This window comes from Macaca fascicularis, chromosome 7 (assembly GCF_037993035.2).
Source record: "Macaca fascicularis isolate 582-1 chromosome 7, T2T-MFA8v1.1".
NCBI classification, from domain to species: domain Eukaryota; kingdom Metazoa; phylum Chordata; class Mammalia; order Primates; family Cercopithecidae; genus Macaca; species Macaca fascicularis.
The window spans coordinates 301,438-445,616 of NC_088381.1; the positions used below are offsets into that span (position 1 = coordinate 301,438).

Below are 144,179 nucleotides of genomic sequence, written 5' to 3' on the forward strand. Positions count from 1 at the left end.
AAGACCACACCACACTTTCCTCAATCACATCTTCATTCCACCTTTCCTTCTATTTCTCACGACTTCACTGGGAGAAATTGTGCTGAAAGAAAATGGAAACACACACATACATAGGAGGCCCTACAGAGGCTGAGAATGGGTGCAGCCATCACAGTCCAAATGTCCTTTCAGGGCCATCTGACCTGGCTGGGGTCCAAGTATCCAAGGGCAGGATTGTATGTCAGACCCGTGAAGCCAGGATTACAGCCACTGAACGGCAGTTTTCCATCCCACGGAAACCGGCCTTGCTAGGGGCTTCCTCAGGGACCACCGATCTCAAGCCACCACCCGTCAACTACTTCAACTAACCTACATCATGGCAGAGGCCTCCCTAGGCAGACCAGCCCTGCCCAAGTCCTGCTTCATGGCAAACCCTCCAGACAAACGTCCTTAGCCTCCTCCGGGAGGCTGTGCTCGGAAGGTACCCTCATTTACTTCTGCGGCTCTGAGACATTTAACTAGAGCCCAACACATTTCTTCCTGTTCACATAGTATTGAGTTAAAAGACTTTTATGAGTAAACTTTCACTGGGAAAAATACCATTTCAGGAACCCCAGTGACCACAATGAAAATGTTTTTACCTTCCCTTACGTGACATCGGCAACGCCAGGTCCAGGAAACGTTCTGGATCTCAGATAATGGCATATCCACTCATAGTAAGTCTTGGTCTTGTTTCACAAGCTATCAAATGCTGCCCAGAAGCAGGAAAAACCCCACAACGTGGCAGGGAGGGGCGACCAGCATGAGTTCTAAGGCCAGACCACCCGGGTCTGCTGACAGCGTGGTGAGGGGCAAACAGTGCAGGGTCTAAGGCCAGACCGCCCGGGTGCCGCTGACAGTGTGGCTTCAGGAGTTTCCTAAACCCTCTGCTCTCCAAGTTTCATGTCAGAAAAATGCAGTGATAACCGTGTCTACCTCGTTTAAATATATATACACACACACACACATATATATATACACATACACACACACGCACATATATATACTCCAAAACTACAGCCCTATAAAGGTCATTAATCCTAGTTATCCTCAAGGCATCAAGCGATCAATAATGAGCCATCCCCCTGCTGCTGACCTGCCTCAGCCCCACCCTCTGGAAACCCCGGATCCACACCAGCCACACAGGATGAGGCCGAGGAAGGAGCAGGACTGTGTCTTGGGAACGTAAACTCTGGAAGCTGATTTAAATCAGTGCTGCTCAAATCTTGTCACCAACTATCTTGTTAAATTGGGAGATTCCATCTCTGGGGATCTTGAAGGAACCGGAGGTTCTACATTGAGTGAGATGAGCACTCGTGCTGGAATGAGACGGCAGGGAAAGCAACCGAATCTGGGGTCGCAGCTGCCTGAGGCTTGGGTCCCACCGGGAAAGTGGCACCAGGGCCCTCAGGACAGTGGCGGAGGTCCCAGGAGGCAAGTCCCGGTGCAGAGACTCATGGACCCAAAGATTGCTCCAGGGCCAGGAGGGGCTGCTGCGCTGACAGCCACGAGGCAGGCAGCCTTCGAGCTCCTCCAGCTGCCATCCTGCAGGCAGGGAGGACAGTGCCCAGACCACCCTGGTGCTCCCCCCCAGCCTGCCAGGCTGGTACTCTTACTCCAGCCACTGACAAGAGTCCCCATGTTGCAAGCTAGGTTGAAACAGTGCCTCAGGCCTCGGGGCACATGCACCCCCCTGCAGGGCCGGGATGGCTATTCCCACACATCCCCAACTCACAGCAAAACTTAAAAATGAAAGTCGGAAGATACAGCCAGGAAACCAATGCTCAAGAAGCAACTCCAGGGTGACTCTTCCTAGAGCTATTGCTATTGAACATCTTTAAAAACATTTCCAGGGTGACTTCCTAGAGCAATTGCTGTTGAAAATCTTTAAAATTCTTCATTTCAAAATTAGCTTTTATTACACTGTCTTCCCTATTCTATACCAAGACTGTAGAAAACAAAACCATTACAATTTCCAATTCTATCTTATAGCAAGTTAGAAATACACGTTTCCTCAAAGGATTCTACATGTTTCCTTGGCAATATCCTTTCCATGCCCCGTACTACTGCCCACAACAGAGAAGGCTTTTCCAACCCAACCCAACCCAACCCAACCCAAGGGCCCTGAGACAGGCCCCTAAAGAATCGTCTACAAACTCTTGAGACAGGCTTGCCCTGACAAATCATCTGCAAACTCCATCTTCCATTAAAAACAGTACCGAAAATGAGCATATTACCACTTTTTAAAAATTACTGTAAAGTGGACAGTGTTCAGTTCTGTGAATTTCGGCACAAATATTCCCATAATCGTCATCACATAAGCAGAACAGTCCAACAGCCCCAAACCCACTCACGGGGCTTCATAAGCATACCCTCCCATTCTCAGCAACCACCCTCTCCGTGTCCTCCCTTCCCCCGGGTCTGTCTTTTGCGAGTGTTGTCGCAAAACACTCGCAAAATCACGATTTCCTGGGCATCGTGCTTGGAGGTGCACCCGGGGTGTCCTGTGATCATCAGCCAGGCCTCGGGGCTGCTGGGTATTTATTATTCCACGTATGGCTGTGGCACATTGTAACCTGTTTTGGACAACTATAGACAGCGCTATTAACATCAGGGCACAGTTTTTCTTAAACATCAGATGCTGTTTCTCTAGGGTAAATACCCAGGATTGGGGTCACTGGGACCCATGTTTGTGTGAGTTCAGTTTTGTAAGAAACCGCCAAGCTGTCTGCACCATGCTGAACCCCAGCATCGCACAGGAGTCCCGACTGCCTGTCCTCACCAGCACCTGGGGCTGTCGGAAGACCTTAGTCAGGCGCTCCAGCAGGGGTGTGAACAAATTCACTGCGGCTTCGGTGCACATCTCGGTGCAACCAGTCATGCTGAAGGTCATTTCAGATGCTTTCGGGCCATCCTCCCGTCCTTCTCAGTGAAGCATCTGTTCAGGTCTCTTCCGCTTTTAAGTCAGGTGGTTTGTTCTCTGTCATGAGCCGTGGGAGTCCTGTGCATTCTGGATACGAGTCCTTTGCCGGCTGCATGGTTCATAGACATCTTCTCCCCATCTATCGAAAATGTGTCTCTTCAATTCCCTAGGGGTGTCTTTTATATTAGAAGTTTAATTTTGATGAGTCTTACCTACTTGTTTTCTTCCTTGATTATGGATCATGGTATGGCTAAGAGCTCTCACCCTAGGTCTCCACAATTTCCCTTTGTTCTGCAGGTTTTGTAGTTTGGTATTTTACATTCAGGGCTATGGTCCACCTTAATTTTCATACAGGAATTTCTCCCTGTTTTCACTCTTTTGCATACGGCTGTCCCATAATTCCAGCACCATTTGTTGAAAAGACTCAAATTCCACTGAACTGCTTTTGCGTCTTTGGATCTGTTCTGGATTCCACTCTGTCAGCTGACCCTTGTGTGCATCCTGAGCATAATTTATGACTTTAGTGGCTGTCTCTGTGAAAAAAGTAATTCTGTCTGGAAGCAAAAACCACATTAGAAATGCTCTAAATAAGATTCTTCCTGTTGTCAGGAGAGCAAAGCCACTGCCCTAAAGCAGAGGTGAGGCCTCAACAGCTCCCAGGCACAACCTTAACACACAATGGGGAAGGCAATTCATTTCAAGGGCCACAACGTGAGACCAGCATAGCCATGAAAACTGCAATTTCACAACAGAATGAAATTCATAAAGAACTGCTGATAAGTGTGTGATAAGTTACATAAATCACTGTTCCTTAAATTCTGACGGTTGACTAGAACAGAAATAGCTTCATGGTACAGTTCAAACAGGAATAAGGTAGGTAGGGGTGGTTTCCACACCACACAGGGCCTGCAGGAAAGGGACACTCTTCCTCTAAACGGGAGATCCCGGGAGTGATGTGATAAGCCATGGTGAGAGGCACGGAACTGTGCAAGCCAGAGTCGCGGCCTTTGCCCCACCACGGAGCCTGTGTCCATGAACGACGAGGCTCAAATGTCAGGCCGAGGCAGTTATCAGGGGACAAGAAAACGAGCGCACGGTGGAGGCAAAGGTCTGAAATTGCGCGGCAACTTCGAGTCAAGTGGGACAAACTGGCTCAAAATACAGGTTCCAAAAACCATCACAGAGAGCTGTTCCTCGGCTCTGGAAAGGCTAAGTGACTAATGCCCACACTGAGCATCTGCTCCCGGAGACGACCCTGGTGACCTAAGGCCCAGCTCCTCCGAACCCGCGCCAAACCTCAGTGAGGAACTTTGTTGGTATCTTACAGCACATTGACATATTCCCTTAAAATCTGGTATTTCATCAACAATGCAGGCGCCAGCTTTGACTCATACACATTTCGATTAAACAAGATAATTTACACCCTGACCATGCCAGGTAAGAGGTTTACTACAATCTTTAAACAGAGCCAGAGGCTACAGTCTGCTCCTCCACAACACCATGTCTCTACAAGTTCGATGGGTTTTTACTTTCCATGTCTTCACTTGCCTAGTGCTAGAAAGCAGATAAAAACAGAAGGAACCCAGAAACACTATTGAATGAGACTCAAATATCTTGCAGTCATCATCGAGATGAGATGTTTATTAAACAGAAATGTTCTCCCCTGTAGAAAGCAGCACACACCAACACACACCGATAACTGTCGCCAGCATTCCAGATCATCTTCCCTTCCATGGCCACAGTGCAGGGCAATGGACCACGCACACCTGCAGACCCACGGAAAGCGGGGTGACACGGCCGATTCTTGTAGCGAGCAGACCAGGGTGCACTCAAAGTGCATCTCTTTCCAGAAGGCCACCACGCAAAGTTACACATTTATTCCACGAGTTAATGGCACTGCACCAAACATTTCTGTAAGATTATCATAGCAAGCTTTTCCTTCTGCCTAAAATGTCCTGACACAAACTGAAAAAGCTCTTGGAGCTGCCAAAGACTTCAGTATCCCCTTAACTATTGTCATGCATGCACGTGTGAAGAGACCACCAAACAGGCTTTGTGAGCGCAACATGGCTGTTTATTTCACCTGGGTGCAGGCGGGCTGAGTCTGAAAAGAGTCAGCGAAGGGAGGTAAGTGTGGGGCCGTTTTATAGCATTTGGATAGGTAAAGGAAAATTACAGTCAAAGAGGGCTTGTTCTCTGGCGGACAGGAGTGGGGGTCACAAGGTGCTCAGTGGGGGAGCTTTTTGAGCCAGGATGAGCCTGGAAAAGGAATTTCAAAAAAATAATAATAATAATAATCGCTTAAAGCAAGGACCGGCCATTTTCACTTATTTCTGGTAGAATGTTATCAGTTAAGTCCAGGCAGGGCATTTGCACTTTTGTGATTCTTCAGTTACTTCAGGCCATCTGGGTGTATATACGTGCAAGTCACAGGCGACGCAATGGCTTGGCTTGGGCTCAGACGCCTGACAACTACAGTCTTTACCTTTAAGGTGTGGGGTAAGATCATATAATCCCCAACTACGCTCCTGATGCTGTGTGTAGCATCTAGCAACAGCACGTTCCATTCCTGGATTACATTTGACTCAAGAGTCCACAGTGAGAACGATTTCTGGTGAATGAAACAGCAGGCAGGAGGGTGATTCCGCTGGGCAGCTCTTCACACACAGCCCAGGAGCTGAGGGGAGAGGAAGAGGCCCACGCGCGTCCACCGTGCTCACGCCCCCTTGGAATGTCCCCCACACCTAGAGACCCGGACCCAAGGGAAATCTGACCTGAAAATGGGCAAATCCTCACTTTGGCAGAGGGACAGGGACTCGGGGCCACAGCTTGACCTCAGAGCAACACAAGTGCAGACACAGCACCCCAGGACACCCTCCCCACCCAAATTCAAGGAGGAAAACCAACCCCCCGCCCCCTTGCGGAAACCCCCGGCTGCTGGAGCAGACGCCTGCCGGCGTGTGCAACCTCTCCCGTCCCACATTCTGGGCTCAGCACCTGTGCCTCAGCCCTGGCACTGCTCGCCACACCCACAGGTGTGCCAGGAGGGGCAGGTCCTAAGGTCTCCACTGCACCAAAGCCTGCAAGGCAAAGGGGCAGCTCCCTCCAGCAGGAGTGCAGAAGCACACACTGCACCAGCGTCACAGCGTGAGAATTCTCCCCTCGGTCTCCGAGTCTCCAGTCTGTTGCCCGCCACGGTCTTCTGCCAACGGCGAGGCCCAAGCTGGGCGGCACATTTGGTTCTCACCATTTCCCTTGTCAAATCAATACTGCAAACATATCCAATTCATCCTGTCACTAAAAATGAAATAATCCGCCATCTCCATCACAGATGATGCAATCAGGTTTTCATTACCGGGTTTTTGTTTTGTTTAGTTTTTTGGTTTTTTTCTATTTTGAGATGGAGTTTCTGCTCTGTCGCCCAGGGTGGAGTGCAGTGGTGCGATCTTGGCTCACTGCAACCTCTGCCTCCCGGGTACAAGTGATTCTCCTGCCTCAGCCTCCCAAGTAGCTGGGATTACAGGTGCCTGCCACCATACCCGGCAAATTTTCATATTTTCAGTACAGACGGGGTTTCACCATGTTGACCAGGCTGGTCTGGAACTCCTACCCTCAGGGGATCCACCTGCCTCCTCCTCTCAAAGTGCTGGAATTACAGGCTTAAGCCACCACGCCCAACCATTACTGGTGTAATTTCTAAGCCACTCTCTCACACCCACTCCCATTTTTTTTTTTTTTTAAAGAACCAGCTTTATGGCTATATTTTTTCCCAGAGAACCAGTTACCCATTTCAAGTACAAATAAGACACGGTGTTTAAAAACCAAAAATGCCAATTTGCACAGAAGTCTCCAAATACCCAGTCGATTTGAGCCTTGAGAATAACATCAAGCTGTTGGCTGAATACAACTTCCCTTTCCATCTGTCTGCCTGTGAGTTAGACACAAGGACGAAGCCACGAGCTAGGGACATAAAGGCAGGAACCACCAAGGCAGCCGAGACTCCAAATAAAAGCTCGAAGGACCAACACAAATGCACCACACCCTGCACACCCTCCTCTCCTTCCTTTTCAGAATTTCCAGAGGATGAAACAGGGACCTCCTCAGACGTCCCACGGTGCAGGCAGCCAGAGGGGAAGGTGGCAGCAGCCTGAATGAGGTGAACAGGAAATCACATTCCACAGACACAAATTCTCCGTGTGCTTTACATCCTCTGTCTCTGAAGAACTATGCCATTCTAACAGTCGCTAGAAAACCGCCTTCAAGTATCATTTCCCATTTCAAGCAAAGAAAACAGTGGTGGGGCATGAGGGAAAAACATAGCCATGTGTTCTGGGGTATTAAATAAGGTTTTTTTCTGTTATAAACATATAATTTTACGTTCTCAGTTTTCTGTATAACTGATAGGCTTCCTAATTAGCAGACATAGTAATAAAAAGTGAATTCCAAGTGTAAGATCGGAGGACCCGTTCACATGACTTCAGGTTCTGCTACTGTGTTTCAACTTAAGTAAATGGTTCTGTGCGTTGGCAACAAGGCCTGAGAGTCTGTGTGTGAGTCTGTGTGGCTGTCATCAGGGTTCGTGTTGGCTCCGTACCAGAGGATGTTACACTGTTACATTATCTTCTACAAAAAATCCTGAAAAAAATGAAGGCTGAATAGACATACACACCCTCCCAAAATAATCCAAATGTCCACCGATATGAAAAACAGATGAATTACACTTTCCATCATGGAATATTCCTCAGCAGTGAAAACAAACTATAGCCACAGGTGCCAACTAGGATAAAGAAAACCTTTTAAACACGTTTAAAGTGAACTGACTAGGCGGAATTCCTCGATTACAGGCATCTGCTCCAAAAGGGTATTGTTCTGAATCCTGTGATGTAGAATGATAGTTAGCAACCCTGTTTCAGGGCACATCTAGAAAAAAACACAATAATGACTACACAATTTGAAATTCTTTGTAAATTATAACTATTACTATGAAAATTCTAAAAATGTGAAAATCTTCCCAACTGTTGTTGGACAAGCTTCAAAATAAATACCCTGGCATTGCTTGCCACATCCACAGGTGTGCCAAAATAAATGAAAATATAGCCCAAGTTAGTAGAATCGAAACCTGAAGATGTACGAGCCGTCCCTGCCTCACTATCTATACATCGTGTAGAAATTTAAGAGCAGGTAGTGACACTGCAATGCAAGGCTCAAACCAACTGGGCATTTGGAAACTTCTATGTAAATTGGCATTTTTGATTTTTAAACATGGTGTTATTTGTACTTCAAACAGGTAACTTTTTGATTCCCTTGGAAAAAAATATACCCATAAACCTGGTCTAAAAAAAAAAAAAATACGGGAGTGGGTATGAGAGAGAGTAGCTTAGAAATTTTAAAAGTATCAGCAGGGAGCAGTGGCTCATGCCTGTAATCCCAGCACTTTGAGAGGCAGGCCCAAGGGGCCTTTGAGGACACCGGTCTCCTCTGCTGCCTGCCTGCTGGACTGACCCCAGGACATTCACTGGGTTTCCACCCCTGTCTCATTTAACATCCCAAGGGTGGTCTTCATCCTCGTCTGGGGCTCAGCTCTGCCCCAATTTCCTAAATCTCTGCCTTCAGAGTCTGAAAACACCCACGCCCAGGGTCACCTTAAGTCCACGTTTACCCCAGAGAGTCCCCATTTTATGTTTTCCAGGCATCGCCTTAGTGATAATTTATCCTGTAAATTCCAACTGCCTTCACACCTCACCCCTGCTGTCTCCCAGCAGAACCCACTCAGATGCACATGCCCCAGACCCACACCCAGGTCTGTACATGCTGCCCTGCTCTGCCCATGTGGAGACCACCTCCCTTTCCTGAGGAATCAGCTGGCGATCAACTCCTTGTGGAGGGCTGCCCTGACTTCCAACTCTCCAGCAAAGGCAGAAGCCATCCTCGGTACTTCCCCAAAACTCAGGCCAAGTATGAAGATGGCGCAGATGCTAGCTGTGCCTGGGATGCCATGGGCAGGGTCCCCAGATGCTCTGCACATGGCCCGGGGCACCGCCTGAACATAGCAAGTGCTGAAGAAACAAAACTGACGTGCGCTGACCTCTGATAGGGCCTCCTTCACCATCCACATCTGTCTCCCCTCTGGACAGTAAAATCCACAAGACACGGAGGGCTTGTGTCACTCATCTTCAAACTCCCAGGGTCACCCTGGTAGGTAAAGGGGACTCAAATGTCTTCTGAAGGAAGCGACTGGTTAGCTGCCAAGTTAAAGGGCCTCTGAAATTCAGAGCTCTGCATAGCAGTCCAGCACACTTTATTATGAATGACTCCAACCACGGCAGAAGTGGGCGTGGAACCAGTGCTAACCAATTCAGGGTTTGTTCACTGTTTCTCAGTTCATTATCACAACGCATTCTCACAGAGCAGCCGCGCACAGATCCTCAGACATCTACACAGAGTGGGACGATGACGCCAAGTCACGTGAACGTCCTGTTGCAGACTGGGAGACACCGGTCAGACACGGACCCAGGCAGAGCACAGACCTCGCCTTAAATCGGCTCCGTGTAAACAGCACTACCTGCCAGGCCCTTTCCTATCTGCACAGCTTCTACAAATTCAACTCTCGCACCTGACACCTAAGAATACTGCACACCCCCATGTGAATCCCCTGCTCACCTCCCAAAATGACCCGGCATGGCCGAGTACAAAAAATTTCAACATACGGGAACTGGAGGGCATGTGGGACTTTCTCGAGTCCCTGCTGCCTCCTGATGGGAGGGCCCAATGCTTCACACCCCTAGTGAAGGGCGGGTCTCTTCGGCCCCCCGGCTTTGACTTGGAGCTTAAATCAGCATTAACTAATTTCACTTTCCAGGACCAACTTCAAAGGCCTGCAAAGCCAGAGAAGGGAGAGGAGATGGAACACGCCCTCACCTCAGACCTGCCGCAAGCACACACTTCTCAGATGCGTCCCAAGGTGCACAGCGTGTCCGATGCCTGTTTCACATCCACTGACCTGCAGGTCTTCTATGTGGCATCAGCCTCCTGGGCACTGGAAACAAGAGGTATAATGGCAAGTCCCCTATGCAGCAAAGGTGAGGCAAAGGGACCCAACGCAATGGAACTGACCTTTTTCTGACAGTCTCAAAACAGAAGGAAAATACTGTACAGCCAACTTCCCCTCACGCAGGTTTATTTACCTGTGACTCAGAGGCCATGACAGAGAACTTCAGGTTCTCACCGATTCCTATTTTCCCCATCCAGGAAGCCTTTGTTTTTAATATCGTACGAACTTGCCATTTTGTAGGCCAAAAACAGCAAATATTGGCAGTTTCCTACAGTTCAACTGAATAAAATATGATCATGGCCTTTTGTGAAACCATGAAGAAAAGGTGGATATCTCAATATGTGTTTCCAGACTGGCTTTGTTCCTGAAGCAGTAACTCTGTTCACACAGGATTTTAGACACTGAAGAATAAACATCAATATCCCACCAAGAAAACCAAAAACATGAAATAATTTTGCATCCACCTTGGAGCCTTTTTAGGACAAGGCAGGACACAAACTTTTAAAAAGCTGCAGTTGTCCCTCTGTATACACAGGGACATGGATTCCAGAACACCCCCCGAGTTTACCCAAATCTACGTATCCACAGGACTCCGCGGCCACCCTATGGAACCGCATGTAGGAAACGTCGGCCCTCCACAAAGCCAGGATTTTTCAGTAAGGGTTTGGTTGGAAAATAATTAACACAAGTGATCCTTCGAAGCTCAAAACCTATGTTGTTCAGGGTCAGCTGCATTTATTACTTGTGTCATATCTGAGGCCTGAAAGCCATCATTCTCGGTACCTTAACGTGACGGTTAACAAACTAACTGTTCTGATTAGAAAGAGGAAAAAACTTATTTTTAAGCTGACAATGAGAGTGGATGCGGCTACGGTGAACGGAGAACAGACCTAAGCAAGCACCAAGGTTAGGGTGACTGCCTGTGCTCAGACCCATCAGGGCCTGTTCCTCCATCTCCCTCTGCTGAAAGGGATAACCGCTTCTCCCCCACGACTAAAGGGCCTTTTTAAAATACTCACACGAGAAGTGCTATGAAAAGCTGAAAGGTCACAGATAACATTTTTTAAAATAAACATTAACATAAGCATTTAACAAGCCCATTATGATTTTTTTTAAAAAATGGTATTAAGTTCTTGGGTGTGGTGGCTCATGGCCGTAATCCCAGCACTTTGGGTGGCCGAGGTGGGTGCATCACCTGAGGTCAAGAGTTTAAGACCAGCCTGGCCAACATGGTGAAACCCCTTCTCTAACGAAAATACGAAAATTAGCTAGGCATGGTGGCAGACGCCTGTAGCCCCAGTTACTTGGGAGGCTGAGGGAGGAGAATCACTTGAACCATGAGTTTGCAATGAGCCAAGATCGTGCCATTGCACTTCAGCCTGGGCGTTGAGTGTGAAACTCCATCCGAAAAAGAAAAACTAAGTATAAAATTTTCCTTCCAATGAACCTATAATTCAGCCACCGAGGTATCCTATAGCTACTTATTCAGCCATGAGATACACCACAAGAGATATAGGCGAACAGGACACAGTTCTTCCCTTCAAGAAGGCTGCACCCTCAACAAAAGGGAGGCACATACTCCGAATGGAATCGGCATAGGAAACAGATGCTGCTGCAGGTTGAACTGGCTGCACAGAGCACCCACTCAGGTGTCTGAGAAACAAGGAGCCGCTGGTGCCATCACCTTCCATACCTGAGCTGGGACAGTGGGGAGCCTCTCATCACCAGGGACAAAGAGCCCCAGAACCACACAACGAGCTTACAAACTCACCGAGGCGATGACTGAGCAATGTGTGTGGAGTGATGCGAACACACAGATGTCAGGGCCACGCGCGGCATTGGTTTTGTGCATCAACCTGAGCATGCCCGGGGTGCCCAGATGGCTGGTTCTGCATTATTTCTGTGTGAGATGCATGTTTGTCTCTGGACTGAGTGGAGACCCATCCTCGCCGGTGTGGGGGGCACCACCCTATCCCCCCAGGGCCCGAGTAAAACAGCAAGGTGGGGAAAACTGGGTTCACTCCACCTGTCTGGCTGATGGAACAGTGACATCTGTCTTCTGCAGCCCGTGCTCCTGGGTCTCAGCTCCTCAGACCCTGGTGGGATCTGCAACTTCCGCTTCTCAAGTCTTCAAGCCATACCCTCTCAGGACTATAGCTTGCAGGCTGTGGGTCCTGGGGCTTCTTGGACTCTGTAGCCCCTGCAGCAGGCCTCGCCCTGGAGACACACGCACACCCGGCTGGCTCTCTGGAAGCCCTGACTAAAAGTCGCCCCTAAAAGTGGTCTTCAGGGTTTCTTTCTAGCCCTAAGATCCCAGCGCCCCTCCTACAATTCTAGGCGGAAAGGTGAACGGAGACCAATGGACAGAGGTGTGTGCGAGGACACGCCAGGCAGCAGCACTGGGCAGGAGGGCACTAACGCTCACTAAGCAAAGAATCAATGCTGCTTGCCACAAAAATGAGAGCAGTAAAGATTTCTTCAAACAGAAATGAGTTTGTTTCATGATTTGCTCTTAATACATAAGAAAGCATAAAAGTAGGCCTATTAACAATTATGTAAGTCTTTACAGGCCCTTGAACTACTTCTGTCCCTTTGTGTTTTTATAGAAAATAAGCCTGAGGTTAAAGAGAATAACGTCACTGGCCACAGCTGGGGCCACGCGAGGACACAGCTTATACCCCTGAGGTCCCTGGGTGCCCCATATCCTTCCCTTGCTATTTATGGAAATATGGGAGAAACCAGGAGGTCTGAGCGTGGACATGGCCGTGCTCCCAGGGGCCGAGGAAAGCACCCATCTGTCCAGTCTTCCCTCCACCCCGCGGTTTCCTCTTACTCAGACTCTTGGGCTGACGTGGCTCATGCACTCAGCAGCGCCATCATTAAACGTTTAGCTTCGCATCACGAGGGCCTCCTCTGGCCTCCTCTGACCACTCCTCAACCTGCAGTCAGCACTAGTCTGCAGGACACGCGTGGAAAAAGTTGATGGATCACGGCCTCCAACGAGGAAGGTGCCAGGCAAGGAGTCGGAGAGCCGGGGATGGAGCAGCACTCACCCAGGGAGGCGAAGGCCAACAGCGGCCACCACCGAGGGCCTCCCTTCCCACCCTGAGGGCAGCTCACCCAGGGAAGCGAAGGCCGACACCGGCCACCACTGATGGCCTCGAGGGCTCTCCCCACCCAGAAGGCAGCTGCGATCACATTTCCCATAGCACCAAGAGACCCCTGTATTGAGCACAAACCTTTCCAACCTTCGAATCAATAAGGAATCACAACACAGACATTCCCTCAATCCAAATGGCCAGCCCACAAAACAGACACGCAATTATACACATTTCTTGTGGGAAAATCAGTCAGTCCCTGGGGCCTCGCGCCAGGGGTGGGGGAGCATCATGGGGAGACACCCCAGCCCCAGCCTGGTTCCTCCCTCTACAGCTCCTTTTCCCTCCTCTTCCCCCCGCCCCTTCCCACCCCCTCCTAGCCTCAGAGGCTCCTTCCTCAAATTCTTTCCCCTTGATGAAGTCATTCATGCCCAAAATACAAGGCAAAGTCATGGGGGCTCAAGAGAAAATCCATACCGTGGCTCGCGTTTTAGATTCTCATAAGTTTGAGAATAACCAAGCAAGAATCTTTGGCATGTGAATGTGGTCTGAAGGCATCTGAGCACAATGCCCGGCACTGGCCCGGAGTGGATCATGGGTGTCTCGGACATCTTCGCAACTCTACACCAATTATTTTGAAACACACCAGCAGAATAGAACCATGTGAATAGCTGCTTCTGTTAAAAGTAGGAAAAGACTCCAAAAGCTGCCCTCAAGGAACATCCTTCCCACCAGGAGTTTTCTGCATCGGGCCCTTCAGGCACAGGCAAGGCCCCCGGGCCCAACTCCCTCATCCCTGCGTCACAAAGCAGCAAAGATGGTGGGGAATAAAGCAAATGAAGGAGTCAGTCCCGCCCAAAACGGGCTCCAGAAGCCACAGCCACTCTCCCAGTGTGGGAGCCAAGTTCAGAGACCTGGAAACACCAGCATTCCCAGGGAGGAGGGCAGAACAATGCCATTTCCCTCTAGTTTAGGGAGACACCACCCCACGTCCTCTGGCCTTAATAGAAGAGAGACTTCACAGAAATGATTTCAATGACTCCACCACACACAGAAAGTGGGCTAAGGGCTAACACACCCATATAAATGCCGGGCAAAAACACATTAAATGAACACACAGATAAGCAAGGTTCTCCTGTTATCCACCAAATATTCAGAAACAAATCCAGTAAGCACTCTCTTTGCAATCAAAAGACCAATTCAGAGGTGCAGATTAAAAATAAACATACAACTGAACCCTTAATACACCAAGAACCAATTTCCACGGAAGTGTTATCACATCACCACCTCCCAGCTGAAGGAAGCAGCACTGGCCACTGACCAGCTGTTCACTCATGGGTCAGTGAACGAAAGGCAGTGCTGTCCAGGACAACGATGAGATGTTAACCTGAAAAGGGCAAAATTGCAGGCTGGAGGGACCTTCCAGGTAACCTGGCCCCCTCAGTGGACAGAGGACCCCCGTGGGGCCACGGAGCCCAGAGCTCCAGTGTGTTCGGGGAAAGCACTCAACTGCAAACCTGATAATGTCCGAATGCCTTCTGCCCTTCTGCGTCTCTGCCCCACTAACAGGGAATCCGTGAATGCTAAGGAAATGTAACGCATTTTACAATACATGTAGATTTTTACCAAATTAAAGATAAACAGTGACAAACTTTGAGAATTAACCAAAATATAGTTCAGTGAATGCCCAAACTCATAGCTAGTCTCCAAGAGGTGATAAGCTGTGTGTGGTGGTTAACGCCTGTAAATCCCAGCAGTTAGGGAGGCTGAGGCAGGAGAATCACTTGAGCCTAGAAGGTTGGGGTTGCAGTGAGCTGTCATTGTACTACTGCACCCAGCCTGAGAAACAGAGTGAGACTGTCAAAAACAAACAAACAAAAACAAATTAAAGGAGTTCAAATGAACTCGCCCATACCCTTTAAATTTTCATTTGGGTACATGGGGTGATCTAGTTCCTTTTTCCCTTGCAATACATGAATAATCTAATAATTAAATATAATCTAACAATTATATGGGAAAATTTAATTATTTTCCCATTTCATTATTCCCTATCTCAGGGAAAAAGTTAAAAGTATTCCCTATTTCAGGGAAAAAGCTAAAAATCATTTTAAACCTTCCTTCCACAAAACAGTATACTCAGTCATCTCTATCTGCTTGATCATGTGGAATTCAGCTTCACATGTTTACAATGCAGTTTTTGTTAAACAGCGTTTCTGTAGACAGGCAAGAGAAAGAAACACTTGGTCTATGTAGAAGCAGCAGAAGACACGTTTTAACAGAAAAGGGAGAAGATACCACCGTGTGAATCTGGAAATTCTGTCCTCATCTTGTCCACACACACAGAAAACACCCAAGCACGTGCCTAGTCTCCAACAGGAGCACAGAAAGGACAGGGATCCCTCCAGTTGTTTAATGACCAGCCCCACTTGTCACCGCCACATAACAAAATCCGCACGGCAACTTCAGCACGTTTCATTCACGATTCCACGGAAATCAGGCTGAAGAACATACAGATGTTTTGCCCACATTTAAAAATCCAAGTGTGGGACTCAGAAATAAAACAAATTATGGGTTCACTTAACTTTTCCAAATTTTTACTTGGAGAAATCTATAAAGTTCTTGTCAGTTACATCCTTAAGGTTTTCAATAATTTTTCAATGCAAAGATCGGGCAAGACTTGTAAAGAGGTACACACATACGGCCCAGCGCGGTGGCTCACACCTATGATCCCAGCACTTTGGGAGGCCGAAGTGGACAGATCACGAGGTCAGAAAACCGAGACCATCCTGGCTAACACGGTGAAACCCCGTCTCTACTAAAAATACAAACAATTAGCCAGGTGTGGTGGTGGGTACCTGTAGTCCCAGCTACTTGGGAGGCTGAGGCTGGAGAATTGCATGAACCCGGGAGGCAGAGCTTGCAGTGAGCTGAGATCTCACCACCGCACTCCAGCCTGGGTGACAGAGGGAAACTGTCTCAAAAAAAAAAAAAAAAAAAAAAAGGAGGTACACACATACATGCCATGTTCTTCTCTCAAAGAGACGGGCCCTTTTTTAAGATTTCAGAAGTAAATGTGGTTGTCACCCTGCTTTTGAGAGGATGGGCTGTGTTTTTTTTTTTCTTTTTTTTTTCTTGAGACAGAGTCTCACTCTGTCGCCCAGGCTGGAGTGCAGTGGCAGGATCTCAGGTCACTGCAAGCTCCGCCTCCCGGGCTTACGCCATTCTCCTGCCTCAGCCTCCCGAGTAGCTGGGACTACAGGCGCCCGCCACCTCGCCCGGCTAAACAGACTTTCCTCCATGCACCAAGGATGCACCACGGGGGCAGTGCTGCCGCCGCCTCCCCAGTCTCTGCTCAGGGTGGGGCAAGGGGAGCTCCGTTGTCTCCCGTATACACCGTCAACAGGCCAGGTGCTCAGAAGGAGGCTTCCAGGACTCGCTGTAGGCATTCGTCAGCAGGGCAGGCAGTGCCTCGTGCTGGTGGGCATCCAGCAGTAAGGGAGTCTTGCACTTCACTCCCTGGGCCCAGCCGCAGACAGAGGGGAAAGAGACACCTGTATCGTAACTCATGTGTATTTATAGATACACAGAGACTCTGCAGTGCAAGGTGCAGAACTAGAAGGAATCATGGAAATAAGAGGGAAGACATTTGGTTACGACTGGCAGAGCCACCTCAAGCCTCAGCACTTCCTGCCGGAGCCCTCACTGACCAGACTCCTCCAGGGTCACTGCCACTGCCTTGCCCAGCTCATGACAGGGCAGACAGTGACAGAGCCTCAGAACAACCTCCCACTCTTTCCTCACCAGCCCAGGATACGAGCTGTTCATGAGTGTCCCAAAGCCTGAATGCGGGAACACAGAGGTGACTGAGCAGAAAGGGGGACAGCCACAATGGCCGCGGGTGTGCAGATATTGCGGGGCACCCCAGCAGCCCTTTCCATCTTAAAAAGGACGGCCACTGGTGTGCGGATGCTCCCGCGTGACCCAGCCGTCCTTTCCATCTTATAGGGGAATGGCCACGGGTGTGCGGATATTCCCGGGTGCCCCAGAGCCCTTTTCACCTTAAGGAGATTTTCAGTGTCTCATATCAGTCTCCAAACTATTCAGTGACGTTGGAGGAGTATCACTGTGGACCAACACTGATTGGCACCAAGGGCAATTTTATAACCATGTCTCAACCATGAAACAATCAGGTCTTTGGCCATCTGGTCTAAGCTTTTTCTGTAACAAAGTTGGATAATTTAGTTGAACTTTGGTTTTCCAAAGCTTGTTACAGAAACCACATCTTCCTAGGTGTGGCTCTGTGGTGTCACGTGCACACATCAGTAGCCAGGCTTGCCAAGACTCACGGCACGTTACACGTTCACCTGAGAAGGCTGCTGAATCATTGAGGGCTCTGGCGTGCTCTGAAATGAATTTGCCACTTCAGCCTACACTCTACTCCCTTGTTTGGTTAAAGAAACCCAAAAAGCAAAATTTGTTTTGGCCAATCGCGTGCTGACCCAACTGCAGAGGTTTTAATTAGAGTACTTTCATTGCATCATAGAAAGCAAAGTCATATAGATCAACTCATTATTACCACTCCAAAGGTTTAGTAAATCTCCAGATAATCAGGCAAACATTTTAAGAAGCTACATTAAGGTTTACAATACTCAAAATTTAAAACTACATCCATGCTTCGAAAAACCACCATTCCCATTTTAGATGGCCAAATGCATATGAGAAAGAAAGAAACGTGCTGAGCGCATTTTTTGGGTAATCTTATGGAGAAACTGCCACTTTAAAAATGGCTCTAGTTCCTGGCTCCAGATGGGTGTGGTGGGTTGCCTCACTCAATTTCAACTCCACCTGAAGCTGGGACACTAGAAATCCATTCCCACACTCCAGGGCACCAGAATTCCCACTTCTGGAAACAGCCTGGAACGCAGACCTGTAGCAGAGAATTCTTTCCTGCCCACCCTAACTGTCCTCTGTGGAAGGCGACAGTCAAAGACAAGTCCATCCCCCTAGGCGCAACTGCACCACGAAGACCCATTTCAAGGTGGGAAGTGATTGATCAGTGGGAACAGGCAGTTTAGCTAATCACTCATAAGGCAGAGAAGGGGGGTTTGAAGGCCTGTATCTGGTCTTGTCCTCGGTAAATGGTCATCCCGCCAGTCAGCCTAAGCCACATGGGAAGGGGCTTCTTGCAGTAAAAGTGGGGGCGCAGTTGTGGGGAAGGGGAATGTCTTAACCATCACTGTTTTGCAGGATCACAGGGCTCAGCCAATGTTCAGTATTGTCACACACCAAGGTTTTTACAGTCTGAAGAAAACTACAGTCCTAAGGTGTCAGTTCTCAAAGTCCTTAAGTTCCTCCTGCTAAGATTCCCAGAGGGTCTCCACTTCTTGCACCGAACCCCAACTTGCACAGGCACCTGCGTCTTTCTCCTGCAGCAAATGCAGATAAGAAGCTGTGGCTCTGCTGCAGTAATGACGCCATGCAGCCCTAACACCACAGCAGAGCAATGGCTCTGGCCTGAATGTCCCCAAAACCTCATGCTGAAACCATCTCCGACGGGATACATTAAGAGGTGGGGCCTTTGGGAGGTCCTGCTCTCAGGACTAGGGTTGGTGTCCTTGTTGGGAGGCCTGGAGGAGCCCTCCTGCTCCTCCACCACGTGAGTTCTGACGAGATGACCGCTGCCACGCAAGACCCGGCGAGATGCTGCCGTCTGTGAGCCACAGGCCCTGGGACACCAGATGTGCAGGTGCCTTGACCTTGGACTGCCTTGACCTTGGACTTTCCAGCTTCCAGAGCTGTGAGCAATAAATGTCTCTTTACAAATCACCCAATCGACAGCAGCCGGACAGAGAGACAGTAATGTTACAACTTGAGTCACTTTCTCAGTGGGCCAGAGGCCTCCCCACATGAGCCACCACTGTAAAGCAAGAACTCCCTGGAGGATGGAAAGGGTTTCACAAGGAATTCTACCCAGCACCAGGGTGTCTCTCCTTTCTTGCAGGAAGATAGCTGAGCCATGGCAGGAAACTACAGGGTGGGTGGAGCTGGACAGTAATGTGTCACCTGCTCATCTAAGCCTCAGTCTCCTGCCTGTCATCACGACAGTGGGAGTAACACCCCCCTCACCTGAGCTGTTGGGGGAGGTAAGAGTGCTGGGTGATTAACAATTGTTAGCTCCACAGAAATTAGGCAAAGAATCCATCCCATGTCTTATAAAACCAAACCAGCCCAGGAATTCCACATCACTACTAATTTGCATGGGAAAATACCAGATTCTCCTAAGTTCTGGCATGTCATTTGTATTAATAAAGTTTGCAGAGTTTTCACATACTAAGTATATAAAACAGGAAAATAAATCATGCAATTTGGAGGCTGAAGCAGGAGAATCACTTGAGCACAGGCAGTGGAGGTTGTAGTGAGCCGAGGCCACGCGACTGTACTCCAGTCTGGGAGACAGAACGAGACTCCATCTCAAAAAAAAAAAAAAAAAAAAAAAAAAGACTTTGCTGCTTCATACTAGTAAAGTGGGCAGATTCTACATGCCAACTCTTATTCAAAGGTCGCCTAACACTGACTCAGGAACTCTGTCCCTGATGTACTTGGAGTTTTAATCCTAACAGTGTTAAAGACCACTCCCCCAGGAGCTCTGAACAAGTACTCCAGGTATACACTGAACAAGACCACACACTCTGACCGAAATCTAACTTCCCAGACCCAAACTACAGAACCACAGAAGACACTGCTTCTGTCCAACTTTTTGGTCTGTCATCGTTTGTGTCCATTATTTCCTACAAACCATCTCATTAGAATTTAGGGCACACAAAAGGCCAATACAACAGGGTTACTTTTCAAAGGTTTGGAGGTGAAGAACAGATACAATGCATTAACTTCTATTGCTGCTGCAACAAATTACCACAAATGCAAACCTTCTCTCAGCCCTGGAAGTCAGGAGTCCCAGGGCTGAAGTCAAGGGGTCAGTAGCTTGTATTCCTGCCTGGAGTCTCCCAATTCATAGAGGCCACCATGGAGCTTGGCTCACAGCCCCACACCCCTCCTACCACTGCCCCTGCCCCACCCTTGGCCCCATGCCCCTCCGGGCCCATGCCCCACCCTCGCCCTCAGCCCCACAGCCCTCTGGCCTCTATCTCATCCTCAGGTCTCCTCCTCTGAGATGAACGACTGGACTCTAGATGGAGGGATGAACATTCTGAACAGAATCAACGTAACTCAACATTTGAGTCAGAGAGGCCAAGCAATAAGACTTTCAAAAAAGCAACCAGAAAGTATGTACTGTGCCGGTAGTTCACAGCTGAGCGTGGCGTCATGAGTACGAGCGTGCGGCCACGCACACCAGGCCCAAGTTTAAGATCAAATATAAGGAGCTTTCCACTGTAGTATTTAACTAGATCTTCTTACAAAATAGCCTCCTGGTTGCAGTTTTTATTCAAAAAGTTCTCTGTAATTAAAGAAATTAATTTTCCCCTAAAAGACATTTCTCTATCTATCATCCCATATAAACTAAATGGGCTATTAAAGAAAAAAGACAAATGGTTGATTTAGGGGGTTTGCCTACGACTTGGATAAGCATGATTTTCTTCTGGCCAAGCAGAGAGCAGCTGGACCAGACTGGAGGGAAGGAAGAACAAATTTCCACTCTGACCTCAGTTGGTCACCAGAGTCTTCCCTGTCAGAATGTGGCTGTGGTGCTTCCCACACACCAGCCTCTGACGAAACCCAGCCCAAGGGTATGGGAAAAGGCCGTCTACTTCTGAAAAATCTATAAAGTGCAGACACGTCAAAAGCTTCAGAAGACTATAAAGCACCAAGGAGACCACTACACCCTTGGAGTTTACAGAAAATTGTCAGCATCACACGTGCCTGAGGTCCAGGGTCAGCTCCCAGCTGCCGCAACACCGTGAACACAGCCCTGGCTTCCCCTCTGATGCAGAGAGCTGGTCACTCTGCCGGCAGCACTCAGAGCTCAGAACATTCTAGATGAAAGCAACGTGTTCCTTTTAAAATGTGGAACTGGGGCAGCACAACTGAAGCTCTACGACTATGTCACCTGCTGGGTTTCAGGGTAGCATTAGGAAATTGTGAGAATCCAAATCTCAATTTCATACAGATTCCAGATTCACTGCAGGTTCCAGAATTTCCTGAAACATTCTTCCAATTTATCACTCAGGATTCCCTTGCCAAAGCTAATAAAGTCTACATTCCTTAGGGAAAAGCCACCGTAAGCACCACCACAAATAAGATCAACTGACGCCTGCCCTTTGCACCAAACCTATAAACTGTTACTCACACAAGACTGTACTGGAGACAGCTCTCAGCTGAAGCCGAATCCGTGAGACTTCATTATCCCCATTTTGGATCAAGTGTGAAGACTGTCAGCAAACCAGGGCCCCAGTGTGAAGCAGAGAACAGATCCTCTGACGCCTGCCTGAACATTTCATTCCCATCTCTGTCTTGCATATTGGATACCCTCAGAGCTACTGAGTCACCCACATTTGCAGGTCATTTATCCAGCCACCAGGATAACACAATTATGCGATAAAAATGCCTTCTCAGGGCTTTGTCATACTCAACAAGGAAGCTCAGAAGGCTAGGTAAGCCCAAGAAAGGGGGAAGCGTCCTCCAAACAGACAAAAACCAAGGAAAACCACGCAGAGACTCTTTCAAGAGAGAGCAGAAACAGAGCCCGCTGTAGCCTTTCAGGCCCTGCTGGCCGAAGCCCTGCATTAGGTGGCACCATTTCAACGGATGCATCCTGCTGGGCCCATTTGAAAGGTCCCGCTTGTGAGACACTCACCCCCACTTCCAGCTCCTGCAAGACCCGCTGCAGCCCCACTCCACCCTGGGGGCCGACTGTGCAAGTCTTCCTGGCGAGACCCCTCAGAGCCTGCTCAGTGTCTGAGACTGGGAAGCACCAAGGATCCAGAAACGCACAAACCCGTTCTCCTCGTGCTGCTTTCTGGGTTCCAAGTTGTCTTAAGATCCAGTCCTGCATAAACCCCAGGCTGGGGAGCCAGCCACAGCCCAGCAGCACCCAGCTCATGCGCTCCACTCACCCCACAGAGGACCACGGAGGCCCCAGCACGCTCTGTCCGGGGCAAAACACCAGAAACAGCCACAGTTCAGGGTTCTGCCACCCGCCCGGCTTCCCTAATTACCTACTGTGATCTGAATTCTCATTGGTTGGAAAGGTGAGCCCACAGCTCCGCTGCCCTAATTACCTGCTGTAATCTGAAATTGCATTGGTTGGGAAGGGGATCTCACTGCTCAAGCACTCCCTGCTGCCTCCTTGCAAACAACACAAAATATCCAAAACCCCTCTTCAAGAACGTTTACTATAACCTCAAAACAAGACCCATCCCGAGACCAGGGAAGATACACACACACATCTGACAGCTGGTGGGCGTCAGTGACCGATGCCACGGCTTCCGTGTGGCGTGTGAAGCGGGAGGCCTGTCACAGTGACTCAGGCTGGGGTCTGAATAGGGGTCTTCCAAGCAACTAGGCAACCAGGACGCACACCCCAAAACCCAAGTCCCTGCACTCATGTACCTGGCAGAAATGCTGCGTGGCCATCGACACCAGTTGTGAACCAAGACCGATCTGTGTCCTGTGGCCCTCACAACGCCCGTACATGCCTGGGCCCAGCACAGGCACGCAGGGCACCCTGCTCTCCTCCAGTGGGGCTCTCTCCTGTCAAGGGGGATGGCCCTGAAGTCCGTTGAGATTTCCAAAGCTCTACAAAGTCGCCCTTCCTCTTGCTTGTTCAGAAGACCTAAAGCCCTGAAGACACCAGTGAGAATTGACCTAGCCTCTTAAGGCAGCTCAAACACCTAAACACAGGAACACTGGACCTCTCTGCCCTCAGGAGCAGCCAATAACCCACTGGGCTAAGCAGAAGGCACTGATGTCACATCCAGAAGCCAGTGGCGCTCACGTTTGCATTCCAGGAGCCGCCCATGTGAGTCCCTCCAAGGCTTCCAAGTCCCACTTGATTGTTTTCATCGTATCTCTACAACATCAGAGACATTATATCTCATGGTATCTATGAGATCCTCTTTACTTTTATGAGCATATATGCTCCCTGACTTACCATGGGATGAAACTGTTCCAATAAACCCAGCGTAAGCTGAAAATATCCTAAATAGAAAGTGCATTTGACATCATAGTTTCAACTTACAATGGGTTCATCCAGAGGCAGCCCATCTCGGGCCGAACAATGCACTGAGTGTGACTAGTTCACACCTTTACAAGGTTGGAAAAAAAATCACAAATGTAACCATTGGGAGCCAGGGACCATCTGTATTGCAGCTCTTGTCTTCAGAGACAACAGAAACCTCTTCTTAGACAAGAATCACAATTTATAATCCTCAAAATGTTAAACTTAGTTTAACAATCTACAGGTTCAAACAAAGCCAAAGTAGGCCCACAAGACCGCTTGTGTCATTCGCTAAGACACACAACTCTGTAATAACCCTCACCACAGCCCCTCAGGGTGGGTCCCAGAGGCGGCTGAGGCTTGTGGCTATGGACACTAACGAAACCAAAATCAGAGTACGCAGGTGCAGTCAAGTCATATGACCTCTCCACTAGCATATGCACAAATGTTCATCAGCAAATCTCATCTTTGCTTTACCTCCCTCCCATGACCTAAAAAGAAGTCCACCACACACACACCTCACTTCAAAAACATAAGTAGTACTTGCATTCAATTCTGGGCATTCGGAATAGACCTAATGGGTGATTAAATCTCTCCTCCAACCCATTGCTTAGTCTTCTTACAGGATGAAGGATTTTGCATAACACAAGTCAACATATAAAAGATCTGCTATAGAAACAGACTTTCAAGTGGTCCTCATTATAGTGATTCAACTAATATACAAAGGACCCAATACACAGCACAGTGTATATTAGAAGAATGATTAATTTGTTTCCCTAAAAATCCTAATATCTACACAGAAAAAATACCCTATACACATTTTATCATTCTTTACCAGTATAGTCATACAACGGAGTATCACAAAAGCAAAAGAACACATTTGGTTTGACTCACAGTTCTAAATTTAATATAAAATTGCTAAAACCACCAAGACAAACACGACTATGAAATATTTAACGATCTTCACCTAAATTCAAGTCACCATTCAACCACCAATACCTCTGCTCTCCTTACGGGAACTTTCCAAAAGTAAATTCTAGAATTAACAGGACAAAATTTTCTGGTGATAGAAATTAGGAAGAAATTTGTTGAAGGCCGTTCCTTGGCTGTCAAACTTTTTCTCAATAATATTTTGTAAAAAAAAAAAAGCATCAAACAGATCTTTACATTAACTTACAATCTATCAAGCAATACTGGAGCAAGCTTTAAATATTAGCCACATTCTGTCAGGGCTGACTAACATTAAATCAGTATCAGTCTCATGTCTTGCAGCATCCACAGCTCATCTTCTTAAAACCACTTAAGATTTCATAATTAACTCAATTAAACAATGTAAGTCATCTCCTTGATCTTTTACATGAAGGGGTAATTTTCCCCCAAAATAGTACCTCTTTCCTTGACATGATTTAATCTGTGGTTAGAGTATTTAACAGGATTTCTTTCCTTCTTAGAAAATAAAATATACACATTTCCAATATAGAAAAACTCTAACTGATAATGCTATGGCTTAACCAGGTCAAAAACATTTTTTTTAAGTTAAAAAAAGAACCTAACTGCATCTTTGGACCTTATGTGAGGTAGTGTCCAGGGTCACTGGGACCCCTGCTTGGCCAGTGTAGCTGGGTACCAATTAAAGACAGAAACCCAAGCATTCACTCAAAGCCCCTTCCCAGCTGTTCGTCCTAGTGGAAGAAGCCTTGGGTACAAACGAATGCGGCATTCTACGGAGGGCTTTGGGGATAGGCTGCTTGAGAACATCAAAGTGGCTCACGTCCCCTGAGTATAAAGACAGTGACTGCTCTCAGCTTCAGTGCAGCACCATCCACAGCAGCCAACGTCCGGGATCACCTGAGTGCCCGTCAATAGGGGATGAAGGGAACGTGGCCTGAACATACATAGGAGCAATACTCCACCACACAGCGGAGAGCCCTGTCATCCGAGACAGTATGGATGGAGCTGGAGGACATTACGTCAAACAAACCAGCCAAGCAAAGAAACGGAGCATGTTCTCACTCTTAAGCAGGAGCTGAGAGCAGATCTCATGGAGGCCAAGAGTAGGTGGCCAACAGGGCCCAGCAGAGCCCACTCATAAGCAGGATGGGCAGAGGCTAGTAACAGGCACAAATACACAGCCTAATGGGAGCACAAGACCTACTATTGATATATCAGCAGGGGGATGGCAGTGGGTCATCTACTGTGTATTTCAAAACAGCTAGGAGAGAATAACTTGAACATTACCAGCATAAGGAAAAGAAAATATTTAAAGTGAAAGACATCCCAAGTACACAGATTTCATCAATATAGGGATGAATCAAGCTATCACATGCACTCTGAAAATATGTACATATATTATGTATCAACAAAAACAAAAACCAATGACAGAACCATTTGCAAAGCATGTGCAGAAGAATGGGAAGCACGACATCGTGTGGATCTGTGTCCCCACCCAAATTTCATGCTGAACTCTAACCCTGTGTTGGAGGTGAGCCCTGGTGGGAGGTGATTGACTCATGGGGAATGGTTTAGCACAATCCCCCAAGTGCTGTCCTCATGATAGTTCTCCTGAGATCTGGTTGTTTGGAGGTACATGGCACCTTCCCCTTCACTCTCTCTCCCCTTCCAGCCATATGAAGCCTCCCCTTCACCTTCCACCCTGATTGTAAGTTTTCCCAGATGTAGAAGCCTGTACAACCCACAGAACTGTATGCCGATGAAATCTTTTTTTCCTTATTACCCAGCCTCAGGTAGTTCTTTATAGCAGTGGAAGAACAGTATAGTCCTCAGGACCAACAATGTTTTCCTTCTACCCAGTGGCCAACAAGGTCCCACACCGTAGCTGGTTTTCCAAAGCCTTTGCCAGAATGCTGAGGCTGTTTTGGGGATACTAACTTTCCCCATCTCTGGCAAACCAGATGGGGCATCCTATTTGCCTCTTACCACCTTTCTCAGAGAAACTCCACCTCTCATTCTCGGCCAGGGGCCTCCTTCAGCAGCAGCAAAGCTGAGTATTCCTTGCACTTCCCTTCTTCTGAACAAGTAAACATCTTAAGCTTGTTTTTCCATCTCCCCAGCTCATTGAAAAAAATATCTTATGCTTCCTATTTTCCTAACACACACACACACGGAAGAGAAGTGCCGTGAGGGCAGGGGCTCCTGTTTTCCCGGATCTGAGCCTGGCCCTCAAACACTAGCTGAATTCATACTAACACAATATCCAGAGGCAGAAATGCAAATATCCCCACGATTTCAAGTACCCTAAGGATCTAACAGGCCAAGTGGCCCATGTAACTATGGTTTGTGCTGGGCCATTCAACTGGTGTCCAAATCCCTGTCCAAGTGAGCTCTTTAATTTCGGGACTTTTCAGTTTTTCATTGTTGTTGTTGTTCTATATCTTTTTTATTAAAGCAATCTATTACAGTTACAATCAAGAAAATCCCAGGCCGAGTGTGGTGGCTCATGCCTGTAATCCCAGCACTTTGAGAGACCAAGGGGAGCGAATCACCTGAGGTCAGGAGTTCTGGCCAACATGTTGAAACCCCGTCTCTACCAATACAAAAATGAACCAGCCATGGTGGCAGGCACTTATAATCCCAGCTACTCAGGAGGCTGAGGCAAGAGAATGGCGTGAACCAAGAGGTGAGGCTGCAGTGAGCCAAGATCACACCACTGCATTCAAGCCTGGGCAACACAGTAAGACTGTCTCAAAAAATTAAAAATAAACCAATACTCCCAGTTCTTCACCAATGTCAGATATCAGTTTAAAGAAAAATATGAAAGCATGTTTTTAAATTTCAGTGTTGAATTTAACCATATCTTTTAAGAAGATATGAAGATAGAAGTTCTCCAAGGATCGGGGGAGAAAAAAGCAGTTAAGAAAATCTTAAAACCTCTGGAGAAAAACAAGTATGGGTTAAGACCTTAAGGCAAAACTTTTTCTTTGCATTTTGATTTCAAAAGAACAGAGATGCCCAAAATACGAACCCTCCCATCTGCATTTTATATTCCTCTGTGTCCTTTGAAAGGCTGGAGATGGGATCCCAGGTTCCAAAGTGCCTGGCCATGGCTCACATCAGGCGGCATCTTTCACAGCCGTTTACTCCTCTGACTGTGCCTAGAGAGCTCTGTGGCCCAATTTACAAAAAAAGGTCCTAATTTACTCACGTTCATCACTTCGAGCAGAGTCTCAAGCAATGAGACAAATATTGACACTCCACAGAAGCAAGGACTCTCTTCCGAAAAGTCAAGTGCCAGGTTCCCATGAGCCAGGCAGCTTGCTTACAGAAAGCACTGGCTGACTTGCTGGTTTAATGTTAAATGCATTTAAAATGTTAAGTGATCAAACCCCCCTCCCAGTGGGTGTGCGCGTTGAGCTGGCTGCAGTAGTGAGGCAGACGACGTTCTTTCCTTTGGTTTTGCTTCAAGCAGAGCACCCCACACCCAGGAAGAGGCCAAAGGATGGCATCGAGGTCTAGGACAGATCTAAGGAGAGCTGCAGGCTGACTGCCTCATCTGCAAATAGTCTCTCATTTCAGAGAAAATCACTGAACAGAGTTCATAACACGTGAATTTTTAAAATTCGTATTTCTAATTTCATCCCATTAGAACTTTTGAACCTCCACCTCCCACCTAGAGAACGTCAGCTCAAGCCGATCACAGCGCAGTGCGATTTTCTATATATAATGTGCACGCCTGCATCTGAGCTGATCTATGAATGTCTGGAATGTGCCTGCCAGGCCCAGGAGGAACTGCAGCAAGTGTGGGGACACAAGCCGCTAAGGAATCTCATTTGGAGGGAACTGGAGGCAACTAAAACTAGTTCCACTGATTTTTCTTGGTAAGGTTTGACCAGGCAAACTGTTATCACTGTTGTTAATTCATGGTAAATGGGATGAGGACTTAAAAGTAATTAGAGTAATTACGGAATTTGCTACTCAATTACATGGCACAGATTCCTGAGAATGGAAGAACTGTTGCCCAGGAATAGAGTTCAAGAGGTCCTCCACTTGCTCCAGGAAACATGGCATTTCCACGCACCCCTGCTTTGGTCCCTGGCCACCACCATCCTGATCTCGGCCATCTGATGGCATCACTTCCCACAGCTGGAAACACCTGACACCTCTTGTCACCCTCCCATCTGCCCTGCCTTCCTCCAGTCCGGGATATTCAGGGATGCCCACATACAGGACCAGGAAACCAGGGTTATCCCAAACCAGTGCGTGCATTCAAAGTCCTCCACGGCAGCACAATCACCAATGGCCAATACTCCCAGAACCTTCCACCTCAAAACGGGAGCACATCTGGATTCAAGCTGACAATGCTGCATTCTCTTTGCCATGTACACATGGAGGCATGTCAGGTTCCACCTAAAGGTATCAGGTTCCATGCTGGCCAGGAGCCCAAACCTAGTCACTCTGCATGATCTCAATTCACCATCCACAGAGAAGCCTGCAGTTTCCTCTGGTGCACGGTGTGGATGGTGGATGCATTTCCCCTGACGACTCGGAGACAGGAGCCTGGCCAAGGAGGCCAGTCACCCCAGCCCCTGCAAGGCCCGGACGTGCCCCTCTGCTGTCTGCACACAGTACCCAAGTCTAGCAGTGCTGGCTCTGTGGTGGGATCCATCTGGGCCTGCAGAGGACCCGGGGCACAGGAACCGTGCAGCCTGGCTGCAGCCGGAGGCCTAAGGGATCCCCACGAGGCTCTCCAGCCTAGGTGCCCTCACCGCAGGCAGAGCCATGCAAGAGAGTTGCCTGCTGAACTGGAAACGCCCCAATCTGCTCAGCCAACACAGAAAGACAACAGCCACCTACAGCTGCTGAGCCCTGAAACGTGGCCACTGGGCCTGAAGGGTGGAATCTGGAATTGTGAAGTTCTTTTCAAATGTGTTTAGCTATGTAATCAAATCTTTATTCTAATTAAATTTAAAGGAGCCTCTGGCTATGGGCTCCCTTGTTGGGCATCACAGCTCCAGGGAGTAAGAATGGGAGAGAGAGGCCCAGAGCCTCTCTGCATTCTCCACGCTAAATCAACAAGTCATCATAAGGAAAGGCACTCCAGCAGGAGAGGTGTACACGAGAAGAACTAGGTTGGCCCTGACAAGCATGACCCCCATGGCATCACAGCTGCCTCAGGCAACAGGCAAAAGACAATGATGCCCACCTGGACAGGCCACCGGATGTGATGATGCACCCCCAAGCCCTAGTCCCACAGTAGCCAGAGACCACCTGCTGCTCATCCCGGGTGAAACAGGCAGAGCTACCGGAGCCCTCAAAAGCAGGAAGAATTAAGGAGGCAATTCCCACGACACACGTGACACTCCTTGGAGACAGACACAGGCTTCGCTGTGAAAGTGCAGAGGACGGTGGAGTCCCTAGGCGGGCTGCTTCTTCCAATGATCGGGAAGAAACCAGATCCATTTCCTTGTAGGAGAATCATTTGTACAGTGATTAGAAGACAGAAGGTGGCTGATGTTATCAAATCATCAAGCACCTCACAGCTGCTTCTCCAAGGAAGGCCTGGAAACTTGCAGCCACCCGCGTAGGGGCCGCAGTGTTAATGGAGACACGGGTGACTGAGCTCTGGCTTCCTCAGGGAAGCTACATTTGAACTTTCACCACTGAGGAATCGGTCATTTACAGTCACTCACCCTCAATGCAGAAGAGGGCTCAAGACACTGCACCAGACTTCAACACTCAGGGTTGGGGTCAGGGTCAAATTCACAAGTTTTACAAAATGTATTTACTTGGGATGCCAGAAGAGATGCAGCTTCACACCCCCCACCTCCATGGTTTGCTTAGCCCCTTCACCAGTGGATCTCACCAACAGATGACACATCCACGCCTCATCTATGGCAGCACAGAAAACCACTTGGAAGACAGCCACTCCCACCAAGCTTCCTGACTTTGGTGTTTAAAATCTCCATCTCATACGTGAGATTACACTCCTCCGAACAACGACATTGCGATTGTCATTTCACTCAAAAGGGCTTTAGGAAATGACACGCGGTCCAGACGCCAGAGGTCGCCGGCCGCCTTACTCCAGCCTAATTCCTTTGTGCCTGTATGGAGGCTTCACAGATACAGCCCATTAATGACCGTATGAGCAGCTCAGGGCATAGACGAACTCAGTGCTGAATTTTTCCATTTATCACCCTTTTGTTTTGTCCAGAAGACAGCTGAGAAAGGCGGGGGCAGATCATCTCCTCAAGTGTAATGACTCCAGCCACTTCTCTTCACCCCAGGTCACCCCTCAGTCACACACTTTTGAGAAGCCAAAGCAGTTCTGTTCCCTTCACTCTGGGTTCCAAGCAGTAAATTCCTCCGTTTTATCAATTAGATTACCAAGCAGCCGTTTGTAATCTGGACTGCAATCTGATACAAAATTTAAAGCTAATTTAGGTTGCAGTAATAGTTCCTATTTACATTATAGATAAGGCATGAATGAAAACTTTAATCTGTTCATAGGACCAACTTTGTAAACAAACCAATTATTCAAGAGCAATGATTGTCTACAGTTAGATGCAAATTACTTTGCTCATAGAAGATTTTCCAGTAGGAATTTTTAAATCCATGGTCTGTCTTTCCTGAGCCTGTCTCTGCACCTTCCCCTGAGTGCACAGCAGGACTTCTCAGGGCATCCCATCAGCAGGCCCACTGAAGAGAATAAGCCCGCAGCCCCCAGCCCAGGAATCAAGTCCGAGCCCCAGCAGCCCCTCGTCCAGCCGGGGCTTCCTCACCAGCACAGCACCCAGGGGTCTTCCAGGTTTAATGCCACGTGTGCGTGGAAAGTAGAGTGCTGGAAGGAACACAATAGACATTCAACAATGCAAATTCCCCCCGGAACAGCCCAGCAACCCTTTGTACCTTCCCCAAAGTACCCATGCCAGGCAGGCGTAGAGTCTAATGGGGTGCCTAGGAATCAGCATTTAACACTATTCTGATGAATAAGAGAGTTTGAGAGGTCGGTCAGCAAGAGGCTGCCGTGGCCTCCACTCATTTGCAGGCTCTGAAGAGACACAGATTCAGGTAACAGGCCAGACAGGACAGGACAAGGATGGGGAGGTGGAGGGCAAATTCCATGGACCACCAACCACCCCGCCATCCCCACTGAGACTCCGTGACTTACGGAATGACAAAGCCAGGGAGAAACGATGCCCGCACCACACGAGGGACTGAGATTTCACCTAAAGCACGCAGCATGTGGCTGATGGCCAAGGTTGGGCAAGCCAGGAGCACAGAACGGGGTTCACAGGCCCAGAGGTGCCCCCCACACCCAGACCCCGTGCAGAGCTCCTAAGCACTGCCTGTGTCTCCTGCCTGGTTTATTTCCTCCCCTCCTTCTACTGTGTTGGTTTCTCAGCCGCCACCCACCACCACACACCCCGTCTACAAGCTTGGTGGACTGAAAAGAGCAGGGGCGGGTAAGATCTGGGCTCTGGGGCCAACGTCCTGCCTGAGACATTAGTTCCAACCCACCTAGCTGTGATGTGAGCCCCCGAGATTTCTCAAATGTGAGATGGGAAGGTAACTGAACCCACTCACCAGGACGGCTGTGCAGACAGATTACATATAGCCACACCTCGGCGTCCACCACACGTGGGACCCCAGTCGTGTTGCCCCTGATGGGAATCCCTCTATGCCCCCTTGGCTACCAGAGCCAATTCCCAGCAGCAGCTGTGGAGGATGCATCCTCTATTCCCACTCCACTCACCTCCCATCGCTCCACTCAGTCACCTGCCACGCAGCGGCCACCAGCAAATCCGGCCCCACTGGATAATGGACCACCACCACCCCTCACTTTGGGGTGTCTTCCACTTGCAGTTCCGAAGCAGGCCGAGAAACCGCCCTCAAGGGCAGTCACCTGTTCCTTATTGCATGTAATGACCTGCCACGCAGGACCACCAGCAAACCCAGCTCCACCATCCAGGCTCCTGTGGATAACCGAACCCCCACCCCCCACCTTGGAGCGTCTTCCACTTGCGGTTCTGAAGGGGGCCGAGAAACCGCTCTCAAGGGCACTCACCTGTTTCTTATTGCACGTAATGACCTGCCAAGCAGGGCCACCAGCAAACACGGTCCACCGTCCAGGTTCTGGTGGGTAACTGCCTCCCACCCCGCTTCCTCCTGGGGTGTCTAGGAGGCTCAGAAACTGCCCTCCAAGGGCACTCATCTGTTCCTTATTGCACTAATACCTCATTTACAGAAATCCACTTTGACTTCCAGCACTGCAGGTGTGACAATTTAGGAATCCTGCTTGCAAGCTACAAGAGCTTGAGGTCACGTCCACCTCACCAGCATCCCAGAGACCCAGCACTGTCCCACTGTTTAAAATTCCAAAATACTCCTTCAAAATGCTACTGGCGTTTGGTTTGCGCATAAAATGTTAAAAACCTTCAAGTGAAACAAATATCTTCAACAGTTTGATATGACATGTGAGTTACACATCTGCCAAATTGTAAAGCCTCATGCATTTATAACATTTTATTTATGGTCAAATGGTTCATTAATATAAATTACGAGAATCTCCAAGAAACAGGTTTTTTTCTGGCATTAGATGACCAAAGGAAAACTGGGTTCTGGCTAGCTTTCAGGCCTGTAGAGGCAGACATATCTGCTGACACAATCAAGCTCCTTCCCACTGATGTGGCCTCATCCCAGGCCACTCATCCGGATGCCCGCAGGCCCCTGGAGGAGGAAGCTGACCTGTCCACATTTCTCAAATGCACAGCTGTTGCTCACACTGCAGATGGAGCTCAAGGCACGAGCAGGCCACCACGCTAAAAATACCACGCAGCGTCCACGCCAGGTGACGGTGGTTTTCACTCCATCCCAAAGCCCCAGGTATGAGTTTACAGCCATGATTACCACATGGATTTTTAGACCCTCAAGACATACTTTGTTTCCTTTTATGCAACAAAGTTAAAAGACTATCACTCAGATATAGGCTCTGAAACTGTGGAATAATTATTTGGGAACAGAGCCTCTGCTAGATCAGGATAAGCACTTGGGACAACACCCCGTGACCTCGGTCCACACAAACCCATCCAGACCAGAAGCCTCCCGCACTGTAATTTCTGTGGATTTCTGTAAACGAGGTATTACTGCAATAAGGAATAGATGAGTGCCCTTGGAGGGCAGTTTCTGAGCCTCCCAACCACACGGCCACATTAAGGCTGAAGCCGCACCACCTCCAGAAACACTGTCCCTCGCTGAGGTGTGCCTGGCTTCTCCCTTTTTCCAGAACTTAACAAAACCTGAAAGGACAGGTCTGTGTAGAAAAAAACAAGCTACTTGTGATTCCTCTTCCCAGTTCAGGCAGTAGGAAGCTCATTTCAGCCCTCACTGTGTTCTGACTGTGGCTTGGTTCCCATAAGAAATAAAGTCAGAATTCCAGTCCCTGTCTCCTGGGCGGTGTGGCAGGCACACATACCTTCAGTTACATGAGGAAAGGCGTGGCGAGCCCCCTTCCTTCAGTAAAACTGCACAGTTCCCAGAACCCTGATGCCATCTCCCTCACACCACTGTGAACACCTGGACAGAGCACATTTTAATGCGTGCACCTTTGTGGGCTAGTTTTCTATTTCTCCACTAAATCACCCCAAATTTAGCACCCTAAACACTGACTTATTTTCTCACATTTCTGGAAGCTGGAGTCCAAAACAGGTCCCACCAGCTAACGTCGAAGTGGCGGCAGGGCTGGCTCTGGGGAAGCGACCGTCTCCTTGCCTCCCGCAGCCTCTAGAGGCTTCTGCATCCCCTGGTCCATATGGCACCCACTGTCTTCAGGACCCACAGCGGCCCTGACGGCCCCCCCAACAGGAAGACGCAGAACGTCAGGAGCCCGGGCTCCAGTGCTAGGGCCAAACCTCCCCACCCTGCCGGTTCCTCACACACTCCCGTGCGAGTTAATATAGATTCCACTTTAACTAGTGTCACCTGTGTAAGGGGTAAGTGCCCAGCTGTGAACTGGTTAATCTCACCCACACAGACCCGGGGAATAAACTCACAGGCCATGGACCACTCCACAAGCAATGAGTGACCACCTGCTCAGGGACCTCCATAGCCCAGCAGAGCCCTCCTTTGCCTCCCTGTGGACTCAGGGTCTGCAGCGCCAGAGGGCCCTGGATAAAAAAGACAGCTCTCATGTCGGGAGGCACCCACCCATGGTTGGGTTCCCGGTACTTTAAGTAGCCCAGGTGGACAAGCTGCGCCCCATGCAACTCCATCACAAGAATAACGGCTGCACGTGGTGAGTGCACGGGTGGCCACCCCTCAGTTCAGCTGGCCGTGTTAAGCACATCACCACCGTGACGTCAAATCAGACTCATCTGCTGGCACAGTCTAGGCATCGACCCCCAGGAACATTCTGGATCACAATTCACAGTAGTGATTGCGATCAGGGCCACACGTGGCTAAATGTATTTACAGGAGGACGCCACAGCCCATCTGGCTGGACTGAGAGCATTTCTCACTGTACATTCTTACAACACCATTTTATTTGCGCTTCATTAAACTTTTATGGCTTTCTTCTGCCTATCTACTTGATGGGAGTGTTTCTTGTTCTTATGACTGCAGTGATACTTCAGGCTACAACTATCAATGTGTAAAATTAGTTTGGAAGGCACCTTATCATTAAACATTTCACAAGCAAGCAGTCAGAGGCACCTAACCCGGAGGACTGTTTTCTTCTCTGAGCCAAACCTACCTTGGACTCAAAGAAAACGGCACATGGAGAGGGGCTGGATCTCCAGCGCCCATTCCTAGGGGGCCTCCTGGGGAGCAGATATGGAAGGAGAAGCCCTGAGCTATGGCACTGTCGTACTAAAGAAAAATCTATTTGGGTAAATGTAAGCGCCAGACATAAGAGATTAAGCAAACCATGAAAAGAAACCACTAACCACAGCTTCTCCAAAACAGAACTAAACTCCCTTTAGTTTGAATTGGAAAAGCAGAAGTGATGATCAGGATACAAAAAAAAAAAAAAAATGACACAGTATCTGAACACAGGAGAATAATCAAGGACCACTGTCTCTTCCTGTGTCAGTGGGAGCCTCGCATCTAAGCTGGATTTACAAGGTTGCTACTTTGGACTGAAAGTTATCCCCAACCCTAGTTTGTAAGCAAGTGGAGCAGAACGCTTCAATTATTTCAAGATTTAGTGGTAAAGCTCTGTAACTCTCACAACCTTTTTTTTTTTTTTTTTTTTTTTTTTTTTTTTTTTTTTTGAGACGGAGTCTTGCCCTGTTGCCCAGGCTGGAGTGCAGTGGCCGGATCTCAGCTCACTGCAAGCTCCGCCTCCCGGGTTTACGCCATTCTCCTGCCTCAGCCTCCCGAGCAGCTGGGACTACAGGCGCCCTCCACCTCGCCCGGCTAGATTTTTGTATTTTTTAGTAGAGACGGGGTTTCACCGGGTTAGCCAGGATGGTCTCGATCTCCTGACCTCGTGATCCGCCCGTCTCGGCCTCCCAAAGTGCTGGGATTACAGGCTTGAGCCACGGCGCCCAGCCCTCTCACAACCATTTTAATTGGTGTGAATTTTAAAGTGACTCAATCTGTTGGCTGGAGTATCTAACGGCTTAATCACGGGGTCATGTTGGAAAATTATTCCAATTGCTTTTGTTTTCTCTACTGAAGATGCATTTGAATGTTCTTGTAGTTTGCAGTTGGGGCTGGTTCTGATGTTTGGTCCTGAGGAGGCCCAAGTACCCGTAGAGGAAGAATCTGAAACCTCAAGACACTCGAGTGCTGTCTGGGGAGATGGAGACCCCAACCCGAGGGCCACTGACGGACTCAGCACCAGCGCAGGGCCGCCCAATGCAACAGGCCACGTATTTGCCGCTTACAAAACAACATAAGCACACCCTCCCAGGTGTGCACACACGCTCTGTACACATCTGTCCCTGCCAATGCCAGCACACATTCTGTACGCACTCACATCTGTCCCTGCCAATGCCAGCACATATATCCAAGGTGTGCACACACGCTCTGTACATGCGCACATCCCTCCCTGCCAATATGAGCACACACCCCCAGGGGTGCACACAGGCTCCGCACATACTCACGTCTGTCCCTGCAGCCTGAGTCAAACAGTCACAGGGAGGCAGAGGAGGAGGAGGAAGGACGTGATGGGCACTGAGGTCCTGGGAAGGTTCCCCTCCCTACTTCGGGAGAGACCCCTCATGTGATCCTGCCGTCACTCACCCTTCCACCTCCATCCTCCATCCTCCCACAGGGATCAGGAGGATGCCCACTGCACAGAGCTGTGATGAGCATGAACAGAAGATGGCAGGAGCTCATGCCAAGGTGCTGAGCACGGGGCCTACGGAGTGCTTCTTTCTGCTGTGGCTGACATCATCAAACAAGAGGCTCACATGGCTTCCGCAGAGAATGTCACTCGCTGAGAAACTGAAACGTGTGACCTAGGAGCCTGTGAAGGTCTAAGAACAAACCAACAAACCAAACGGTTTTGTTTGTTTTTCAAACACCATAGCCTGTTTTTACTTTTTTTTTCATGCTCTACCTTGGGTATCATTCAGTTTAATTTCAAAGTAAGTCCAATAAATACACAAAATCACAGGACTGAGCATGGAGCATTGTTTCACTTCATGTCCTCCAGCCTTTAGGACACATTAAGGAGAGACATGATTCCAGGATTCCCATTAGAAAGGCTGCCCTGAGGCTCCTGCTGGGGCAGCCAAATTGCAGCAGTTGATGCTGCCCCCAAGCTGCTTGGATGAAGCAGAAGATTCCGGAGGTCTCGTCTCTTCTGCCCCTTGTCCAGGAGAGAAGGTGGGGGGAGAAAGGTGAGAGAAGACAGGAAGAAGGAGGGGGGAGGGGGTAGAGAGGAGGGGAGAGGGAGGGAGAGAGGAGGGGGGAGAGAGGGAGAGAGGAGGGGGGAGAGAGGGAGAGAGAAGAGGGGAGGGAAGGAGAGGGGACGGGGAGGGAGGGAGAGGGGAGGGGTGAGGGAGGGGGGAGGGGCATGTTCCATCCACCAAGGTAGCTGCACTGCAGAGAGAATGGAGGGTGTGTTGTCTCTCAGGACAGCAAGTTCAAGCTGTTTATAATTGTTAGCATAAGCAGTGACCAGCTGAGGACAGGGCTGCAATTGGAGATGACAACATTTTATTTTCATAGTTGATATTGGGGACCTGCACCTAAAGCATCGTGCCTTGCCCTTTCCCCAGATGGGCCAATGCCTCTCTATACTTGACTCTATTTGACTAAATAGCTGATATTGACTAGGAATTATGACGCGTAGGATACCCCTTACCATAGTAACGTCAAACTCACGTTCTAAATGCAATTTGCTCAGGGACCGGCTTCTAACTCTGGGTGGGAATGTTAAGCTCAGTACAGTTCAATTCAGTAAGCATTTATCAAGAAACTCCTAGACCAAGAGCTGTGTTAGACACTGGGTATGGGGTGATGGGGATACGAAGATGTGGAATTAGAACTCGAGAAGCTCAAATGCTCTCATTTAATTCCCTAATGCAATTACCTAGCTTCAACCTGATGGCTGTAATGTCTAAATTCGCTTTCTCTTTATTCCAGTTCTACATAACAAAGCATAAATAATCACAGAGCAATAATTCTGTGTTGGACTATTCAGTGGACAGAGAAGAGCATTCTGACCGGCGTGAGACACTGTCTCCTTTCCCAGGGAGCCCGTGAGGTGGCTGCACGGAGCACACGCGTGAAGATTCAGGAGCACGAGCGTCAGGTGATGGGAGGGGCACGGAGGCAGCACCAGAAAGATGCCGAGGGGCCGCTGCAGCCGGGCTGGCCGGGAAGGTCACGGGAGCGGGCACAGGCGTGTCCCTCCAGCCGCACTTGGTTTTCAAGAGGACACATGCAGGGAAGGGGATGACACCGAAATGCTGTGGCGCTGAGGGGAGGAAGGGAGGGACACAGGGCCGACGGCTGGCCCCCACCCCTTCCGTCCCTGCCCCTATGAACGCTGCCAAAATCAGCCCCAACGGGGAGAAATGAGGTGGGTGAAAGAGGTGGACAGACTTGGCTTCCATGGAATTCACAGATTCCAGTCATTAAAAATCCCTTCTGAGTTTTCATCTGGAAAACTTTACAAATGTATTTAGGGACAAGAAGCAGAAGATGAAGCCAACACAGTTGGGCTCAAACCGCCGCCCTTCTCCTTCTGTCTGCATCCAGGATCCACCCTGAGCCCGTGAGTGCGAGGACCCGGAGCTGCGCAGCCCAAGGGAGCGGCCCCTGACCAGAGGAGGGAGCCGCACAGCGGGGCCCCCAGCACGTGGATGGCAGGATCTGTGCTATCTCAGTCCCAGGGCCCCAAGCAGAGAAGGCCTGGGGCTCCCAGCTGAAGTTTTGCTGTCTCCTCTGTCACCAAAGTCGAGAAGGACTGAGTGAGACCAACGTCTGCTGGCTCCTCGGTGGCTGCCAATGTGGCCCTCAGGCTGCGGGTGAAACCGTCTAGGGAAGCCGAGACAGTGGCTAGAATCACAGCCACGAGTGTTCCAGGGGCCCTAAAACACAAGCGCAGCCCGAGGAAGGCAGCGCCGGCTCAGATCCCTGTCCAGGCTTGTGTGCCACACTCGAGAGGCACACGGCACCAGAACATGGCGCTTTAAGTGACTTTGTGGGGTGTAGGAACACAAAGTGGGGCCTCGAGTGGCTCAGAAGTCACTCCCACCAGCCCACGGGGACCTGGGCGGCCCCTCTGGATGTGGCTGGCGTCTCTCCAGGGCGGGCTCCAAAGTCCTATGGAGGAGGTGAGCGTCGGTCTTGCTCTGAGGAAGGACCCTGACAAGTATCCTGAACATGCAGGCACACAGCTGGCTGACTCATCTGAAGGGACCTGTTGAGCCACTAGCCAGGGAAGGCTGGAGAGAACTCGACTAACACACGATCCCTGCCCAGGGGCCCACCTGGGCCGCCCACGAGAAAACTATGGAAGCTGTGAAGACGGAGGTGTGCACAGGGCTGGGAGAATCCTGGGAGGAGCCGCACTGGGGACCAGGAGGGACGGAGGGCTGGGCCCCACAAGCAAACGAGAGAGGCGCTCAGTGCCACGAACACCCCGCTGCACCCACAGCTGCAGGCCTGGCTGGCAGCACGACCGTGGCTTCCGTCATTTTAGAGGCAGGTACCTGATATCAAGGATGACAATCAACCATGCCACCCTGAATTACAGCCATGTCCTCAGCGGGTCACTATTTACGCTGACAATTACAAAGAGTTTGAACTCGCTGTCCCATGAGGCAACAAGCCCTTCATTATCACAGCCGCAAGCCTCTGGGCGGCCCTCCTCCCCCTCTGCTTCCCATCAGGGCAACCTGAAGTCCCATGACAGTGACTCAGAGCCAGCCCAGTAGCTTCAGTGCAGGAAAAATCACAAAAACTCAAACACATCCTAAACATGGGCAGTTGGTAGGAGCTGATTCCTAAATTAAACCTGTTCGGAGGCTTTCTGGGTTAGCACAGCTCTGATAACAGGCTTGCGCTTTTTGCTCCCCCTGAAGGGCGGCGAGGAGGCCAGGCTCTGCCATTCTGCAGGCTCTGATACCTGGAGTCTGCCCTGTGGCATCGGTGGCCTGTGCCAGACAGTGTGACCGTCACCCGCAGTGAACACTCGGCACAGCAGAGCAGGCTTGGGGAAGAACAGAAAGTGACCTCTAAGCCTGCAGAAGACGCTAAGCCATGCACGGCCTCACGCGCACTGCGTGTCAATCACGGCCGAAGCAGGAACGAGCTCTTAATAGTTCCAGTAAATGCAAAGGCCGCCCTGGAAAACAGTGTGAACCTTTCTGACAACTCACAGGTAGGTAGCCACTGCCTGAGACACGAAGGTAAAGAATTCACCTGAAACTGCATATTATAAAACTTATTTTTAAATGATGGCGCTTATTTTGAAAGACTCCCAAAGAATACTGCATTAGAAAGTGACAGAGTGAAACCGTGAAGCTGACCACAGGAGTCCCTGGAAATTTCACCAAATGTTGCGTCAAAACTGGGAAACAGAAGAACTGCACCTGATGAAATATTCGATTAATCACTCGAGTCCTCCCCACATGCGAAGCTATGTTAAAAAGTGTTCCAAAGGTGGAGAGGATATTTCTTCCGATTTCGCAGGGGATGTACACCACCCCTGGTTCATAACATCCAGGGGGCGAGACGATGATATTAGTCTCAATATTGCAGGAGGTGTACACTCCCTAGTGACATTGTTCCTAATATCCAGGGAAGTAGAGGAAGATATCACTCCCAATAGAGCAGGGAGTGTACACCCTTTCTGTGACATTGCTCCTAATAGCCAGCAAGGGAGAGGAAGATATTACTCCCAGTATTGCAGGGGATGTACACCCCCTTGTGATATTGTTCCCTATATCCTGGGAGGGAGACGATGATACTCGTGGCAATATCGCAGGGGGTGTACATATCCACTGTGATATTGTTCCGAATATCCAGAGGGAGAGAAAATGATGTGACTCCCAATATCACAGGGTGTGTACATCCTCCTGTGATATTGTTTCTTATATTCAGGGAGAGAGGATGATATTACTCCCAATATCGCAGTGGTTATACACACCTCCTGCGGTATTGTTCCTAATATCCTGAAAGGGAGAGCAACATATTTCTCTCAATATGGCAGGGGGTGTACACCTCCTTTGTAATATTGTTCTTAATATCCATGATGGGAGAGGATGATATGACTCCCAATATCGCAAGAAGTGTACAGTAGCCTGTGATACAGTTCCTAACATCTAGGTGGGGAGAGGATATTACTGCTCATATCGCATGTGTTGTAAAACTCCTTTGATATTTTGCCTACAATCCTGAGGGGAGAGGGTGATATTGCTCCCAATATCGAAGAAGGCGTACACCCCCCGTGACACTACACCCAATATCCACGTTGGAAGATGAAGACATTATGCCCAATATCGCAGGGGATGTACACCCACCCTGGGATATTGTTCCTTATATTGAGAGGGGGAGAAGATGCTATTGCTCCCAATAACGCAGGGGCTGTGGCGGTACACCCCTCCTGTGATATTGTTCTTAATATCCTAGGGAAGAGAGGAGGATACTACACCCAATATCGCAGGGGGTGTACACCCACCCAGTGATATTGTTCTTAATGTACTCCACCTCCCACCACCAGGGATATCGGTCCTAATATCCAGGGGAAGAGAGGATAACATTATGCCCTATATCACAGGGGAGTGTACACACCCTCTGTGATGTTGTTCCTAGTATCCAAAGGTAGAGATGATGATATTACTGGCCATATCGCAGGAGGTGCACACCCTTCTATGATATTGTTTTTGACATTCAGTAGAGGAGAGGACAACATTAATCCTAATATCACAGAAGGTGTACAGACCCCTGTGATGTAGACCCTAATGTACAGGGGAAGGAGAAGACTATTGCTCTCAATATCACAGGGGCTATAACCACCCTGCCCCCTGTATATTGTTCCTAATATGCAGAGGGGTGGAGGCTCATAGTACTCCCAATATACGAGAAGGTGCACACACACCTGTGATAGAGTTCCTAATATCCAGCAGGAAAGAGGCTGATTTTACTTTCGATATCGCAGTGGGTGTACACAGCCCCCAACCCTAGGATATCGTTCCTAATATCCAGGCGGGAAGAAGATGACATGGCTGACAATATCGAAGTGGGTGGACACTTCTTCAGTGATATGGTTCCTCTTATTCAGGGGGTGAGTGGATGATAATACTCCCAATAAAATAGGAACCATACAGCCACCTTGGGATTTTGTCCTTAATAACCACAAGGGAGAGGTGATATTACTACCAATATTGCAAGGGGTGTACACCCCTCCTGTGATACTGTTTCTTATATCCAGGAAAGGAGAAGATGGTGTTAGTACCAATATTGAAGGGATGGACAGCTGCCACGGGATATTGTTCTAAAGATACAGGTTGAAAGAAAATGAGATTCCATCCAATATAAAAAGGGTTGTATACCCCGCCTGTGACATGAATCCTAAAACCTAAAAGAAGAGAGAATGACATTGCTTCCAAAAACACACAGGGTGTACACCCACCCTGCGATATTTTTCCTGTCATCTAAAGGAAGAGATGATGATACTACTCCCACTACCGCCAACCAACTACCACTTCTTTAAGCATCTTGACAACTTTTTGCAGGGAAAACAAGTACACAACCAGCAGGATGCAGAAAATGCTTTTCAAGAGTTCATCCAACCCTGAAAGCACAGAATAAACAAGTTTATTTCTCATTGGCAAAAATGTATTCATTGTAATGGTTTCTTTTCTTTTTTTTTTTTTTTTTTTTTTGACAGAGTCTCACTCTGTCACCCAGGCCAGAGTGCAAAGGTGCAATCTCGGCTCACCGCAACCTCTGTCTCCTGGGTTCAAGAGATTCTCCTGCCTCAGCCTCTTGAGTAGCTGGGATTACAGACACATGCCACCACTCCCGGCTACTTTTTTTCTTTTTAGTAGAGACGGGATTTCACCATGTTGGTCAGGCTGGTCTCAAACTCCTGACCTCCTGATCCGCCTGCCTCAGCCTCCCAAAGTGCTGGGATTACAGGCGTGAGCCACTGTGCCCAGCCCATTGTAATGGGTTCTATTTTGATTAATAAAGATGTGTTGCAGCCTAGTTATACAAATTTAAAATTCATGGTCCAAAACCATAATTACTTTTGCACCAACCTAATACTTTAAGAATTAAAAGAAGCCTTTATATTAGAGAGCCCATGGATGATAAAATCATAAAGAATATTACAATCTCCATAACCCACAAACTTGGTAACTTAGACCAACTGGATGAATTAAAAGACACAATCTATTAATACTAAAACACAGGAGAAATAGGTAATCTATATATATTGATATCTATTAATAAAATGGAATCAATACCTAATAACCTTGCAGAAAACTTATATATTCCATAAATCTGACATTCTGTCATGTTATTCTAACTGGTGGGATTCAGGGATTTCCATTTTGATAAGAACATAGGTGAGTCTCACACACTTAATTTTAGTGCTCATTGGTCAGAAAAGCCATGTCCACTATAGGATACTGCGGAGCAATGCGTTATGGAGAATTTAGGCAAGATAATATGATTTTCAGAGTTAAAGGAAGACAACCTGATTTATGTACAGTAATTCCTCATAATATCATAGGGGATACCATATTTAAACTTTGGGGTATCCCCAGGTATAATTCTTATTTGAGCCACCTGTGAATTTCAGACACGGAGGCTTCCCAACTTTGGTGGCTTTCAATAAATGTGGAAGTTAACTCTCAACCTATTTTGTGGAGGCATAAAATTCAATGAGCACTCATTTAACCTTTTATTTTAAATCTTATTTTTGTAAACTTGCATTTCCAATTAGTTGAAATTTTAAACCTGTTTCAGTTCTTATCCACTTTTTTTTTCCCCCTGAGACGGAGTCTTGCCCTGTCACCTAGGCTGGAGTGCAGTGGCATTGTCTCGACTCACTGTAACCTCCACCTCCCAGGTTCAAGTGATTCTCCTGCCTCAGCCTCCCGAGTAGCTGGGATTACAGGTGCCTGCCACCACGCCCAGCTAATTTTTATATTTTTAGTAGAGATGGGGCTTCCCCATGTTAGTCAGGCTGGTCTTGAACCCCTGACCTTGTGATCTGCCCACCTCGGCCTCCCAAAGTGCTCGGATTACAGGCCTGAGCCACCGCACCCGGCCTCTCCACTCTTTTTAGGTGGAGGGGAGTAAGGGTTTCTTGGAATTAGGAGGAACTCCCATGTACCCAACCCATTTGGGTAAATTTCTTCCTTCAGAGTTTTTCAAATCAGCATCACCATTGTTAAAGGCCTCCCACATGGTAATAATTGTGCTACAGGGTTTTATAAACATGAAGTCTATGTTTGGCTGAATGAACCTCCTTGCTGTGGCACAAGGGGGCCATAGGTGTTTTCACCAATTATGAAGCGGGTTCACTGTGCAATGGCTACCAACTTTTCTGAGTACAATGAGGCCAAATACATTCATAGATAAATTCCCTGAAGTGAATTTATTACTTACAAATAGCAAACAAAAGACAACAGAAGTCTAGGATTCAATATGAACCGCTACCACAAGATCAGGAAGGCTACCTAGAGCAGATAGATGGAGTTTTGACTGTAAATGCTTCCCTTGCACTACAACTGAGGGACCCCAGAAAGAAGCCCACATTGAGTTTTCTCCCAGGATGTGGTTTGCTGGACACAAGCGTTAAAGGCCATTCTGTTTCGAGCAGGGCCTATAACAGAGCCTGGGCTGTTCTGACCAATGTCACTTGATTATCAGGCTATTGCCTTCCCAGTATATCATACAGTAATCTTGAGAACTACCAGTAAGAAAGGGAGGAAAATGGCCCTGCACCCTTAAAACTGAAGGATCAGGATATTTGCTGTGACAGAGGCACAGACAGTAGCGACAGAGTGTTCTTGTGAGCCATCTACTAGTTCTCTTAACCGGAGCGTGGCACCAGACCGCTTTTCTATTTCCTTTCAATGGAAACTATTTCAGAATATTTTGAATTTCTACATCTATAGAGTTGTGGCACATGATCACTGGCAGTGTAGACTCTCTGCATGGTTAAAGGAAAGAGTTCAGAAGCCCATCAACCCACATTGGAGGAGACCACCTAATGCTCCAGAGAGTGTCACTCCATCTTCCTGGGGTTAGCTCCACATGCAGCAAGGCCACTATAACTAAGGCCGTCAAGACTTGCAGTCTGAAGATGAGACTTTTGACATGCTGATAAGCAGCAGTTATAAGAAAAGCCCACACACTGGTCAGGAATTTTTCAATGAAAGCAGCTGAGACTCTTCTTCATATGCTTCGGTAGGGGCTAATATCAAACTATTTCTTCCCATTTTCTTTACTCAGCAGTGCCTCAACCATGAGGCACCATAGATGTACACCTCATCAGGAGGGTGTATGGTACAGCAGCAAGGGGAGCAGCAGCACAAGAAACAAACAAGGCCACTACTTCTGCTTACATAATAACTATTGTCTTGGAGTGTAAAATAATTAATAATGTTCACATGGCTGCCCTAAGCACACAGAGATGGTGACCAGAGCAGATGCAGGGACTACAGACATACAGCCTGATTCTTGCTAATTAGGACTTAAGTGTTGGCTTATGTGCTGTGCTTTTGTGCATTCATAAGCCAGGGCCTCAAAACTGCCTGCTGAGCACAGGCCAAAGGTCATGCTGGGGTACAGTTAAACATTGATGTCTAGGAGATGAGAGCATTTTAGTGTGGAAGAAGATGACAACACCTGAAGACCACAAAACACTGTGCAGACCAAAGGGAACGCCCATCGTCAGCTCACGGTTCTGACCCAGGTGACAGCTGATGTGTTACGGAACAGTCAGCCCACAGCAGGTAGGTCAAGTTGAGCTGGTGTCCTGCATGAGGGCTGATCCATTCCATTCGTGTTGCCAATTGTTTCAATAGTGTCTCATGCACCCCACTGGTGAGGAAGGAATTAGCACCCTACGTTTACTGGCACCGTTAAACACATAACATCTATTACTAAACAGATAAGCCAGATATCAGTTATTAATTACATACAGGAGGATGGTGTAAGCTCCCACAGGCCCAAACAGGGATTAACTTGAGCGTAGAGAGTGCTATAGCATTTAAAAAGTGAGGGTATTCCTTTTGTTGTTGTTGTTGTTGTTGTTGTTGTTGTTGTTGACACAGAATCTCGCTCTGTCACCCTTGCTGGAGTGCAGTGGTGTGATCTCGGTGCACTGCAAGCTCCGTCTCCTGGGTAAACTGTATGTACTTAGGAATTAATACCAACTCATTATTAGCAAAAAATAAATATCTTTACATCAAGAGTAGTTTTTCATTTAATAAAAATAGGTGGGATGTGTATAATGGACAAGGGATAATCAAAATTTGCCAAATGAGGCTAGTAAGACAATCCCAAGAATTCACAATCATTATTCACTGGTCCATTAATCACAGGACAATACATACAAATGAAACTTACCTGACCGGGCGCAGTGGCTCATGCCTGTAATCCCAGCACTTTGGGAGGCCGAGGCGGGCAAATCATGAGGTCAGGAGTTCAAGACCAGCCTAGCCAACATGGTGAAACCCTGTCTCTACTAAAAATACAAAGAATTAGCTGGATGTAGTGGCGTTCACCTGTAGTCCCAGCTACTCGGAAGGCTGAGGCAGGAGAATCGCTTAAACCCAGGGGGCGGAGGTTGCAGTGAGCCGAGATCGAACCACTGCACTCTAGCCTGGGCAACAGAGTGAGACTCCATCTCAAAAAGAAATAATAATGAAATAAAAAAATTAAACTTACCTACATATTAGAAAAACATCCAAATTCAACCATGAATCCAGCACACTGTCAAATGAATAGACAAAAATTCTACCAACAGACTTAAGAAAATATCATTATCTATGAAATTCAAGTACTACTGCTTAAAGAACATTTACAGAACTCTCACTTCAAGGTTTCCCTGCAAAATAAGGTGAAATGCATACTCAAGACTCTTTAAGAATGGGTCACTGATAAAAACAATATACTTGTAACTTGTGTAACATTTCATAGATTTTTTTCAAGCACTGCACGATAATTAATTTGCATCAGGCTTTCCAATTAGAAAAGCTTCACTTATAGAACTTCTTTCCCGTGGGAGTTTTCACATGGCTTTTCAAGTAAATTTTAAAACTGAAAATATTCTTGCAGTTTCTAAACTATTAGAGTTTTAATCCTGTGTACGTTCTTGTATTTACAAGGTCCAGCCAGCTACAGAGTGCATTTTCATATGTCCTTGAGTGGGTATGAGAAAAATGAAACACTCAAACATTCTGAACATTCATAGGGTTTTTCTCAGGAATGAGCTGATATCTTCAAATGGAACTAATACAACCGAAGGCCTTACCATAAATTTAAATTCAAAACCTTTTCTCCACTCTGAGCCCTCCCAAATCTTCAGGAAAATCTGAAGGCTTGACCACATTTCCTACATTCTTAAGGTTTCTCTGCAGTGTGAGCTCTTTCATGTTTATGAGGGAATGGGAAACAGTAAATGTTTTACCACATTTCTTACATTCAAGGGGCTTTATTTATTTATTTATTTTTGAGATGGAGTCTCACTCTGTCGCCAGGCTGGAGTGCAGTGGCACAATCTCAGCTCCCTGCAACCTCCGCCTCCTGGATTCAAGTGATTCTCCTGCCTCAGCCTCCTGAGTAGCTGGGATTACAAGCATATGCTACCACACCCAGCTATTTTTGCATTTTTAGTAGAGACGAGGTTTCACCATGTTGGCCAGGATGGTCTCGATCTCCTGACCTCGTGATCCGCATGCACAGGGCTTCCCCCCAAGCCCCTGTGGCCTTTTATGTCCTTGAAAAAGAACTAAGACAACTGAAATGTGCCACCATGTCCAGCTAATTATTTTCTTTGTTTTTGTTTTGAGACGGAGTCTGCTTCTGTCGCCCAAGCTGGAGCGCAGTGGTGCGATCTCGGCTCACTGCAAGCTCTGCCTCCCAGGTTCACGCCATTCTCCTGCCTCAGCCTCCCGAGTAGCTGGCGTGAGCCACCGGGCCCGGCTTTATTTTATTTTTTGTAGAGACAGGGTTTCACCACGATGCCCAGGTTGTTTCACATTGTTTTAATCCAGGCTGGTTATGAACTTCTGGGCTCAAGCAATACACACACCTTGGCCTCCCAAAGTGCTAGGATTATAGGCTGAGTCACTACACCCAACCTCTATATCATGACTTCTTTAATGGCGCATAAGGTAACTGGAACGAGTGTAGGCTTTACCGCATCTCTTACATTCATAGGGTTTTTCTCCAGTATGAATTCTTTCATGGAGGTGAAGGGAACTGAGGCAACTGAAGGCTTGGTCACATTGTTTACATTCATAGGGTTTCTCTCCAGTATGAGTACTTCTATGGTTACAAAGGGAACTCAAATGACTAAAGGCTTTGCCACATTGTTTACATTTATAGGGTCTCTCTCCAGTATGAATGCTTCCATGGTCATGAAGGGAAGTGGAACAGCTGAAGGCTTTATCACATTTGGTACATCTCTCTCTAGTGTGAGTCCTTTCATGCATCTTAAAACAAGAAAATCTGAGTGTTTTCCCACATTCCTTACATTCGTAGGGTTTCTCTCCAGTGTGAGTTCATCCATGTATTAGAAAAGAACCGGAAACAGTGAACGCTTTACCACATTGTTTACATTTATAGAGTTTTTCTCCTGTGTGAGTTCTCTGATGTCTTTCAACTGAATTGAGAAAATGAAAAGCTTTCCCACATATCGTACATTTATAAGCTGGATTTCCACTGTGCATTATCATGTGTCTTCTAACACCTGGAACAGAAACGAAAAGTTTCCCACACTGTTCACATTTATATTGCTTCTCTCCATATGGTTTGTATCCTGAGTGAGCTAGGATGTGCCTATTAAGGAGGGAATGACGTACAAAGACTTTTCCACAAATACTGCATTCACATTGTTTTAATCCAGTAGAAATGTTCTCATTCAGATCAAGATTTGGAATGTGGCTGACAACTTGTCCATACTGACTACCTTCTTTGCTTTCGTACCATAAGATTTCTGTAAAAAAAAATGACAAGCACATTATTATTGGTTGGTTTAATAACTTTCTACTCATTCATAGGTCTTCGACTTACACTGCTACCAATACTAGGGAAAATACATTTTTGTTTTGTTTTGTTTTTGTTTTTATGCCATGACTGAATTATTTGAAAGTAAATGGGCTACTACTGAAAACACAGCTACCACCTGCATGGCTATGACCAAAATAGTAACATTCATATACACAATTTTGTAGTACTATTTTCAAGTAAATTGTTTTCCAAACACTGACTGCTACACTGATGTACGTTACATTTTGGGCAAAATTTTTCTAAAAGGAAATGAATTTCAAGTGACTCTTATTTGCTTTGACTGCTTGTTTTTAAATTCATGACATGCTAAGATTCCTTCAGAGGACTTTATTTCCTCTTCTCGGTGCAAATTATCTTGTATCTTTCCCAAGTTTTTTGAAGTGATCTTCAATATTCTGGTCTTTCCGTTTTTTCCTAAAATGCAGATGCATAAAATTATCATGAATTATTTCAAACTATAGAAACATTACTAGATTTCATGTTCATTGTACACAGTGCCCATGCCTGATTTATTCACCAAATCATTCCCTTGCCCCATTCCAAATCACAAATAGCACTGATGATAGGGAAATACTTCCGTAATTAAGTGAAATGTATTGTCATTCTTACCTACAGAAGCCAGGTTCCTGTAGGTTTCCTGCATCACTTCTCTGTAGAGATTCTTCTGAGAAGAATCTAGCAAAGCCCATTCCTGCTGGCTAAAGTTCACAGCCACATCCTCAAAAGCCACGGAGTCCTAGAATATTCCACACATGTGGATAGAAGGATGAGTGAGACTGAGAGAACTGGGAATGTATACTCAATTCATAAGCTGTTTACATGATTCTAAAATTTCCAAGCATTTATTCTATGACTTGATTGTCACAACTCTTACTCTGTTCACACATACTCCCTCCCACACAGCAGTACTAATGCTAGAATTGAACTATTCAAAAAGGCAACAGCAAACTAGAAACACCCATCTCATTAGAGAATCCAGGGAGTAAGATTACAAAACACCCATCTCATTAGAGAATCCAGGGAGTAAGATTACGATATGCTGCTAGGAGTCACCTTTTAACTTCACTTCGTACATTTCTAGTATCTGTCATACTAAAGTCCTACCTGATGTGCATAAGTGAGTTAATATTATCAGTCCTGAGACTACTTATTCTTAAAAATACCTGCTTGCAAAGTTCAATCTTTGTTTGTATTAGGAACTTACATTTTGAAAGGGATTCCACAAACCCAAGTAATAAGAATGACTCACTGCATCTAAATGGCTTATGCAGTATATTTTCCAAAACTTATTCTGCTGAAAGTCTATTATTTTGTGTCACTGCAGTGGTGCTTAGGGAACCAGACACAAAAACACAGTCTGAACACTAAGTGTTCAATGAATTTCCCTGGTAGACAATATTTTACATGTGCTGTCACTTGTTAACTGTGGAAGTGAACCCATTCCACGTGATTACACCAAGAAAGAATAGGCTTATTAAATTTAATTGAGTAGTAAATAAAACCAATAATTGATATTTAACAATACTAATACAACAATTTTTCAAATTTCTATTGCACAATATCAAGACAGAAAGGAATAAGAGGAAATAGGACACATGCTTTTTAAAATGACATTAATGTCACCACTTCCAGATGCTATTCCTATGAAACCACATAAATTCCCAAATCAGGTGGTTTTAGGCAAGAAAAGCTACTCTTTCATATGCAGTAAAAATGACCAATGTCTAATCATTTTTAGTCATCTAAAAAAAGAGTGATGGCTTGTCTAACATACTTCTAAGATTTTCAAACAAAAATATTCAGGACAGCACAGTGTTAGCAGAGAGATGAGCAAGCAGACCAAAGGAAAAAAAAGTCTTAATGACCCAGCATCTATATGGAAAGTTGAGGAATGATAGAGTAGGCACTATAGAATAGAAAAAGAAATTACATGCACTTTAAAATATGAGGCAAACCAGGCTGGCATCTACTTGGGAAAATGCATTGCATTCTTCTCTATTCCATGAACAATAATCATCTTATTATATATTCAAATACAAAAGATAAAACCAGAATACTTTCAGAAGTCACAGGAAGATTTTTTTTTAACAAAGGATTAGGCAGAATTTTTTTTATGTAAGAAAAAAGTGATAACGGAACAGACAAACTCAAACATATTAAAATTTAGGGAATAAAAAGAAAATAGAGTGGGCCAGGCGTCGTGGCTCACGCCTGTAATCCCAGCACCTTGGGAGGCTGAGGCAGGGGATCACCTGAGGTCAGGAGGTTGAGACCAGCCTGGCCAACATGGCAAAAATCCCGTCTTTTTGTTGTTTGTTTGTTTGTTTATTTGTTTTTGAGACGGAGTCTCGCCTTGTCCCTTGGGCTGGGGTGCAGTGGCAAGATCTTGGCTCACTGCAACCTCCACCTCCCGGGTTCAAGCAATTCTCTTGCCTCAGCCTCCCGAGTAGCTGGGATTACAGGTGCCTGCCACCACGCTCAGCTAATTTTTTCGTATTTTTAGTAGAGACAGGGTTTCACCATGTTGCCCAGGCTGCTCTGGAACTCCTGACCTCGTGATCCGACCACCTTGGCCTCCCAAAGGGCTGGGATTAGAGGCATAAGCCACCGTGCCAGGCCTAAAACCTTGTGTTTACTAAAAATATGAAAATTAGCTGGGTGTGGTGGTGGGTGCCTATAATCCCAGTTCCTCGGGAGGCTGACACAGGAGAATCACTTGAACTCGGGAGGCGGAGGTTGCAGTAAGCAGAGATGGCGCCACTGCACTCTAGCCGGGCTACAGAGCAAGGCAGCATCTCCAAAAAACAAAAAACAACACTCAGACACCCAGATAAGAGGATACACATGTGTCCACTGTCATAAATTCTTCACCAAGCTACAAGACGGGAACTGACATTTTGGTGAATCTTTATAAATCATCAATTTATCTATTACACTTTTATTTCACCAGTAGCATTTACAAAGCTAAGTCCTACAATTCCATTTGAAATTACCCTTAAAAAGAACAGACCTTTAAAACTTACTACACTCACTCTGGGGAAGAAATAAATACGAATTTTTAGCAAATGAAATACATCATATTAACTTACCTCTTTGGAAATAGTATTTTTATCTTTCAAGCTGTACTGACAAAATGTATCTTACAGTCAGTGAAAACCTGAAACTCAAATAAGCGGACAAGCCTTTTCAAGGTAACAAACTCAGGGAGAGGCAGTGCAGACTCCAACGCAGACCTTTCTAAGTGTCACGGCAGGCCATTCCATCCCTCAGGACACCCATCCTGTTCAGTAAAGTACTCAGTGACCACCTAGGAGGCACTGGCACTGCTCTTTGTCCTCCTGTGCACCTTAAGTGCATTTTATAATTCAGGTTCTTGCACATCCTCTCTGGGGTGGGTTTTGCTTGTCCTTTGGGACGGTTTTTCTCTCTTCACAAGTCTGAGACAAGCTAAAGAGCAGAAATCATTTCTGCCTTTTCCTCTCAATATCAGCATCCAATTGGCAAACCATCAATGTGTCTTCGAGGAATAAAAACTCGGGCCGGAGGAATAATTTTAATGACCTAACTTTCATGACATTACATTGTATTGTCCATTAATTTTAATGTCCTAAAATTTTAATGACCCTAAGGGGTCACCATTTTACATGAAGCTATACCAGGAGATTCCTCTAAGGCCAAGAGCATCCAGCTGCTCCCCTGAGAGACTCTACCCCCTACCTCAGGCTGTCCTTGGGGATGAGGTGACCCCGGGACTGATACTCACTAGACCCTCCAATAGACATGGCCACTGTGGGTATCCTGGGTCATCCCCAGACAGTTCTAAAATGCCAGGACTAGGAAAAGACAGGAGAGTGGGTGAGGACACAACACCCTGTCAAGTTTTCACGGGGGGACCTCAACCTAAAGACATTTTGGTAATATGTACACTTAGGAAAGATGAAAAGAAGAGAGGCACAAAGATTTTTTTTACAGTACAGTGTCAGATGATTTATTCTCCGCTTTTCTCTCATGTAAAATGTTTGGAAACAGAAAAATATTTTGGCCAAGGTGCCTCACGCCTGTAATCCCGGCGCTTTAGGAGGCCGAGGAGGGTGATCAATTAAGGTCAGGAGTTCGAAACCAACCTAGCCAACATGGCGAAACCCTGTCTCTACTAAACATACAAAAATTAGCTGGACCTGGTGATGGCGCCTATAAGCCCAGCTACTTGGGAGGCTGAGGCAGGAGAATCGCTTGAACCCGGGAGTCAGAGGTTGCAGTGAGCTGAGACTGCACCATTGCACTCCAGCCTGGCGACAGGGTGAGACTCCGTCTCAAAAAAAAAGAAAAAAAATATATATATATGTGGATATATGTGTATATATATGTGTGTGTGTATATATATGAATGGTTTGCTTCCTCATTCACCTTATCAAAGCCTCTCATTTACGCCCCTCCCTTGGACCACAAACCACAAACCATGACTGCGGTACCCGTTTATGAATCGTGTTTGCTCAAACGCCCCGTTTAACGTTTTAACAAAGCCTCGGGTTAATTTTAGGGGGAGAAAGGTGGGACTGGAAGCTCCATGAACCACAGCTTCTCCCACGCTGGAACCCCGCTCACCGAGTCGGGGCTCTCCCGGATCACCCTCCCGTGGTCACCGCACTACCTGGGTGGGGGACGCGCGGGCTTCCGGAGAGGGCTCCCGCCGGCGGAAGTGGCGCCCGCAGGTACAGACAGGACGCAGGGGTCCCGCTGCCCGCGCCGCCCGGCCCTGCGCAGAAGGTGACTGAGGCCCGGCTGCGCCCGGCGACTCGGTCCGCAGGTTCCGCAGCCCATGGCTGGTTCCAGCAGGTTTCACCCAGCCCTTTTACCCACTTCGGGAAGCCAGGCGCAGTCCACTCACCGTTCCTCGGCTTCCCGGGTGTCCCGGCGTCAGCTAGGGATGTCCCAACACCTGCAGGTCACAGGGTGGCCGAGGCTGCTGCTGAGCCACCTGGGCCTCCCAGAGCCAGGAAGTAGCAGCGGAGACTCACAGGAAGAGCCTACGGTGAGGAAGGCCAGACAAAGCGCCCGCCAGCCAGACCCCGGAAGCCGCCCTCTCCTTTCTGGCGGTGCGCCTGATTGACTGGCCCCCACTCCAGCGTCCCTGATTGTCTGGGGCTTCAGGCCCCGCCCCCTCAGGCCCTGAGTGACAGGAGATTGCGATCTCACGTGAGGCTGGATGTGGCCAGAATGACCGTTTTGGCCTAGCGGTTTATAGGGGGTGCGTCCTTCTTGCGCTGGGATCTGACCAGGCAAGGAGCACATTCGCATTTAACCTTGTATACAAGGTTATAGCTATTTTGCGTAATAAGATATAAAATTGCAAGCAATATAATGGCAATTCTGTAACTGCCCAGTGGGTTCACCTTGCCCGCTGCCTAGACAGAGCCGATTTCTCAAGACGGGGGGAATAGCAATAGAGAAGGAGTAATTCACGCAGAGTCAGCTGTGCAGGAGACCGGAGATTTGATTTTTATTTTATTTTATTTTATTATTTCTGAAACAGAGTCTTGCTCTGTCGCCCAGGCTGGAGTGCAGCCTCTTAGTTTTATAATTATTCAAATCAGTCTCCCTGAGCATTTGGGAAAAAGAGTATTTAGAAAGTTTATTTTGCCAAGGTTGGGGATGCTTGTGCATGACACAGCCTCAGGATGTCCTGATGACAGTTGCCCAAGGTGGTCAGAGCACAGCTTGGTTTTGTTGGAGGTAAATGCTCGGTGACGCAAAGTGAAACCAGCACTTAAGCAAAAGTTTTCTCAGCAACGCAATTTACCTCTGCGGAAGCGTGCTGCTCGCATCAATCACAATCGCAAGAGCACACGGAACAAAGGAAAGCAGGGGTTTTTATTCCTAATGCAATCCCTACCTCTGGCATGGGCTGGGGCCAGACCTCAAGATCTAAACTGACCCCGTTGGCTATTTGTGAATACTTTCCCAAATAAGGAAGGGGGAAGGGAGTCGTGAGTTACAATGGTGGGACGTGTGGTTTGGAAGGGAGAAATGGGTGCAGAGCAGGTAACCAAGGGAACAGATGTGAGTGATTGATTAGAACTGACAGGGGGAAGGTTTTTTACAGTAACTAAGGGCAAGGAGGCATGGAGAACAAGAAAGTTGAGTTCGAGAACAAAACACAAGAACGTTAACATGCCAAACCTTGGAAGAGAAACTGACTGTATCTGACAGTTTTACATATTTTAGGGAGACAGGAGACATCAATCAACATATGTAAGATGAACACTGGTTTGATCCGGTACAACCTGAAGCAAAAGTGGGTCAACTCGAAGCCAGGAGGGGGCTTCCAGGTCACAGGTAGGTGAGAGAGGAACGGTTGCATTCTTCTGAGTTTCTGACGAGCCTTTCCACAGGAGGCAATAAGATATGCATTCTTCTCAGCGAGCAGCGGATGACTTTGAATAGAATGGGAGGCAGGTTTGCCCTAAGCAGTTCCCAGATTGATTTTTCCCTTTATCTTAGTGATTTGGGGGACCCAAAATATTTTCCTTTCCAATTTCCCCTTTTTCTTTTAAAAATATTTTGGAGAAAGCATTTTAGAAGAAAATCAGTCTCTGGAGGCAGGTTTTGTCTGATTTCTCAAGGAGTAGCTGGGATTACAGGCGTGCAAAACCCCGCCTGGCTTTTTTTTTTTTTTTTTTTTTTTTTTTTTTGGTAGAAACCGGGGTCTCCCTCGGTTGTCCAGGCTGTCTCTGGTGCCCAACGCAGGGCTCCCCGTAATCTCTACAAATAATCCAGTGAAGGAACACCAGAGCATGGAAAGCTGAGGACGACTGACAAAGGACTCCCGAGTAGGTTTTCGCTTTAAGCTCTAGGGTAAGGAGGGCACTCAGGGAATTCCAGGGAAACCTCAGGAAAATGTGGGTCCAGCTGAGAGTAAGTTCGCTAATTACTTAAGCCTTGTGAAGTTACTGCGCCGCGGAGGGGTAATTGTCAGTACCCAAAATCTCACATCTTTGTTCCGCCTGGAAGACAAGTATTCGCATTGGTTCCCAGAATATGGAACCATGATGTAGAAGATTGGGACAAGGTCGGATCAGACTTAAAACGAGCACAACAAGAGGGCCGCGATATTCCCGTCTCTGCTTGGTCTGTGTGGTCTGCAATTAAAACAGCCCTGGAGCCCTTCCACACTGAGGAGGAGAAGGAGGATTTTCAGGATGACATAGGAAAGTTGAATAATCAGGAGTCTAATTATCAGCTAAGTGAACCATGACAGTCTCGTTTAAAAAAGGGCGAGAAACGGGAAGGTATGTATGTTCATCTCCAAAGACTTATAAAAGAAACTGTGCCACCTACTGCGCCTTTAGGGGAAGGTCTGGAATGGCCACCCCCAGGCCAGCCTCGTGAATATTTGGAAGGGGAGCCTGAGACCCGCGCCTTGCCGCTCCCATTGTTGCAGGCCCTGCCAGTAACTAGGCGAAGGGAAGCTTCAGGCTTATCCAACAGCCAATTAGTATGAGGGAATGATCTAGGCTTGCCCACCTGTTAATTATGGTAGAGGAGTGCTGTGAGCGGGTCCAAATACAAATTATGGCACAGGGACAATCCAGGCATCCATTCGCCAGGCACAAGAAATGGGGGATTTGAATGCTTGGCAGTTTCTTGTAATTATTTCACCAGCTGAGGAGGCTAGAGAACTTGTTCAAGCATGCTGGGATCCATTTCCTTTTAAAATATTAAAAGACTTAAAGCAAGCAATTGGACAATATGGGCCAAATTCCCCTTATGTTCATTCCTTGTTACAATGTGTGGCTTATAACAGACGTTGAATAAGTATGGATTGGGAGACATTAGCCCGATCCACCCTGTCCCCCTCTGAATTTCTCCAATTGAAAACCTGGTGGACGGATGAAGCAACAAATCAGGCAGAAATGCTCAAGCCCAACGTCCTGTTAATATCACACCTGATCAATTGCTTGGAATCGGACAGGCATGGGGTACTCTAAATCAACAGATGGTAATGGGTGATGAGGCTGTTGATCAGCTCAGAACTACATGCCTAAGAGCCTGGGAAAAAATCCATGACCCTGCTACTGCTTATCCTTCTTTTCACACATTTCAACAGGGTCCAAGGGAGCCTTATCCTGATTCTATCACCCGTTTGCAGGATGTGGCTCAAAAGGCTATTTCCAATTCTCATGCCAAGAAAGTGATCATTCAGCTGCTTGTTCATGAAAATACTAATACAGAATGTCAGGCAGCAATTAGAACTATTAAGAGAATGGCAGATCTAAATGAGGAAAAAACTTTAAGTGAATACATTAAAGCCTGCGATGGCATTGGGGGGCACTTATATAAGGCCAGCCTCCTTATATAAGGCCAGGGGGAGAGGGGGATGCTATTACTCCCCAAATCGTGGGGGGTTTCTCACCCCCTGCGATGTGGATTGTAACAGTGAGGGGGAGAGAGAGGATCGCTATTACTCCCCTTTATGATGTGGATCTTAATAATTATTCCCCCCTGAAATGTGTGTTCATTATTAGCAGTGTCTTTTGTTCACGATATTAGGAACAATTTCACAGGTTATGTGTACACAGCCTGTGATGGGAGAAAGATTACCATCCTCTGCACCTCCCGATATTAGGAACCATATCACACAATGGGTGTACACTTTTTCGGAGATTTGGAGTAATGTCTTCCTATTTTTCCCTGAATATTCGGAGACATATCACAGGGTGGCTGTACGCCCACTACTCTCTTGGCAGGAACATCATACTTTACCTACTGGAAATTAGGAGCAATATCACAGACTGGGTGTGAAGCCACTGTCATACTGGAAGTAATATCATGCTCTTCCCCCAAGTTATGAGGAACAATATCACAGGGGGGTGTGTACCTTCTCCGGTAGGGGTAGCAGTATCATCATCTCTTCCTTTAGATGACAGGAACAATATCACAGGGTGGGTGTACACCTCGTGTGTTTTTGGAAGCAATGTCATTCTCTCTTCTTCTAGGTTTTCGGATTCATATCACAGGCAGGGTGTACACCCCTTGTTGTATTGGAGGGTGTCTCATCCTCTTTCAACCTGCATCTTTAGAACAATATCCCATGGGGGCCGTCCATCCCTTCAATATTGGTACTAATACCATCTTCTCCTTTCCTGGATATAAGAAACAATATCACAGGAGGGGTGTACACCCCTTGCAATATTGGTAGTAATATCACCTCTCCCTTGTGGTTATTAAGGACAAAATCCCAGGGTGACTGAACGGTTCCTGCTTTATTGGGAATAATATCCACTCACCTTCTGGATATCAGGAACCATATCACTGAAGAAGTGTCCACCCACTTCGATATTGTCAGCCATGTCATCTTCTTCCTGCCTGGATATCAGGAACGATACCCCGGGTTTGGGGGCGCTGTACACCCACTGTGATATCAAAAGTAAAATCAGCCTCTTTCCCGCTGGATATTAGGAACTTTATCACAGGTGTGTGTGCACCTTCTGGGATATTGGGAGTACTATGAGCCTCCACCTCGCTGCATATTAGGAACAATATACGGGGGGCAGGGTGCTTACAGCCCCTGCAATATTGAGAACAATATTCTTCTCTTTCCCCTGTACATTAGGGTCTACATCACAGGGGTCTGTACACCTTCTGCGATATTGGGATTAATGTTGTCCTCTCCCCTACTGAATGTCAAAAACAGTATCATAGAAGGGTGTACACCCCCTGCAATATGGCCAGTAATATCATCGTCTGCACCTTTGGATACTAGGAACAACATCACAGAGGGTGTGTACACTCCCCTGCGATATTGGGCATAATGTTATCCTCTCTTCCCCTGGATATTAGGACTGATATCCCTGGTGGTGGGAGGTGGAGTACCTTAAGAACATTATCGGCCGGGCGCGGTGGCTCACGCCTGTAATCCCAGCACTTTGGGAGGCCGAGGCGGGCGGATCACAAGGTCAGGAGATCGAGACCACAGTGAAACCTCGTCTCTACTAAAAATACAAAAAATTAGCCGGGCGCGGTTGTGGGCGCCTGTAGTCCCAGCTACTCGGGAGGCTGAGGCAGGAGAATGGCGGGAACCCGGGAGGCGGAGCTTGCAGTGAGCCGAGATCGTGCCACTGCACTCCAGCCTGGGCTGGGCGACAGAGCGAGACTCCATCTCAAAAAAAAAAAAAAAAAAAAAAAAAAAAAAAAAAAGAACATTATCACTGGATGGGTGTACACCCTGCGATATTGGGTGTAGTATCCTCCTCTCTTCCCTAGGATATTAAGAACAATATCACAGGAGGGGTGTACCTCCACAGCCCCTGTGTTATTGGGAGCAATAGCATCTTCTCCCCCTCTCGATATAAGGAACAATATCCCAGGGTGGGTGTACATCCCCTGCAATATTGGGTGTAATGTCTTCGTCTTCCAACGTGGATATTGGGCATAGTGTCACAGGGGGGTGTAAGCTTTCTTCGATATTGGGAGTAATATCATCCTCTCCCCTCAGGATTGTAGGCAAAATATTGAAGTGGTTTTACAACTCGTGTGATATGGGCAGTAATATCATCCTCTCCCCACCTAGATGTTAGGAACTATATCACAGGCAGCTGTACACTTCTTTTTTTTTTTTTTTTTTTTTTTTTGAGACGGAGTCTAGCTCTGTCGCCCAGGCTGGAGTGCAGTGGCCAGATCTCAGCTCACTGCAAGCTCCGCCTCCCGGGTTCACACCATTCTCCTGCCTCAGCCTCCCGAGTAGCTGGGACTACAGGCGCCCACCACCTCGCCCAGCTAGTTTTTTGTATTTTTTAATAGAGACGCGGTTTCACCGTGTTAGCCAGGATAGTCTCGAGCTCCTGACCTCGTGATCCGCCCATCTCAGCCTCCCAAAGTGCTGGGATTACAGGCTTGAGCCACCGCGCCCAGCCTCAGCTGTACACTTCTTGTGATATTGGGAGTCCTATCCTCTCCCATCATGGATATTCAGAACAATATTACAAAGGAGGTGTACACTCCCTGCCATATTGAGAGTAATATTATGCTCTCCCCTTCAGGATACTAAGAACAATACCGCAGGAGGTGTGTACAACCCCTGTGATATTGAGAGTAATATCGTCCTCTCCCCCTGAATATAAGAAACAATATCACAGGAGGATGTATGTCTCCTGTGATATTGGGAGTCATATCATTTTCTCTTTCTCTGGATATTCAGAACAATATCACAGTGGGTGTGTACACCCCCTGCAATATTGCCACTAGTATCATCGTCTCCCTTTCAGGATATAAGGTATACACCCCCTTGTGATATTGGGGGTAATATCTTCCTCTCCCCCGCTGGCTATTAGGAACAATGTCACAGAAGGGGTGTACACCCCCTGCTCTACTGGGAGTGATATAGTCCTCTCCGTCCCTGGATATTAAGAACAATATCACTAGGGAGTGTACACCTCCTGCAATATTGAAACTAATATCATCCTCTTGCCTCCTGGATATTAGGAGCCATATCACAGGGGTGGTGTACATCCCCTGCGAAATCGGAAGAAATGTCATCCTTTCCACCTTTGGATGTTAGGGACAATATCACGGGGGAGGTCTATGCCCCCTGTGATATTTGGAGTCCTATCATCCTCTCCCACCCAGGATATAAGGAACGAGATGACCGAAGGGTTGTACACCCACTGCAATAGTTTCAATAATGTCACCCTCTACCCCCGGCTATTAGAAATAACATCATAGAGGGGTGTACACTTTCTTCGATATTAGGAGTAATATCCTCTCCCCGCCGGATATCAGGAACAAGTCTATTAATTATTAATATTAATAAATATAAGAAAAATTAAGAGTAATCATCGATGTTGATAATCACAATAAAGATAGTAAAAATTAATACTGGTTAAAAATGTTAATGATTAGTATTAATAATTAATAGTAATATCACTGTTAATAATAAAATAATGATATCAGCAATAATGTTACTTAAATCAATACTAAGTGATGCTGGTAATAAAATAATAATTAATATTAAGAACTAATAATATTGTTAAACGTGATTAATGTTAATAATTAATTTTAAGTATGCATAATCATATATTTAAAATAATTATCCACAATTAATAAATGGATTCCTATTAATTAATAGTATCATTGATAATTATTAAAATCAATCATTGATGTTTAATAATTAATTATATTATTACTCCTAATACCACAGGGGGTGTACACCTACCTGTAATGCTGTTCCTAATATCCAGGGACGGAGAGCATGATTTTAGTTTTAATATCACAGTAGGTGTACACTCACCGCGTGACACTGATCCTAATATAAACGGGGAAGAGTATGACATGACTCCAAACACAGCAATGAATGGACAGCCACCCGGTGATACTGCTCCTAATATTCATGGAAAGTGTGTATTATATTACTCCCAATATCACAGGGAGGGTACAGCTCTTCTGCGATATTGTTCCTAGTATCCGGAGGGGAAGAGGATGATAATAATTTGCAGGCTGTATTCACCCACCCAGTGATATTGTAATTAATATCCTGGGAGGGAGAGGATGATATTACTCCCCGTCGAGCAGGAGGCGTACACCCAGCCTGGTATATTGTTCCGAATATCCATGGAGGGGAGCGGTTGATATTACTCCAAATATGGCAGGGAATGTACATCCACCCTGTGACATCCTTCTCAATATCTCAAGGCTGAGAGGCTGATATTACTCCCAGTATCGCAGACACTGTACACCCCTATGTCTTCCTGATATCCCGAAGGGGAGAAGACGGTATTAATCCCCATATTGCAGGAGGTGAACACCCACTCTGTGATATCTTTCCAAATTTGCGCGGGTAGAGAGTATAATATTCCCAATATTGCAGAAGATGTGCACACCCCCTCCCCCTGTGATATTATCCTGAATATTCCAAGGCACAGAAGATGATGTTACTCCCAATATCACAGAAAGTGTACACCCCCCAGGGATGTTGTTCCCATGATCCAAGAGGGGAGAGGATGATATGACTTTCAATATCGCAGGGGTGTACATGCCCCCAGTGATGCTGTTCCTAATTTCCACCTGGGAGAGGATGATATTACTCCCAATATCGCAGGGGTCATAAACACTCCTTTGATATTGTTCCTAATATTCAGGCGGGGAGAGGATGATATTCCTCCCTATATTGCAGAGGGTGTACACCCGTCTTTGATACTGTTCGTAATGTCTAGAGGGGGAGATGATATTACTCTCAGAGTCGTAAACACGCTGTGTGTCCACCGTGGATCCTAATATCCAGGGAGGGAAATTACTCCCCAAGACGTGGGGGGTGTCCACCCCACCTGTCACATTGTTTCCTGTACCCAGGGAGGAGAGGATTATATCGCTACCAATATCAAAGAAGTGTACACGTCCCCTGTGATATGGTTCCTAATATCTTCGTTGGGAGAGGATGATATTACTCTCAATATCACAGGGGTTGTCCATCCCGCCTGAGATATTGTTCCTACTATCCAGAATAAGAGAGAATGATATTACTTCCAATAGTGCACGGCGTGTCCCCCGCCATGTGATATTGTTCTCAAGAGCTAAAGGAAGAGAAGAGAATAGTATTCTTTGTACTGCCGGGGGTGTACAACCAACTGCGATATTGTGAGGCACCCCTTGTGAAAACAAGAAAGACTGGAATTTGATGAGACTCCAGTACCACCTGGGCAGCTCTGCCTTCCCCACAGTCTCTCCAGCTCCCTTTTCTGTCCCGTGGGTGTAGGAGAACAGCTCTCCGCAGCAGGGTCCCACCCAGGGCTTCAGAGGACTTGATGGATTCACTCTTTCCTTCTGTTAGCAACACCAGGCACGGCTCTCTGCTGCGGATACTAACAAAACATTTTCTCTGTTTAATTTCTGAAAGGAATTTCTCTGGGATTTCCTGAACCATCAGGAGGGTCCCCGCATAAGAGATCATTTAAGCCACGGGGAGATCAACTTACATGAATTTTCAAAAGAAACAACTAATCAGTTGCTTGCATTTTCTGTTGTACTGTTACTCAGATCTGTTGATGAAGGTCTACTATCAGTTTTTAAGGTAATTTACAGGGAAGAAAATCATTAATTAGATTAACTCATTCAGCTATGAAAGGATATAGTTTATTTTTCAAATGTAATTAACTATTAATCATCTTTTAGTATATCTGAGTTACAGTATCCTCCATCAGAAAAAAAAGTGACTGGATTACACGTAAGTTTATATTCTCTATCACAGATCAATCAATATTAATCTTAGCTAAAATAATTTAACTTGTTTCTTAAAAACACATTTGCTTTTGTATGTAACAGCAGCTAAGTATTGAAAATCAAAGAGCAAATTATAAAACAGGATTAACCAAATATTAGGAAATTTTTACAGATGTTTGCTGCATCGATGGGGTAGGATATTTGCATCATCAATAAACTAATTATTTTATTATTTCAAAGTAAATAATTTAGGTTAGAATATTTGTTATTGACATTTTAATCTTTTTTTCAAATCATACGTTTGACAGTTATTTTTAAAATGTTTAAATGTTCAAAGAAAAATTACTAGAAATAGAAAAACTAATGTGAAAAGTAACAGCCCTCAAGACTTCCATCTCCCAGAAATAACTACTGTTAATAATTAGGTAGTGTTGCTACCACATTTTTGCTATGAGTGTACCAAAGTGAGTTCGTAGGAAGGTACGTTGTGTTTTATAGCTAGCATTTTTCATTAACAGTGTGTTTTTGGCATCTTTGTTCTGCCTTATTATTTTTGTCAGCTGTTTGATATTCCATTTTATCAATATGTTATTATTTACCTAAGCAGTCCTTCATTGATGGATGAGTTGTAATGTTCCTGATGTAGAAAATTCCTAATTATTATGCTGAAATGAACATCTTTGTTCATTTGGGCACTTATGTAAATACTCTTAAAAAGTAAAGTTCTAAGACAAAATATATCAATAAGGTTTTTAAAATTCTTTTATTTATTTATTTTTTTTTTATGAGACAGGGTCTTGCTCTGTCGCCCAGGCTAGAGTGCAGTGGTGCAGTCATGGCTTATGATAGCCTCGACCTCCTGGGCTCAAGCCATCCTCTTGCCTCAGCCTCCCGAGTAGCTGGGACCACAGACGAGAGCCATCATATCCAGCCAAGATTATGTTTTTATTTTCATTCTTTTTTTATGTTTACTAGATGTTTATAATTATTTCATTAATTGCCTATTAATGTATTTTCTCCGTTTATTTCAGTTTCATTTTTCCCACTGGTTCATTAGCCTTATTTGTGTACATATTGCTTTGTTATTTGTTCATAGGTTTTGATTTTTTTTTCCTCTGGCTTCACATTTGGAGTCATTCTGAAAATAATCTTTGCTTTTCAAAATTAAAAATACAGGTATACATTTTCTCTGGTACTTCTATTTTTTCTTTTTCTTTTTTTTTTTTTTTTTTTTTGAGACAAAGTCTCACTCTGTCACCCAGGCTGGAGTGCAGTAGCACAATCTCAGCTCACTGCAACCTCTGCCTCCTGGGTTCGAGCAGTTCTCTGCCTCAGTCTCCCGAGTAGCTGGGATTACAGGTGCCTGCCACCACGCCCGGCTAGTTTTTTTCTATTTTTAATAGAGGCGGGGTATCATCATGTTGGTCAGACTGGCCTTGAACTCCTGACCTTGTGTTCCACCCGCCTCAGCCTCCCAAAGTGCTGGGATTACAGGCATGAGCCAACGTGCCCTACCTATTTTTTCTTTATTTTCCATTTACGTCTTTGGATCCAACTGGAATTTATTTCATCTTGAGAGTAAGGTACAGAGTCTAGCTTTACTTTAAAAAAAATAATAATAGTTATTATTCTGTGTAAACTTGGACAAACATAAAACCCCAAAAACAAATAAGAACACCTCATGGATTGAGTTAGGGATAATTGACATTTTTCACAATATTGAAGCTTATTCAGGGACACAGTGTCTCCCCATCTTCATTCCTCAAGTCCTCCCATCTACGTGGCACCTCCAGCCTCCCAGGTGGCTGCTCAGGTTGGAAGCCTCAGATTCCTCTCCTCTCTTCATACTCCGTCCTTGGAACAGGTTTTAGAAATATGTTCCACAGTCCGGGCACAGTGGCTCATGCCTGTAATCCCAGAACTTTGGGAGGTCAAGGCAGGTGGATCACCTGAGGTCAGAAGTTCGAGACCAGCCTGGCCAACATGGTGAAACCCTGTCTCTAATAAAAATACAAAAACTAGCTGGGCATAGTGGTGGGTGCCTGTAGTCCTGAGAATAGCTTGAACACGGAAAGCAGATGTTATAGTGAACCGAGATTGTGCCACTGCTTTCCAGCCTGAATGACAGAGCAAGACTCCATCTCAAAAAAAGAAAAAGAAAAAAAAAAGAAATATGTTTCACATCTGCTTCTTCCTGTCCCTCCTGTGCCACCACCTGGCCATACCACCTTGGTCCCTTCCTGGAATGTCGCTGGCACTGACTGGTCTACCCACCGACTTCTGTGAGCCCTTCCCCTTGTCATAACACAGCAGCCAGACTGATCCTTCCCCAACATGTCATCCTCTCCTCAGAAGCCCTCAGATGGGTTCACGTCTTGGAACAGAAGCCAGGTGCTCTGCAGTGGCACACATACGCCGCTCTGCAGTGGGATATATATGCTGCTCTGCAGTGGCACACATACACTGCTCTGCAGTGGGATATGTAGGCTGCTCTGCAGTGGCACACATATGCCACTCTGCAGTGGGATACATACGCTGCTCTGCAGTGGCACACATATGCTGCGTGTGGGTCTGCCCTGTGGGGACATCACCCGTGCAGGCACATGTGTGTGCCTCCCGTGTTCCGCCCAGCACTCCCTGGTGCACTCCAGGCTCTCACACATCTGAGTGAAGGGAAGGCCAGCACATTTCTTCCGTAGTTAACATCTAGCTACTTGAGTTGTTTGTTTTGTGCTTTTAAGAATTGTAGGTAGCGGGCCGGGTGCAGTGGCTAACACCTGTAATCCCAGCACATTGGGAGGCCGAGGCAGGTGGTTCACCTGAGGTCAGGAGTTCAAGACCAGTGTGGCCAAACATGGTGAAACCCCGTCTCTAATAAAAATACAAAAAAATTAGCCAGACGTGGTGGTGGGTGCCTGTAATCCCAGCTACTCAGGAGGCTGAAGCTGGAGAATCACTTGAACCTGAGAGGCAGAGGTTGCAGTGAGCTGAGATCGCACCAGTGCACTCCAGCCTGGGCAAAAAGAGTAAGACTCTGTCTCAAAAAAAAAGAATAAAAAAGAAAAAAAGGAAAAAGAATTGTAGGTAGTCACAGATTTTTTAATTTGTCAACTATCAATTCACTGACTTTGTTTCTCATAGGTTTCAGTTGACTGACTCGGATTTTTAAGTTAGGTGGTTATATCAGCTTCAAATAATGTAATTTTTATGCTTGTAAAAATATGTATGTGCTTAGCAATTAAATGATTATGTGATTTTTTTTTTAGTTGTATTGTTTTTTAGTGTTTAAGTAACTATTTCCTAGTTAAATTTCCAATTGTTTGGAATCCTTTTTTTCTTATTCATCTCCAGTTTTGTGCACAGAGGGTGGGTGTGGCATTTGTGATCTATTATTGTTAATGGTCTCCATTTAAAATCATTTTATTGGCTGTGACTTCCTTGCGATGTGAAACCTATTTTAATGCAGCGTTTGCTTTTCTAGCTGCAAAAAATTGTTTGAAGAAAGATAATGAGAAATGGGGACTCTAATTGGCCTACAGTTCGATAGAAGAAAACTAAGTCTACCCAAACACGATAGTAGCCACTGTTTTCTCTAAACTAGGAAAAAGCAGCAGTAGAATTGTTGATTAGTCTTGCAGAAGGCTATAGTTCTCGCTGCCATCCGGTTTTTCAGCCTAAAAAACAGGTATGCCAAATGCAGGGTGCTGGGAGGGGTGTGTACGTCTCTGAAACCACCTGTCTTTTGCAGAGATGCTGGAAGGGTGCAGTTTGCCTGCTGAGTCAGACTTTGAGTTGGGCAGATCCAGCTTTCTAGCCAGCGTGGCGCTTGCTGTGGCCCTGGCCTGGTTGCTCAGTCTTCTGAGCCTCAAGTTCCGTGTCTCGCAGTTGAAAGTAATGCAGTGCTGATGGCACTGAGGTTTTTAGTGTTAAATGGATGAGCACTGGGAAGTGTTTTTGCTGAATCCCCTGGCAGGCTTTTATTGCTGTAGGCAGTAACGCAGAGCTGGGAGCAGTTTTTATTTGTCAGTGGTGAGTAATGTCAGTTTTTCTTCTCCTACACGGACTAGCTTTTGTTAACTTACTGAAACAAACAATTTTTTAAGCATTTCTGCCAGGAAGTTCCAATTTGGCAATCAGCGAAGGTGCTTTATTCTGCATACGGGAGGATACAAGGGTAGTGCAAGGGGATGAAAGAGACAGTCCCCAAGAATATAAGCATCGTGACAGCTGTGCAGGTGAAAATTCATAAATGAGACTACCTCTAAAAGGAAGCTGTAAAATCAACACACAGCGGGTCAGGAGAGATTTGCAAAGGCGCTTTAAAGAAATGGTGCCTTGAGAAGTCGGAGGCCTCCTTGAGAATGCCTTAAGGAAAATACTATCAGAAGGGGGTTGTCAGCAGTGAAGCTGGGAAAACAGCCTCCTGGAGGTGTGGCTTGGAGGCAGAGCATCGGGCTGCACTGGTCGGATGCCATTCCCCGTTGGCGCCACAGACCAGCTTTACCAGTGGGGATGGCCGTGCTTTCCAAGTGCAAGCCCTTAGGAAGGTAGAGGTGGGCAGGTAGGGAGGAGGGAAGATTTAGGAAGGAAGAGGAGCTTCAAGAAGGCAGCTTTGTCTTCCAACCAGAGCTGCTGAGGCTCCAGACCATCCTCTCCTGCGCCCCACGGTGGCTATTTGGGTCCTTACCACTTCCTGTCCCCCTCCTGGCATCTCACAGGTATTCAGGCAGCTTAGCATCCTGGGCTTCGGTTATTTCTGCTGTTGAGACCACTCACGCTCCGTGGTGTCAGCAGCCACGTTTGACTTGCTCATGTGCTAGTGGGTTAGAAATGGGGAGCATCTGCTGAGGGATCTGTCCTGTGGCCTGGCCTGGGTGTGGACGGCTGTGGTCCCCCAGGGCTTCGTGGATGTTGCGTCTGAGAAGACTGGAAGTTGGCCAGAGGCCTCATGGGGACAGTCTCAAGGTGACAGAGGCTGCACCCCGAGAGCGGCCTGAACTGGAGAGGCACCTGCGCCTCTGACATGGCTTTGCATAACACGCAGCATCTTCACACCTGCTGTGTTCTGCTGGTTCCAGGCCAGTCGCCAGAGCTCGTACAGATTTGGTAGGGTCCTCCCTCTCAATGGCAGGTGTCGAAAGAACCTGTGGACATGGTCATAGCCACCCCAGACGTTCACTCCCTACCAATTCCCTGGTAGTTTCCCCAGCCTTCCCCCATCTGTACTGAAGAACTGACATCCACCATCTGGTTTTAAAATGTTTAGAATTTGTAATAATTTTATAGATACATATTTTCTAGAGAGTGATGTAACATCCATAACAATCTAAAAACAGATTTTCTAGGAAGTTACCGTGAAATCTACAAAGTCAATAAAACATTTCATCTCAGGTGCTGAGCTTTGAGGAGAGTATCAGGGTTCGGGCTCTGCTGCCTTTCCCCAAAGAACTCACTTGGGAAGCAGTCAGGTACGTGGCATCCTGGGGCTGGCTGACCTCAAGCTTGTCTGGTACTGTTAGTTTCAGCAGCATTTCTTCTTTAGCTAGGCTGTTGGAAGATAAAAGGGGAAGGAGGAATTTCTGGGCCTTGGTGACTGTGAGGAGCTGCAAGTGATGCTGAATGCGATCTTCCAGCTGGCCTGGGGCCCTGGTGGAGACTGAACATGGAACGAGAGGCAGGTTTTGAGGGTAGACAATGGCGTCCATGAGAACTACTGAGTAGGCAGAAAGAAAGATGGGTCTGAAGCTCAGGAGAGAAGTGGGGATGGAGGCATGCATTCTGGAATCGTAGACAACAGCAGACATACTTGTTCAGCAGGAGGAATACGCAGGTGGTTCATCGTCTCATCATCAGTCATCATTGGACTTTGCTTTTGGCTTAGGGCATCGTTTCTTTCTCCACTGTCCCGTGATGGTGGCTTTTTACATTTTATATTTGGGGAAACTAAGATTCACAGTCAGGTTGCTGCTCAGTGAACCATTAACTATTATTGTGCATGGGCACTAATGTGGACATTTTAATTGTCATGTATCTTTAAATATTTTCTATTTTTCAGATTAGAAGATAATTCTGAAACAAATGCCAGCCACTCTTTAATTACAAAAATGACGGATGAGCTGTATCACCATGTGCCTGAGAATCATTGTGTTTTAAAGGACTTGGATCATCTTCCTACTGAGACGTAAGTTCCAGGACATCCTGACAACTGTTGAAACATTGATTCTGCAGATTAGCATAGCAAACTTAGACATTTTCTATGTTTTAGATTTTATAAAGTAGTCTTAGAATACCACTGTTACTACTCCAAGAGGAATTATGAGATCAGTTTTGACAATCTCTGTGAAAGCGTGGCACATCTGATGAGGCTGTGAATGTCACATTCTGTTTGCCACAATTCAGTGTATTTAATTAACACTTGCCGTATGTCACGGTTGTCCCTGCAGACCCACCAGTGATACGCAGCTAGCCCTGGCTCCCAGAAAGCCGCAGCCTTGCAGGTACAGGAGAGTGAGGTACAGGTGAGGATCACAATGCCTGCTCCGAGTCTGGCTCTGTTTGCAGGTGGCCCCAGCTGCTCCGTGAGCTCTGCAGCACACCCTTTCCTACCCTCTTCTGTCCCAGGATTGTGCTGGAAGTGCTGGTTGTGTTCCAAAGCATCAGCAAGCAGTGTCACCACGTGTCTTGCCTCGGAGCTGAGACACAGGCAGTGGGTGGAGAGGATGCTGCCGTCTCGCCAGCGGCTGAACTACCTGCGTATGTGGAGTAGGTGCGCGCTCACTTTCCTGTTTTGGAGGGACACTGTGGGGCAGGAAGTCATCACAGATGCAGTTCCAGTCCCCACTGAAGACACACACAGTAGGCCCCTCACTGAACCCATCGACAGGTGTTGATATACTTGGAGTTCACAACTGATAGTATGAACCCAACGTATCTGAGACAGGTCTCAATCCTTTTAGAAAGTTTACTTTCCCAGGGTTAAGGATGTGCTGTGACAGCCTCAGGAGATCCTGACAGCATGTGCCCCAGGTACTTGGGGTGCAGCTTGCTTTTATACATTTTTATACATTTTAAGGAGACATAAGACATCAGTCAGTAGGTGTAAGGTGTACATTGGTTCCATCTGGAATGGCAGGAAAACACAAAGGTGGGGGGCTTCCAGGTTATAGGTGGACAAGAGACAAAGGATTGCATTGTTTTGAGTCTTTCATAAGCCTTTCGGTGAATACACAATTGACTTGTGAGTGGGGGTAGAGGAATAGTGACTTACACCTTAGTGTGGCTCAGTGAAGCTGCATTTTACACAGGGCAGAGGAAGCAATCATATAGGTATTTGTGTCAGGTGAGCTGAGGGATGACGCCCTGTCCCACCCCTGGGAAGATCAGCTGGCAACTGCATTGCCAGGGTGAAATTCAGCAGAAGTCTTTCTGGGTAGAGATCTTGAGGCCCACGAGGCATTTCCTTGTGGACAAACTGTGAGGGAGGTCTGTATGTAGCTTTTTTCTCTTGTAGCCACCTTATTTAGGAATAAAATGGGAGGCAGGTTTGCCTGAGGCAGTTCCCAGCTTGACTTTTCCCTTTGGCTTAGTGAGTTTGGAGTACTGAGATTTATTTTCCTTGCACGGTGGAAACAAAAGTTAAGTTCCCACAGCATGTTTCTGGTCATAAAAATATTGCCAAACTTCTAAAGAAAGACCCAAAACACTTACAGTGTTAAACATTGAGGCACATGTGAGCTCTATGGACATTTAAGAAAGATGAATAAAAACAAGTGAGAACTACTCAGTGTTTGGCGAGGCAGTGAGTGACGGCAGTCCGGCAGTCCTGTGGTGGTTAAATGAGGCAGTAAATGTTTGCAGAGCGAGACCTCCCCAGGCCCGCCCCCTTCCCCCCACCCACAGCTCCAGCACCAACAGAAACAAATGTGTGGGTCACTGAGCACTTTTGTACCGACACGCACTGTCGAGCACTTGTATGATGATGGTAGACTTTACAAGTTCTTATAATTTGTATTCATTCATTCATTCATTCATTCATTTTCCAACCTGTTCATTCCAGTTCAGAGTTGTGGGTGGCTGGAGCCTATCCCAGCAGCTCCGGGTACAAGGCAGGACCCACCCTGGATAGGACATGGTTCCTTCGCAGGGCCAGTCACACACCCACACTCACTCTGGGACCATGGAGATGCGCCAGTTCACCTAATGTGCACGGCTCTGGGATGTGGGAGGAAACTGGGGGATGGGAGAAAACCCATGCAGAACGTGCTTCTCCACACAGACCGTGGCCCTCACGGTGTATCGATTTCCTTTCTCACTGATGTTGTGATGAAACGGTGTTGAATGAAATGATGTTATCTGAGGACTGTGAGGACTCCCCATGCTGATTTTCATAGAAAGTTATAGTACATACTATTTTAAGTAGTGTTTGTAATTTGGCCTATGGAAATGTGGGTTCTATCTACCTAAATAAATATTTGGATTTAAAGTATAACAGCAGATTAACTGGATTTGGATTTAAAATATAACAGCAGATTAACTTAATAGCAGATTAACAGCATTATGTTTCCTTCACTTACAGTGTATATTTTAGAATGTGCTACATCCTTAAGAAATGACCATTTTGGATACATTTCTAGAACTTTTGGGTTTAGTGGTATCTGTGTTTTTAAAGCTTTAAATAGATATCACTGGATTCCCCTCCAGAAGGGTACTACTTAATTTACACTCTTACCAGCAGTTTATAAGACAAGGTCATTCTCTTATTACCACTCTCCAAAACCAGAATATTTTTAAATGTCCCAACTAGTTTCATGGGAAAAATAAGATCTTACTTTAGTTGGGATTTCTTTAATCTGGTGGCATTGAGCCTGCTTTCATATTGAGGCCATTTGTTTTCCTCTGGTGAGAGTCCCTCCCTAGATGTCAGAGGGCAGGTAGCAGGGGGGCTGCTGGGCGCAGACTGGGCCTGCCTGGTGCCCCGTGAGTGTGCAGAGCCCCTGGCAGCCCTGACGTAGACCGTCAGATGTCTGAGAGTCTCAGATGATGACTGATGAGCAAGGAATGCGGATGTGCAGGATGGGCCGGGAGCAAGGGCTACACGGGGCACTCCCGCCAGCCACGGGCCTGGGGGCTGGAAACAGGTATTGGGCTCTGAGGATTAGGAAAATTATTTTTTGAGAAGTTGGGACTTAAGGATGTTGATGAGGTGAAACATCTTTTTCCGGATGAAGGTGGAAAATACCAACATTCCTCACGTTTGAATTTACTTTCATCTGTTTTTAGTATCAGAATACTGTCCCCTGTGCTCAGCCTGATCCTGTTCCTCATTACACTGGAGTTGGTCAACGTTCATGCTGTTCATGGGAAGAATGCGCGTGAGTATCAGCAGTACCTAAAGTGAGTATGTTCCACTTCTCTGTAGTCGCATTGCATCGTGGGCCAGATTGGGGGTGAGCCTGTAGGAGTGAGACTGGGGCAGCATGAGGGCCACCATCTCCTTGGTGGCCCCACCGCCGTCTCAGGCAAGGGTCTGACAACTGACCTACAAGAAGAACTCACACAAATGTCTCAAAACCACATTTTGTTTGTTTGTTTGTTTGTTTTTTGGAGACAGAGTTCCATCTGAAAAAGGCAGGAAAACACAAAGGTGGGGGGCTTCCAGGTTATAGGTGGACAAGAGACAAAGGATTGCATTGTTTTGAGTCTTTCATAAGCCTTTCGGTGAATACACAATTGACTTGTGAGTGGGGGTAGAAGAATAGTGACTTACTCCTTAGTGTGGCTCAGTGAAGCTGCATTTTACACAGGGCAGAGGAAGCAATCATATAGGTATTTGTCTCAGGTGAGCTAAAGGATGACGCCCTGTCCCAACCCTAACCCTAACCCTAACCCTAACCCTAACCCCTAACGCTAACCCTAACCCTAAAACCCTAAGCCTAACCCCTAACCCTAACCCCTAACCCTAAACCTAACCCTAACCAACCCTAACTGTAACCCTAACCCTAACCACCCTAACCCTAAAACCTGACCCTGACCCTGACCCTCACCCTCACCCTGACCCTGACCCTAACCCCTAACCCTACCCCTACCCCTACCCCTGACCCTGACCCTGACCCTAACCCTGACCCTAACCCTAATCCTCACCCTCACCTAATTTTTTTTTTTAATTTTTTTTTTTAAGGAAAGCTATAGCTATTCTGGGTTATCAGATTCTAGTCTTGTTTCTTGTTTTGGGGCTATTTTTACCTCTTTGTAAACTGGATCCTGCCATCTGATGAATTTTGTCCCACAATGATACTTGTGGAATAAGAAGCCAAGTATTGTCTCTCCTACTAATGTATCTATTGTCAGTTAATTTGAAAGTCTCCAACACTGGAACAAAGTTAGAAGAGGTAAGTTTTGCTCCCCAAAATGCATAACCAAACTGTGGTACATTCATGCAATGGAATACTATTTAGCCATAGAAAGGAACAAGCTATCAACTCACACAAAGACATGAGTGAATCTTGTATGCACATTGCTAAGTGGAAGAAGACAGTCTGAGGAGAATACACACAGTGTGACCTCATTTAATGAGACACTGCAGAAGGCAAACTACACAGATGAGAAACCATTGGCTCCATGGGGTGGGGGTTTGAAGCATTCCATATGATACTTTAATAGTGGGATATCTACCACAATGCATTGGTCAAAATACGCAGAATTTTACAACCAAATGGGTAAATCAAACTCTATTCAAATTAAATAAAATTACTCAGGATGTGGAGTATCCTAGAACAGAATACATCATGTGAAAAATAATGTAACTATGCTACAAATTACTATGATTTGGATGTGGTTTGTCCCTGCAAAAACTCGTGTTGAAATTTGACCCCCAATGTGGCAGTGTGGGGCGGTGGGGCCCAGTGGAAGGTGTTTGGGTCATGGGGACGGATCCCTCATGAATAGATTAATGTCCTCCATGGGGATGAGTGAGTTCTGCTCTCACAGGAATGGATTAATTCCTGCAAGAGTAGGTAGTTAAGAAAAGTCTGGGTTCCTTGGCTTCCCTCTTGCTTTCGTTCTTGCTATGTGATATCTGGTGCACCCCTTGCTCCCCTTCCACTTTCCACCATGAGGTGAAAAAGACTGAGACTCCACCAAATGCAACTGCCCAATCTCAGACATTCCAGCCACCAGTATTTTGAGCCAAAAGGACCTTTTTTACTTACAAATTACCCAGCCTCAGGTATTCTGTTACAGAAGCACGAAACAGAGTAAGACACAAATGTAGGAAAAAACTCAATGAAGATGTAGGGAAAATGGTGTTGACCTAAGTCACTTTGAAAATGAATAGAATCCGTATGCTGAAGGCAAACGAACTATACTTCATCACTGGATTCTATTTTATAAAGTTCTTTCCAACAGAAGCAATTGTGAACAATTGTAAAACCACAGTATCTGTATCTGGAATAAAACAATGACTTCCATAAGTCACAGATGGTAGGAACCAGGTCTCTCACTGTTGAAGTGGGAGGTTACAAATTACAAGGGGAGAAGGCTAGAATGATTCATTGATAGTAGATCAGAGGTAGAGACATGAATGAAAACTTATGTTTAGTTTAATATACACACAGTTCTACATAGAAAACTTTATAATTAGGTGTGTATAGGTAGGTTAGACACACACATATACTTCCTAGCATTGCTAATGAGGAAAAAGTGCTCATTCAACAATGTGCTCATTCGGCAGCCAAATGTAAGTTTTCCTATCATTCTGAAAGGAATCAGGCTCTTTGAAGAAATGTCTGATACTAGAACTGGGACAGTAAATATACGAGTCGGGATAATCTTGAAGTATCAGAAAGTAAGTAAGTACTAAAAAAAATTAAAATATATCAAAGAAAAATAATAGCCAATAAAAACAGCTACTGATGGCCAACACAGGAATGAATTGTAGTGTTGAATAATAACTAAAGCTGAAAGTAATTATCTAGGTGTCTGTATTTGTATACACAGGTGAATAAGAAAACAGAGTTGATAGAAATCTCCTTTGCAAAAGAATTCCAAGTAATTGATGTAGACACTCAGCCATCAATAATGTGGAGCCAACTCCTCACTCCGTAAGTGTGGGCTCTGCACAGTGACTTGCTCCAAAAGAACACATGCAGTATGGGCAAGGAGGAAAAATAACTTCACAGTGGAGAAACCTGACAAACAGTAGCTCTTCCAAATGATCCAAGTGAACATCAAAGGTGACAGTTCACCTTGAGAATATGCAGTGACAATGGGGGACATTCTGCAAAATTCTTGACCAATCCTCCTCAGTACTATCAAGGTCATCATGACATGGAAAGCCTGACACACTGTCACAGCCAGGAAGAGCCCACAGGGACGTGATGACTACATGTCATGCGGGATCCTGGATGGGATCCTGGGTCAGAGTAAGACAGAACCAAGGGCATCCAAATGAAATATGAACTTTAGTTAATAATAGTCTATCAGTATTAGTTCATTAAGTATGACAAATTATGTAAGATATTAATAAGCCATGTGAGACACGCTGATAGAAGATGTTAATAAGAGATGAAACTAGGTTGCAGCTACATGGGAAATCTCTGCATTTTTGGGGGGGCAATTTCTGAGTAAGTAAAAAAAAGATGTAAAATAAAACTTTATTGAAAACAGTTATATTTTTTGAACACTTCTTGGTTTAATTATTTATACCACGAATTACTAGTAATTGACACTGTTAACTAGTACTGTTTTTTTAAATAAGAGCATTTACGACACAAAAAAATTAACAGTGCAGATTGATATATAAATCAAAACAAATGCCCTTTACATGTTTTCTGTTAGAGTAGTCACACATATGTGTAAACTTAATTATCATATTTTTTTCTTGTGCTGTAGTTGTGTCCTGGGTTCATTCTCTAAAATGCTGTTCGCCTTAGACCAGGAAAAAAAAAATAACCTTACAGACTCTGTTTCAATTCATGGCTAAATATTTTCAAAACAGTGACTTTGTAAAAATATGTTCCAATGGAAAATTGATTCATTGTGATGGGATCACTTATTCCAAAGAATTCTTGTCTTTATTTCGTGTCCATGGCTACCTTTTAGCCATAATACAACAGAATCAAATATTAGCCACTGGGAAAAAATATTCAAAGAAAGAAAGTACGTGAAGAGAACTTATGACCATGATGATTCAATGTTTTACCACAATGCTTTCTAAAACACAAGAGTGTAAAAGGATATTCAAAGTCAATTTCCTCAGTAAGGCTTTGCAGAAAATGAGGAAACTAGAGAAACAAAAATGGCAGGACATCCTACAGGTGATTTTAGATGTTGCTATGTTTTATGGGGAAAAAATACTTTTACCTTTTAAAGAATCACAAAGAATTATTGGAAACCCAAACTCTGGAATGTTTGCAAATTTAGTTGAGTTTCTGTGTAATTATGTCTATATAGCTAGCCACAAAGTTGATTATTTTTTTTAAATCTGTGCCTTATTTGTGTAATAAAATACACAATGAATAATTAATGCTCATAGGAAGCCATGTTAGACCTTGTGAAAGGAAAATCAATCTTGGGGACCCAAAATCACTAAACTAAAGGGAAAAGTCAAGCTGGGAACTGCTGAGGGCAAATCTGCCTTCCATTCTATCCAAACTCACCCATCTGCTCACCGAGAGAAATGCATATCTGATTGCCTCATTTGAAGAGAGTAATCAGCAACGCAAAAGGATGAAACCATTTGTCTCTTACCTACCTATGACCTGGAAGCCCCCTGTCTGGCCTTCTCAATTTTCTGGACTGAACCAATGTACATCTTACACATATTGATTGATGTCTCATGTCTCCCTAAAATGTATACAACCAAGCTGAGCCCCTGCCACCTTGGGCCCGTGTTGTCAGGACCTCCTGAGGATACATCACAGGCATGCATCCTCAAGCCTGGCAAAATACACTTTCTAAAAAATCTGAGAGCTGTCTCAGATTTTCAGGGTTCACACATGTAATGTAGGAGGTCAATGTTTATAAAACAGACATTGTTCTATCTACTATTACAAATATGCTGCCAATTAACCTTAGACTTTCTCAACAAAATAAAAAATGTTGATGAGGTACAAATAATATATTTAAACTTAAATAATGTTGCAAGTTTTAATATGGCTACTTTTCAATTTTTCAATACTATTTTTTACTACTTTAACACTGTAAGAAAAATTAGTAATTAAAACATGAATAAAAGTGTTTACAGCGGGGTGCACATGTTTCCTCCAGCCTCTGCCCATCCCCAGCTTTCATCCCAACTGTCCTGATGGTGGCTCTAAGCATTGCTCCTTTCTCTGTACCAAGATCTCTCCCCAGAAACAAACCTAAATCTTACCATATGTTATGGCACGCTGTGATGATGAGCAGCGACGAGCAGCCAAAGCCTCAAGGCAGGGAGGCTTTTCTAAAACAAGACTTGTAGAATGTAACATGTGAAAGTAAAGCCCATAGCAGAGCTCCCTCCTCAGCACATGGGGAGCAGACAGGAAGCTTTTGCCTCACCTTCCTCAATGGCCTGCAGCCACATCTCCCTAGGTCAGTCTTAAGGACAACGAAACTCTGGTCTTCAAAGTGGACACGCTACTAGGTGCTCCAAAGCCATGGTGACCCACTCTCGGGTGGGTCCCGAGGAGAACAAAGCTCTGGTTCTAATCTTAACCCTAACCCTGTCCAAGACTTCGACCCTGAACCTAAACCCTGATCCCTACCCTGGTCCCTAATTCTGATCCTTACTTTGACCCTAACTTTGATCTTGACCCTGACCATGACCCCACCTCAAACCATACTTCTGGCCCTGACTCTGAGCATAATCCCTGTTATTATGTTTACGATCCATCTCTAGTCTTACCCTCTAGTGGTAAATAGCTGTACCCAAATGCACTTTTAAATTATTTAACTTCTTTTCCTTGAATTCTCTAAGGACATCCTAAAGGAAATGTCGTTATGTATTTTGTAGTCCCTCTGAGTGGCATGGCTTCAGATAAGTTCTAATACTTTGCAAGACATAAAAGGTTTAGAGAGTGACAGCACTGGGTTGTTTGGGATGCATGTTGGCATTCATGATAGTCATTGGTGCTGTTCTCTAAATATTTTTAGTTCACTTTTTATGAATGCATTCTGACTGTTCCATCCCACCTACTTAAATTTTTACATGGCCACATGACTGTGTTTTTTTTTTTTTTTTTTTTCTTTGCCAATGGAGGTGAGAAGAAAATAACATGTGACTTTTTCAGGAGAAATTTCCAAGAAACAGAGTTCTACTCCACATGCTTTTCTCTCTTTTCTGTGGCAATGGGGATCTTATTGATGGTCCCTTCTTCCGTCTGGATTCCTGTGTTAGGATGATACAGCACAGAGCTACCTCTCACCTGACCCATGATGAGATGTATATAAATGAGGAAGAAGATTTTTAAGCCACTGAAATTTGGAGGTTGTCTGTCACCACAGTTTAACCTAGCTCCCATTGACTGATGCAGGGCTGAAGAATGAGTCCAAACTGGATCTGGACAAGACATGTGAAGAGCACTCCAGGTTGAGTAAAATTCAAGTGTTGTCTCAAGATAACAGTGAGCATGACATGTTATTGGGTGGGTGTGGGATAAATAAGGTATATCAGCTGAGAATAATGAGAAACTCAACTTTAAAAGACGGTGCTGATTTGGACTGTGGAGAGATTCAAATGCCCTGCTTAGCATTTGAGATTGTGATGATTGAACAAACTAATTAAAAGCCCTAAATGAAGACTTGGGATAAATATCTGAGGGTGTCTAATATCCCAATTTTTCATCCTAGAATCGGCAGAGTCCTTCACCCCATTCTAGTGAGACTTCCAAAAGAAAAAAGACCTACATTTCTTCAACAACCCACATCGAGAGACTTTCCTGCACTTTTGACCTGTGGCTAACACTCCTCACCTTTCATTCTGTCATCAGCATTTTGGAGAAACACCTTTAACTCTCTATGATTTACAGGTTATTAAGTGGCCCTTATAATTCCCTCCAGAGGTGGAAAGGACTAATGATGATGGTGTCTGAGCTCACAGCAGCAAGCAGGCATGTGTGCTCAGCAGTCACGTGGCTCATCTGCTAGGAGCTTACTAAATACATATTCTACAACGTTGCTTAACACAAGGGGAGATGCTCCTGACTCAGAGGGTTTAATTGTTCACCAACTTCTTTTTCTGCGCTCTTGGGCTCCTAAAATGAAAAGAACCCTGGGGTGATAAAAATGAGTCAAAGGGGTGCCAGCTGTATCACAGCAAAATAGATTCCTAAAAAATCCCTGGCCTAAGATGACAGCCTTGGCTGGATAAGTTTGAATGTGCTGATAGCGGACATGAGAGAGTGAAGGTGGTTGAAATGTTCATATTAAAGAATTTCCACCCAGATTGCAAGAAAAGAGAGAGGAATGGAGATGGCAGCATGAGTTCCTACAATAAAAGCAGATGTTCTGAGATCACTTATATTTGTTCTGACAAAAATAAAACACAGAAACCAAAGTTTAGCCTGAGGCTACAATTAATTGGGCAATAAGCCAGAGGCACATATGGCATACACGGATTTAAACATTTCTCCCTTATATTAATACAAATACTAAACTTACAAATAAATTGATTCCAAATAAAACAAATATTTAAAAAATTTGATGAATAAACACTGGGGTCTACAGTAGTATTTGAAGGAGATCTCAATGACAGGTTTGGTTTTTGAAGGTTAGAACTGATGGTCTAGAGAATTCATTGCATTCCAGAGAGAGAAAGGAGGAATTTCTTGGGTTCCTTCAGGAATGAGTCTAGCTTTGCCTCATCTTTGTTTGAACTATGGGTACGGCAGAAGAAAACACGATGATTTCACCGATTTAAGGTGCAAAAAGTCACTGGGTGCTCTAAGAAACCTGGGATTCTTCTGCTGGAAAAATAAGTTTGTTGAGAAAAAATGAGTTGAGGAGGCTGTTACTGAAGTGAAGCAGAATTGTTTTTACATAATCTGCTCATTACCCACTCTGTAGTGTGGATAAAAATTATTCCAGCAAAAGGTCCTCTTACTGTTCCTGGAATGCAGTGAATAGAGAACAGATTAGTTTTTTCCCCTCAGAACACAACCACTAGAAACATTCTACCTCAGATGAGATATTGCCTAATTATTTTCAAAAGACAGTGAAAAATGATGGATGTAAATGTTTGCTACAAAATAAATACATGCTAGAAACAGAAGCATCTAGGTCACAGTTATATTAGAGCTACCTGTGTTCCCCTGTCACTGAGATTAAAACAAAAATGTCCAATACAATCATTCACAGCATGGGAGAGGGGAAGGTGAAGGATGGAAAGGCCGGTCATAAAAGGATCAGAATTTCAGTCAATAAGGAAGTGGCTTTGTGCATTGTCTGTTGCTGTGTGCAAGGTGAAGCCTGGGGCAAGAAAACGTGCAGTAACAAGGGCTCCTTTGTCCATCTCACCTCTCTAGTTACCAGGTTGCAGACATGTTGCATTTTAATTGAAAGGTTGATATAATTTTTTTAAAAGAACACTTGCAGTGTTTGAAGTGACAAAGGCTGCTGTGACAAAAAAGCAGGGAAAGGGATTTAAAAAAAAAAAAAAAGCAAACAACAACAACAAAAACCCCACAAAAAAGCAAACAACAAATAAACAAAAAACAGAGGAGGAAGTCGGCTGTGACTACTTCCAGGAAGGGACTCAAAGAGGCAATTAGAAATTTTATTTGCTTTGCAACTGTGGGTTTTCCAGCCTGCTTCCTTTCTAAAGTGTATTACTTTGTTTTTGGTTCATGAAGTTATCCTTTTCTGTTTTCTGGAACAGCTATGTATTTTCTTTATCTATCATCTATCTACCTGCCTATCATCTATCTATTTACTATCTATCTTTTCTACCTTTCACTATCAAGAGCTTGGGTCAAGCAGGATAGAATTGCAGTGTATGTTCACTCTACCATTTAAAACAAGAACTCTCGTAGGCATTCTCCATCATATCACAAACCTGAGCTTTCTAAAACAGGGTATGGCAAACTACCAGGCATGGGCCATGTCTGACCCAGTCTGCATTTGTAAGTAAAGTTGTACTGGGACACAGCCACATACATGTGTTATATGACATCTCTGGCTGTTTTTATGGTACAATGGAAGAGCTAAATCATTAACAGAGAGACCATATGGCTTGGAAAACTTAAAACGTTTAACATTTAGCCCTTTGCAGAAAATATTTTCTGACTCTTGTTTTAAAAGATCTTTGTTTAGAATGCTACCTATTGCCTTCTGGATAGAATCACAACTCTTTACCACAATAGACACAGCTTGAACCCTGCTTCTATATCCAGCCTCATTTATTATTTCCACTTCTCCTTTTTTTCCTCGTGGCCATGCTGATGGATTGTCAGCTTCCCAGATGTGCGAGAATCTCTCGTCCCTTCCTGACATTCTCATGCTCTCCCTCTGCCTCTAGAGAACTTCCTGTCCCATCTCTCATGACAAATCCCTTCTTCAGCCCCTTTGTTCCTTCCTTAAGGATACCCGTTTGGCTCTATTTTGGGTGACATGCTCCTTCTGCATCTCCCAGAGTCATCCTGTGTCTGTCAGCTACTGCATTTCTTTGCATCTCTGTCTCATATATCACCAAATCTGCCTAAGCTTTCATGAGTCACTGCATGACAACTTCAGACTCCACCAGCATTGTCCCCACTAACCACCAGGCTTAGACATTTGTCGAGTATGCTCAGAGTTGTGGGGTAGTAGCAGTAACCAGCCGGGGAGCATCATCTCTTACATCAGAATCAAATCTGTAGATCTCTGCCATTCATAAGTATTTGGAGTTTAAAATTAGCATAAAGATTTTCCTTAAAATAAGAACAAATGGCTAGAATAGGCTTTTGAAACGTATGATTTTTCCTCTGGTTCATTTCGGTGTTCAGTATTCAGACATGAATCTAAACACAACTCTGCTCTTAGTAGCTGTGTGACCCTGGGAAAGTCGCTCAATCTCCCTCTGCTAAATTGTGTTGTGTGAATAATGAGAAGAGAGTTGTTATTTGTATTTAGTGAATAATAACAAACAAAAAGCATTTAGCTTTCTGGAACCTGGCATGTAGATCCTCATGAAATACCAGCTCTGTTGATAAAACTAGATGAAAAGGAGCTTTCAAAGTCAACAACAACATCATGCAGTGAAGGACATAGATGAGAAGCTGCTGCTGCAGCCTGGAGCTCCTGGGGGCCCGTTTTGTCCGTGATTTAGCAGGAATGCACTACCTTTCCACGAGGAGACACTGCCCACAGAAACCAAGGCCATTCTTTGAAGACAAACATGTTGTAATAGTGTTTACATTGTGTAATTGTATAATATAAATAATAATTATTACCAATGTAAAATTGTTTACATTATTATGTTATGACTATTGTACAGACCTTTATACCTAGATACTCTGAAGTTGGTGGTCTGTGAGTGGCATTGAGTGATGACTGACACACTCTGACCTGGGATAGAACAACACGTCCCCTGCAGTTTGCTGAATTTCAGGGCATCACCACCTTTTTTCAAGAGTGTGTTTTCCTATCCTCTAGAGTTTTGCCTACTTAAGCCAATGGCTCCAAGGATGAGAAGGTAAAAAAGCCTTTTATTTTTTGGGGGGGGGCGGAGCCAAGAGAAAAAATCACATTTCAAACTGTCTCGTGCTAGTCACTGGAAAATTAGAAGTGAACACACTCCCCTCCCAGCCCAATCACAGCTACTAAATAACCAAGATCTCCTGCAGGTGCCTTGGCTCTGTGAGCCTGGAGTTGCTGGCTGGTACTGGGCAGCAGGCAGCAGAGCTGGTCCCATTTCTCCATGCTTTCCCCATGCTGTGGGGGACACAGGCACATTGAATAACCTGGGTCCTGGCCTGGTGCTGGCTGGGAAGATATTTGATGTCAGGTTCATAGTGGACTTCTGAGTTGAAAAGAGAGTATGGGTCACCCAGCCCCACTTACTCATTTTACAAAGAATGAAAATGGGGCTCTATTCCAGACATGAGAGTACACATTGTACGACTGTGCAGGCTTGCTGCACTTGTATCCGCTCAGCACACACTTACTGAGTGCCGAGTGTCTCCAGCATGAGAGGGGCTCTAGTCCCTGGGGTCCCACCCTCCACAGACAACAGCAGCACTTCGAGGGACAGAGGTGCAAAGAACAAGGTGGGGGCCCTTCTGTTGGAGAGGCAGCTAGGGAGGGTCCTTAGAAGAAGTGACAGCTGAGCTGTTCTCTGAAGGGTGAAGCTGAATTACTTGAAGTTTAGGACAAAGGAGTGTCTGGGGAAGTGGAGCCTATGAGCCAAACGCATAATGACTTGTCCAGAGAAGTGTAACAAGTTCCATATTGTTTCTATGCCAAATATGAACAGGAATCAACATAGGAAAGAGCAGGATCCTGGAGCCAGGGCCTTGGATTTCACTCGCTGGCAACGGGAATGTTCACTGTGAATTTTGGGGGTCAAAACATTAACGTGTTTTCTCTTATCTCCAATTCTCTGTGTCTCTTTCTGTCTCTCTCTCTCTCTCCCTTATCTTTAATTTTTGTATTATCCTAAGAACACACAGATGTATCAGACATGGGGATTAGCAGCTTGCCTCTTTCTGGATGACTTCAGGGGAGCACTTTGGCCTATGTGAGCTTATTTACAATAATTCAAGAATCTTGCAAAAAAAAGTCATGGTAGCAGAGGTTAGAAAATCTCCTAGTATTTCTTCTGATACTTTGAATTTATGATTAATATGTTTAATCTTCATCTTCTGAAAAGTCACCAGATGCACAGTGAGACCATAAAGGGGTTCTGTTTCTGTGGTTTGTGTCTTCAACAGTCGGTGGTTTTGCAGCAACAGCATTGCATGTGGGTTTTAGGCTGATGATGCTCAACAGTGGACAATTCTCTTCACCTGCCTGGGCCCCACTGCCCACCCTTCCATACAGTGCAGGGTCACAGCTGAGTTCTCCAAGACACCTCGCAGGATCTCAGCTTCTGAACTGTCAAGTGTCTTCTAGGTGAGGCTTAGTCTCATAGCCTTTGTGGCTTCCTCCAGGTAACACTTGGTTTTTTGACCTAAGCCTGGTATTTGTGTGACACAAGTGTGAATGTGCTCCCTGTGGCAGCGCTGAGGAAGGATTCAGTCATCATAGATGCTGAAACGCAAACACAGTGTGTTTTTTTCCATCATCTCCAGTCCTGTATTATTTTTACACATCAGCCCATTTGAAAAAGAAAACAAAAAAGCCTCCTGTTAGAATTAAATCCCTTCTGAAGATAAAGGGTATCTTTTAAATCTTTAATTTTGTTTATAGTCACATTTGCTCCCAGTGCTGGCCAGGATCCACTAGAGGGCAGACACACCCGTGTGTATTTGTGTGGTGCTGGCTGAGTGGTAATAAGAACAGTGCCTGCCAGCATCCACTAGAGGGCAGACACACCAGGGTGTATTTGTGCAGCACTTGCTGAGTGGTAATAAGAACAGTGCCTGCCAGGAACCACTAGGGGGCAGAGACAACCCTGTCTATTTGTGCAGCACTTGCTGAGTGGTAATAAGAACAGTGCCTGCAAGCATCCACTAGAGGGCAGACACCCGCGTGTATTTGTGTGGCTCTTCCTGAGTAGCAATAAGAACAGTGCCTGCAGGATCCACCACAGGGCAGACACACCTGTGTGTATTTGTGTGGCACTTGCTGAGTGGCAATAAGAACAGTGCCTGCCAGCATCCACTAGAGGGCAGGCACACGCGTGTGTATTTGTGCCGCACTTGCTGAGTGGTAATAAGAACAGTGCCTGCCAGCATCCACTAGAGGGCACACACACCCGTGTGTATTTGTGTGACACTTGCTGAGTGGTAATAAGAACAGTGCCTGGCAGCATCCACTAGAGGGCACACACACCCGTGTGTATTTGTGTGACGCTTGCTGAGTAGTAATAAGAACAGTGCCTGGCAGCATCCACTAGAGGGCACACACACCCATGTGTATTTGTGTGACGCTTGCTGAGTAGTAATAAGAACAGTGCCTGGCAGCATCCACTAGAGGGCACACACACCCGTGTGTATTTGTGTGACACTTGCTGAGTAGTAATAAGAACAGTGCCTGGCAGCATCCACTAGAGGGCACACACACCCGTGTGTATTTGTGTGGCGCTTGCTGAGTGGTAATAAGAACAGTGCCTGCCAGCATCCACTAGAGGGCACACACACCAGGGTGTATTTGTGCAGCACTTGCTGAGTGGTAATAAGAACAGTGCCTGCCAGCATCCACTAGAGGGCACACACACCAGGGTGTATTTGTGCAGCACTTGCTGAGTGGTAATAAGAACAGTGCCTGCCAGCATCCACTAGAGGGCAGACACACCCGTGTGTATTTGTGTGGCGCTTGCTGAGTGGTAATAAGAACAGTGCCTGCCAGCATCCACTAGAGGGCACACACACCAGGGTGTATTTGTGCAGCACTTGCTGAGTGGTAATAAGAACAGTGCCTGCCAGCATCCACTAGGGGGCACACACACCCGTGTGTATTTGTGTGACACTTGCTGAGTGGTAATAAGAACAGTGCCTGCCAGCACCCACTAGGGGGCACACACACCCGTGTGTATTTGTGTGACACTTGCTGAGTGGTAATAAGAACAGTGCCTGCCAGCACCCACTAGGGGGCACACACACCCGTGTGTATTTGTGTGACACTTGCTGAGTGGTAATAAGAACAGTGCCTGCCAGCACCCACTAGAGGGCAGACACACCAGGGTGTATTTGTGCAGCACTTGCTGAGTGGTAATAAGAACAGTGCCTGCCAGGAACCACTAGGGGGCAGAGACAACCCTGTCTATTTGTGCAGCACTTGCTGAGTGGTAATAAGAACAGTGCCTGCCAGCATCCACTAGAGGGCAAACACCCGCGTGTATTTGTGTGGCTCTTCCTGAGTGGTAATAAGAACAGTGCCTGCAGGATCCACCACAGGGCAGACACACCTGTGTGTATTTGTGTGGCACTTGCTGAGTGGCAATAAGAACAGTGCCTGCCAGCATCCACTAGAGGGCAGGCACACGCGTGTGTATTTGTGCGGCACTTGCTGAGTGGTAATAAGAACAGTGCCTGCCAGGATCCACTATAGGGCAGACACACTCGTGTGTATTTGTGTGGCACTTGCTGAGTGGTAATAAAAACAGACACCCTGACCTCCTGGAGTCAACCTCCAGTGCCCAGGCCAGCGGCAGGAAGTAAGAAAACCTCGGTTTCCGTATCTGCATCAGCTACACAGTGCTCGCACACAGGAGGCATCAGCCAGTTTTCTCAGTTAAAGAGACAGAAACAAAATGTGTCCTCACTACTTTCTGAATGTACCATGTTATCTAATGTTTTAACTTAATTGAATGAATAAACTCCTTATGCGTCTGGACACATGCACGGAAAATTCACAAACACAAAAACACAAAATACAATATTTTGCCAAAAGAAAATGTCTTTGATACGTAAATTTCACTTTTTTCTATCTTTTAGTGATTTTAAAGTAATGAAATTGAGAAGTCTGTGCCTGTAAAAGACTTTTTAAAGAGCATGGTATTTCTCCATTTTGAAAAAAAATGGCAAAATATCTTCTACTATAGATAGAAGTTAATTGGCTGAGAGTAATAAACAGAAGATTAAGAAATGACTTTTATCCCCTGCTATTTTGTCAAGGGCTACAGTGAATTACACACCCTGGCTTGGGTTTGCACACTACGTGCTGAAAGCCAGCAGTCATGCAGGCCATGCTCTCCCACACTTAGAAAAAAAAGCCCATGAGAAAGAGCTCCATAAAGTTCACACAGAATGACCTCCAGCAAGACCTGGGAAATGCTCAGTTCCACAAAATACCTGTGTCCAAATCCTTTCAGCGCACAGCTCTGGCATCAGGTTCCCGTGAGGACAGACCCCAAGATGGATTTCTGGTTGGAGGCTGCTGCCAGAGGAGACAATGTGACCACAGATGGCTCATGCTGCTCCCATGCTGCAGGGACCAGTGACTTGGGGGTCCTGCTCAATGTCCTGTTGGGGAACTGCAGAGATTCACCCCAGCTGGGTGGACTCTGCTGTCTCCTGTCAAGAAGCTCCTCAGTTTACCTTGCTTTTTCCTTTTTAAAACTCTCTGGTGTTTTCCCCTCCAGCGGGGGCTGCATCTCACCTTAGAAGAAAAGATTTTCCAGCCGGGCGCGGTGGCTCACGCCTGGAATCCCAGCACTTTGGGAGGCCAAGGTGGGCGGATCATGAGGTCAGGAGATCGAGATCATCCTGGCTAACATGGTGAAACCCTGTTTCTACTAAAAAGATAAAAAAAAATTAGCCTGGCGTGGTGGCGGACACCTGTAGTCACAGTTACTTGGAAAGCTGAGGCAGGATGTTGGCTCCCTACAAGCTCTATCTCCCAAGTTCATGCCATTCTCCTGCCTCAGCCTCCCAAGTACCTGGGACTACAGGTGCCTGCTACCACGCCCAGCTAATTTTTGATATTTTTAGTAGAGACGGGGTTTCACTGTGTTACGTCACGATGGTCTCGATCTCCTGTCCTCTTGATCCGCCCACCTTAGCCTCCCAAAGTGCTGGGATTACTTTGAGATTGTGTACCTTAAGAGCTGGTGGGGGCCGAGCCTCTTGATCCACCACGCCTGGCCCACGTTTGTCTTCTTTTGAGAAGTGCCTCTTCATGTCCTTGGCCCACTTTTTAATGGGGTTGTTTTTCTCTTATAAATTTGTTTAAGTTCCTTATAGATGCTGTATTAGACCTTCGTCAGATGCACAGTTTGTAAATATTTTCTCCTATTCTGTAAGTTGCCTGTTTACTTTGTTGGTAGTTTCTTTTGCTGTACAGAAGCTCTTTAGTTTAATTAGATCCCACTTGTCAATTTTTGCTTTCCTTGCAATTGCTTTTGGTGTCTTTGTCACGAAATCTTGGCCTGTTCTTATGTCCAGGATGGTATTGCCTAGGTTGTCTTCCAGGGTTTTTATATTTTTGGGTTTTCCACTTAAGTCTTTAATCCACCCTGAGTAGATTTTTGTGTATGGTGTAAGAAAGGGGTCCAGCCTCAATCTTCAGCACATGGCTAGCCAGTTATCCCAGGACCATTAATTGAATAGGGAGTCTTATCCCCATTGCTTGTTTTTGTCAGAAAAGCTGTGTTTCTAAGGCTTTGCCCAACATACTTTTAACTTTTGACACATCTTTTCCCCAGTCAATAGGCTCCAGGAAATGGGACAGGATTCTTGGAAATAAAGAGCTGACCCGGCCAGGCGTGGTGGCTCATGCCTGTAATCCCAGCACTTTGGGAGGCCGAGGTGGGCGAATCACGAGGTCAGGAGATTGAGACCATCCTGTGAATGGTGAAACCCCGTCTCTACTAAAAATACAAAAAATTAGCCGGGCGTGGTGGCGGACGCCTGTAGTCCCAGCTACTCGGGAGGCTGAGGCGGGAGAATGGTATGAACCCAGGAGGCGGAGCTTGCAGTGAGCGGAGACTGCGCCACTGCACTCCAGCCTGGGCCACAGGCGAGACTCCATCTCAAAAAAACAAAACAAAAAAAAGAGCTGACCCTGAGACAACACAGGTGAACACAGCCAACCTGCTGCATAAGAAGTAAACAAAATGTGTGTCTTTCATTCAATATTAAACAATGATAGACTGAGTATGTAAGCATGTTACCATCACAGGTATGGAAGTGCCTAACTATGACTTAAATTGTAGAGCCTCAGATTTTAGATCTGGAAGAGCCACGGGTTTTAATCCATGCTGGGAGAGGCTCAAGGTTACTCTGGAGAAACACGCAGTTTGGGGAGGCTGGAGACTGAGGGGTGGGCTCCCATTCCCCAGCTCCTTCAATGAGTCTGATCTGTTTTATAAATCAGTTTTTGGAAAATGATTCAAACAAGTCAACCCAATTCCCTATTATTTGGTCAAAGCCATCAGCCCTCAGGCTTCTTGCCACTGCAACTGTGGGCTCCCACTCTCCTCCTGCTCTCCTGCTCAGGTTGGGGTGGCCAAAGACCTTCTCTTTCCGGGGAGAGAGGTTAGGGAGGGACCATTTTTTGATTATTTGAGGGTGTGGTTCAGTTGTAAACAGTGTAAGTTTTAGAATTCGTGTTATTGTGATGGCGATGACCAACTGCAAAATATTTCCCATTTGCCTTGCAATAACAAGAGCATGTATTTTATGCAAGTGAAGTTTTTGGATCCTACTTATTTACTTTATTAAGAATAGTGACGGCCGGGCGCGGTGGCTCAAGCCTGTAATCCCAGCACTTTGGGAGGCCGAGACGGGCGGATCACGAGGTCAGGAGATCGAGACCATCCTGGCGAACACGGTGAAACCCCGTCTCTACTAAAAAATACAAAAAAAAAACTAGCCGGGCGAGGCGGCGGGCGCCTGTAGTCCCAGCTACTCGGGAGGCTGAGGCAGGAGAATGGCGTAAACCCGGGGGGCGGAGCTTGCAGTGAGCTGAGATCTGGCCACTGCACTCTAGCCCGGGCGACAGAGCCAGACTCCGTCTCAAAAAAAAAAAAAAAAAAAAAAGAATAGTGACATTTGAGCAGAGAAGAGTTCTAATTTTGCATCAGAGTCAGAAGTGAAAATGAAAGGAACTGACCCATGAAGGAATAGGTATGAGCTGTTTACTTCATTCCTGCCCGTCCTGGTTGATGTTCAGCTCTGGCCCTGCATCCCACTTTCAAATGTGGTGGATGCCTCACCTAGGAAAGGCCATCCCCACGCTGGCTCCCTCTGCTCACCCGACTGTAGTTACTTCTCTTAATCCCCCATGAACGCTGTTTTCTAAGTTGGGTGTGTTTCCTGTAATAAAAAGGTATTGTTGCACCACTTATTGAAGACTTTTTGGATGCCATGCTAAGCATGTCATAGTCACGAGCTCATTGTACAAACTACCCTTTATAACACTCCTATGAATTTATATTCCCATACGAATTGGTCTGAGGAAGTGGCATGCTGGAGAGATTAAGTAATTAAATGACAGCATACAGTTAATCACTGAAAGGATTTGGGTTTGGACCTGGATCTGTAATTCAAACACTCATGTCTATAATCACAAGTGTTGCCATATCATTTGCATTAGGATTTAGAATCTCTGCTGGCAGGCCTGGGAAGGCACATTGTAACCAATTAAAGGTAAATGCCACATTTAGTTTTGCACACAGTGCAGAACCACTGCACTGCCTCTCAGAGAATGCCAGGCGCTCCTGTTTGTCTCAGTGTCTCCAGCTTGAATTGCTTCACCCCTGGCTCTCGGCAATGCTGCTCCTCTCTCGTGCATGGATCACCTGTTCCTGGAATTCCTTTCTCCCCCTCTTAGGTTGCCACTTTACTGTAGCTTCCTGATCTAAGGTAAAGCTTTGATGCTGTGCATGTCCCAAAATGCCTGTGCACTATTCTCACACTGGGTTGACGGTTTACTTGGGTTTAAAATATATATATTTCTCTCAGAATGTGAAGGCCAAATTTCATTTTCTTATTATATCTAGAATTTCAGTGAAAAACTTCAGTGCTATTTTCGTTCTTGATTCTTTGCAGGTGATCTTTTCCTTTCACCTCTCTGGAAGCTTTTCAGATCTTTATCTCTGATGTTATCAAATTTCACAATAATGTGTTTAGTGTAGAAGAACTTTGAAATTCATTTTGAGGGGAACTCAATAGATCTTTTAAACCTGAAAATCATAAACTTTATTTCTGGAAAATGTTCTTGATTTTTGAGTTATAATTCACATACTACATTTTACTCATGTAAAGTGTTCAATTTAGCACTTTCTGGAAGTAGCACAGACTTCACCACTATTTAATTCTAACATATTTTCAGCACCCAAGAAAGAAACTGCATTTTCCATTTTTTCCTCCTCCAAACTCTGGCAATCATTCCTTTTTGAGGCTGAGTAATATTCCATTGTGTGGAAATACTTCATGTTATTTATTCGCTCATCAGTTGGTGGACGTTTGGGTTGTTTCTAGTTTTTGGCTATTATGGATAATGCTGCTGTACAAGTTTTTGTGTGGACATATGTTTTTAATTCTGTTCAGTATGAAGACTTGAATAGAGTTGATGGATCAAAGAGTAATTCTGTCTTTTTGAGGAACTGCCAGATTGTTTTCCAAAGCAGCTGTACCATTTAAATCCCATTGATTTCTTTTCTGACATTTTTATTCTTTCCGTCTGCTTTTATTTTTTGTGTGTGTGAAATTCTATTTTAAACTCTGAAGATGAATCAGGAAAATCAACGCGGCTTCTTTAACAAATTACAAGAAAATGATACACAGGAGATACAAGGGAAATGTATAAATTATATAGACTTAAAAACACATCAGCTAATCACAATGTATGAATTTTATTTGGGAATATAGACAGAACAGAATTGCCCATGTATTTCTTGTTGTTCTGAAGGACTATATATATACAGGGGTTTGTTATATTCATGTTTATTTACATATATGTTTAAAATTCTCCATATAAGGGTTTTAAAAATTCCATTGGAAGCCTTATGTTGTTTTTTTTTTTTTTTTTTTGAGACGGAGTCTCGCTCTGTCACCCAGGCTGGAGTGCAGTGGCCGGATCTCAGCTCACTGCAAGCTCCGCCTCCCGGGTTTACGCCATTCTCCGGCCTCAGCCTCCCCAGTAGCTGGGACTACAGGCGCCCGCCACCTCGCCCGGCTAGTTTTTTGTATTTCTTAATAGAGACGGGGTTTCACCGTGTTAGCCAGGATGGTCTCGATCTCCTGACCTCGTGATCCGCCCGTCTCGGCCTCCCAAAGTGCTGGGATTACAGGCTTGAGCCACCGCGCCCGGCCTGGAAGCCTTATGTTTTAAAATGTACTCAGAATTTGTTTTAATCAGGGATGTTAAGACCTGCAGACATGGAAGTGACTGTCCCATTCATACTCACAGATCCCTAGAAATAGGAGGCACAGGGATGCCCCAGGCAGAGGCAGGAGAGGGGAAGGCATGGGCAGGATCCTCTGCTGTGGTCTCTGTGGGACAGCAAGGGCAGGCAGGGCAGGCAGGCTTAGGCTGTCCAGCATTAATAGCTTCAGCAGGCTCTGGGGCATAGGGGCCATTTCTAGTTGCCTAGTACCTCACCCTGTGGTGATTAAGGAAGGGCGGTATTGTCTCCTACAGTATCAGAGCCAGATAAAGTAGGTGGTTAGGAGTATGGGTTCTGAATTGGTAGTTTAATTGGCTGGCCCTGGGAAAGGCAATCTTTTCCCAGTAAACACCAGATGACACGAGCGTCAAGAAAACAGAAAATAAGAAAATACAATTAACGCATTATGTGTGCACAGATAGTCTTCTTTTGCTTCCCCAAAGGAAGAGTCCACAGGAGCCTGGCACTCCTGGACCTGAGGAAACCCTGAAAATGTTGGTATCTGCAGATCCTCTCCAAAAAGAGGTCGCCAATCTCCTAAGACTGCAAGCTGACCCCAGCATTCTGAGAGCCAAGAGGCAGAAAGAGTCTGCAGATCTCCCTGCTCAGTAAATTGGCTTTCACTAAATACTGTATTTGCATAAGCAGCATTATCCAGTGTCCTGGAGCCTAGAAAAGTTCTGTTTCAATATTGAAGAAAATAAATTGTTTCTTTTCCCGATGTCAGGGAGGAGCATTTGACTGCCAATGTGGACTGAGGGGTCTTGGGATCACAGTCTTCCCAATGTGCTTTGAACCGACCCTCTGTGTCTGCCTCACCATCTCCTCAGCTTACCTAGACACTTGGGAACCCTAACACAAGCTCTTCTAGGAGTCTGTGGTGTGGCTTAGCTGCCTCTGTAGGCATCTCTTGGGGTTAAACATTTTCCACTCTGCTAAGTCAGTGCCATCTGTTCTTTGGCTTCATCTTCAGAAGACCCTGAGCCCTTCCCCATCCTCCTTGCCCCACCCTCCACACCAAATGCGTGGCGCCCTTGAGGCCACAGGGTTGCTGCCATAGGATTTTGTATTGAGTGCTCTCATTCCAAGCAACTGTGAGAGATTTCTATGGCAGGGCCTCCGGGTTCCTGTCAAATTAAATTGTAGTTGAGTGTTGGGTGCTATTTAAGAAGCATCCCCCTGGCCGGGCGCGGTGGCTCACGCCTGTAATCCCAGCACTTTGGGAGGCCGAGACGGCCGGATCACAAGGTCAGGAGATCGAGACCATCCTGGCTAACACGGCGAAACCCCGTCTCTACTAAAAACACAAAAAATTAGCCGGGCGAGGTGGCGGCGCCTGTGGTCCCAGCTACTCAGGAGGCTGAGGCAGGAGAATGGCGGGAACCTGGGAGGCGGAGCTTGCAGTGAGCTGAGATCCGGCCACTGCACTCCAGCCTGGGCGACAGAGCGAGACTCCGTCTCAAAAAAAAAAAAAAAAAAAAAAAAGAAGCATCCCCCTTTCTCCTTCCTAACAGAGCCCTGAATTATTCAGTCACATGGTTTGAAACATGGGGTGGGTGCTGGTTGACTTAACCAGCACTGTCTCACCCCGTGTCACAGTTATTGGTTCCAAAGTGGGTGCATAACTGAGGCTCATGCCAGGTGCCACACAGCACTCCCTTGGTCCCCCTAATGGACTTGGGGATGGGCAAGGGTCTGAGTTGTTCCAATTAGAGTCAAATACAAGTTGTGCTAGGTTGTTAGGAACAAGGGTGTTCTTGTTCGTGCTCCCTCTTTGGTGAAGAATGCAACCTCAGAAATTTTTCCTGGAGATTTCGCCACACGCAGAATTATTCTGACTTCACTGAAGGCAGAGCAGAAAATTGGGAAGAGACTGAGTCCTGGTAGCATCCATGAGCTTCTGTGCTCAGATTCACCCTGAAGTCTGGCCTGCTTCTGAACTACGCACCTGAGTCAATAAATTCCCTTGTATTTAAAGTCAAATTGAGCTGGATTTTTAGTTACTTGCACCTGCAGGTGTTCTGTGACGCTGGTACTGTGAGTTTGCATCTGAGAATATTTACAGTGTTTCTCTCATGGTTGAGTCAATCATCTCAAGGATGCTCTGAGGGTAAAAAGAACGATGAATTGTGAAGCAGTGAATTGTGCTGCCAGGCACAATTCATTGGACAATAGAAAGCCTCATTTCCTGGGCAGTAGAAAGTTTCATTGTACATAAATTACATATCTTGTTTCTGTCTCAATCTCTTATTTTTTCATATGCAAAGGAAGTAAGGAAATCCAAATAAGTCCAGCAGCTAATATGCCTCTCAGACATGATCCAAAACAGAATTGAATTATGTAAGCCTTGTTAAAATTCATCATCATCATTCATATTTCTGAATATTTAAATTAGAAATTCTGAAAAAGTAGTTTGTTTCAGAGGTAGTTTGTATGTATGTAGGTATTTTTTCAGGATCAAAAGTTTATTTTTTATTATCTAATTGAGTTTAATTTACATATAATAAAATTTAGTAATTTTAAGTGTACAAATCAATGCATTTTGACAAATATACATATTGTCATGTACACAACACTACCATTAAAATACATTTCATTACCCCCAAAATTCCCTTGCATGCTGCTGTAGTCAGTGACCCTTGCCCCACACCACAGCTCCTGGCAGTTGCTTTCTTTCACTCTAGTTTTGTCTGTCTTAGAATATGATACAGGCCACGTGCAATGACTCAAGTCTGTAATCCTAGCACTAGATTGAGAAGCGGGGATCACTTGAGCCCAGGAACTTGAGACCAGCCTGGGCAACATGGCAAAATCCCATCTCTAAAAAAAAAAAAAATACACACACACACAAATTAACCAGGTGTGGTGGCACACCCCTTTGGTCCCAACCCCTTTGGTCCCAGATACTCAGGAGGCTGAAGAATCACCTGAGCCTGGGAGGTCAAGGCTGCGGTGATCTGTGATCACATCACTGCACTCCAGCTTTGGTGATACAGTGAGATGTTATCTCAAAAAAGAAGTATTTGATATAAATGGAATCATATAGAATATTCTCTTATACCTAGTTTCTTTTATGTATTCTAATACCTTTGAGATATGTCCATGTGGTTTCCAGTGTTGGGCAGTAACCATTGTAGGAATATATTACAGCTTATCTATTCTTCAGTGATAGGCTATTTTAAAAATATTTGGCTATTAAGAAGAAAGTTGTTATGAATACTTATATTCAGGCCTTTGTGTCAACAGATTTTCACTTCTCTTGGTTGAAAACTTAGGAGGAATTATTATTTTTTTAAGTTATGGATTTTTAAATGATTGTCAGTTGTCAGTTACTTTAAAGAAATGTAAATTCTTAAATTTAAAAGTTTAGGATGTCTGACTACCCTGACAAAACCAAGCAATGGGGAAAGGATTTCCTATTTAATAAATGGTGTTGGGAAAACTGGCTAGCCATATGCAGAAAACTGAAACTAGACCCCTTCCTTACACCTTATACAAAAATTAACTCAAGATGGATTAAAGACTTAAACATAAGACCTAAAACCATAAAAACCCTAGAAGAAAACCTAGGCAATATCGTTCAGGACATACGCATGGGCAGAGACTTCATGACTAAAACGCCAAAAGCAATGACAACAAAAGCCAAAATTTACAAATGGGATCTAATTAAACTAAAGAGCTTCTGCACAGCAAAAGAAACTCTCATCAGAGTGAATGGGCAACCTACAGAATGGGAGAAAATGTTTGCAATCTATCCATTGGACAAAGGGCTAATATCCAGAATCTACAAGGAACTTAAACAAATATACAAGGAGAAAAAAAAAACATCAAGAAGCGGATGAAGGATATGAACAGACACTTCTCAAAAGAAGACATTTATGTGGCCAATAAACATATGAACAAAAGCTCATCATTACTGGTCATTAGATAAATGCAAATCAAAACCACAATGAGATACCAACTCATGCTAGTTAGAATGGCGATCATTAAAAAGTCAGGAAACAACAGATGCTGGAGAGGATGTGGAGAAATAGGAACGCTTTTACACAGTTGGTGAGAGTGTAAATTAGTTCAACCATTGTGGAAGACAGTGTGGCAATTCCTCAAGGATCTAGAACCAGAAATACCATTTGATCCAGCAATCCCATTACTGGGTATATACCCAAAGGATTATAAATCATTCTACTATAAAGACACATGCACACGTATGTTTACTGCAGCACTATTCACAATAGCAAAGACTGGGAACCAACCCAAATGCCCATCAATGATAGACTAAATAAAGAAAATGTGGCACATATACATCATGGAATACTACGCAGTCATAAAAAAGGATAAGTTCATGTTCTTTGCAGGGACATGATGAAGCTGGAAACCATCATTCTTGGCAAACTAACACAGGAACAGAAAAGCAAACACCGCATGTTCTCACTCATAAGTGGGAGTTGAACAATGAGAACACATGGACACAGGGAAGGGAACATCACACACGGGGGCCTGTTGCAGGGTCAGGGCCTAGGGGAAGGACGGCATTAGGAGAAATACCTAACATAGACGACAGGTTGACAGGTGCAGCAAACCACCATGGCACGTGTATACCTGTGTAACAAACCTGCACGTTCTGCTCATGTATCCCAGAACTTAGGGTATTAAAAAAAAAAAAAAGTCACAGGATGTTTGTGATAGTATCTGTTACACTGATGTTGACATCACACATGGCTATTTGGAGACTCCAAGTGAAATTTCTTGCAGTTCTCAGTGCCAGGAAAATACGTATTTCTGGATAAAAACTCAAAAATTTTAGAAAAACATCCAAGTTTCATAGTCTAGAGCTCTAACACTGGAATCTTCCAAATTTAAGGATTAATGATTTACCTAAATCTAAAAATAGTAGGTTGCAGATGTATTTAAACAGTGTGCCTAGGTAGTATGTTTATATATTAAGATTAAAATGGTCTTCTAAAGTTTATTAATTCTAATATAACTTTTATTGTTTCATGTATACATATCTTTCTGATTCCCAGGATAATTTAAACAATTAATCTAAGCAACTATTAACTTAGTTCTAGATTGGGATATCTATTTATGCATTTGAAGCTTTAGATATGTATTTCAAATCAGAAATGTGTGCTGGTCATGGAAAGTTGTGACTTAGAGCCTCAGGTAAGTTTTTTTTCATGTGAACATACTGCTTCTAATTGTTGTTATGCCCAGAGCAGACAATTAATAAATACCCTTGGAACTGAATGAGTGATTAACTGCAAATATCACAATACATCTTCTTAGCGGGCATGATAATTAGACATATTTAGTTCTTGCTGTGACCTAAGAAAGGAATTCTTTTCATTAAATGTTTAATGTCTCACCCTGTTAATACAGCCGGAGTTACTGATTCAGTTTGATGTGAATTCAGTCTTATAAAAGACCCATCATTATAACCTGCACTTATGCTTCCTATAGTATTGGAACTTCCAACTTGTATACAAAATAGATATGCTTCATATTCTTAAAAAACACAAGAAATCTCCCTTTATTCATAATAAACACAGAATTAGGTATTCTATTAAACTGAACAATAGAACTCACTGGGAGTGACCGCATAAACTATATCACGAATTGTCCAAGTGTCTGGAAAGGTCAGTGGGCCATTTCGCTCCATGCTGTGCCATAAGCCAAGCACGAGGGTTGTCAGTGACTCACTGCGTGGGTCACCCAGGGCACGTGGTGCTGAGGCTGTCAAAGAGCAAGATGGGGCTGCATCTAAACTCAGGCCTCTGCTAAGTGTCCGAACTCGGGCAAGATGCTAAAGACTTTAGAGACGTTTCCTTTTCTATGATTGGGGTTATAACACTCACCCTGTCAGGTTCTCGTGTGCGTTGACAAGGCCAGCACATGACACACCAGGGGCAGAGCTGGATGGGAACCTTCTTCCTCAGACATCAGGGTCCTCATGAGCATCAACAAAATAAAGAGAGCAGGAGAGCAGGAGAGCAGGAGAGCAGGAGAGCAGGGGAGCAGGGGAGCACGGGAGCAGGGAATCTCCAGCTGTGTCGGGACTGCAGCAGGGACTCAGCAACAATCAGTCTCTTTCTCTTGTTTCATCCAAATCATATATTTTAAAAAAATAGGTGGGGTTATCATGGATGTTTATATTGATTCCTGGGATCAGACAAATATACCTTTCCTTGTCATGCTGTTTTCTCTTCCCAGATGGTTTGAAGAGCTTTGTTTTGGACTTGATATTCCTGGAGTGCATTTTTTTTTCTAATTAGTTCAGTCTTGACCCTGAGCCATCACCCCTCCAGAGTGGCAGGACATTCCACTCCACCATTGTTGGGGTGCCACAATTTCACTACTAATCAAAGGCTCCTTGGTTGCTGAAAAGTGGGAGACGTACCTCTAATAATCAGTCTAGATTGTCACTGCTCACTTCCTCATTTTCCAATTCCACAGGGGCCCCCCAAAGCCCGGAAGGTCTCATTTCGGGTGTCTTATAGACCATGGGAACCAGGAAACACTGGGAACCCTAGGGCCAGCACCCACCTCATTTGCACCTTGTCTCTGTTTCCATCACCCTCTAGGTATTGCCACAGAGCAGTGTTGAGACCCACTGGAGATCTGACTGCTCCCAGCCTGGGAAACTACCTTCTCTCCCTCCACTGATATCACATTTCTACTTTCCACCCCACAGAAATCCTTGAATAAATCACAAAAGGGATTGGTAGTTACCTGGTGTGAAGCAGAGCTGAGCCAAAGGATGAAGCAATATTGCAATGGACTCTGTCATTGATATCACTAGTTCACAAATCTGTTACCACTATGGTCAAATTTTTATATTCACTTTAAAATTATAACTCATTCTGCTCATTGTATTCAAGGCAACATCTACCCTAAAATATACTCAGGCATTAATTTATGCTTTTCTGTTTACAATGAGAATTCATAAGCATAGTGAGGTAGCAATTACATTTTTTTAAATTGAAGGCAAAACAGAAGACACATACACATACATCAGTGAAACAGAAAAGAGAGCCCAGAAACAGACTGAAATACAGCCAGCTGATCTCTGACAAAGGAGCAAAGGCAATTCAATGGAGAGAGGAGAGTCTTTTTAACAAACGGTGCTGGAACAAATGGACATCCATGTGTAAAAAAAAAAAAAATGAATCTATAAACAGACCTTAACACCTTTTACAAAAGTTAATGCAAAGTAGATATTAAATCAATATATGAAATGCAAAATTTTCAAACTCCTAGAAGATAACATAAGGAAAAACTCTAGATAACCTCGGATTTGGTGATTCTTATTCTTTTAGATACAACACCAAAAGCATTATCCACGAAGAAAAATATTGGGAAGTTGAACTTTAACATAAAAAAACTTTTGTTTTGTGAAAGATACTGTTAAGAGAATAAAAAGACAAGCCAGAGACTGTGAGAAAATATTTGCAAAATATATCTAAGGATTCATATCTGAAATATGCAAAGAACTCTTAAAACTCAGTAAGAAAACAAACAACCCAATTAAAAATGGGTAAAAGCCGAACAGATATGCAGATGGAAATTAAGTATATGAAAAGATGCTCTGTATAATGTCTTATTAGGAATTGCCAATTAAGACAACAGTAAGATACCACTACATACCTATTAGAATGGCCAAAATCCACAAGCCCAAAAACAGCAAATGCTGGTGAGGATGTGGAGCAACAGAAACTCGCATTCATTGCTGTGGGCATTATGTGACATTTTGGAAAAGGGAAAATTACATAGATAGCAAAATAATCAGTGGTTGACAGGGGTTGGGGAGAGGAAAGGATGGATGGACAGAGAGCCTTGGCTGTTTAGGGCAGTGAGACCACTGTGTGCGATTTCACAACGGTGGACCCACGACAGTGTGCAGATGCCCACACCCATTGAATGCAGACCACAAAAAGGTATTAATTACATAAACCATAAACTTTCATAATGAAATAAATGTTTTTTAAAAGAAGATAGTGTTGTTCAGTTACTGTCTACTTTCTGAAATGGAGATGGTGGAGCACTTCCATGGTTGTGAGGATAAAAATAGATTAGAGAATGTAATAACTAAAATAGGTGTATAAACATTGTTAAACTATTTTATTCTCATTTAAAAAACATGCCTTAGGCCGGGCGCGGTGGCTCAAGCCTGTAATCCCAGCCCTTTGGGAGGCCGAGGCGGGCGGATCACAAGGTCAGGAGATCGAGACCATCCTGGCTAACACGGTGAAACCCCGTCTCTACTAAAAACACAAAAAACTAGCCAGGCGAGGTGGCGGGCGCCTGTAGTCCCAGCTACTCGGGAGGCTGAGGCAGGAGAATGGCGTAAACCCAGGAGGTGGAGCTTGCAGTGAGCCGAGATCGCGCCACTGCACTCCAGCCTGGGCGACAGAGCGAGACTCCGTCTCAAAAAAAAAAAAAAAAAAAAAATGCCTTAAATATATTTGTTATGCTTTACAATTGAGCAAGTAGTGCAAACACATTAATATAATTGTCCTCTAGCTCCACTCAGAAGTCAGGACTGCAGGGCTTCAGTGCAGGACCGCACAGCTCCACCTGCACCTGCCAAATGCAACAACCTCTTTCAGTGTCATTAAAATATTTCAATAGGAGGATTGAGTTTAGATCCAACCTGTGTTTTCTCCTCTGGAAAACAAAGGTTTTTTTGAAACAAAGAAGGTCTTTACCGTCTTCATCCGAAATGCTGAGGCATCTGCAATGTCTGCTGTAAGTGACACCAGGCTCTCCTCTGAAATCTAGCAATGGGAAAATAGACTGTAGATTCTGCTTTCAGAAAGCGGGGAATAAGAACTAAGGCGAAATGCCATGTCCTCATTCATAAACATCCTATTTTACAAATTCCACAGGTTTAGTTATTTTGGGATTAATATGGGCCTATATTAAAGTGCATTTATTAATTTAGCATGAATTGTTCAAATGCATTCTGGATCCTGAGCTGACATCCAGCAATGCTGAGTGTGTGCCTGTGTGAGTCACCAGCACTGATGAGCCTCAGGTTATTGTATTTATAAAATGAAGGGGCTTAGGCTTGCTCTGATTTTTTTAAAAACCATTTTTAACAGTAAAAACTGTTTTTCTTGCTACATAAAAATGTACAAGAAAAACTCAAACATTACTAATGATAAATTATAATTTTATTAATATAAATATTTTTGTGAGCTCAATTTATATGACTTAGTTATTATAAAAGAAATGAGCAAGGCCAGGCGCGGTGGCTCAAACCTGTAATCCCAGCGCTTTGGGAGGCCGAGACGGGCGGATCATGAGGTCAGGAGATCAAGACCATCCTGGCTAACACGGTGAAACCCCGTCTCTACTAGCCGGACGAGGTGGCGGGCGCCTGTAGTCCCAGCTACTTGGGAGGCTGAGGTAGGAGAATGGCATGAACCCGGGAGGTGGAGCTTGCCATGAGCAGAGATGGGGCCACTGCACTCCAGCCTGGGCGACAGAGCGAGACTCCGTCTCAAAAAAAAAAAAAAGAAAGAAAGAAGCAATATGAGGTGGCCATTACCATCCTTTCCCATTTTATTTTGTTGCTATTGATTTATTTTATATGCTATTGATAAATCTTGATGTATACAGAAAAGTAGTTTCAAAGAATAATCATTTTTTAAAAATCTTGACTTGTAATTTCAAGAAGCTTTCAAAAAATTCTTGCAATTACTTTTTAAAGATTCTAGAACAGTTTTCTATGTCTTAAAGCTAAATAACTACAAAGGGCTAACTCTTCTCACATTCTGTATTATAAATATGTAAGTCACAAAAGGAACAGACAAAATCATAAAAACACATGCATGAACAAATGGGCCTTGGCTCACATTTACTTGGATCTGGCAATGCACCTGGGTTACAGTACTATTTTTGTGTGTAATTTTACATGAGTGGACTGTTGTCAAAATAAAAATTGTCTACAATCTCTATTCAGTGGTATATTTGCACAAATGGTAAACATATACATAGAGATAATGGGAGAAATTTATTTCATGGCTTACAAGAAGACAGGTTGAGACATTTAACTGTTTCATTAATGCTACCTTTTATGATGCACTTGTATGGGCATGGTATTTAAATGTATTTTTAAAACTTTTAAAGGCTCAATGTTACAGATGGAATTATTAGAGAAAGTACTAACTTATATCCTCTTTGTGTGTGCTTTGGAGGCACCAGGAAATAATAAAGCAGCCCTTTTCCCATCTATTTCCTGAAGGCCAAGCTGTGCTTTTGCAGATTAGGTCTTTCTGTAACACATACACATACACACACACACACACACACACACACACACACAATATAGCCTTTAGGGGTTTAAAGGAGGAAAAGAGAATTTGCCTGGATAACTCTCACCTAGGTATTTTCTATGGAAATCTAGAATCATCTAAGGGTTAAGTTAATCTGGACTAGCCAATGGGAAAACAAAATGAGGATGCCGGGGAGATGTTCCCAGAACAGTAGCATTCCTAATGGGCTAGGCCCTAGTCACATGCAGTTCCCCAGATGTGGCTGGTGTGGCCAAGGTTCCGGCATGTGACGGCTGCCTTTCTGGCACTTCTTGTGCTGAGAGGAGCATCCCCTCCCCACTGCCAGGGCAGTGGTCCTCTCACCCCCTTCAGAGTAAAGGGCCAGCAGTTGGCAGTCACAGGAAAAGTAGTGAGACAGGAAGGTGAGGAGCATGAAGTGCCACCATCCCAGCCTCCAGTGTCGGGTACAGAATATGACGAGGAACTTCCTCGAATTGGAATCTTCCACATCTCGACACATGGGAGTTTCTGCTAGATATAATTTGGCTTATAAAAAGAAAGAAATATTGTCTTCTTGCATGTAAATATTGTAGAAGAGTTAATGATTGTAACCTGGATGTTTTACATTCTGAGATGCTATTAAATCAATATCCATCACAAAACTATTGATAATTTTTTAGAAGAACAGAAGAGATCTCATCATATGAAATGCAGTGGATCAATTGTAAGATGCAGGCAACTCCAGAGTAAGTAAAGCATGGGAAAAAATCTGTCTTAGAATGGAAAAATACAGTGGTGAAACTATTTTTAACTAGAATTTAAATGCAACATTTAAGGATATGAAGCCCGCAACTCATTTTGAAAACTACTGGCTCAGATGACCTCAGAGATAGGAAACCTCTGAAAGAACATTAATCTAATCATAATTTTCTGTGCCTTTGCCTGAGAGTCTATCTGAAAGTGATGCAGTTTTTACAGAAGAGGAATAACATGTCCCAAACTGGGAACCTTTAACAGGTCACCATTCGGGTGGTGCTTCACTGTGGAGTTTTGGTCAGCAGAGGGCTCCCAGGGACTGCTGGGGAAGGCCAGGACATGGAAAAGGGCCTAGAGCCAGGGCTACCTGGGAGAGAGTGGACCCATTTTGCCAAGTACCTGAGGACCATGCCATACAGGACCCTCTCAAAATCACTCGTACACTATGTGGGAACAAAGGATAAGAGAAATTAATGTGTACTTAGCATGTGAGAGCCGAAATTCACAGTCAGCCTCAGCAAAGAAATCCATACAGAAGGACGAAGTGCACGTTGTGAGACAAAGAACACCCAATTATAAGATAGAAAACCTCAGTTCTGGAAAATTCCTGAACCTGTTTGCCCATCCATGAAAGAGGAATAGTGATACTACCTTCTCCACCTTTTTTCTAACAGAACTGCACATTTCTTTCAGGCCCACAGCTAAGTGTTTAATAGGAATAATGTGGAAATATAAGGTCATTGCTCTTGCACAAAAGTTCAAGAAAACTGAGAAAGATCTAAAAATGCTGAAAGGAATGATTTTTCAAAGTACAACATCTTAATTTACATAGAGAGAAATAATTTTGTTTCAAAAGATTTGGCCACATCGTAAATGCAGCACTGAAGAGTAGTTAAGCTATTTCTTCAAAGAAAATATATCAAAATTAAATCTGCTTTTTGAGTGTGAATTGTAATACACAAACCTGGTGCAATATATTTAAAACAAAGCAGAGATTAATTAATTAATGGTTCCCCCATCACCCTTTTCAGAAAACTCAGTAACTTAGTGCCTTAAGATGTTCAAATTGTCCCCAAAAGTTGAGATACTAGATATTTTAAAAACCCTTTCTCAAGCTTTGTTATTCTAGCTTCAGTTGGAAGAAGCAGCTTCCAACTTAAAGATGGTAGACCAAATACTGACCCAGTTGTTTCCTTGCCCTCCCAAGAAACCATGATGGTTATTCATTATGAAGAGAGAGCAGCAGAGACAAAAAAGTGATGTGATGGCCTCACAGCCTTGAGAAGGAGCATCATCTGTGGACCTTCCTGGGGGTGAGGGGCGGAGAAGTGAGGCAGGCGTCAGAAAACAGGAGGGTTGATTAAAATCTGTACATTAACAGTCAACCCTTATAATCCTCCCTCACCGATGCTTGCACCCCACCCCTCAGGTAACCAGTGAGTAGAACACCGACAACCAACAGCAAGCACCTGCCTTCCAGAGAGGAGAGGAGAAGTTTTTCTCCAGAGAAAGGAAACCATCTAGACCAAAGACATCACTTACTAACATGTGGAAACCCTATCAACTCCCAGAAAAAAAAAACCTCTAGACGAGCCTTTTACTAATGATAACAGACTCCTTTCTTCTTCTTCCTGTGTCACTACTAAATGTGAACAATGAAGAATCACCAGACATTTAAGGGAAACCAATCCCAATGGGAAAAAAGACCAAACCGGCAGGTGGAGTGATTGTTGAGAAACTAAAGTTGTAGCAAAATAAGAAATAAGAGTATTATATCATCATTCACTTAGTGGCACTGTCTGGGGTTTCACTATACAAATATATCACTTTGATATAGTTTTTTGTTTTTGTTTTTGTTTTTTGGCATAGTCTCACTCTGTTGCCCAGACTGGAGTACAGTGATGCAATCTCAGCTCACTGCAACCTTCGTCTCCCGGGTTCAAGTGGGTCTCCTGCCAATTTTTGTATTTTAAGTAGAGACAGGATTTCACCATGTTGGCCAGGCTGGTCTCAAACTCCTGACCTCAGGTGATCTGCCCACCTTGGCCTCCCAAAGTGCTGGCACTATAGGCATGAGCCACCATGCCTGGCCTGATAGAGTTTTAACTATTCGAAGAAACCATAGGAAGCTACCATTCAAATAGATCAATCATCAGCAACATATGAAAATATCAGCAATTTCACATGTTCAAGATTATTTTTTTAAAAAAAGAGAACAGAATTGATTCAATTTTTAGGCCAGCAACCAAGGAAAAAGCAAAGAATGAAAGATTTTATCATCGCATAATAATAGCAAGATGTTACATTTCTATTGAGCTTTAAAGATTACAGTCGAGGCGCGGTGGCTCACATCTGTAATTCCGGCACTTTGGAAGGCCGAGTTGAGTGAATCACAAGGTCAGGAGTTCAAGACCAGCCTGGTCAATATGGTGAAACCCCATCTCTACTAAAAATACAAAAATTAGCCAAGTGTGGTGGCAGGCACCTGTAGTCCCAGCTACTCGGGAGGTTGAGACGGGAAAATCGCTTGAACCCAGCAGGCAGAGGTTGCAATAAGCCAAGGTCATGCCACTGAACCCCAGCCTGGGTGACAGAGCGAGACTCAGTCTCAAACAAGCAAACAACAACAACAAAGATTACAAAACACATCAATATACATTGTCTTGTTTGATCTTTAAACAATCCTATAATAATTAATATATCAAAAAATTGTAACTCTTGAGAAATCTAGGATGACATAAATGAAGCCTAAACACAGCTTTAATTTGCCAAGTAATGGATGGAGAAGGGATCTGAAGTCAGGCTGACTGACCCCACATCCTCTCCTTCTATTACTTAAAAGAAGTCAGCCAGGATGAAAGCTTGGGAAGGACCTGAGATAAAGGCAGCAGGAAAAGCGCAGTGTCAAGGATGAACTATAAACAGAAGTAAAAGAAGAAACACCTTAAATACAAAAATATATGTCCACACAGCTGGGAGTTGTATGAAGCCGTGTAATTAGAGAACACCATGTTGACAGCAGACTCTTGACCTAGGGGAAAACGTTCACGACACTGACTCCAAGAAGGATAAACTTGAAGGATTCCAGATGTGAGGCAGTCAAACCCTCACTTGGAAGCACTGTACAAATGTTCATGTTAAGAACTGAAATGAATTTATACCCACATAAAACTACATGTAGGGATAGGCTTACTTTGTAAGATGTTTCTGGACCCTACATTAGCAGCTGTACACACTTACACAACACAAACACAGGCCAGCCTGTCACCTGGGCAGCTGGAGGATTAGCCTGGACAGGGCAATGACAGTCTCCCCGGAACCCTTCCTTCTCGTCCATGACTGAATCCTATTCACATGCTACAAGGACCATGCGCTTGTGGAATCCAACTCAGCTCCCTTTAGAACCAAAGGATGCCTCTGTGACACATGCAGAAATGACTTCCTTTTCATTTTCGTTCAGTTTGTAGGAAGAGAACAGCTGCAAGAGAGAGAAAGAAAATGTACACAGTGGCTCGGTGGAGACGGCACCTGAAGAGCAACTTTCATATTTAGCCCCAACAGTTTATAAACATTCATGCAGTAATTCAAAGATATTCCCCAAAACCAGGAAACACAATTGAGTCAGTTTCTGTTAGTGAGCATCACACTGCGACCCTGGGTCCAGATGTCCTTGGAAAAGATCAGAGACATAACACAATTGAGTCAGCTTCTGTTAGTGAGCATCACGCTGCAACCCTGGGGTCAGATCTCCCTGGAAAAGGTCAGAGACAAAACACATCATGGCCTCTGTTTATGCAGCTTACTGAAGTTTACACGGAATCCCCATGCCCTCCCTGCGTTTAAGCCTTCTATGCAAATGACAGAGACTCTCACTAGAGAAGGAGTAGTAGATTCTCGTCCAGTTCCGTGAGTCAACACCTGCATTGTCTCACTCTCCATGTACACTGGCACCTGTAGTCCCAGCTACTCCGGAGGCTGAGGCAGGAGAATGGCGTAAACCCTGGAGGCGGAGCTTGCAGTGAGCTGAGATCCCGCCACTGCACTCCAGCCTGGGTGACAGAGCGAGACTCCGTCTCAAAAAAAAAAAAAAAAAATGGGTATTAGCATCAACCCTACCCTGTAAAGCTGTTGTGAACATTAGGTGGGATAATAAAGCACTAGGCATAATAGCAGAATTCTAACTGTGTGAACTTGAAGAAATTGCAAAAGCCCTGAAATCACGTTTCCCCAACACGGAAAGCCCTACCTGCTAGGCAGGTATATTGTATATTGTTGACACAATGAGTGAGCATATGTGAAGGCAGTCCGGGAGGAAAGTCAATATAAAAGGCAAAGTATTTGTTGGTGTTCCACTATTATCATTATTACTATTTCCTAGTGGAAGAACTTTGGAAGATGTTATGATCAGTTCCAAAGCAGCTGCAGCCAGTACAATGCTTGGCACATAGTAAGTGCTCAACAAATCTTTTCTAGTGACTCACATTAAACCAGCATAGCATGCCTAATAGGGTTATAAATTCAAATGTCTTAGGCAACCAAGCAGGTAAGTAAACAAACCAAGCAGCCTGCACGTAGGGTCTGTAACACTGCAAAGCACCACCTTGCCTAGAGTAGTTTAAATCCAACATTTTAAAAAACACGTCATGCAGTTTGGCTGAGACACCCACTTGTAGCCTCTGGCCCACACTGATTCTGGCTCTTCATTACACCACATGATGCCCTGCATACCATCTAGTCATTTTATGTGATCCAGTGTTGTCTTTGCAAATGTATCTGAAGCATCCTGAAGATGAAGGCTATGACATACAACGCCCAATCACCAAAAATGGCCTAGAACAGTGCTGGTCACATGGTAGATACTCAGTGAGCAACTGCTGAACTGGGGCTGTGGCCAGGCGCGGTGGCTCACGCCTGTAATCCCAGCACTTTGGGAGGCCGAGCAGGGCAGGTCATTTGAGGTCAGGAGTTCAATACCAGCCTGGCCAACATGGTAAAACCCCGTCTCTACTAAAAATACAAAAATTAAACGGGCACGGTGGCGTGTGCCTCTAATCCCAGCTACTCCGGAAGCTGAGGCACAAGAATCGCTTAGACCGGGTAGGTGGAGGTTGCAGTGAGCCAAGATGGCACCACTGCACTCTAGCCTGGGCGACAAGAGTTAAACTCCGTCTCAAAAAAAATAAATAAATAAAGAGAGAAAAGCCAGGTTGCAAACACAAGCCTAGTATTCCCAGCACCTCTGAGATGCTGCATGGTATGTACATTTTTCTACCCAGGTCCTAGGACCAGACTTAGTCCAGGCTGGGCCAAGGTGTGGTGACTGGGTCAAAGAAGGACGCGCCTGGCAGGGTTTTCTTCAACGCATCAAATATGCTTGTTGCTGAGCCACCTGGGCACGTGGTACTGCTACATCTGGACACATTATCTCAGCACAGAACAAGCTAGAATATGCTGTACATTGAAGTTTTTTAAGAAGTTTGGTCCCGACTTCCTGTACCTTCAAACTTCCTTTGCACCTCCTAGAGTCAGCATGAAGTATATAGAAAGACCAGACTGAAGATTAACAGATAGAGGTCCTAATCCCACTTCCTCCAGTTACAAACTCTAGAATCATCCCTGGCAGGCAACCTCTTTTAGAAGTTTCACTATTTATATCAGTAAAGTGCAGATAACTATAGTTATCTCAAAAGACTCTAGAGGGTATATAAAGTATATGACACTGTACAGCCCAACACTGCAATCCCTGGCCATATGTGGCTACTAGGCACTTGAAAAGTGGCACAGGCTGCCCTCAGTGTAAAATACAAACCAGGTTTCAAAAACTTAGTACAAAAACGAGAATGTAACATATTCCATTAATAATGTTTTTATATTGATCATGTTATAATAATATAATTTTGGAATAAATTGTGTTAATTACTAAAATTAATGTCAACTGTTTCTTTCATTTTTTAATATGGCTACCAGGAAATTTAAAATTATATCTATAACTCACATTACATTTATTTATTTATTTATTTTGAGACAGTCTCGCTCTGTCTCCCAGGCTGGAGTGCAGTGGCGCGATCTCACCTCACTGTAAGCTACGCAGCCTCCCAGGTTCACACCATTCTCCTGCCTCAGCCTCCCTAGAAGCTGAAACTACAGGCGCCCGCCACCACGCCCGGCTAATTTTTTTGTATTTTTAGTAGAGACGGGGTGTCACCGTGTTAGCCAGGATGGAGTCGATCTCCTGACCTCGTGATCTGCCCACCTCGGCCTCCCAAAAAGCATTCCAAATGTCAGTTTCCTTCCCCTACAGGTAGGACATCGGTGACCACGATTCACATCCCCTTCCTCTTGCCAAACTGAAACCCTGCATTTCTTTATTTGGTAAATATTTATAGTGCCTGGCCCTGTGTGAGATGCTAGAGACACAATACGAAGCAAAACCAGACACTATCTTCTTCGTGGACCTTACAATCTGGTGGGATGGACAGAGAAATATCAATACTTTCGTAAATAAATGTAAAACTGCAGTTGTACAAGTGTTGTGAAGGACAAGTACCCAGGGTGATAAAAGTAGGGTATTGGTCCAAGAGTCAGGGACAAGGATGTCTCCCCTGCAGAAGTGATGCTTAAGTGGAGCTTTGAAGGATGAAGAAGAGTTTACAAGACTAAGCCAGGGGAGGAAGAGCAGACCAGGGAGGAGGAATACTAAATAAAAGGCCCCAAGGAAGGCAGGCGCTTGGGATGTAAAAGGAACAGAAAGAGGCCAGTGTGTGGAGGGCACTGAGAAAGCGGGATGAGTAGACAAACCTGGGAGAGGGCGGAGGGACCAGATCTGCAGGGCCTGGGTTAGGTTCTGGGTCTGACCCTACGAAGGGGTGGGAAGCAGACCAGTTTCATGAGCTAAGTATCTAGATCTGCTCTGCATTTTGAAAAGGTTTCTCGGCCGGGCGTGGTGGCTCATGCCTGTACTCCCAGCACTTTGGGAGGTCGAGACGGGCGGATCACCTGAGGTCAGGAGTTCAAGACCAGCCTAACGGTTAAAACCCCGTCTCTACTAAAAATACAAAAATTATTGGGCGTGGTGGCGGGCGCCTGTAATCCCAGCTACTTGGGAGGCTGAGGCAGGAGAATCGCTGGAACCTGGGAGGCGGAGGTTGCAGTGAGACGAAATCGCGCCACTGCACTCCAGCTTGGGCAGCAGAGCGAGACGCTCTCTCAAAAAGGTTTCCAAAAAAAGAAAAGAAAAAAGAAAATATTTCTGTCCGCACGGTGCAAGGCCGACAGGAGAGCGGCCCCCGTGCCTGCGGGCAGACCACTTAGGGCACTGCAACTGTCCAGGCAGGAAGCAAGAAGGGCCTGAAGGATGAGCGCTGGGGATGGAAAGTACATGCACCGGGGGAGCGCGGGAGGGGGTGCTACTGAGCATACAGGATTCACGGGGCGGACTGGTGGACTCGGGCAGCGGGGTCCAGGTCGAGCGTGACCCCGGGCTTTGGACTGGTGCGGGCCCGCCACGAGCGCTCTCCGGCTCCTTCCCGGCCCTCTCCGTGCCCTCCCCGCCCCCGATCTTCCCCTCCAACGGCGCCCTCCTTCTCCCTCCCACCGCTGCCCGGCCCAGCCGCCCCGCCTGACTGCCTGGCCCGCCCTCTGCCGCCACGCGACGCCCGTTCTGGGTCCAGGACCCGGTCTCTCCTCCCGTCCCGAGACCCCGGCTGGGCCGCCACCCTACGGGGGCCTGACGAATCGGCGCGGTCCAGCTCAGGCCCACCCTCTCAGCTCCTCAGCTTCCGGGGCAGACGCAGATCGCAGGGCTCGGCCCGGCCTCTCTTCCCTGCGTCTCTCGGGCTGGGTCCCTCTCCACCGTCTGCTGCCCCCAGCCCCCGGCGCTTCCCCTCACCCATCAGGGCGCCGCCCTAGGCCCAGCTCCCGCTCCCAGGTCTCTCCTCAGCGGCTATTCCTGCCTCCACCCGCCCGGCCTTCTTGGGACCCCGCCCCGCACAGGCCAGGCCGGCTCCTATTGCTCCGTCTCGCCGTCACGCTGAGCTCACTTTCTTCAATTGGGTTGCTTGTCTGTCACTCAAGAAGGGGTGGGCGCAGCTGCCGGTGGAGGCGAAAAACTCCGGCCCTTCCGCCCAGCAAGTAGAGGCGGCTTAAAGAAACAGGAACCTTTTCCCCGCCGGTATGGGGTCTGGAGGAACGTGATTTCCTAGCAAACGCCAAGAGGCAGCTTTCTTTTTCCCCAAAACTTTTTTTTTTTCTTTTTGGTATGCAGTCTTAGAGTGAAGGAAAAGGCTTTGGTTCCCTGCGTCAAATCATAGGTTGTGAGCTGTAAGCGGTCCTCTGGTGGCCTCCGCTCTGTGCCCTGCGGGCACTTACCGCACACTCAACAGTGGGGATAGCTGTGGTTTGGGGAACTGAGTGGGAGTGACAGTCGTGTCAGAGGCTGTGAGCAGCCGCGCTGCTCACCCCCGGGTTGGGCTGACCGTGGGCGCTGAGCAGAAGCAGAAGGGTGCAGCTCAGCTGTGCTTTTGGAAGGGATCCGTGGGAGGTGGCATTCGTCATTGCACCTGCGGTTCGGAACAAGGCCGGGCACCGCGCCAAGGACTCACTCCTGCTGTCTCTCTTCATGCTCACAGCAGCCCTGTGGTGGAGGGAGCACCCTGATCCCTTTGCTGCAGACGAGGAAACTGAGGCTCAGAGAGGGTCCGAGATCTTACAGCTGGTGCGGGGCAGAGCAAGACGCCAACCTATGCCTGTTGGATTCCAAAGTTTATACTTTAATCGTTCGTCTGGCAGATTCTTACAAAAATCCTGGGAGGTGTGTATTCTGTTGTCCCTTTGCAGATAAAGAAACTGATAATCAGCAAAGAGACTACGTAGTGACTACCGCTTATAGGGCACTGCACAGTCTGCAAAGCAGTTTCACGTATGTTGTTTCATTTGATCCTCAAAACATCTTGGAATTAAAGACGATTTTTGTTAGTCCTATTTTACAGGTGAATAAAGTGAGGCTTGGAGAGGCTGAGGCTTAGCCATCGCTAACATTGCTAAAGCTCTGGCAGGGGTTACTCTTTCTCCTTACCGGCTGGCCCCAGCCTTGACCTTGTGATGATGATGATGATGTGCTAGGGGACAGAGCCACAGCTCAGAAGGTTTCGAATGCTACCTGCTGACTTGGGACACTCATTTCATACTCTTATGGGAAAGGGAAATTATTTTCTCCGTTCCTTTTATTACTAACTTTGATAGCAGGGAGGGCTGTTAGAGCCAAATCTGCACTCACACAACACTGAGGATGAAAGCCTTAAATTTTGTATCCTGGGTGCCTCACTTTGCTTCATTCTAGTCCTGACCCTGCTTAATACACATTTATCCAAGGAATGAATCACTCACTTTAACTTGACAAGACTGTGTAATTTTTTTGCTGATATTGCCAGTGCAGGTTCTTTGATTGCAAGTCTTAGGAATCAATTCTGGCTAACTTTACCTGAAAAGGATTTTATTGGCAGGCTAGTGTCTAACTCACAGAGGTAACAGGAAGCTGGAGAATCAGGCTTAGAAAAGGACAGAAAGCAGAGATGCTTTGAGAGTTTAGGCAGGCAAGTGAATCAATTCCATGTTTTTCTTCCCTTTCTTGACCAGAGCTTTCTTTGATGAGTCAAGGTCCCTGAAGAAAGGGTTCGATTGGCTGAGCTCAGGTAACAGGTCCACACTTTAGATAAGGAGGGCAGGCACCTTGATGGACAGCTCCACTAAGACTGCACAGAAGTGCAGAGTTCCAGATCCCTCTTCCTGAATCTCAACTGCTCCCAGTGGGCAACTAGGTTTAGGTGCCCTGTTTTCAGGCTGGGATCAAATAGGAGGAGTTCCTGCAGTGGAATGTCACGATTACACAAATGCGATTGTGTCTGGCATGTGGGGGAGCGTAGTGGAGATCCCGAGCTTTGTAACCTTACAGACATTTGTGCTATTTACCAGCTGTTTGTCCTTGGGTAAGTTACTAGATCTCTCTGAGCCTGTCTCCTCGTGTATACAATGGGGAGAATAACGTACCAGCCTTAATGGATTGTTGTGAGAAGTGAGATCACTGCAAAGGTACAACACTTAGCAAAATGTCTGCATGTAAGTGCTCAATAAGTTGTAAGTTCTAAAATTGTAACCTTCTAGTAGGCTTTCCATAACTACTTATTGTGTGAGTGAATTATCTACCCCTCTCATTTCTCTAATCCATTTGACTTTTGTTTGTTTCTTGTTTTTGAGACAGTCTCCCTCTGTCACTCAGGCTGGAATGCAGTGGCATGATCTTGGTTCACTGCAACCTTCGCCTCCCAGGTTCAAGAGACTCTCCTGCCTCAGCCTCCCAAGTAGCTGGGACTACAGGTGTGCACCACCACACCCAGCTAATTTTTGTATGTTTAGTAGAGACGGAGCCTCACCATGTTGGCCAGACGGGTCCCGAACTCCTGACCTCAAGTGATCCGCCTGCTTCAGCCTCCCAGAGTGCTGGGATTATAGGCATGAGCCACCACACCCGGCCAATATGGCCCGGGAGCTTAGAGACAAAATCTTTACCATGGTCCACAAGACTCTAGATAATCTGGCACTTTACTTCTCAGACTTAATCTATTCCTACTCTCTCCCTAACTTATTGTTTGAGTCTCACATACTAATTTCACATTCTGTGAACAGTTTCTTCTCATCTCTGTGCCTTTGCACTTGCTGTTCCCTTTCCTGGAATGCTCTTCCCCTAGATCATCACATGGCTTCCATCTTCACTTTATGCAGGCCATGTTCTGTTACCTCCTCCTCCAAGTCTTCCCTGACAACTCTGTCTCCTATCATCCAGCCCCTCCACCCCTCTTCTTCCCTTAACCTCCTCTAATCTTCTCCCTAGCACTGCATGTCATATTACCTTTTTTGTTTTCTGACTTCCACATTAGTTGTAAGCTCCATGACAGCAGAGATGTTGACTGTCTTGTTCATAGCTATATCTCTGCTACCTAGAACATATCTATTATAGTACATAATATGGGGTCAATATCTTTTTTGACCATGTGAAATAATGGTTGCATCACTGAATAAACAAAAGTGACCTACGGGTAAATGGAAGGTCTCTATGAACTGGACTTATACTTAAATCATTCTAAACACTTACAGATTAATCATGGCCCTTCTCATATATAATTATTGTCAAATACAACCCCTGCCACCACACCAAAAGGCTTTTTTCATTTTTTTGAGATGGAATCTTGCTCTGTTGCCTAGGCTGAAGTGCAGTGGCGCATTCTCGGCTCACTGCAACTTGCACCCCCTAGGTTCAAGCAATTCTCCCACCTCAGCCTCCTGAGTAGATAGGATTGCAGACACCTGCTGCCACGCCCAGCTAATTTATTTATTCATTTTGTTTTTTTTGTTTGTTTGTTTGTTTTTGTTTTTGTTTTTTTTTTTTTTGAGACGGAGTCTCGCTGTGTCTCCCAGGCTGGAGTGCAGTGGCCGGATCTCGGCTCACTGCAAGCTCCGCCTCCCGGGTTCACGCCATTCTCCCGCCTCAGCCTCCCAAGTAGCTGAGACTACAGGCGCCCGCCACCACACCCGGCTAGTTTTTTGTATTTTTAGTAGAGACGGGGTTTCACCATGTTAGCCAGGATAGTCTCGATCTCCTGACCTCGTGATCCACCTGCCTCGGCCTCCCAAAGTGCTGGGATTACAGGCTTGAGCCACCGCGCCCGGCCTCATTTTGTATTTTTATTAGAGATGGGGCTTCACCACGTTGGCCAGGCTGGTCTCGAACTTCTGACCTCAAATGATCTGCCCACCTTGGCCTCCCAGAGTGCTGGGATTTCAGGCGTGAGCCACTGTGCCTGTCCCAAAAGGATTTTTACATGGTAGTTCATAAATGTCAAAACCTTCATTTATCTGCTAAAGGAAATAGAACTAGCATTTATCATGGGTTTACTATGTGCCAAGAGTTATACTGGATTCCATTATACACGTTATCACACTTAAAACTGTCAACTTTCTATGGCATATTAGTGTGCCCATTTTGCAGATGAGAAAGATTGAGGATCAGAGATGTGAAGAGCTTGCTAAGGCACCACAGCCTGGCTGGTACCCAGTCTGACTTCGCAGTGCATGTCTTTCTCTTGATACTACTCAGTGGAAACAGCATTCCACTGGGCATTTAATTCTTCATTCTTTTTTTCACACTTATTAATCCTGGATAGAGATGAAACTATGTATTAAGGTCTTTACATGATTTATCTCATTTGATCCTCATGTTTCTACAAAGCACATACTATCACCTTTATTTTACAAACAAGGAAACTGAGGCACAGAGACTTTAGACATTTGCCCACGGTTACCTGGTTGAGTGGTGAAGCCAGTATTTAAACCCGGCTCTGTTTAATTTCAAGGCCTCTGTCTTTTCTGCAATAGCACACAGTCTCCGTCAAGACCACTCTGGGACTCAGATAGAAAGAGAAGAAAAATGGCCAAAACAGGCGAATAAAGTGTCATTAAGAAAATTCATGGTGACTTAGTTCTTGAAACGGGAAGCAAAAGGGCAGGAGGCAGACAGTCAGTCTAGCACCAGTGCTTGCAAGCTAGGGATTCACATAACATGGTTACTTAATTTGCAAAGACCGCTCTTCCAGAACTGGGGGGTTATGGTGTGCTTGTGTGAGTAGAGCCCAGGAAAGGACTGGACTCTCGTGGTGAGCAGTGGCTGTCAGCCCCGGGAGGGCATGCTCAAGCCGCCTGCAGGAGACCAGCACCCTCGGCTGGCATCGAAAGCCACCTTCCAACACAAAGCAAGCCAGGTGTGTGTGTGTGTATGTGTGTGTGTGTGTGGCATTGGGAAAACAATGAGATTTGAAATTTTTCATTTCTTTTTTTTTTGAGACAGGGTCTCGCTCTGTGTGTGTGTGTGTGTGTGTGTGTGTGTGTGTGTGTGTGTGTCATTGGGGAAGCAATGAGATTTGAAAAATTTCTTTTTTTTTTAGAGAGGGTCTTGCTATGTGTGTGTGTGTGGTCACGTTGAGGAAGCAATGAGATTTTAATTTTTTTTTCTCTTTTTTTTTGAGATAGGGTGTTGCTTTGTCACCCAGGCTGGAGTGCAGTGGCACAATCATGGCTCACTGTAGCCTCAACCTCCTGGGCTCAAACAATCCTCCTGCCTCAGCCTCCCGAGCAGCTGTGACTAGAAGTGTGCGCCACCATGCCCAGGTAATTTTAAAGTTTTTTTGTAAAGATGGGGATCTCATTATGTTTGTTGCCCAGGGAACTCCTGGGCTCAAGTGATCCCCTGCCTTGGCCTCCCAAAGTTTTGGGATTACAGGCATGAGCCACTGCAGCTAGCTGAGATTTGCAAGATTTCTATCGCATGCAGTAAATAAAAATAATAGCTGCCACTTAGCAATATAACATTGGGGTGGGGAGCAGGGGCTGTTTTAAGGATTTTACATCAATTTATTTACTCCTAGGTACTTTACATACTGCATGTAATTTAACCTTTACCCTAACCCCCTGAATTAGGAATTATTGTTTTGACTTCGATTTTTCACACGAGGAAGCTGACAGAGAGATTAGGTCATTTGCTGTAACGCTATTAAGTGGCAGATCTGGGGCTTGAACAAGTGGACTCTGACCTTCCAGGTCTGTGCCCTGGAAACGACCACATTGTCCTTCTTTGAGTCTGGAGTGCCCCCTGGCAAGTCTCCTTGTACAGAGCCTCACTCAGAGCAGACACACAGCAAGGGCTCAGTGCTTCTGAAAATGGTAACCAGGCTGGTACTTGGTGGTGAGTTTACTGCTTTTTGTATTCAAGCTCAGGGAGGCTGTAGACTCGCTGTGTGGCTGACCTTAGAACTCCCTGCATCTGTCTGAACCAGAGATAAGCCCCCAGCCAGTGCTCAGCTTGGCCCCTGGGATCTGCTTGTCCAATAGTAACAACATTACAATAGTACATTTTGTTTGAGTACGACAAAGCAGACAGTCCTAATGAACGATGCAAAACATTTAGTACCCAGGGAGGCACCAGTACTGACAGATCAGAACAGACAGCCCCCTCACTCCCCATCATCCCAGGAGACAGTCCTTCTGCCTCCCCCACAGTATAGCCAAGGCTTTAACCCTTTTACTTACTGGAATGTGGGGAGACGAGGGCATTGGAGGTGGAAGATGAGGTCAGGGCTGCTGGGAAGAGTGGTTTGAGGCAGCTACTATTTACCAATGAATATGGAAGAATTTCAGTATTTTAACAGTTGGTGTGGCTATGCTGGCTGAATGCTGCCATCCTTACTGTGGGTCCTGGGGTAATAGTAGGAACTAACTCATGCAGGGGTTACACGAGGAAATGCAAGTAAAGGTTCTGCTTCTACTTCAGAGCAGGTGTTCAGTCAATGAGCATTGGTCTTAATGGCTTGAACAGGTGTGTGTGGGCGGGGGAGTTGTTTGGGTGGGGAGAATGAGCTAGTCTTGCTGACTCCGGACCTCGTCTTACCATCCATCGCTTTCATCTTCTTCAATTGTAGCTGGGTCCTGGAACCCAGAGCCTGGGGTGGGTTGGGGGTTCCTTAACCAGTCTGTGGTCACTTTGCTTCACTAGACACCTCCCTGAGTTTTACAGAACTGGCTCAGTTTGTCCAGAGCCACTGCCCATTTGTTGAAAAATTGAGGCAGCCATGATAGAGGAAGGGAAGGCTTGACTGTGGAGGGCTGGCTGCGGGAGGTGACCATATGGTGAGGCTCTGGTTTATCTAGGAAGAAACTCTACATTCTATCTGTTCTTTCCATGAACAGTTGTGGTGCTCGGTGTCTGCTAGTGGCTGTATGTTAGTGATCAAAACAAACATGGTCCCTGTCCTCCTGGCATTCACAGTGACACAGTGGAAACAGACAGCATATAAACAAACAAACAAACATATCAGTGTGATTATAAACATGATAAATGTAATAGGAAAATGATTAGGCTCACTTCCCCACATTCCAGCAATCAAAGCAGGAGGAAAGTGTAGTCATGGAGGTCCTCCCCCTGGAGGTGATGATTCTATTGGGACCTGGTGGATGAATAGGAGTTTTCCAGGTAAGGAGTGAAGGGTGGGGTATTCCAGGTAGAAGGAAAAGAAAAAAAAAAAAAATCATTACTTCAACTGGGTGGTTGGATTACAAAAGCAGAGAGAAGAGAAGAGAAGAGAAGGGTTAATTAAGCAGAAGGCAGTTACTAAGGGCCTTGTTAGCCCTGCTGTGGAGAGGGTTATTTTATTCTATGTATAATAGGAATCCATTGGAAGGTTGTAAACAGGGGAATGACAAAATCTGATTTAAGTTTTGAAAAATATCTAGTTGGTTGCTGTGACCAGATTGTGTGGAGACTAGCTTGTAGAATACAAAGATGGAAGCAAGAAGTCCAAGTGGGATGCGAATATTAAAAAGCCCCCACCCTCATAGGAAAAGACTGATTGTTCTATGGTCTTAGTAATAAGTAACCAACAGAACTGGTCTTAAACCTAATAGGTTAATAGCAACTCATCTCACTGAATCTGCATCTGAAACCAATGAGTCAGTGATAGTCTGTCCTTTGAGAATCAGCCAAGCTGCCCTAGATTCACTGCAGTCAGTATGTTTCTCAGGCTGGTGTCACCCCTCTCTCTGCTTGGAAACCAACCTCATCCCAAAACAAATTCTTCCCCAAACCTATATAAGATTAACAGTTCGTTTTGCTCAACCAGACTATACCTGACGATCAAAGCGTTCCTGTGCGTAAAGCAGCAAGAAATGCAGCTGGTTGTAGACACTAAGGGATGGTTTTATCCTCCAGTAGAGGTTGCCTTAGACTGATCAGGCTGCTACAACAAAATACCATAGGCTGAGTGGCTTAGAAGCAACAAATATTTATTTCTTACAGTTCTAGGGGCTGCGAAGTCCAACATCAAAGTGTCATCAGATTTGATGTCTAATGAGGGCTACTTTATTGGTTCACAGATGGCCATCTTCTCACTGTGTCCTCACATGGCAGAAGGCGAAAGGAGCTCTCTGAAGTCTGTTTTATAAGGGCACCAATCACAGGCCGGATGTGGTGGCTCACGCCTGTAATCCCAACGCTTTGGGAGGCCGAGGCGGGCAGCTCATGAGGTCAGGAGATCAAGACCATCCTGGCTAACGCGGTGAAACCGTGTCTCTACTAAAAATACAAAAATTAGTCGGGCACGGTGGCAGGGTCCTGTAGTCCCAGCTACTCGGGAGGCTGAGGCAGGAGGATGGTGGGAACCCGGGAGGTGGAGCTTGCAGTGAGCCAAGATCATGCCACTGCACTCCAGCCTGGGTGACAGAGTGAGACTCCGTCTCAAAAAAAAAAAAAAAAAAAAAGCAAAAAAAACCATATATATATATGTAAATGTCAAAGTCAGTTGATAGTGTTATCCAACTCTTCTATGTCCTTCCTGACTTTTTAACACCTTTATGGGCTTATTATAACTTTTTTTTTGACATGGAGTCTCACTCTATAGCAAAAGCTGGAGTGCAGTGGTGCAATCTCAGCTCACTGCAACCTCCATCTCTTGGGTCCTGATTCAAGCATTTCTCCTTCCTCAGCCTCCTGAGTAGCTGGGATTACAGGCACATGCCACCATGCCCAGCTAATTTTTGTATTTTTAGTAGAGATGTGGTTTCACCATGTTGGACAGGCTGGTCTTGAACTCCTGACCTGGTGATCTGTCTGCCTCGGCCTCCCAAAGTGCTGGGATTACAGGTGTGAACCACTGCACCTGGCCTATACATCTTTTTTTTTAACAGTGTATAACTCGAATTTATCACAGTTGACCTTCAAGTAATGATATACAAATTCATATATATGAACCTGATGTATATTAGAACTTTGTATCAGAACCTTGTTTATATAATGTATGTAATGATATGCAAATTCCTAAGAACCTTACACCAGAATAACCTAGCATTCTCCTTCTAGCCTTCCTACTATTGTCATACATTTTATGTCTACATATGTTATAAAGCTCACAATACATTGTTGTTATTTCTGCTTTAAACAGCTATGTTTGGCTGGGCATAGTAGCTCATGCTTGTAATCTCAGCACTCTGGGAGGTCAAGACACTACGATTACTTGAGACCAGGAGTTCAAGATCAGTCTGGGCAACATAGTGAGAACTCATCTCTATTAAAAATTAAGGCCGGCGCGGTGGCTCACGCCTGTAATCCCAGCACTTTGGGAGGCCGAGGCGGGCGGATCACGAGGTCAGGAGATCGAGACCATCCTGGCTAACACGGTGAAACCCCGTCTCTACTAAAATACAAAAAATTAGCCAGGCATGGTGGCAGGCGCCTGTAGTCCCAGCTACTCGGGAGGCTGAGGCAGGAGAATGGCGCGAACCCAGGAGGCAGAGCTTGCAGTGAGCCGAGATGGTGCCACTGCACTCCAGCCTGGGCGACAGTGAAGACTCCGCCTCAAAAAAAAAATAAATAAATAAATAAAAAATAAAAAATTAGCAGGGCATGGTGGCACATACCTGTTGTCACAGCTGCTTGGAAGGCTGAGGTGGGAAGATCGCTTGAGCCTGGGAAATTGAGACTGCAGGGAGCTGGGATCCTGCCTCTGTACTTCAGTCTGGGTGACAGAGTGAGACCCCGTCTGAAAAAGAAAAACAGCAGCAGCTTATGTTCAAAATAGGTTTAAAAATTAAGGAAAACAGGCCGGGCGCGGGGGCTCAAGCCTGTAATCCCAGCACTTTGGGAGGCCGAGACGGGTGGATCACGAGGTCAGGAGATCGAGACCATCCTGGCTAACACGGTGAAACCCGTCTCTACTAAAAATACAAAAAACTAGCCGGGCGAGGTGGCCGGCGCCTGTAGTCCCAGCTACTCGGGAGGCTGAGGCAGGAGAATGGCGTAAACCCGGGAGGCGGAGCTTGCAGTGAGCAGAGATCCGGCCACTGCACTCCAGCCTGGGCGACAGAGCGAGACTCCATCTCAAAAAAAAAAAAAAAAATTAAGGAAAACAATCTATTATATTTATTCACATATTTACTTACTCTTTGTTCTTTTGTATAGATTTAATTTTCTTCTCATTATCATTTTTTTCTGCCTGAATAATTTCCTTTAATATTTTTGTAGTGCAGTTCTGCTGGTGATGAATTTTCTCAACTTTTGTATGTCAGAAGAGTATTCATTTTACCTTTGTTTTTGAAAGATGTTATTTTTGTGTGTAAATTTGTAGGTTGACAGTCACCTTTTTTTTTCTTTCGGTACTTAAAAGATACTGCTTTGGCCGGGCGCGGTGGCTCAAGCCTGTAATCCCAGCACTTTGGGAGGCCGAGACGGGTGGATCACGAGGTCAGGAGATCGAGACCATCCTGGCTAACACGGTGAAACCCCGTCTCTACTAAAAATACAAAAAACTAGCCGGTCGAGGTGGCGGGCGCCTGTAGTCCCAGCTACTCGGGAGGCTGAGGCAGGAGAATGGCGCAAACCCGGGAGGCGGAGCTTGCAGTGAGCTGAGATCCCGCCACTGCACTCCAGCCCGGGCTACAGAGCGAGACTCCGTCTCAAAAAAAAAAAAAAAAAAAAAAAGATACTGCTTTATTGTCTTTTGATTTGTATTGTTTCAGATGAAAATTCCCTGTCAGCCTTATCTTTGTTCCTCTTTATGGAATATGCCTTTTTACTCTAGCTGCTTGTAAAGTTTTCTTTTCTTTTTCTTTTATTTTTATTTTTGAGACAGGGTATTGCTTTGTTGCCCAGGCTAGAGTGCAGTGGTGTGATCGCAGTTCACTGCAACCTCCAACTCCCATGCTCCAGTGATCCTCCCATCTCAGCCTCCCAGGTAGCTGGGAGTATAAGCATACACTACTATGCCTGGCTAATTTTTAAAATTTTTTTGTAGAGAAAAAGTCTTGCCATGTTGCCCATGCTGGTCTTAAACTCCTGGGTTGAAGCGATTCTCCCATCTTGGCCTCCCAAAGCACTGGGATTACAGGCATGAGACATTGCTCCTGTCCATAAGGTTTTCTCTTTATTACTGTTTTTTTTTTGTTGTTGTTGTTTTGTTTTGTTTTGTTTTGTTTGACAGAGTCTTGGTCTCTTGCCTAGGCTGGAGTGCAGTGGTGCAATCTTGGCTCACTGCAACCTCCGTCTCCTGGTTCAAGCAATTCTCATGCATCAGCCTCCCAAGTACCTGGGGTTACAGGCATGAGCCACTGCACTTGGCTAATTTTTGAATTTTTAGTAGAGACAGAGTTTTGCCATGTTGGCCAGACTGGTCTCCAACTCCTGGCCTCAAGCAAGCCGCCCTCCTCAGCCTCCCAAAGTGCTGGGATTATAGGTGTTAGCCACTGCTCCTGGCTAAGATCCCGTCTCTAAATAAAAAAAGGAAATTCAGAATATGTGGAATACAGAACACCAAAGGCCAAAGTTATTTACCTCTCTGAGGTAATCTCTGTAAACAATTTGATATATATCCTTTCAAATTCATACTTGCTATGCATATATACACATATATACATGCATACATTGACATATTCCCCCTTCCCTGCTGTCATGCTATTAGAATCTTCTTTGTTTTGTACAAATTGGACCAACTCTATGTTCTTTGCTGGCCCATATTTCTCCTATTCAGTGATATGTTATGAATATGTGTTTAAGTCAATTTATGCAACTCTTCAATATCATTTTAAAAGGTTACAATATACGATCATATGAAGGTATTACAATTTATTCCAACAGTTCCCTTTTGCACATGTAATAATTTCCATTGATTTGCCAGCGAGAACATTCTCATGTCATGGCTAAATCCTTGTGTACAGACCTCCTTAATTATTCCCTTAAAATAAACTTTTAAATAAAGTTCCTAGATTAGTCTCGTTTCTTAAAAAGTTCTTTTTTGGTAGTTTATATGTAACACTGTAGTTTTATATGTACTTACAAACAGCTAGAGTGCCAGTAAAAAATGTGATAAAATTAAACTCTTTCACATATGCCAAAAATATTTTGATTTAGTGCTTCATTAAGTGCATGATTACAGTCTATCTTTTGATTTACCTTTTATCTTTACAGTTTTCAGCCGAGATACTTAGAGGTCCCATAGTAAATTCTTTTTTTAATAATCTCCATCTTTCTAAATTTGGTGAATCACAGTAAGTTATTTTTAGGTTGTTGAAAGCTGTGTGGCTCTGTTCTAAATTTGAGCCCAGAAATCATGCCACATACAAAATATGCTTTGTCTTCCAACATCAGAGTGTCTGGTAGAAGGTGACTGTTCTTGAAACTTAAAAAATCTAAACAGGACAAGAACAGAATCTGGAAAATATTTCTGTTTCTGATAATATGGCTCAGTAGGTACTCTGCAAACCCTCTCTCATAAAATAGACATGCTGGATAGTCCTTGCAAAGACATACTTGAACTTGCCAAAAAAAAAAAAGAAAATCCAGAATCTCTAAGAATGAAGATGAAGTGAAAATCAGAAGGGCTACTATGAGAATAATGGGGAAGCAGCCCCAGTTATCAAGGGACGTGTTCATGTGTTCAATAAAAAGTTTCAAACCTAAAAAAAGTTGAGAATAATATAATTGCCTTACATGTACACATCATCAACAATTTATCATTCATGGCATGACCAGTTTTTTTTTTTGTTTGTTTTAAGGTGGGGTTTTGCTGTGCTTGCCCAGGCTGGAGTGCAGTGCAAGATCTTGACTCACTGCAACTTCTGCCTCCCGAATTCAAGCAATTCTCCTCCCTCAGCCTCCCCAGTAGCTGGGATTACAGGTGCCCGGCACCACATCTGGCTAACTTTTTATTTTTAGTAGAGATGGGGTTTCACCACATTGGCCAGGCTGGTCTTGAACTCCTGACCTCAGGTGATTTGCCCGCCTTGGCCTCCCCACCTGCTGGGATTATAGGCACGAGCCACCGCACCTGGCCACAGCCAGGTTTGTTTCATTTATATTCCTGCTTCAGTTATATACATTCCTTCTTTCTCTGAATTATTGTGAAGTAAAACCTATACATCGTATCATTTTTTAATTACCTTATATGTATCTGTAGAAGACAAAGAATTTTAAAAAATATATTCACAATGCCATTAAACGCCAAAAAATTAATACATTCTGAAAATAGCCACAAATCCAGAGTTCACATTTTCTTGACTTTCTCATAAGTGATTTTTTTCTAGGTTACCTATTTCAATCAGATGCCTGTTGGCTCATATTTACTTTAGCGCAAGGAAAAACTTCAAACTGCAAGAGGAGTCCCTCCAAATACAGAAAGGAGCAGTATTTTAAGAGGTATGTTAACTAAAATGTGGCAATATAAGGAGCAGAGCAGGAAGAGCCTTTAAGTCCAAAACGTACAACAAGTCAATTTCATAGTCAGGTTCCGTGGTCCTTCCGCAACAGCCTCTGGCATCTGTTTTCTCTACAATGGCGGTAACAATAGTAGCTATTTCAGAGCAGGAAAAGGCTTACAGCAGTGCTAGAAGAGGGTCGTGGCTATGTAAAGTTTAGCTATTTGTATATTGTAACAAACCTACAATTTTATTTATTTTTTGTCAAGAATAGATTTCTTTTGGAAAAGTAGCTGCCTCCTGTTGGGGACGCCGCAGTTCCACTAAGTGAGCATTGGTGTCTGCTAACCTTTGCCTCTGTTTCTCTCAGTAATATACTGTCAAGCTGTTCCTTGATTTAGCAAATTTATATACTTTATTTTTCATTCCCTCCCCCCTTTCCCTGAGACACAGTCCCGCTTTGTCGCCCAGTCTGGCCTGCAGCAGCGCCATCATGGCTCACCGCCACCTCCACCCCCGGCTCAAGCAATCCTCCTCCACCAGCCTTCACAGGAGCTGGGACTACCTGCGGGGCCCACGAGGCCCTGCTAATCTTTGTGGCTTTTGTTTTGTTTTTCCGTTAAGAGACGGGGTTTCGGGCCAGGTGCAGTGACTCAGGCCTGTAATCCCAGCACCCCGGGAGGCCAACCCGGCGGATCACCCGAGGAGACCAGCCGGACCAACGTGGAGAAACCCCGTCTCTACAAAAAAATAAACTCCCAGCACTTTGGGAGGCCGAGGCGGGCGGATCACGAGGTCCGGAGATCGAGACCATCCCGGCTAACACGGTGAAACCCCGTCTCTACTAAAAATACAAAAAACTAGCCGGGCGTGGTGGCGGCGCCTGTGGTCCCAGCTGCTCCGGAGGCTGAGGCGGGAGAATGGCGGGAACCCGGGAGGCGGAGCTTGCAGGGAGCCGAGATGGCGCCGCTCACTCCAGCCTGGACGACAGAGCGAGACTCCGTCTCAAAAATAATAATAATAATAATAAATTTTAAAAAAATAAAAAATAAACTAAAAATAAAAAAACTAACCCGGCATGGTGGCTCAGGCCGCAAGCCCAGCCCCTCGGGAGGCTGAGGCAGGAGAACCACCCAAACCCGGGAGGCGGAGGCCTGGGCGAGCCGAGACCGGCCACTGCACTCCATCCAGCCTGGGCCACAGGAGCCAGACTCCCTCTCAAAAACACAAACAAAAAAGACACCGGGTTTCACCGTGTTGCCCAGGCGGGTCTGGAACTCCCAGGCTGCAGCGAACCGCCGCGCTCGGCCGTCCAAAGTCCCGGGATCACAGCGTGAGCCATCAAGCCAGGCCGATCACGCCTGTAATCCCAGAACTTTGGAAGGCCGAGGTGGGCGGATCAGGAGTTCGAGAGTTCAGGAGTTCCAGACCAGCCTGGTCAACATGATGAAACCCCGTCTCTACCAAAAATACAAAAAAGTTAGCTGCGTGTGCGGCGGGCGCCCGTAATCCCGGCTATCAGGAGGCGGAGGTTGCGCTGCGCGGGGACAGCGCCACCGCACTCCAGCCTCGGTGAGAGTGAGAGTCCGTCTCAAAAAAATAAAAATAACCAATTGGGTCGTGCGCGCTGGCTCACGCCTGCAATCACAGCACCCCCGGAGGCCGAGGCGGGCGAGTAACCTGAGGTCGGGAGTTTGAGACCAGCCTGACCAACAGGGAGAAACCCCGTCTCTACAAAAAAAAAAAAAAAAAAAAAAAAAAATCAGCCGGGCATGGTGGCTCAGGCCTGCAATCCCAGCCACTTGGGAGGCTGAGGCAGGAGAACCACCCAAACCCAAGAGGCGGAGCCCACGGAGAGCTGAGACCGCGCCACTGCACTCCAGCCTGCAACAAGAGCGAAACTCTGCCTCAAAACAAAAAAATGGGGAGACCAGGTTTCACCATGTTGCCCAGGCCCGTCTGGAACTCCCAGGCTCAAGCGATCCCCAGCGCTCAGCCGTCCAAAGTCCTGGCATCACAGCGTGAGCCACCACGCCAGGCCGATCTGTTCCTTTGTGATTAATAAATTGGGCCTTAGGCGCTGGCTCACGCCTGCATTCCCAGCACCCCACCGAGGCTGAGGCAGTCGGATCACCTGAGGTCGGCAGTTTGAGACCAGCCTGACCAACAGGGAGAAACCCCATCGCCGCCAGAAAAAAAAAAAAAAAAAAGGAGCTGGGTATGGTGGCTCACGCGTGCAATCCCAGCCACTTGGGAGGCTGTGGCAGGAGAACCAACCAAACCCGGAGGCGGCAGGGAGCTGAGACCGCGCCACTGCACTCCAGCCGGGCAACAAGAGCGAAACTCCTCCCCTCTCCCCCCAAAAAAGAGACCAGGTTTCACCATCTTGCCCAGGCCAGTCCAGAACTCCTAAGCTCATGAGATCCGCTTGTGCTCAGCCGTCCAAAGTCCTGGGTTCACAAGCGTGAGCCAGCACGCCAGACCGATCTATTCCTGTCTGATTAATAAAGTGGGCCGGGCACAGTGGCTCACACCTGCAATCCCTGCAGCCCAGGAGACCGAGACGGGCAGATAACCTGAGGTCGGGAGTTTGAAACCAGCCTAACCAACAGGGAGAAACCCCGTCTGTACAAAAAAAAAAAAACATGAGCCGGGCATGGTGGCTCATGCCTGCAATCCCAGCCACTTGGGAGGCTGAGGGAGGAGAACAACCCAAACTCAGGAGGTGGAGGCCACGGCCAGCAGAAACCACACCACTGCACTCCAGCCTGGGCAACAAGAGCGGAACTCCAGTCTCAAAAAAAGTAAAAAAGAGACCATGTTGCCCTGGCCGGTCTGGAACTCCTAGGCTCAAGTGATACCCTGTGGGAACTCCTAGGCTCAAGTGATCCCCCGCTCGGCGTCCAAAGTCCTGGGATCACAAGCCAGGCCGATCTATTCCTTTCTGATTAATAAATTGGGCCGGGCGCGGTGGCTCAGGCCTGCAGTCCTGTAGCAGGATTTTTAAGGAATTAGAGAGACTGATGGGGTTTAGGAGGATATTTATTAATTATTTAGGTGCACCTGCCCTGTCGATTAACATTTAAAGCAGAGAGTTCTGAACAGAGTTATCTTTTAAGCATTTTGTGGGACGGAGGTAGATCTGTGCTGGGGGAAGCATATTATAGAAGCGAGAAACAAAGATAGTTATTTAATTGAAACATGTATTATATTTTTTTCCTTTTTTAGGAAAAATATGTTTTGTGACTTCAGTTTATTTGTTTAGTGACCTTGCAGTTGCACAGTTAGGGAATTAGGGTTTTTGTAATGCCCGGGAGGGGAGGAGAGATAAGGCTCACTAGCCACAGAAAAACAGGTGGGTAGTTTTTTTAAAGGACTCCTGCTCTTCCTCTTTCTCAGGGGGGAAATGGGGTTTTTTTTACATACAACTGCATTTCTGCATACACATTTTTAAATTTCTTTTAATTCCTGTTCCAATCCCAGTACCCCGGGAGGCTGAGGCAGGCGGATAACCTGAGGTTGGGAGTTTGAGACCAGCCCAACAAATATGGAGAAACCCCATCTCCACCAAAATAAATAAATAACTACATAAATAAAATACAAAATTAGCCAGGCATGGTGGCTCACACCTGCAATCCCAGCCACTCGGGAGGCTGAGGCAGGAGAACCACCCAAACCCGGGAGGTGGAGACCATGGTGAGCTGAGACTGTGCCACTGCACTCCAGCCTGGGCAACAAGAGCAAAAATCCACCTCAAAAAAAAAAAAAAAAAAAAGAGAGACTGGGTTCCACCATGTTGCCCAGGCTGGTCTGGAACTCCTAGGCTCAAGCGATCCTTCACGCTCAGCCATCCAAAGTCCTGGGATCAAAAGTGTGAGCCACCACACCAGGCCAATCATGCCTGTAACCCCAGCACTTTGGGAGGTCAAGGCAGGTGGACCACCTGACGTCAGGAGTTTGAGACCAGCCTGGCCAACATGGTGAAGCCTCATCTCTACTAAAAATACAAAAATTAGCCAGGTATGGTGGTGTGCACCTGTAATCCCAGCTACTCAGGAGGCTGAGGCAGGGGAATCACTTGAACCCGAGAGGCAGAGGTTGTAGTGAGCTGAGATCGCACAACTGCACTCCAGCCTGGATAGCAGAGCTTCGTATCTTACTAAGGGAGGAGACCACCCCTCATATTGTCTTATGCCCAATTTCTGCCTCCAAAGAAAGAAGATGTAAAAACTAAAAGGCAGGAATGAAATCCACAGGCAGACAGCCCAGCGCTGCACCCTGGGCCTGGTAGTTAAAGATCAACCCCTGACCCACCTGGTTCTGTTATCTATAGATTACAGACACTGTATAGACATGCACTGTGAAAATCCCTATCTTGTTTTGTTCCGATCTAATTACCGGTGCATGCAGCCCCCAGTCACGTACCCCCTGCTTGCTCAATCAGTCATGACCCTCTCACACGCACCCGCTTAGAGTTGTGAGCCCTTAAAAGGGACAGGAATTGCTCATTCGGGGAGCTCGGCTCTTGAGACTGAAGTCATCCGGCCGAATAAACCCCTTCCTTCTGTAACTGGGTGTCTGAGGAGTTTTGTCTGCCGCTCGTCCTGCTACATTACTAATACTAATACTACTAATAATAATAATTGTGATTGTATTTAGAAATTCTTGAAATAAATTTTTTAGCTACATCAGATCAATTTGGGTTCCTTCTTAAAATGACCATTTCATGTTTCGGTTCCTGTATTATTTTATTGTATTCCTTAAATTCCTTGGGTTGGGTTTCAACTTTCTCTTGAATCTCGATAATCCTCATTCCTATCCATATTCTGAATTCTGGGTCTGTCATTTCAGCCTTTTCAGCTTGGTTAAGAGCATTGCTGGGAACTAGTGCAGTCATTTGGAGGTGAGAAGACACTCTGGTTTTTTGAATTACCATAGGTTTTACGCTGAGTCATTCTCTTATGTGTGGGCTGATGTTCCTTTAATCTTTGAAGTTACTTTCCTTTGGATGGGTTTTTTTGCTTGTATATTTGATGCCCTTGGGGGTTTGATTGTGGTATAACGTGGGTTCAGTGGATTGATTTTGTTTCTGGATCATTTTAGGGGGGCCGAGGCTCAGCTCAGCACTCCCAGGCTACCTGCTCTAACTCTGGGGGACTGGTTGTGGGCTCCCAGCTTTCTTTTCTGGCCCCCTGATTTAGGAATTTGCTGCACTACAGGAACCAAGGTGTTTCTTGTCCACTGACCCCCAACATTCCAACGGGGGTTGTCAGCCAAAGTGTTTCACTGGGGCAATGGCAGTGGGATTTGTGCTCACTCATGCAGCCAGCAGCTGCAGCAGCACAGTGGGGTGCATGCACATCGGCTGGGGGGGGCGCTGGGGAGCGCAGGGCAGCAGCATTCCCGCACATGCTCTCACACTGGCAGTGGCATGGCAGGGATGGGGAACTTGTGGGGGCAGGGTTGCTGGTGTCCACGTGTGCATCCATACCAGCAACAGCAGTGGCATGATGGGGGCAGAGTTGCCAGTGTCCATGCATGCGTTTGCACTGGTGATTGCGGTGGTGTGGCAGGGGCAGGGTTGTCAGTGTCTGTGTACGTGTTCCTACTGGCAGTGGTGACATGGCAGAGTGACCACACATCAACAGGGGTGGAGGGCAGCAGGGTGCCCTCATGCCAGCCGCAGTGGCACAGTGTGATATCTGCACACACGTGCACCAGCATGGTAGGCAAGATCTGCCCATGCGAGTGTGCTGGCAAAGCAGTGGGGGAAGAGGCCGTGGGTACACTGGTGTGCATCAGCAGAGGCCAGTCTGCTCGAGCTTCCAAAAGGTTAGGTGCAGTCTACCAGCAAGGGAGCTGTGATGAGGGTCCCTGGGAAGCACCCTGATTGGGCATCCAAGGCTGTGCTGCAAGCAGGCATGGGCAGGCTAGGACCTCAGGAGAGGCCAGCAGACAAGGGGGCACTCATATCAGACTGAGCAAGACCAAGAGCAAGATCATCCTGCCCTGTCCAGGTCCAACAGTCACACTAAGGCTAAAATCTCCTAGAGGAGCATGGCGAACCTTGGGGGATGGATGTCACTGGCCACACTCCACTGTAGCCATTCCCACGCCAAACCCTCTGGGCTCTGCACAGGCTGGAGTCCTGCCCCTACTACCTCTCTAGGTAGCTCTTCCTGTCAGCTCAAGTATCTGTGAGGGTTGTGGGGTTTCCTGCAGCTAGGATTGTGGAAGTTCATGCTGAGAGTTGGCCACTCCTCACCTGTTCAGTTTACTCCTTCCTCAGGAGGTGCTAGGAGCAAGGAACAAGTCCTGGTGCTCAGAAACCCCATGTAGGGTTCCCAGCTTCCTCCCCCTTCAGTCCAGCATCTGTGTCCTCCCTCTGTCCACTCTCAACACTTTTGTTCTGAAGAGCTGCTCAGAGTGTGCCAGTCTCTCTCAGCGTCCCAGTATCTTTGTGGGAGAAGATTCCTCCTGGCTGCATCTACTCAGCCATCTTGGCTCCTCCTCAAGAATTTCATAATACAATCAAAAGCATTAGCAGCAGAATAGGCCAAACGAAAGAAAGAATCACAGAGCCTGATAGGGTTTGGATCGTGTCCCTGAATCTCACGTTGAATCATAATTCCTCACGTTGGAGGTGGGTCCTGATGGGAAGGTGATTTGATCACGGGAGCAGTTTCTCGTGAATGGTTTAGCACCATCTATCTGGGTACTGTGCTCGCAAGAGTAAGTGAGTTTTCATAAAATCTGGTTAAAAGTGTATAGCATCGCTCCCCTCACTCGCTCTTGCTCCTACTCAGGCCACGTGAAGTACATGCTCTCCCTTTGCCTTCCACCATGAATGGAAGCTTCCTGAGGCCTTCCCAGAAGCCAAGCAGATGCCAGCACCATGCTTGCTGTACAGCCTGTGGAACTGTGAGCCAGTTAAACCTCTTTTCTTCATAAATTACCCAGTCTCAGGTACTTCTTTATAGCAATGCATGAATGGACTAATACAGAAAATTGATAAAGTGAAGCATTGCTATAAAGATACCTGAAAATGTGGAGGCAGCTCTGGAACTGGGTAATGGGCAGCAGCTGGGAGAGTGTGGAGGGCACAGAAGAAGAGAGGAAGATGAGGGAAAGTTTGGAACTTCCTAGAGACTGGTTGAATGGTTGTGACCAAAATGCTCATAATGATATGGACAGTGAAGTCCAGTCTGATGAGGTCTCAGATGGAAACGAGGAATTTACTGGGAAATGGAGCAAAGGTCACACTCGTGACACAGCAAAGAACACGGCTGTGTTGTGTCCACACCCCAAGGATTCATGGAAGGACAAACAAGAATGATGACCTAGGGTATCTGTCAGAATAAATTCTTAAGCAGCAAAGTGTTCAAAAAGTGTCATGGCTGGGTTTTTTTGTTTTTTGTTTTGTTTTGTTTTGGCGGGGGGTTGTTGAGACAGAGTCTCACTCTGTCACCAAGGCTGGAATGCAGTGGCACCATCTCAGCTCACTGCAACCTCCACCTCCTAGATTCAGTGAGCCTGGTCAGCATGGCTGCTTTTTAACAGTCTATGACCAGTTTTGGAAGTAAGAGAATGGCCGGGCACAGTGGCTCACGCCTGTAATCCCAGCACTTTGGGAGGCCGAGGCGGGCAGATCACAAGGTCAGAAGATCAAGACCATCCCGGCTAACGCGGTGAAACCTCGTCTCCACTAAAAACTACACAAAAATTAGCCTGGCGTGGTGGTGGGTGCCTGTAGTCCCAGCTACTTCGGAGGATGAGGCAGGAGAATGGTGTGAACCCGGGAGGCGGAGCTTGCAGTGAGCCGAGATGGTGCCACTGCACTCCAGCCTGGGCAACAGAGTGAGACTCCGTCTCAAAAAAAAACAAAAACAAAACAAAAAAGAAGGAAGTAAGAGAATGACTTAAAGGTGGAATTTATAATTAAAAGGGAAATAAACCATTAAAATTTGGAAATTTTCCAGCCTTGCTATGTGGTAGAAAAGGAAAGAGCATTTTCAGACAAGGAATTCAAGGGGGCAGTGGAGCAAGCTCTTGCTAGAGACATAGGCAGAGACAAAAGGGAGCCAGGGGCTAATAGTCAAGGCCATGGAGGAAAGCCCTAGAGGCATTTTAGAATCTTCAAGGACACCCCTCTCATCACAGGCCCAGAGGTCTAGGGGGACAGTATGTTTTTGGGTACCAGGCCCCAGGTGCCACAGCTTTGTGCCACCTTGGAGTGCTGCTCCCATATCCAAGCCACTCTGGGTCTAGCCACAGCCCAAATAGCCTCAAGTATAGCTTGGGCTGCTGCTCCACAGGGTGAAGTCAGAAGCCTTGGCAGCTTCCACATGTGTTAAGTCTGCAAAATGCAAGTGTGGTGGAGCCTTGGAAGCTTCAGGTCACCCAGCTGTCAGAGGATGTGCCAGGAATCCAGGCGCCCAAGCAGAAGGCTGCTACAAGGGCAGAACCCCCAAAGAGAGACTCAACTCAGGCAATTCTGAGTGGAATAGTGGGGTTGAGGGCCCCACAAAAAAAAAAAAAAGAAAAAAAGAAAAAGCCTATAGTAGGGCAATGCCTAACGGAGCTGTGGGAACAGGGCTGCCACCTTCCAGACCCAGGAACAAGAGAGCCACCAGCAGTGTCCACCCTCAGCCTGGAAAAGTCATTGAGCTCCAACCTGTGCGAGTAGCCAGGTGGGCTGCGCCCAGCAGAGCCATGGGGGTGGGAATGTCCAGGGCCTTGGAGGAGCCACCTCTTGCCCCATGGTGCCCAGGATACAGTACATGGACCCAAATATTATTTTGGAGCTTAAAGGTTTCATGCCTTCGCTAATAGGTTTCAGTCTTGCATGGCCAATTTCAGTCTTGCAATAACCGTTTCTTTTGGCCAATTTCTCACTTTTGAAATAAGAACGTTTACCCAGTATCTGTCTCACCATTCTATCTTAAAAGCAAATAACTTGTTTTTAGTTGTACAGGCTTACAGGTGTAAAAACTTTGCCTTGAGTCTCAAATGAGACTTTAGACTTTGGACTTACGAGTTGATGATTGGAACAAGCCTTTGGGGACTATTAGGAAAGGGTGATTATATTTTGCAATGTGAGAAGTACATATTATTTGGGGGGCCTGAGGTAAAATGATAAAGTTTGGATATTTGTTCCCTCCAAATATCCAAATATCATGTTAAAATTTGTACCCAGTGTGGAGGAAGGACCTAATAGGAGGTATTTGTGTCATGAGGACAAACCCCGCATGAATGGTTGATGCCATCCTCTCTGTAATGAATGAATTCTCTCTCTTAATTCCTGTGATAACTGAATGTTTAAAAGAGCCTGGAACTCCCCTCCTTGCTCTCTTGCTTCTGCTGTCTCATCTGTGATTCTGCACACACGGCACCTCTTCACCTTGCACCGGGGTGAAAGCCCCCGGGACGCTCACCAGATGCAGATGCAGGGGACTTGCTTCTCAGACAAGCTGCACAACTGTAAGCTAAATAAACCTCTTTTCTTTATCAATTACCCAGCCTCAGGTATTCCTTTAGAGCAAAACAAAAACAGACTCAGATAGAAAATACACAAAAAGAAATTAAGAACAAATCTGAGAAATTTCATTCCCATAGCATGTTGTCAACACTGGATTACAGAGTGCTCTACGTATTAACCATTTCCATTCTCTGAAAAGTAATGACCACATGATGAACCTCTGAAAAAAGTTGTTTAGATTTCCCTTTTTTTTTTTTTTGAGACGAGTCTCACTCAGTTGCCCAGGCCGGACTGCAGTGACGCAATCTCAGCTCACTGCAACCTCCACTTCCTGGGTTCAAGCAATTCTCCTTCCTCACCCTCCAGAGTAGCTGGGACTACAGGTATGCACCACCACACCCAGCTAGTTTGTGTATTTTTAGTAGAGAAAGGGTTTTACCATGTTGGCCAGGCTGGTCTCGAACTCTTTGCCTCAAGTGATCCACCCACCTTGGCCTTCCAAAGTGCTGTGATTACTGGCATGAGCCACAGTGCCTGGCCTAAATTTACCTTTTAAATATGCTTAGGAAAATACCTCATAATAACCTCTTTGGAACAATAAGAAGAAGAAATATCATTCAAGAGCATGTTGTCAACACTAAATTTCAGAGTTCTCTGAAATAATAAATAATTCCGTTCTCTGAAACAAACAAACAAAAAGCATATGATGCATCTCTACAGAAACTTGCTTCAATTTTACCTTTTAAATATTTGTATGTAGATACTTTACAATAAGCCATAGGAACAAATGTAAGAATTATTATTCAATAGCATGTTAATCAACAGTAGATCACAGAGTTCTTTAAGTGCTAAACACTCTCTTTCTCTGAAAGAAAACAGCACATGATGTACTTTGCCAAAGCTTGCTTAGATTTACCTATTTTTGTTTTGTTTTTGTTTTTTGTTTGTTTTTTGAGACTAGGGTCTCACTCTGTCACCCAGGCTGGAGTGCAATGACGCCATCTCAGCTCACTGCAACTTTTGCCTCCTGGACTCAAGCAATCCTTCCAACTCATCCCCAAAATAGTTGGGACCACAGGCACACACCACCATACCCAGCTAATCTTTGTATTTTTCAGTAGAGATGGAGTTTCACCCTGTTGCCTGGGCTGGTCTCGAACTCCTCAGCTCAAGTTATCTGTTTCCCTCAGCCTCCTAAAGTGCTGGTATCGCAGGTGTGAGCCATCACTCCTGGCCTAGATTTACCTTTTAAATGTGTATATTTTAACACCTCATTTTAATTCCTTAGGAAAAATGTAAAAAAAATGTTATTCAATAGCATGTTATCAACAGTAGATTACAGAGTTGTTGCCATTAAGCCTTTCTGTTCTCTGAATGAAAACAGCACATGATGCATCTGTTAAGAATCGTGCTTGGACTTATCTTTTATGTTTTATCTTTTTTTTTTTTTTTTTTTGAGAGAGTCTCGCTCTGTCACCCAGGCTTTACTGTAATGGTACAATCATGGCTCACTGCAGCCTCAACCTCCTGGGCTCAGGTGATCGTCTCACCTCAGCCTCCTGAATAGCTGGAATTACAGGCACATGCCACCATGCCTGGATAATTTTTTTGTATTTTTTGTAGAAGTGGGATTTTGCCATGTTGTCCAGGCTAGTTTTGAACTCCCGGGCTCAAGCAGGCCACATGAGCCACCATGTCCAGCCAGACTTACCTTTCAAACACGTTTTGTAATACCTCATAATAAATCCTTAGAAACAAATGTAAAAAAGAAAAATCATTCATTAGCATGTTGTCAAAAAGAGACTTTTAAATTTTTTATGTTATAAACAATTCCATTCTCTGAAACAAAACCGCACGTGACACATCTCTGAAGAAGCTTGCTTATATTTATATTTTAAGTCTTTATATGTAAACATCTCATAATAACTCCTTGGGAACAAATAAGAAATATTATTTAGCAGCATGTTATCAAAACTAAATTTCAGGCCAGGCACGGTGGCTCAGGCCTATAATCCCAGCTCTTTGGGAGACCGAGGAAGATGGATCACTTGAGCCCAGGAGTTCAAGACTAGCCTGGGCAATGTAGCAAGACCTCAACTCTACTAAAAATAAAAAATAAAACATAAAAACATTAGCGCAATGTGGTAGTACATGTCTATGATCCCAGCGACATGGGAGACTGAGCTGGGAGGATTGGTTGAGCCTGGGAGGCAGGGGCTACAGTAAGCCAAGATAGTGCCACTGTAATTCAGTCTGGGTGACAGAGTAAGACTTTGCTTCAAAAAAAAAAAAAGAAAAGAAAAACCACTAAATTTCAGATATCTCTTTGTGATAAATAGTTCATTTCCTGAAAGAAATCAGCCCATGGTGCCTTTCTGCCAAAGCTCACTTATGGTTACCTTGTAAATGTGTGTATGTTAACACCTCATTATAAGCCCTCAGGAAAAGTATTTCAGTGTAAGAAATATCTTTCAATAGAATGTTGCCAACACTACATTACAGAGTTCTCTATGTAATAATACTTTCATATTCTGAAAAAAAAATAGCATGTAATGCATCCTTAAAGAAGTTTACTTAGATTTACTTTTTAAACATGTATATATAAATTTGTAATAACTCATCTGGAACAAAGATAACAAAAATCATTCAATACCATGTTATCAACATTATATTTAAGAGTTCTTTGGCTGGGTGCAGTGGCTGTAATCCCAGTACTTTGGGAGGCCAAAGTGCACAGATCCCTTGAGGTCAGGAGTTCGAGACCAGCTTGGCCAACATGATGAAACCCTATCTCTATTAAAAATACAAAAATTAGCTGGGCATGGTGGTGCGTGCCTATAATCCCAGCTACTCAGGTGGCTGAGGCAGGAGAATCGCTTGAACCCAGGGGGCAGAGGTTGCAGTGAGCCGAGATCCTGCCATTGCACTCCAGCCTGGGTGACAGAATGAGACTCCATCTCAAAAAAAAAAGGTTTTTTTTATGTTAACCAATTTAATTATCTGAACAAAAGCAACATAATGCATTTTTGGAGAAACTCATTTATATTTACCTTTAAACAAGTATATGTAAACACCTCCCAGTAACTTCTATGGAGTAAAGATCACGAACACCATACAATAGCATGTTGTCAACACTAGATTCCAAGTTCTCTGTGTAATAAATACTTCTATTCTCTGGGGGAAAAAAACAAATTACGCATCTTTGAAGAAGCTTCCTTAGATTTAGCTTTTAAATGCACATGTGTAAACACCTCATAATAGCATTTTCAGAATAATGATAATATCATTCAAGACCATGTTGTTGAGACTACATTTCAGAGTTTTCTATGTAATCCCAAATCCATTCTCTAAAACAAAACAGGGCACAGTACATCTCTGACGAGGTTTGCTTAGCTTACCGTTTAAACATGTATACATAAACACCACTTAATAATCCTGTAGCAACTAAAATGAGAAATATTATTCAATAATATGTTTCAACACTAAACTACATAGTCTTTGTGTGTTAAGCAATTCCATTCTCTGATAGAAAATGCCATACGATGCATCTCTTAAGCAGCTTGCTTAGATTTACATTTTCAATGAGTATATGTAAATACCTTACAATAATTTCAGAAACAAAGGTGTGATATGTCACTCAACAGCATGTTGTTAACACTAGATTATAGAGTTTTTTGTTTTTGTTTTTGTTTTTCTTACCAATTAAGCACTTTCATTCTCTGAAAGAAAACTGCAAATGAGCAACTCTGAAGAAGCCTGCTTAGATTTGCCTCTCAAACAAGCGTATGTAATCATTTCATTATAAGATTTAAGGAACAAATACTAGAAATATCAGTCAATAGCATATTCTCAACACTAGGTTAGAGTTGTGTATTTATTAAACAGTTCCAATTTCTGAAAGAAAACAACACAAAATGCTTCTCTAAAGAAGCTTGTGAAGATTTACCTCTTAACTGTGTTTATGTAAACCCATCATCATAAGCCCTTATAAACAAAGGTAAGAACTATCATTCAATAGCATGTTCTCCACACTAGATTACAGAATTCTTTATTTGTTAAACAATTCCAATTTCTGAAAGAATATACCACATAATCCATCTCTAAAGAAGCTTTCTTACATTTACCTTTTAAACAAGTATATGTAAAGTTGGCATAACAAGTTCTTATGAACAAAAGTAAGACAGTGTTGCCATTGAACAATGTTTAACAATGTTAACTTATCAACATTAAGTTAGAGTTCTCTGTTAAAAGTTCCATTTTCTGAAAGAAAACAGCAAATAATGCATTTCTGAAGAAGCTTGCTTAGAGGAGGGAGGTGGAAACAAGTGGTAAATGGAACCCTCCAGTCACTGTCTCCCCAACAGGGACACTAAATTCAACAACTATCTACCCAAGAAAGCACCTTCATAAGAATCAAAAACTTAAATGACTGACAACAGTACCTCGTTTTATCATAATATAACATAAAGGCATGTTGAAGAGGGTAGGAGGGAAAATGTTGCATTGCCTACACCACTACCACCAACAACAACCCCAGGCATCACAGCATGGAGAAATGATCCCTGTGTTTGTGGGAGAGAGAGTGAAATGAGTATGGAACTTCACATTGGAAATCAGTGCTTTTCTGTCGCAATGGAGCACACCACTGGACAGAAACCCCTGGTGCCCACAGAAGGAATATTTAAACCAGCCCCAGGCCAGAGGGGAATCCTCCAGTCCAACAGGAGGAACCTAAATCCCAGCTTGCTTCACCACAGCCTAGCTAAAATGGCCTGGGTACTGAGTAAATTTGAGTGGCTGCCAGCCCATAGTGACTGCATCCTTGAGCAAGCAGAGGTGCTGCACTTGTTTCAGAGGCTGTGAATTTGTGGTGTGACCCAGCATAACACCAGCTACAGCAGCCATGGGAATGCTTGCATAACCCCTTGCCCAACTGCAGGCAATTTGTCATGGAGAGACTCCATCATCTTGGGGGAAGGAGAGGGAAAAGTAAAAAAGACTATGTCTTCCAAGTGGTACTGACAGAGCAAGAACATTACCATCTTGGACAAGCTCCTCATTCTAAAGTTCACCTTAGTAAAAAACTGCCTCAATCCAAAGGGCATCAGCCTAATAGCTAAGGTCAGCATGGCCGTAAACCACAAATAACATCTCCAACCAGAAACATTCCAAACTCCTCCCCGCCCAGAGACATGCTAGCCCCAAGATAACCCCTCTCTGCCAGGAAGATGCCAGCCTCGAGATAACCCCGCTCTGACTGGAAAGATGTCTGCCCCAAGATAACCTCCCCTCCTCCCAGAGAAGTTCCAACCCTGCCATAAAACTTCTCCCTCACACAGAAACATTCCAAGCTTGTCATAAGCCCCCTTACCCTAAAATCAATATATACTCTTAGTCTGTAAGAGAAAGTGCTCCTGACTGAAATCGGCCACAAGCCCCTCTCAGGTTTTATCTGAAGTAAACCTGTCTTTAACTGCCAGCCATGTTTTGTGTTTCTTTCCTCTTTAAGTCTTACAGGTACCAGCTCAGCCACAGTAAAATAAACCTTCAGGTAGAATCCTGAATCTCACAATTTCAATTCCAAGCCTTTGCTCTTAGATGGCATTTTTAGATTCACCCCTAGCCAGAAGGGAATTTCCTGCCTTGGTGTGATGAACTGAGTCCTGGAAGGATCCACCACCTGCAAACTAAAGTGGCCTGAGGACTTGAACAAACAGCAGTAGCAGATAGGCAGTAGCAGCCACAGGTCTTGGGTGAACTATGGTGTTGTGCTGGTCTGGAAAGCAATGAGCTACAGGTAAACCTAGTGCAGTGCCACTGTGGCAGCCATGGGAATGCCTGTGTCATCCCTCCACCAATGCAGAGCAGGGAGACTCCTGCTGGGAGTGGGAAGGGAAAGAGGGAAGAGAGCAAGAAATTTACCCAGGGAATTCTGCCTTGTCTTCTCTAAGTCCCCTAAGGCAATATATCTAGTAGTCTGCAAGAGTCACAGCATACATGGGCTTAGGGTACCCCCTAGTGATGGAACAGTTGTAGTCACCTGAGGCTTAGGATATGTACAATTCTCTTTGTATTCTGGGAAATCCTTCTCAAAGAACAAGTGCAAATAAGGGCCAGACTGAAAGACTGGAATAAATAACTAACTCTTCAATGCCCAAACAACCACAAGTATCAAGAACATCCAGGCAAACACAACCTCACCAAACGGACTTAGGAAAGCACAGTGACTGAGCCTGGAGTCATGGAAATATGTGAGGCATGAAGAATTCCTCAGATGAGGAATTCAAATAACTGTCTTGCGGAAGCTCAATGAATTTCAAGACAACACAAAGAAGAAACTCAGAATTCTATCAAAAAAATAGAGAGATGAAAATAATTTTTTTAAAAAATCAAACAAATAAATTCCAGAGACAAGTTTTTTTGTTTTGTTTTGTTTTTGATACAGAGTTCCACTCTGTCGCCCAGGCTGGAGTGCAGTGGCATGATCTTGGCTCACTGCAAGCTCCGCCTCCCAGGTTCATGCCATTCTCCTACCTCTGCTTCCTGAGTAGCTGGGACTACAGGCGCCCGCCACCACACCTGGCTAATTTTTTGTATTTTTTTAGTAGAGACGGGGTTTCACCATGTTAGTCAGGATGGTCTGGATCTCCTGACCTCATGATCCATCCGCCTCAGCCTCCTAAAGTGCTGGGATTATAGGCGTGCGCCACTGCACCCGGCTGTTGTTTGTTTTTGTTTTGTTTTGTTTTGTTTTTTGAGACGGAGTCTCGCTCTGTCGCCCAGGCTGGAGTGCAGTGGCACGATCTCGGCTCACTGCAAGCTCCGCCTCCCGGGTTCACGCCATTCTCCTGCCTCAGCCTCCCGAGTAGCTGGGACTACAGGCGCCCACAACCGCGCCCGGCTAATTTTTTGTATTTTTAGTAGAGACGGGGTTTCACCGTGGTCTCGATCTCCTGACCTTGTGATCCACCCACCTCGGCCTCCCAAAGTGCTGGGATTACAGGCGTGAGCCACCGCGCCCGGCCCTGTTTTTTTTTTTTTTTTTTTGAGACAGAGTCTCTGTCACCCAGGCTGGAGTGCAGTGGTATGATCCCAGAGACTAAAAATTCAATTAACAAACTGAAAAATGCATCAGAATGCCTCCAGAATTTATCAAGCAAAAGAATAAATTAGTGAGCTCAAAGATAGGCTATTTGAAAATACACACAGCAGGCCGGGCGCGGTGGCTCAAGCCTGTAATCCCAGCACTTTGGGAGGCCGAGACGGGCGGATCACGAGGTCAGGAGATCGAGACCATCCTGGTTAACACGGTGAAACCCCGTCTCTACTAAAAAATACAAAAAACTAGCCGGCCGAGGTGGCGGACGCCTGTAGTCCCAGCTACTCGGGAGGCGGAGGCAGGAGAATGGCGTGAACCCGGGAGGCGGAGCTTGCAGTGAGCTGAGATCTGGCCACTGCACTCCAGCCTGGGTGACAGCGCGAGACTCCGTCTCAAAAAAAAAAAAAAAAAGAAAATACACACAGCAGAAAATAAAAGAATGAAGTATGCCTACTCTTATATTTGCCCTTTTAAGGCTATCTAGAAAACAGCATTAAAAAGGCAAATATAAGAGTTACTAACCTTAAAGAGGATGGAGAAAGAGATTTGGGTAGAAGGTTTATTCAGGCAAATAACATGTAACTTTTCAAACCTAGAAAAATATAGTAATATCCACATAGAAGAAGGTTAAAAAAAATTTAAAAAAAAAAAAAAAAAGCACACACCAAAAAGATTCAAGCTAAATAAGACTCCCTCAAGGCATATAATAATCAAACTCTCAAAGGTCAGGGACAAAGAAAGGATCCTAAAAACGGTAACAGAAAGGAGCAAATAACATGTAAAGAAGCTCCAGTGTATCTGGTTGTAGACTGCTCAGTGGAAATCATACAAGCCAGGAGAGTGGAATGACATATACAAAGTCCGGAGTGGAACAACTTCTAACATAAAACACTTTATCCAACAAAGTTATCCTTCAAACACCAAGGAGAAATAAAAGCTTTTCCAGACAAACAAAAGCTAAGGAAATTCATCAGTGCTAGATTCATTTTACAAGAAATGCTAAAGGTACTTCTTCATTCTGAAAGTAAAGGATGCTAATATGCAACAAGAGATCATCAGAAAGTATAAAACCTGCTGATGAAAGTAAGTACACCTAATACTCTAATATTGTAATTGTAGAGTATAAATCACTCATGTCACCTTGGGAGGCTGAGGTGGGTGAATCACTTGAGTTCAGGAGTTCAAGACCAGCTGGCCAACATGGTAAAACCCCATCTTTACTAAAAATACAAAAGTTAGCTGGGTATGGTGGTGCATGCCTGTAATCCCAGCTACTCAGGTGGGTGAGGCACAAGATCACTTGAATCCTGGAGGTGGAGGTTGCAGTGAGCCAAGATCACACCACTGTACTTCAACCTGGGTGACAGAGCGAGACTCTGTCTCAGGGGAAAAAAAATCACTCATATCTTTAGTGTGAAGACTAAAAAACAAACCCATCAAAAATAATCATAAGTAAAACAATTTTGAAGATGCAAAAAATATAAAAATAGAAACAACAAAAAGTCAAAAAGCAGTAGTGACAAAGTTAATTTTTCTTTCTTTTTTCTTTTCTATGTGATCAGAGTTGAGTTGTCATCAGTTTAAAAGAATTGATTATGTTTTCTGCAAACCTCATGGTAATCACCAAGGAAAAACCTGTAATAGATACACAAAAATTAAAAAGCAAGAAATAAAAATATGCTACCAAAGAATATCATTTCTACACAAAGGAAGACCAGGAGAAAGGAAGGACTAATAAAACAACCAGAAAACAAGTAACAAAATGGCATTAGTAACCTATCAATAATAACATTGAATATAAATAGGCTATATTCTCCAATAAAAAGACATAGAGTGACTGAATGTATTTTAAAAACAAGGCTCACTATATGCTGCCTGTAAGAAACTCATTTCAGCCGGGCACAGTGGCTCATGTCTGTAATTTCAGCACTGTGGGAGGCTGAGGCGGGTGGATCACCTGAGTTCAGGAGTTTTGAGACCACCCTGGCCAATATGGTGAAACCCCGTCTCTACTAAAAATACAAAAAAAATTAGCCATGTGTGGTGGCAGGTGCCTGTAATCCCAGCTACTTGGGAGACTGAGGCAGGAGAATCACTTGAACCCAGGAGGCGGAGGTTGCAGTGAGCTAAGACCGTGTCATTGCACTCCAGCCTGGGCAACAAGAAATAAACTCTGTCAATAAAAAACAAAGGAAAGAAACTCACTTCACCTATAAAGATACACACAGACTTAAAAGGAAGGGATGAAAATAGATATTCCATGCAAATGGAAACAAAAAAGCAGGAGTCACTATATATATATATATATATATATATATATATATATATATATATATATATTTTTTTTTTTTTTTTTTTTTTTTTTTGAGACGGAGTCTCGCTCTGTCGCCCAGGCTGGAGTGCAGTGGCCGGATCTCAGCTCACTGCAAGCTCCGCCTCCCGGGTTCAGGCCATTCTCCTGCCTCAGCCTCCCAAATAGCTGGGACTACAGGCGCCCACCACCTCGCCCGGCTAGTTTTTTGTATTTTTTAGTAGAGACGGGGTTTCACCGTGTTAGCCAGGATGGTCTCGATCTCCTGACCTCGTGATCCGCCCGTCTCGGCCTCCCAAAGTGCTGGGATTACAGGCTTGAGCCACCGCACCCGGCCGAGTCACTATATTTATATCAGATAAAGTTTCTAAGACATTTAAAGACAAACCAATAAAAAAAAGACAAAGAAGGTTATTACATGAAGATGAAGTGGTTAACTCAGCAAGAGGATATAACAATGGGAAATACATACGCACCCAACACTGGAGCAGCCAGATATATAAAGCAAATATTATTATAGCTAAAGAGACAAAACAGTGAAAAAAAACAAAGAGGTTATTATATGACCTTTCAAGACAAAACAGTGAAAAAAGACAAGGTTACTATATGAGGACGAAGTGGTTAACTCAGCAAGAGGATATAACAATGGTAAATATATATATGCCCAAAACTGGAGCAGCCGGATATATAGAGCAAATAGTATTACAGCTAAAGAGAGAGATAGTCCTCAATACCATAATAGCTGGAGACTTCAGCAACCTACTTTCAGCACTGGACAGAACTTCCAGGCAGAAAATCAACATAGAAACATCTGACTTAATCTGCGCTACAGACCAAATGGATCTAACAGATATTTACAGAACATTTTATCTAACAGCTGCAGAA

General features: G+C 45.4%; 2 long non-coding RNA genes and 2 pseudogenes across 4 annotated transcripts; 2 read left to right on the forward strand and 2 right to left on the reverse strand.

Annotated features, from left to right (window-relative positions):
• Positions 1-38,496: 38,496 nt before the first annotated feature.
• On the reverse strand, positions 38,497-39,941 carry LOC135971633 (uncharacterized; annotated as a pseudogene).
• A 6,160-nt stretch (positions 39,942-46,101) lies between these two features.
• Positions 46,102-111,108, reverse strand: LOC102145555 (uncharacterized; annotated as a pseudogene).
• Positions 55,060-77,586, forward strand: LOC135971729 (uncharacterized). Of its 2 annotated transcripts, XR_012414631.1 has the most exons (4): positions 55,060-55,271; positions 69,202-69,327; positions 69,708-69,912; positions 72,426-77,586. It is a non-coding gene; the product is annotated as an uncharacterized lncRNA (long non-coding RNA). The 2 variants fall into 2 exon arrangements; XR_010587945.2 differs by lacking the exon at positions 55,060-55,271 and having other exon boundaries at positions 67,763-69,327.
• A 144-nt stretch (positions 111,109-111,252) lies between the features above and the next one.
• LOC135971731 (uncharacterized) lies at positions 111,253-115,585 on the forward strand. 2 transcript variants are annotated; one of them, XR_012414630.1, is made up of 3 exons: positions 111,253-111,297; positions 111,755-111,936; positions 115,554-115,585. It is a non-coding gene; the product is annotated as an uncharacterized lncRNA (long non-coding RNA). The 2 variants fall into 2 exon arrangements; XR_012414629.1 differs by lacking the exon at positions 115,554-115,585 and having other exon boundaries at positions 111,755-112,140.
• The last annotated feature ends 28,594 nt before the right edge of the window (positions 115,586-144,179 follow it).